Source organism: Anomaloglossus baeobatrachus, chromosome 1 (genome assembly GCF_048569485.1).
Source record: "Anomaloglossus baeobatrachus isolate aAnoBae1 chromosome 1, aAnoBae1.hap1, whole genome shotgun sequence".
Classification (NCBI taxonomy): domain Eukaryota; kingdom Metazoa; phylum Chordata; class Amphibia; order Anura; family Aromobatidae; genus Anomaloglossus; species Anomaloglossus baeobatrachus.
The window spans coordinates 709,050,517-709,194,695 of NC_134353.1; the positions used below are offsets into that span (position 1 = coordinate 709,050,517).

The following is a 144,179-nucleotide window of genomic DNA, read 5'->3' on the forward strand; positions in this document are numbered from 1 at the left end:
ACTCACCTGGGAGTCGGGGCTCAGTGTCGGTTCGGGGAATGCGTGCGGGGGGCTGGGCCAGAGCGAGCGTGCAATGCGTGAGGAGGGCGGGGCGGGGCCGAATTGCCAATGCGTGCAGGTGGCCTGGGCGAGCGGCCAATCCGTGCGGGGGGCGGAGCCGAGGCGAGCGGCCAATGAGACGCTTGTCACGGTAACGACAGAATTTTGGAGCAAGACAGACAGACAGACAGAATAAGGCAATTATATATACTGTATAGATATTTAATATCTATTATCAATAAAAATAATTTTTGGTGTACTTGATTTTCAATTGTCTAATTGGGCTTTTTGATAGCTTTTTCCTCCTTCCCTTTTTCTAGGCAGGAAAGTGTTAATAGTTCCTCTTTTCTGCTCTGTACATGTGCCTATAGTAGTGGATGCATTATATCATAAGACTTGTGGGGAACTCCTTACCTAGTGTATAGTTACCTTGGTCTGCAGTTACACCATTAACTATTTGTAAACCATTTCTTTACAGTCATATTCACATTTTGGCAGCAAATGCCATTTTATGTCTGTCCTAGTAGAACAGATCCAATATTCTATTTAACCCAGGCAGTTTTAAAATATTGAGCTTATATATGCAATATATTTCTTTTCTAATGAGTATTTATTTTCTATTTCTATTCGTTACCATTAACCTAGCAGTATACCGGACAATCCTCTGCAGAGCAGAATTAACCACTATTCCTCCATCCATAGATTGCCCGACTCTTGAGCCTGTGTACCTGCAGAAGCTGAGATATACAGTATGCGCTATTCATCACACTGGAGGTGAGCATATATGGTCATATCTTTATCTTGTATCCTAGGTAAGACCCATTGTGTTGTAGCATTCTCACATTTGATAGACTATTTCCTTAGGGTGCTTCACACATAGCGAGATCGCTACCGAAATCGCTGCTACGGCACGGTTTTGGTGACGCAACAGTGACCTCATTAGCGATCTCGCTGTGTGTGACACTGAGCAGCGATCTGGCCCCTGCTGCGAGATCGCTGCTCGTTACACACAGCCCTGGTTCGTTTTCTTCAAAGGCGCTCTCCCGCTGTGACACACAGATCGCTGTGTGTGACAGCGAGAGAGCGACGAAATGAAGCGAGCAGGGAGCAGGAGCCGGCATCTGGCAGCTGTGGTAAGCTGTAACCAGGGTAAACATCGGGTAACCAAGGTGGTTACCCGATATTTACCTTAGTTACCAGCCTCCGCAGCTCTCACGCTGCCTGTGCTGCCGGCTCCGGCTCTCTGCACATGTAGCTGCTGTACACATCGGGTTAATTAACCCGATGTGTACTGTAGCTAGGAGAGCAAGGAGCCAGCGCTAAGCAGTGTGCGCGGCTCCCTGCTCTCTGCACATGTAGCGATGTTATGATCGCTGCTGCGTCGCTGTGTTTGACAGCTAAGCAGCGATCATAACAGCGACTTACCAGGTCGCTGTTACGTCACAGAAAATGGTGACGTAACAGCGACGTCGTTAATCCTGTCGCTATGTGTGAAGCACCCCTTACAGTCATATTTACATTTTTGGCAACAAATCTAAATTGCATTACAGCCATGAGTTAATGTGTATATGAGAGATCGTGTGCTGAAAGCTTTAGTATTGCCCAAGGGCTCTAATCTACTGACTTTAAGGAGAAATAGCTGACATATAATTTCCATTTGACTAATAGGGGTTAATGAGTCCTGTCGAAGAGCTTATGAATAGCCTTTTATTGTAAAGATGGAAAACATTGCACTGCACATTGTCCAGCGTTCCTCCTTTCTATGAATGTGCTTTCAAATAGTGTAGGCTATTCTATACAGACATTAGATGCCTAGAGTTATGTAATGTAACTCTAAGCAAATCCCACAAACATAGGCATCTACAGCACCATCTGCATTTCTAAAGTTTATTAATCCCTTTTCAAAGGATTGTCTGGGACTTACATAAAAATGAATGGTCCATATGAGATCCTTCAGGGTCCGACACTCCTCACAACTCACAAGTGAATGGGAGATAAACTTCAGTACTCATCAGTGGCCACAAAACAATGTAGGGAGCTTCAGAGCTCCACTCCGTACATTGTTTATATCCAGTCACTGCTGTTCGGAGTGCTGTATACTGCACCTTACAAATCTGTACTTGAAAGGTCATCAATATGTAAGTCAAGGTCAACCCTTTAAAGAGAACCAACCTGTCAGCAGGTTTTTGCTATGTAATCTGATCACAACATGAGGTAGGGGTTAAAACACAGATTTCTGTGTTGCGGCTCTTCTCAACCTGTGTGCTATTGTTTACTTGAAATGATTGTTTTAGCACCAGGACCTTATAATTGCTTAGACTACTTCAGTTACACTAACACATAAGACGTAGTCTGACCACGTCCGCCCTTAAAAGGAACCTCTCAGCAGAGTAATGTTATTGCAGTAAAGTATCTATAATGATGATTACTTCCATATCTTTATGTTATAAGACGGTTTAACTGTTTTCTTGTAATTTATCAGGAAATTCAAATGCAAAAGAGCCTGAAAGTGCAGGGGGCTTGTCCTCCACTTCCAACTCTCCGGCCTCTCTCATTCTTTCTCCTCCCAGCAATGGTCTCCCACTAGATATTGACAAATCACTCCTCTATGTGATCTGATTCCCCGACAACAATGTGCCATCATTCCTGGGAGCGGAGCATGCACAGATGGATAGTTCGGCACTCACAACGTCATCAGGACATTACTGCTCATGCTCCGCCCCAAGGAATTACAGCACGTGCATGAGCTGTTGACTGGGGAGTAGGTCACAAAGAAGAGGGACCAATAAATTATTTTCAGGAGGAACAGTAAGGGGGAGAGAGGCTGGAAAGCTGTAAGTTCAGGCCAAGCCCCCTGCACTTGCAAATTCATTTGCTGATAATTTGCTGATAGATTACAAGACAATGAAGACACATTTTTACAATATTAAGGTATAGAAGTTATCATCATTACAGGTACTTTCCTGTGATGATCTTAGTTTGTGGTCTAAAAACTTGCTGACAGTTTCCCTTTATTATTATTTCTTGAAAAATTAATCCAAGAGAGCATTTTATTTGTTTACTGCAATAATTTTATAAACAAAAATAAGTTTACTAAACCAACACATTTGTAGACTTGGTGACATCACATATATCCAAAAAGTTATTTATGAAAAATCTTTTGGTGCAAGGTCTGGGTCACAAAGAGAAAGCTTTGGGCCACAGTCCCCAAAGACCTGCCACATACAGTTAGGTCCAGAAATATTTGGACAGTGACACAATTTTCGCGAGTTGGGCTCTGCATGCCACCACATTGGATTTGAAATGAAATCTCTACAACAGAATTCAAGTGCAGATTGTAACGTTTAATTTGAAGGTTTGAACAAAAATATCTGATAGAAATTGTAGCAATTGTACACATTTCTTTACAAACACTCCACATTTTAGGAGGTCAAAAGTAATTGGACAAATAAACCAAACCCAAACAAAATATTTTTATTTTCAATATTTTGTTGCGAATCCTTTGGAGGCAATCACTGCCTTAAGTCTGGAACCCATGGACATCATCAAACGCTGGGTTTCCTCCTTCTTAATGCTTTGCCAGGCCTTTACAGCCGCAGCCTTCAGGTCTTGCTTGTTTGTGGGTCTTTCCGTCTTAAGTCTGGATTTGAGCAAGTGAAATGCATGCTCAATTGGGTTAAGATCTGGTGATTGACTTGGCCATTGCAGAATGTTCCACTTTTTTGCACTCATGAACTCCTGGGTAGCTTTGGCTGTATGCTTGGGGTCATTGTGCATCTGTACTATGAAGCGCCGTCCGATCAACTTTGCGGCATTTGGCTGAATCTGGGCTGAAAGTATATCCCGGTACACTTCAGAATTCATCCGGCTACTCTTGTCTGCTGTTATGTCATCAATAAACACAAGTGACCCAGTGCCATTGAAAGCCATGCATGCCCATGCCATCACGTTGCCTCCACCATGTTTTACAGAGGATGTGGTGTGCCTTGGATCATGTGCCGTTCCCTTTCTTCTCCAAACTTTTTTCTTCCCATCATTCTGGTACAGGTTGATCTTTGTCTCATCTGTCCAAAGAATACTTTTCCAGAACTGAGCTGGCTTCATGAGGTGTTTTTCAGCAAATTTAACTCTGGCCTGTCTATTTTTGGAATTGATGAATGGTTTGCATCTAGATGTGAACCCTTTGTATTTACTTTCATGGAGTCTTCTCTTTACTGTTGACTTAGGGACAGATACACCTACTTCACTGAGAGTGTTCTGGACTTCAGTTGATGTTGTGAACGGGTTCTTCTTCACCAAAGAAAGTATGCGGCGATCATCCACCACTGTTTTCATCCGTGGACGCCCAGGCCTTTTTGAGTTCCCAAGCTCACCAGTCAATTCCTTTTTTCTCAGAATGTACCCAACTGTTGATTTTGCTACTCCAAGCATGTCTGCTATCTCTCTGATGGATTTTCTTTCTTTTTTTTCAGCCTCAGGATGTTCTGCTTCACCTCAATTGAGAGTTCCTTAGAACGCATGTTGTCTGGTCACAGCACCAGCTTCCAAATGCAAAACCACACACCTGTAATCAACCCCAGACCTTTTAACTACTTCATTGATTACAGGTTAACGAGGGAGACGCCTTCAGAGTTAATTGCAGCCATTAGAGTCCCTTGTCCAATTACTTTTGGTCCCTTTAAAAAGAGGAGGCTATGCATTACAGAGCTATGATTCCTAAACCCTTTCTCCGATTTGGATGTGAAAACTCTCATATTGCAGCTGGGAGTGTGCACTTTCAGCCCATATTATATATATAATTGTATTTCTGAACATGTTTTTGTAAACAGCTAAAATAACAAAACTTGTGTCACTGTCCAAATATTTCTGGACCTAACTGTAACTACTGAGCCTTCTTCCTCCATAACCATCTTCTCTACCATGACAGAAGATCAGTTTTCTTCTATCCAGATCACATATCACCATCAGCGCACTTGACCCGCTCCCGTCCCACCTCATCATCAACCTCACCACATTCTTCATCCCAACCCTAACCCATCTCTTCAACCTATCACTAACAACTGGTGTATTCTGCTCATGCTTGAAACATGCCTCGATCACACCCATCCTCTAAAAGCCCTCCCTTGCCCCATCCTCTGTGTCTAGCTATAACCCCATATCACTTTTTACCTATGTCTCAAAAGTACTGGAACAGCATGTCCATCTTGAACTGTCGTCCCACCTCTCCTCCTTCTCTCTCTTTCACCAGTAACACTCTGGCTTCCATTCGCATCATTTAACTGAAACTGCCCTAACTAAAGTCACCAATGACCTGTTTACCGCTAATGGCAATCGGCACTTCTCTGTCCTCCTCCTCCTGGACCTGTCCTCCGTGTTCAACATAGTGGACCATTCCCTCTTGCTACAGATCCGCTCATCTCTTGGTATCACAGACTTAGCACTATCTTAGATCACTTCATATCTAACGGACCAGATTTTCAGCGTCTCCCTCTCTCACACTTCCTCCTCATCTCACCCCCTATCTGTCGGTGTCCCCCTGGGTTCAGTTCTTGGACCCCTGCTGTTCTCCATCTACACTTTCAGCCTGGGACAGCTCATAGAGTCCCATGGCTTTCAGTACCATCTCTACACTAATGATATGCAGATCTACCTCTCTGGACCTGATATCACCTCCTTAGGCTGTTCTCACATCAGCTAGTTTCCTGCCAGCGTTGAGAAACATATGATGGTGTCTCTGCGGCATTCTTGTTTTGCATATTTTCCCAGGGGTCCTTGTTCTAGTGTCACTGTGAGAAACACGTGATGGTGTCTCTGCGGTATTGGATGTTGATCTCCCCGAGGTTAACCATCCTTACCTATGTAGTCTTCTACTAGGCATTGCTCCCACTAGCCAGTTTCCTACTCCACACTGATGAGGGGCAAATACCCCGAAACAGCTGTCTGTGGATGGATACAATGTTTGGCATAGGTGGTCTCCTTGACTGGAGACTGCCCTTCCCATGGTTGTTCCTTCCCGGTGAAAGACCTGGTTAGTTTCCTGCCAGCATTGAGAAACATGTGATGGTGTCTCCGCGGCATTCTTGTTTTACATGCTGTCATGGGACCGGAGCATGTGACCGAAGCTTGCCGCGATGCCATTGAACTGTATTGCACTGTACTGGAGTTGTGACAGATCCGGCAGTGCGGCAGAATACCACTGATGTGAAACCAGCCTTGCTGCCTAAAATCCCACAATGTCTGTTTGCTATTTTTTTCGCTGAATTCTAAAACTGAACATGGACAAAACACAATTCATCATCTTCCCCCATCTCACTCTACCAATCCACCAGACCTATCATCAAAGGCAGACCTGGGCAAGGGGCGGCCCGCGGGCCACATCCGGCCCGCCTACTCTCTGTGACCGGCCCGCCTGGCTCAGGGCGTCCTTGCTGGCTGGTCACTGATGAGGGGAATCTGACCTGTTGTCCGGAGCTCCAGGCTCCGGGAGGCGCGTGGTCAGATTGCCCTCATCAGTGCCCGGGCAAATGCCGGGGCCCTGGAGAGCCGGGGGGGCTCACTCGGCCTCATCAGTTCTGGTGCCCATTGGCCGGGGCCCACTCGCCTTAGTTCTGCTGTCCCCGGGCCGAGTTCCGGGGACCGCAGTCCTCGGCAGGAATCTGCGGCGCCGTCCCTTTAAGGAGCAAAGACTTTCTGGTTGAACTTCATCTGTGGGCGGAGCTACCGGCCGGCGTCCTGCTCATCCCACAGATGAGAGTTGCAGTGCCTGCCAGCGACCCCCAGCACAGTGCTTCTTTCCGGCTCTGTGTGGGCCCCCTCTCCACCGTGACCTGAGCGGTATGTGCCCTCCCCACCCCCCGATTTATGGGCCCTGGTGAGCTGTATGGGCTCTTCTCCCCCCCTAGGTGTATTCCCTGCAAACCCCCCCCCCTCCCCGGTGCCGTATGTGCTGGGCCCCAGAGCCGCGTGTGTGTCTGTCTGTATGTATATATGTAGCAGAGCTATGTGTGTATGTATGTAGCAGAGTTATGTGTGTATGTATCAGAGCAATGTGTATGTATGTATATATGTAACAGAGCTATGTGTGTCTGTATGTAGCAGAGCTATGTGTGTCTGTATGTAGCAGAGCTATGTGTATCTCTATGTAGCAGAGCTATGTGTATGTATGTAGCAGAGCTATGTATGTAGCAGAGCTATGTGTGTATGTATGTAGCAGAGCTATGTATGTAGCAGAGCTATGTGTGTATGTATGTAGCAGAGCTATGTGTGTATGTATATAGCAGAGCTGTGTGTATGTATGTAGCAGAGCTATGTATGTATGTATGTAGCAGAGCTATGTATGTATGTAGCAGAGCTATGTGTGTATGTATGTAGCAGAGCTATGTATGTAGCAGAGCTATGTGTGTATGTATGTAGCAGAGCTATGTGTGTATGTATGTAGCAGAGCTATGTATGTATGTATGTAGCAGAGCTATGTGTGTATGTATGTAGCAGAGCTATGTGTGTATGTAGCAGAGCTATGTGTCTGTATGTATATATGTAGCAGAGCTATGTGTGTATGTATGTAGCAGAGCTATGTATGTATGTAGCAGAGCTACGTATGTATGTAGCAGAGCTATGTGTGTCTGTATCACAGCTATGTGTGTCTGTAGCAGAGCTATGTGTGTCTGTATGTATGCAGCAGAGCTATGTGTGTCTGTAGCAGAGCTATGTGTGTCTGTATGTATGCAGCAGAGCTATGTGTGTCTGTAGCAGAGCTATGTGTGTCTGTAGCAGAGCTATGTGTGTCTGTAGTAGAGCTATGTGTGTCTGTATGTATGCAGCAGAGCTATGTGTGTCTGTAGCAGAGCTATGTGTGTCTGTATGTATGCAGCAGAGCTGTGTGTCTGTAGGCATGTATAATGTGTATCTATGTATGTCAGTGTATATGGCGGTATAGATGTGTCCGTTCTATATGTATTTTTGTGAGTTTGTCTTTAAATATGTATGTGTACGTATGTGTGTCTGCGTGTTGATGGGGCCCACTGGGACTCTTCCGCCCGGGGCCCACAAAAACCTGGAGCCGTCCCTGACCCTCATCACACGCTGCGTGTCGGGCAGGAAACAGAGGACAGATCCTGAAGCTCCGCACAGTGTAGGCAGCGGAACGCAGGAATCTCTCCTCTGTTCCTTGCCCGACACTTTTCTCTGTGACACACGCGCGCCCTGATATCGTCAGTACGGCGCGCGTGTGTCATTTGAAAAGTTCCCGCCCGGCAGGAGAAGCTGCAGAGGCGGGGTCGTATGGAGAGAGGCAGCGGCGGGGGCTCCTAGGAATACAGTGTCGGCGCAGCCTGGCCATGTGAAGGAGAAGCAGCTCAGCGGGGGGCTCGTACGGAGGTGTCTGAGGACGGGAACGATAAGAAGAGAGGTGAGTGGTTACTAGTAACCTGCGGGGACAATGGGGGCGGGCAGGCGGGGGCCTGGGGGAGAGGGGTAACTTTTGACAAATATTTGGGGTGTAGTGGTTTAGTATATGGGAATGTAGTTTTACAGGTGTGGTATATGGGGGGGTGTAGTGGTGTAGTTTTATAGGTGTGTAGTGGTGTAGTATAATACAGGTGTATATAGGAGTGTAGTATAATACTACACCCCTATATACACCTGTATTATACTACACCACTACACCCCTATATACACCTGTAATATACTACACCCCTATATACACCTGTATTATACTACACCCCTATATACACCTGTATTATACTACACCACTACACCCCTATATACACCTGTATTATACTACACCCCTATATACACCTGTATTATACTACACCACTACACCCCTATATACACCTGTATTATACTACACCCCTATATACACCTGTATTATACTACACCACTACACCCCTATATACACCTGTATTATACTACACCCATATATACACCTGTATTATACTACACCCCTATATACACCTGTATTATACTACACCACTACACCCCTATATACACCTGTATTATACTACACCCCTATATACACCTGTATTATACTACACCACTACACCCCTATATACACCTGTAATATACTACACCCCTATATACACCTGTATTATACCACACCCCTATATACACCTGTATTATACTACACCACTACACCCCTATATACACCTGTAATATACTACACCCCTATATACACCTGTATTATACTACACCCCTATATACACCTGTATTATACTACACCCCTATATACACCTGTATTATACTACACCACTACACCCCTATATACACCTGTATATAGGGGTGTAGTATAATACAGGTGTATATAGGGGTGTAGTATATTGCAGGTGTATATAGGGGTGTAGTATAATACAGGTGTATATAGGGGTGTAGTATATTGCAGGTGTATATAGGGATGTACTGGTGTAGTATATTACAGGTGTATATAAGGGTGTAGTGGTGTAGTATATTACAGGTGTATATGGGGTGTAGTGGTGTAGTACATTACAGGTGTAGTGGTGTAGTATAATACAGGTATTTATAGGGGTGTAGTGGTGTAGTATAATACAGGTGTAGTATATAGGAGTGTAGTATAATACAAGTGTAGTATATAGGGGTGTAGTGATGTAGTATAATACAAGTGTAGTATATAGGGGTGTAGTGATGTAGTATAATACAAGTGTAGTATATATAGGGGTGTAGTGATGTAGTATAATACAAGTGTAGTATATAGGGGTGTAGCGATGTAGTTTAATACAAGTGTAGTATATAGGGGTGTAGTGATGTAGGTTATCACAGGTGTAGTATATAGTGATGTGCTGCAGTTTATTACAGGTGTAATATATAGTGATGTAGCATATTACAGTTGTATATAGGGGTGTAGTGATGTAATATATAGTGGTATAGTATATAGAGGTGTAGTTTATTACAGGTGTAGTGTATACTGATGTATATTACAGGTGTAATATGTGGCGGGTGTAGTGATGTAGTATATGGGGATTGTGTGTGTATGTATACATTGTATGTGTATATATATTATACACGCACAGTATATATGCGTGTTTGTGTGTGTGTATATATATATATATATATATATATATATATATATGTAGAACCGAGTTAATTATATTAGTCCGGCCCTCTAAAACCATCCCAATTTCTCATGCGGCCCCATGGGAAAATTAATTGCCCACCCCTGATCAAAGGCAATGGTTGCTCACTCTCCCGAGTCCTGCATGCTCGCTGCCTGGGGGTTACCCTGAATTTCTAAAACATTGAATGGTTTTATAATAGTTACTAATGATGGTACAGACCAATGTCTACAGACAGCTCACTGGAGCTGGTCAGACTGGAACAAGCAGCCTTTCAATCATTGTTTAACAATGGACAGTCCCAGGTAGAGTTACCTCAGCATCCCAGGAGGAGCCAGGATTAATGTTCTGGAAAGAGTTAATTTAAAACTCAGCCCTATTCTTTACAGATATATATATATTGATGTCGGAGCTGTTTGGGACTGGCCAGTCTACCTGGTAGTGGGATTAGTTCTTGCTCAGACCTACTGCTCTGCGGTGTAACTTTCCAGAATTCGGATTCAGCATGGACGTCTTTCAGCTCTGCGTGACCTTAATAAGTTTTCCCTTCATTAGACAGGTATCTGGAGGAGGTGAGAATAAATTAATATAAAAATTCTCCTTTTATATGACTAAATCTATACATGGGCACTGCCACTCTTTCTATACTAGGTTATTTACCAGTATACGAAATGGATTGCTTTACTCTTTAGTTTAGCTAGATGTGAATAAAGTACTTCTATTATTACTTATGGATCTAAGAGGAATGTAGCACCAAATGCCCTGTAAACAGCTTCATGTGAAATTTTACCTTATTCTGTTTGGAATCAAATTCCTAATTATATAATTTACTAGCTGTACTACCCGGCTTCGCCCGAGTTACTAACTGTTGTTATCAAAATAGAATGTATTAACAAAAATTTATTCTGCACACAAAAACCACAAAACAAATAGAAATGTAATTATTAAAAGGCAAAAACTAAGCTAATAGAAGCATTTCACAACATACCCTGTCTGCCTGTCTCTGTCTGTCTCTTTCCTTGTCTGTCTCTATTTCCCTGTCTCTTTCCCCGTCTGTCTCTATCAAGGTCTGTATCTTTCCCCATCTATCTTTGTCTATCTCTCTGGCTGTCTCCTCCTTCCCTGTCTGCCTGTCTCTGTCTGCATGTCTGTCTGTCTGTCTCTTTCCCCATCTGTCTCTTTCCCCATCTGTCTCTTTCCCCATCTGTCTCTTTCCCCATCTGTCTCTTTCCCCATCTGTCTCTTTCCAGGTCTGTCTCTTTCCAGGTCTGTCTCTTTCCAGGTCTGTCTCTTTCCAGGTCAGTCTCTTTCCAGGCAGGCTCTTTCCAGGTCTGTCTCTGCCTATCTCTTTCACCGTCTGTCTCTGTCTGTCTCTTTCACCGTTTGTCTCTGTCTGTCTCTTTCCCTGTCTGTCACTATCTCTCTGTCTCTTTCCCTGTCTCTTTGTCTGTCTGTCTTTCTGTCTGTCTCTCTCTATCCGTCTCCCCACTGACATCTTATTACCTCACATATAAGCTTCTTATACTAACAATGTCTTTTGTTCCTATAGCAACCAATCACAGCTCCTACTAATAACCTGTAGTTCCAGGCTCCATTTACTTTAATGGAGCCATGTTTTTTGTAGAGTAACTGTAAAGTGCGGGGTTACATTTTTCTGTCTAAACATAGTCTGCGATGTTCCCTGGGTCACATGAGGTGTCTGTGCAAAATTTTCGTGATTGTAAATGCGACGGTGCGGATACACTTTTCGTTTCACTTTTTCCCCATTATGTAGATAGGGGCAAAATTGATGAACGCGCGGGGTTAAAATTTCACCTCACAACATAGCCTATGACGCTCTCGGGGTCCAGACGTGTGAGTGTGCAAAATTTTGTGGCTGTAGCTGCGATGGTGCAGATGCCAATCCCGGACACACACACCCACGCACGCACGCACGCACTCATACATACACACATTCAGCTTTATATATTAGTTAGGGAAATCATTTCTCAATAAACAATTTTTTTCTAGAATACCAAAGAAAAAGTTATTAAAATTTACTGAAAATAATATCACAACCCCTATACAAAGAGGCAGGTGGCCAACAATATATAAAAGTATAATTGCATGTTTTGATGTATTCTTGGCTTCTTGGTATTATTTACACACACTCACACACACACACACACACACACACACACACACACACACACACACACACACTATATATACGAGGGGCGATCCAAAAGTAATGATAATCAATAATAAACACAATGAATATATTAAAAACATTTTTTTATTTTTCTACATAGTCTCCATAGTCAAAGTGGTGGATCCAGGTCTCGTCCATGGTCAGAAAACGTGACAAAAAATTCTCCTTGTCTGCTTGGAACTTTTCGAGATTTGCTACTGAAATGTCAACTCGTTTCTTCTTTTGCTCGTCGGTTAACATTTTTGGCACCCAATGCGCGGAGACCTTTCTCATATGCAATTCTTTTGCAAGAATTCTTTGAATACTGCCTTATGAGATCCCTGTGACCTCAGCTACATGCCTGATAGTCACTCTTCGATCTGCCAATACAATTTCTTCAACTTTTTTCACGTTTTCTTCATTGAGGGACGTGGATGGGCGTCCTTCACGATGTTCATCTTCCGTCAATGTTCTTCCCAGCTTAAATTCATTGGCCCAGCGTGAAACTGTGAAATATGGAGGAGAAGAGTCCCCCAATGTTTCCACCAAGTCGCTGTGTATGTCTTTGGTAGTCATTTTTTTCAAGCAGAGGTATTTGATGACAGCTCTGGACTCGTTTTTTTCCATTTTGATGTTCACTCCTCGGCAGTTCATATTCAAATGAATGTAGCTCCCGGGAATCGTGGCCTATTTAAGTGATTTTTTTTTCCTGGACTAGTGGGTACCTAAGAGAGAAGAAAACATTTTATTTTAATTTCGGTGTGCAATAGAAATAACCGATTATCATTACTTTTGGATCGCCCCTCGTATACTGTATATTTATGATTTATATTATATTTATAATATATATATATATATGTATGTATATTATATAGATATATTATATTTATAATATGTAATTTTTTTCTGTATGTACAAATTTGAAAACATATTTCCAATAGTAAATTCTTAATTCATGGCTAAGTTTAAGCAGAAGTTTAGGAGCAGGACAATAAAATTATTAGGTGTGTCACATCATGGACACCACTGGTGCCCGATGGATCCTGGGACTAAGGCTTATATAATTCCTTTACCGCAGGTGTGTATGAAACCTTAAACTCTAAAATACTCATCTTCTTTAGAACCTTTAATTATCATATGTAGTCTTGTATACTTCACCAATGTAAATTAGTTGTATAGATTTTTCATACTTCACAGTTTTCAATGTGTCTGCTACTTTTAGTGGATACAATTTGTCCTGGTCATGTGAGAATACCAGAAGCACTGCTTGCTTTGCTTAGAATACAGATATCACAACTGTGTCTTATAAGGAGGTGTACAGTATGTGTGTGTTTATCACAAGCCTCTGAAAAAATAAGGAAGGTTCAGGCTGGAGTCACACTTACAAGTGACTCGCGCGAGTCTCACATCGGCATCACCCAGCACAGCCATACACTTCTCCGGACACGAGCGTCTCAGCTGCATAGAAATACATGCAGCCGACCCCCTGTCAGGAGAGTGTGCGGCTGTGCTGGGTATTGCAAAGAGAGACTTGCGTGAATTACTGGCAAATGTGACTGCGACCTGAAGAATTGATTCAAATTGACTATTTAAAGCGGAACTTTACTTTCATCAAAATTTACATAAATCTGTAGTACAGGCTAATATCAAAAACTTTGTGAGGCTCTGTTCACATTCATGCTCTCTTGGCGGTAAAAACACTGCATTTCAAGCTCTTATTTTTATAGGCTTTTTCGCTGCGTTTTTTTATGGTTTTTCTGCAGCATTTATTTTGGCTACATATTATATGTGTGCTTTGTCTACCATACAGGTTTAATAAAGCTACCATAATTTTATTCACCAAAAATGCTTCAAAATGTTAGCATTTTTTGCAATGTTTTCTCTTTTTCGTTGCTTTCTCTGTGTGGAAAAAAACACTATAAATTTTGAAAGAATGGACATGCTGCAAATTTAAAAAACTGCAGTTTTTTTTAATTCAATCAAAGCAAAAAAAATAAGCATGTGCATGAGAATTTTGAAATCTCATAGCATTTGCTGGTACTGTAATTTGCATTAAAATATTGTTAAAAAATGTTGCAAAAATGCAACATGTGAACGTAATCTAATTTGCCTTATCAGATAAATCATCTTCATTCTTTACTTATCAGACTCTTTTCCTGATCTCACCATCCACTAGGGCGAAGCAGCTCAAATCTGTCTTGCTCAGAGGACTGTCTTGCCAAGTGTTTCACCTCACAGAAGAGCTAAATTCAGATAAAGACACTTTGCCTCTGTGAGCTAAAAAGTAACTGAAGAGCAGACATTCCCCTGTGTGCTAAGGAGGGAAATTGATGTAGCTTGGGTCCTTCCTCAGCTACCAGTGGACTGCAATTACAGAAATAGCATGCAGAGGGGAAAACTGGTGAGAATGTAGGATACAAGTCACATCGTGTCCAGAAATGGTGTAATTCCTTATGTACACACAGGACAGGACAGCTTCTTCCCTAAAAAGTTACGTGAAAGCACAATTATCCTTTAACCAATAGGTTTTATTTGCTAAAACCAGAATACACCTTTAAAGCCTGATCTATCACCAAATTTCACAATAAAAATGGCATATGTTACTAAATTGGTGTCTTTGACCTCATAAAGATGCTGTACTTACATTGAATAACCATGTTAGAAATTATGTATATTCCTTTATGAAAGTAAAACTCATTTTTTGTCTACCTGGCCAGATTGACAGCTTCTCAGGCCGGCGTCACATGGTACGATCATGGTACTATCGTGCGATCGCACGAGCGATCGTACCCGCCCACGTCATTTGTGCATCACGGGCAATTAGTTGCCCGTGGCGCACAAAGTCGTTAACCCCCTGTCACACGCACTTACCTCATGGAGGACGTCGCTGTGGGCGGCGAACATCCTCTTCCTGAAGGGGGAGGGACGTTCAGCGTCACAGCGACGTCACACAGTGGCCGGCCAATAGAAGCAGAGGGGCGGAGATGAGCGGGACGTAACATCCCGCCCACCTCCTTCCTTCCGCATTGCCGGCAGGACGCAGGTAAGCTGTGTTCGTTGTTCCCGGGGTGTCACACGGAGCGATGTGTGCTGCCTCGGGAACGATGAACAACCGGAGCACAGAAGGAGGACCGACATTTTGAAAATGAACGACATGTCAACGAGCAACGATAAGGTGAGTATTTTTGCTCGTTCACAGTCGTTCGTAGCTGTCACACGCTAAGATATGTCTAACGATACCGGATGTGCGTCACAGAATCCGTGACCCAGACGACATATCGCCCGTTATATCATAGCGTGTGACGCCGCCCTTAGTGTCCCTCATCTCTGCTGCAAGGAACTCACAAGACTATAGGCCCCGTTACACGCAGCGACGTATCTAACGATATATCGCCGGGGTCACGGATTCCGTGACGCACATCCGACATCGTTAGCGTCGTCGTTGCGTGTGACACCAATGAGCGACCGTTAACGATGGAAAATACTCACCATATCGTTCATCGTTGAAACGTCGTTCATTTTCAAAAAATTGTTGATTGTTGAGGATGCAGGGTGTTCGTCGGTCCCAAGGCAGCACACATCAGTATCTGTGACACCTCGGGAACGACGAACTACAGCTTACCTGCGGCCGCTGGCAATGAGGAAGGAAGGAGGTGGGCGGGATGTTACGGCCGCTCATCTCCGCCCCTCCGCTTCTATTTGGCGGCCGCTTAGTGACGCCGCACGAACCGCCCCCTTAGAAAGGAGGCGGTTCGCTGGCTACAGCGACTTCGCAAGGCAGGTAAGTCCGTGTGATGGCTCCTAACGATATTGTGCTCCACGGGCAGCGATTTGCCCATGACGCACAACCGACAGGGGCGGGTGCTTTCACCAGCGACATCGCTAGCGATGTCGCTGCGTGTAAAGCCCCCTTTACTCAATCACTCTTTTTCAAAGATGTCTAAGTCTGCTCATTATACATTTATTGCAATGTTAGCAAGCGAATGAGGGGAAAATGTGTTCAGATGGGGAGTAAGAGCTGGACAACCTTTCTAGAACAATACATTGAGTAGTAAAGAAATGTCAATAGCAATGTGATTATATATGATCTTTTTTAATAGATAATATTTATACAGATTGAAATATGCCAAGGCGCACTATCTTACCAATCACATAACTCGATAACTTGAGCAGCACCTTAAGAAATTAGGGTGCAAAGCCTCCCTGGCACAAACCAGACCATTGAGACAAATAAAGAGAAACTGGATGCAGTCCAGTGTGCAAAAAATGACTTTATTTATAAGCCCATTGTGGCAATGTTTTGGTACCAAAATGGGAACCTTTTGGAACTGCAACGTCTCCACAAGGGCTTATAACTAAACAATAATTTTTTTCTATACTCTTTTGATGGGCTTTCTCCAGTGTCTCTTCTTTTATATATAAGATTAGATATGACAGATTATTGCAGACTACAGACCCATCCTATATGTGGTGGGTCCTGACCAGCGGGACGGCGAGAACGCAGGAGACCGCAGTTGCTCATGCCCATGATCCGGTTTTGGACAGTTGCGGACTCTCTTTTCTGTTATCCCTATGAAGGACACTTGCGACTCTGCAGAAAACAATTGACATGCTGCGGCTCTGAAAGTCACACCACTGGTCAGTGTTTGCTGCGGAAAAAACTAGCACAGTGTGCACGGGATTTCCATAAATCCCATCCACTATGCTTGTACTGTAAATCTTAGCGCTTTGGACGCAGCTGAAGCATGCTGCGTCCAAAACGCTGTGAACATTTATCGTGGGCACATGCCCTAGCACATCTCTATATGTAAATAGCTCAAACTCTCAGTAGACTGCCTACTTCACCTACATAGGCTGGTGGTTAGAACCCCTTGACATGGTACTGGTTTACTCTTTCCATTTCTGAGTGGAAAAAATATCACTCATTGCTCAGACAATTGCAAGATGTAATGAATCTTTTTTGATCTTTAAAGCTAAATATTTTGGTACGTTTTAGCAAAGAATATGTTTTTCATATATTTTTTTTTATTATACAGGCCAATGGTGTTACACCTCTCAAAAACCTGTGTGTGGTAAGTACAATGAAAAACTATTATTTGGGCAAAAAGATGATGGTATTTTTAACCCGATTATTGAACAGATGACTATATACTCAAGGGAGAGCTTTACAAGGTGTGTCAGGAACACATTGGAAGTGGTGCCTGATGGGGGCAAAATGACCACTCTGTCACATCAGAGGACCTTGTTATACACCATTACAGATTTTGCATTTGCATTCAGGAGCCTCAAATTATGGCTGGGGCCTCATACATGGTTGTAACTATAGTAGGTGAAGGGGTTATAGTTGTACCCAGGTCCTCGAGTATAAGTGGCCCAAATGGTCTCTTTAGCCCATATGAAAAAAAAATACTAAAATACTATTACACACCCATAATAGTTGGGGGCCTTGTTGGAGATTTTGCATTGGGGCCCAGAGGTTTCAAGTTATGCCATTGGCTTCTTTGCAACTTTGGTCACAACATATGTCAGGGGCGGACAATAACAGCTTGGGGCCTCTGTGCAAGAAATTTTGCCTGGGCTCCCCTTTCTTTTATGGCAACAAAGCTGCAGATATAAATGTATATACATATATATTACATAGTGTCCTCTTTTGTTATGTACAGAACCATCCCTTACATATTATTTTTGTTACTTAGTACTCTATTTATTTCATAGCGTTTTCTCTTGAAAAAAGAGAGAGAGGGCGCTCCTGTGTGGGATCTTAATGTACCGAGGTATGTACAATGTGAGGTGCACACTCACCTGATAGTGTTGTACGTCAGGTACAACACTGATAGTGGTATTGAAGGGGGTTCGCAAGTTCACCGCTCCTTGTCAGCAGGGATCCAGTCCTCCTGACTCCGCAGGACTCTGCTCACACGATCGGGGTTTCCACGTGCAGTGTGCAGCCGCCGGACCGGCGTCTGATAGCAGCTCCTCCTCCGGGTCGGATGGTCCCGTGATCACAGATGCGGTGATTCCCCAGCCCCTGGTGTTAGATTCAAACGGATAGTACGATCCTGGTTCTGGCTGCAGCAGCCCCGTGAGCTCCCATAGGGAGATAAAGATGCAAGGAAAAAAAAAAATGCACGGTTTCGCTGCGCTGCTCAGAAAGGTAGTGATAAGGTTATTTGGGATGTAGATTTATTAATTATTTACATGCCACTACGCGTTTCGGGGGTACAACCTCCCCCTTCCTCAGGTAGCAGTAAAATGCAGGAAAATCAAATCTTAAATACACAAACTGGATGAAGAGAAAAAAAGAAGAAAAAAAAAAAAATCCTTATTCCCTTAATCAGATTGAATCCCCATCGGGGTGGGATCATTCAGACAATTGGAGCTGACATACAAATATACGTTAAAATATACGTTAAACGTTTTAACGTATATTTGTATGTCAGCTCCAGTCAAATAATTTAATTTAGTCTCCGATGGGGAACAACATTTTTATCAAAAGTTCCTTTCCAATTTATTTTTACATATATAGCTTTTTAATCTTTCCGAAAGAATTTTATATCCAAAACAGTCTTTTTTATGAAAATTCACATGGAAAATCAGTTGGGTCTCTATATTGATTTTATATCATCGCTTTTTTAACTAACAGTAACCTTCCTGTTTTTTAGTCACTCCCCATATTGCCAATATGGCATCACACATGCATTGCACCAAATGGAGGCAAAATGCACATTTATTGTCTTTTATCAATGTTTTTAATGCACATTGTATTTCATTATGTATTGGTGTTTTTTGTAAACCCGTATATACCATTGTTTTTTTATGAATGCAAAAGATCGGTATCTTCTAGGGGAGAGCCTTCCCAATCAACTAATTGTCTGAATGATCCCACCCCGATGGGGATTCAATCTGATTAAGGGAATAAGGATTCTCTTTTTTTTTTCTCTTCATCCAGTTTGTGTATTTAAGATTTGATTTTCCTGCATTTTACTGCTACCTGAGGAAGGGGGAGGTTGTACCCCCGAAACGCGTAGTGGCATGTAAATAATTAATAAATCTACATCCCAAATAACCTTATCACTACCTTTCTGAGCAGCGCAGCGAAACCGTGCATTTTTTTTTTTTTTTTTTTTTCCTTGCATAGCGTTTTCTCTTGTTAGATATAAAATGACCTGACTGCTGATGGAACATGGTAAGGCTTATTTTCTAACGGAGAAGCTGATGAACTGGTCTTCTGGTCAGATGTTGCTTCATCAGCAATCATTTTATATTTAACAAGAAAGGATTAAGTAACAGAGAGGGCACTGTGAATAACAAAAATAATGCGAATACGCTATATAAGAGATGGTGCTATACATAACAAGAGAGGACAATATATAGTAAGGGACAGAGCCATACATAACTAGCAAGGATGCTAATAAGGGATAGTGTTATACATAAAAAAAGAGGAAACTATATAATTAAGTACAGCGCTTTACATAGCGGGTACACTGAACACTACTGGACGGTGTTATACGTAATAAGGCTACATTCCTGCATCGGTGTGCAGTGTCAGTGTGCTGCCTGACTGTTTTTCTCGGACAGCGCGCAGAACCATGGAGTATGTCCCGTTCCTCACAATCGGATCAGAACAGCACATGCTTCGAATCTTGCAGAGCTCATTCTCAGATCTATGATTTTCACAGATATGTGAATGTATCTATGAAACTCTAGGAGTCCGTGTGCCGTCTGATAAAAAAGTCTGGCAACACACAGACATATCACATGAATGTGAGTATGTGTCCTAATGGATTTAACAAATAACAGCATTACTTCAAGTCATACCGTACAGAATAAAGATTTACAGAAAGTTACTTACTGCTGATGTCTCATCTGCTTAGTTATTTTCGATTGTTTCTTCTCTGTCTGGTCAGACCTTCTTGTCGCCATCTTCCAAGCATGACTCGTCTTGTCACACTGATCACCGTAGCCCTGAAAATAGCAAGGTCACATATATTGTATACATACATTTGCCTCCTGAATAAAAAATCCCCCAGACTGCACCCCGAATATAAATACGTACCAGACTATATATTATACAATTAGCCACCATTCACAATATAAAGTGATAAATAAGCTGCCACTGTGCCCCCATTAACTATAATCTTTGCTGCCTAATAAATATAAACTAATCAGTCACTGTAACTTTCCCTCCCAACTAATTGTAAGTCTATGTGCAAACATTGCAATTTTGTAGTTAAAAATATGCAGCGTTTTACAGTTACAAGCAAAACGCGTATGTTACGCAGTGATCTTCCTGCCAACACATCAGGATTTGCAGAAAATTTATGCTGCAAATCCTGAACAGGTGTACATAGCCTTAGTCCCTGTGAATCTCCCCAAAATTGATCATAAGTCACTGATAGCTTCATAATGAATTGTGGGGTGGGGGGGATAAGACCAACCAGGGCCATATAATGAATTGTGGGGTGGGGAAGATGCAATGAGGGCCATATAATAAATTGTGGGGATGCTATGAGGTCCACATAATGAATTGTTGGGTTAGGAGGATGCTATGAGGGTTATATAATGAATTTTAGTGTGGATAGGAGGTTATCAAGGCCATATCATGAATTGTGGGGTGGGGGGATTGCTATGAGGGCCATATAATGAATTGTGGGGTGTGGGGATTGCTATGAGGGCCATATAATCAATTGTGGCATGGGGGAATGCTTTGTGGGACATATAATGAATTTGAGGGAGGGAAGGAAGTTATCAGGGCCATATCATGAATTTTGAGGTGGGGAGGACTATATGAGGGCCATGTAATGAATTGTAGGGTTCTGGAGGATGCTATCAGCGCCACGTAATGAATTGTGGGGTGCTGAGATGGCTATGAGGCCATATAACAAATTCTGGAGAGGAAGCTATGAGGAACTTAGCATCCTCCCCCACCATCCAATTCATTTTAAAGGGAACTTGTCAGGTTGTCTATGCCCTCCAGCAGTATTCAAATCTGTATGTCAAAAGGCCCTGCCTAATTAGTTCTGTGTAATGTTATTCACTAAAATCAATGTTTTAAAAAAAGGATTTATAAAGTGTGCTGTTTCTATGCTAAGTAGGGCCTTGACTAGTCGATACAGCATTGTTTCCCTAAACTAGTCGGTCCTCTTTCCATGTGATCACACCCCTCTGGGCATAATAACGATTTCCACAAGCCGACGTCACCGCCATCCCTTGAAATTTTGCATATGCGTGCGGCTGTGTTCATTCATGTTGAATCTCATCTGAAGTCGAGCGTACACGTCTCGGTTTCAGAGAAGCGCCAGTGCACATGATCGGAAGAACACCTTATGCATTTCCAATCATGTGCTGTGCGCATCTCTGAAGCCAGGACGTGTACACTCTGCTTCAGAAGAGGCTCAATGTGAGTGAACAAGTGTTAGGGCCAGGTGGACGGGCAGACCCAGGAGGTGGATCCACTGGGCCGAACACTTTACTGCAGGCAAGGGGTCCGGTAGCCGGGGCACTACAGGTAGCAGGACAGTCTGTTCAAAAGAGTGGAATGTAGAAGTCCCTGGGACCATGGAGTCACTGATGGTAGTCCGGGTGACGGAGCTCAGGTTCGGAGGCCGAGATGTTGTCAGGCAGAGTCCGGAACTGATGGAGCGAGAGGACGGATCACCACAGGGATCAGAGATGGTACGGACTGACGGGATGGCAGATAGTCAGCGTACGGGGTTCGGGAATCGGCAGGACCGGATGGCGAGGCAGGAGCGGCTCTAGAAGAGAGATAGGTAAGTATACCACAGACACAAGGAGACCTGACTCCTAGCTTAGGAAACACGAAGAACAGGCCCCGCCCACTTGGACATTAAACCCCTTTATACCCTGTACCTGTGTGTTCAATATCCTGTCAGTGGACGCTGGCCCTTTAAGAGAGGGTCAATGACTGCGCGCGCGCCCTAATGCGCATGCGCGAGGCCCGGGTGCCAGAAGCCAGGGCAGGGAGCGGTGAATAGGAAGCAGGGGAGCCGGCCTGGAGCAGAGCTGCCGACGGGCGCCGGGAGCGGGGACCGGGCCGCCTGGGGACCGCAGGTGATGGGGGCTGGAGACTGTGGAGCGGGGGACGCCTAACAGAGGAGCCAGGGAGCGAAGCAGGGAAGCCGGGGAGCGTGGCAGGTGAGCCGGGGAGCAGGGCAGAGGACCCGGGGAGCGTGACAGTAAGCCGCGCGCATGTGCAAGATATCCAGAAGCTGCAGTGACGCTGGCTTCTGGAAATCATGTTATTATGCCCACAGAGGTGTGATCACATGGAGAGAGGGCTGACTAGTCTGGGGAAACAACGCCGTATTGACTAGTCAAGGCCCTAATTAGCATAGAAACAGTGAGATTGTTTTAAACATTCCTTTTATTAAAAAACATTACACAAGCCTGGTGGGACAGGGCATTTTTAGATACAAATATCTCTTTATTTCTAATTGTGAAAATGGAGTAATTTGAATTGTTATAATTTTTATTTTTTTAATATTTTTAACCCCCCTTTTTTCATAGTTTACATTGTTTTTTAGTCTCTTTAGGGATTTTCACCTGCAATTGTTTACCTTGTATGTAGTGAAAATCTCTGTCTCTTATGTAGCCCAGCCTATGGCCAGTCGACGACAAAGACAAAGACGAGTCTTTGTCTTTGGGAACTCCTCAAATCGCAGACATGATCGGCTCCAAAGCAGATCCGTTTGCTCTTTTTGATAATGGTGAATGCAGGAGCTGACAACCATTAAGATGCACTATTCTGGTCCATAAATTGGTCCAAAGTAATGCATGCAGTAATGTGAACTTAGAAGATTGTTTAGTCCAAGAATTAGATCATATTGATAAATATGTCCCAATGTGTCTGGGTACTTTACTGGTTTTTCTTTCTTGTGCTGCCAACATATTCCATAGACAGTACCCAGACACATTGGGACATATTTATCAATATGGTCTAATTCTCAGACTAAACAACCTTCTAAGTTCACATTTAGTATAGCAGTTAATGCTGTTTCATAAATATGGTATATTTCAAGACTGTAGAATAAGTTTACATAATAAATTCATTATAAATTGGCTTACTTTGTGTTCAAAATTTGTGCAAAAATATTGACGTATTGTGTCACGTTAGGCTGCATCCCTACAGATGAAAGGGACAATGAAAGACTTTTTTTGGCACAAATTATCGCAAATACTGGCCCATTTGGCTTGATTAATATGCCCCATTATTATGTATTCATGTGGGAGCTTTTATTAGCAGAAAGAATGGTCAAAATTAAACAGATGAGCGACATGGTTTGATTTCTAGTCAAAAATCACCCATTCAAAAAAAATGGGTGAACAAAGAAAAAGAAAATGGAAAGCACATGCATGCTGGTTGCCAATAGATGCTTTTAAAAGATAGAATAGATCGCATGCGGTGCTTCCGATATATCCAGCCTTGATAAGGTCGGTCTTGGTAGGTTATTTTAATAAAAAAATACATATGTGTGTATATAATAAAACAATACATTTCGGCTCTCTTCATAGAGCCTTCTTCAGGTTGAAACCTTGTAAGGCCTGCAACACACATCCGTGCCTCCGGTACGTGTTTGGTACATATTTGCACGTACCGGAGACATGGAGACAGACACGTTGACCAATGTTACCCTATGGGTGATGGCACACACGCGTAAAATCTCACGGAAAGTGTATCCGTGTGGTAAGTACGTGTGTGCGTTTTCCCGCACGGATGACATGTCCGTTTTTGGCCTTCAACACGCAGGCACGGACCCGCTAAAGTCAATGGGTCCGTGCCTGCACGGACGTCACATGTAGCATGTCCGTGTGCAGCTCATACCGTCCATGTGCGTTTTTAATCAAAACATCAGCAACACTCGTTTCCAATCTATCAGATCAATTGTCAAATTGTCAAAAGTCCTGATGTTTCAATTGGTGATGCACAAGGCCAAGGATGTTGTCACAGGATGTTATGGGTATATGGCAGTATGCGTGAAATTTTGGCAGAAATTTGCGCATTTCACCATAAAGAATGTTAAAATGTCCATGTGTTTTCCTTAGCTTGACAAGGGGGTGGATCCACATCCTTTTTTCAACAGGTGGTTCATATTCAAGCATATGTCTCCTAACCCCAAATCTCCTAGATATCAACCATAGCAAATACATGGTTGCTTCATTGGAGAGAGACATTTTGGAGTCAGTCTAATGAGTGGAAGAGCCTAAAAACAATGATTTGTAATGTTTTTAAACCTTATCCACCGATGAGGGACGGAAATTGACCAATTAACAACACCAGGATCTCATGATGAAGGATTAACAACGTTATTTGGGTAAGAATGCGGACCTCTAAAAACGGACGGCACACGGATTGCAAACGTATGTATTTTATGCCAATACGGACATTCCACACGTACACACGGAGAGCATACGCCATCACACGGATGTCATACGTACGGGAGAAACGCCCCTAAAAAACGGACATGGACCCAAAAAACGGAACGTGAGACACATATGTTTTTTATGCAGAAGTGTGTTTTTGGCCTAAAACAGTGAAAAATGTGCACCTCAGTGCTATACCAAAGTCTTTGGTAAAGCGCCACACTGTGTCTTTTCCTTCTTCCCTACAGAGGGATATATGGAATCAATAATAGATGCTTTTAGGATGTCTTCCTTTTTTTAAGCATAAGTGAAAACAGATACCACACAGTCACAAGTAAACACACAGTCACAAGTATGAAAAAATGGCCCAATTTTTTCAGAAACAAACCTAAAATGCTCATGTGAAATCCTGCAGCGCTACATGTCATTATTTTTTTGTATTTCTGGCCAGGTCCTGATCATTGGAAGGATATCAGTCATAATTGTGGAGGTGACCATCAATCGCCAATCAACATCGAAAAGACAAAAGTAAAGAAAGACGACCACCTAGATGGCATCAATTTCCAAGGATTTAATCATGCTCCGCCTGGCCAGTGGAAACTTATGAATGATGGACATTCAGGTTGGACGATTTCTTTATAACATTTTTTTCACTTTTTCGCAGCCTTGTTTTAATCCTTATTTGTTATTACAGTAGATGTAAATGTAGCTCTTCCTCATTCTTCTATTCAGTTGTACTTTCCATTGTTGTAATAACTCTACATTATTTATTTCTCTTTTTAGTCTTGCTGAGTCTTTCCGGAGATATTTCTATCAGTGGAGCAGGACTACCAAATACTTACAAAGCATTACAGTTCCACTTCCACTGGGGAAGTCCCAACAAGGATGGATCAGAGCATACAGTGGATGGGAAGCAGTTTCCTATTGAGGTATGTTTCTTCTTGCTGCAAGTTGTGAAATAGTTGGAAGATGTTGATCATTTATTTCAGATTTGTTTACTGCATTGCACTTGTTCGATTTAAACGCTAATGTGATCAAAAAACAAACTAAAAACTCAAAACATTTGGCTTTTTCCCCGCATGAAAAATATAGATGCTTCAAAAAGATTACACAGGTTTACAAAAAAATACATTTTTTGCAATCATCTGGACTTTTCTGAATTATCTTTTTGTCCTGATTTAAAAAAATGTATATAGTTTTTTTGCAGCTTGTATAGTTTCCATGAAGCAGCATCATTATTATAAGGTATGGGAAATATACTGGCGACATTAAGAAAACAGTAATCTACATATCAGAAAAAATGCTTCACCTTACAAAACAGTTTTTATTGAACCAAAATAATTTCACATGCAAAATAGAAACCAAAATATAAAGTGCTTGACATTAGACTGTGGATGATACGATTTTTCAGGGTTGTTCCTATGTAACATCTAATAGTAATCTGCCATCATTGAGTCATTCCAAAAACCCTGGTTGAGGTGTTCCTTTACTTTAATTTAATGGTGAAACTGCTCGCCTTATTACCGTACATCCCCACAATTTTGAGGGAAGAAATCTAAATGTGAATGCAAACAGTGCATTTTCACAGACGTGACATCCAAGACACTGGTATGCATTTAGCAGTTCCTCAACACCTTCAACATATTCTGGAGATTTACTTTTTTCCTAAGAAGTTTTCACAGATCCACTTGAAGCTTTACAAGATCTCAATTCCTTATCTTTTAACATCTTTTTAATATCACGAGTGATTGAATATACTTGACCTCTTGGTGTAAAAGAAGTACACACATAGCAGAATCTGTCCGGATGATTGATACACTGTCGGGGCATTTTTCTACTTTAAATCAGATCAAACAGTAGAGTAAGTTCAGTTCAATGGTGGTGACAAACTAAAAAAAAATGTGATGAGCCGACCGACTATATGTAGATATTTCCCCAGAGATGACAGAGGCAGCTTGTATTTAGAACTTATTTTACTGGAGATAATCTGGTAGATATAGGTGTGAGGTAAAGGTTCAACCTATTCCTTAGGGTCCCGTTACACATAGCAACGTACTAGCCATCCCACCAGTGATGCGACCTGGCAGGGACCGCTGGAATGTCACTACATGGTCGCTGTTGAGCTGTCAATCAGGCATATCTCCACAGTGACCAGCGACCAGCCCCCAGCCAGCAGCGGCCTGTGTAACGATGGCTCCCTGCACACTCAGAACTGGCGCTTGTTGGTGCTGTGCAGCACACATCAGCGTGTTTGACAGCAAGAGACCAACGAGCAAAAAATGGTCCTGATCGTTTTGTCATGATCAGTGACCTCGCAGCAGGGGCCTGCTCACTGCTGCTTGTCACACACAGCGATATTGCTGGGGAGGTCGCTGATACGTCCCAAAACCTGAGACGTTTCAGCGATCTCGCTAGCGATCTTGCTATGTGTGACAGGGGCTTTACAGATGAACATTTGCAGACAAGTTGTTTTTCAGTGTGATAATGGCTGTTTTCAGGTTCTCTCTCTGTGGAGATAGATCCTCACTTAGTTAAACCTCAGTGGCAGAGCTGTTTTCTTCTTTCTGAGGTGACTTGCCCTCCCAGAAATGCAGTGAAAATCCTCTCACATTGGCGGCTGTCCGCTTCCTTCCCTTCCATCTCCCTGTGGCAGGGCTCAGATCTCTGTAATGGCCTGTCTCCTGTCAGAGTCTCACATACCAGTCCTTGCTGCCATCACCATCCTTTTCTGACTCAAATCTTATTGCCTCGTAACAGTTAGCTCCTCCCCATAACATGTGACTTTCTGAGAAGCAGTCATTGGTTGACTGCACTGTCAATACTGTTTCCCATAAAACTCACTAAGGCGCTGCTCACATCAGCGGTATTTTGCAGCAGGGCCGGGGTCCATTGCAGATGCGTTTTGGTTCAGTTCATTTCCAATTGAGTTGCGGCGGAATGTGGTCACATGCGGTTGCGTGCATTACACTTGGCCGCATCTTGCTGCGATACTATTGGAGTACCATTCACAATTAAGTAAGACAAGCTAAGAAATGGGAAAAACATAGGAAAAAACACATACATTTAAAATGCAGAAATAACGTAATAATAAAAATACTTCTATCTCAGAAACTTTATGTGATAGAGCAAAAGTAAGCATATTTTTGGAATCAGCACATCAAACTCCATAAAACAAACATATTACCTATGCTGATGATTTTTTTGTGTTGACCGGTGTTATTTAACCCTGGATTGGGTAGTATGGGACCTGTGAGTTCTTGGTGGGATCATCCTTCCTCTATCAATGTGGCCTCCAATTGAGCTTTCAGTGATTTGTATTTGTCTCGACGAGAAACATTTTTATGTTATGCTTACCTCTGTATACCTGAGATATGTTATTTGTTATGTCATTGTTTTAACGTTTATAAAAAAAACCTCCCCAAAATAAAAAGTTGATATAAAAAGATTATCTAATCCATATAGTAAATGCCATAAAGCCATAAAAAATAAATAAATACAAATCTAAACTGCAGAATTTATTTTTTTTCCGGATGTAGTACCTTTGTAAGCAACCTATGTACCTCTGTGATGAAAATGATCAAAACATTTTATATACCACAAAATTTTATCAATTTGCTCAGCAAAAAAAAAAGGTTCTCACACAGAACAACAGACCTTAAAAAAAAAAAAAGTTATGGATCCCAAAAAATGACAACACAAACCAAATCCTCTGTACTCAAGAACAGAGGGGTTTTTCAAATCCATGGTATACTAGCCGTTGCCTAGGTTACCGACCACTTGGATTGGTTGCCTAAGCAAGGACCAAAAAACCGAATATAGATACCAAGGTAAAGTATAATCATCAAAAACCGAAAATTCCTATTTCCTTAAAAACATAGTCTTTATTTTTTATTGGACATATATGCCACAAACAGAGTACATACATACATAAAGTGATAAAAATGTATTAAACTGATTTTTGAAAAGAAAGGTGAGAAAAATAATTAATATTTCTCTCACCCTTCCTTACATACAGGGGTCGGCGTCCTAATTGACCATGACGCCCCCATTCCTCGTCGACTGTCGTCCTAAACTGACCCTCCACTCACTCTGAAGAAGATATCCAGTGTGTCTAAATAACAGTGGGTAAGGTGCAACACCAAAGATAAAGCCCACAAGATTATATGCACACATAGATTGTGCAAAGGAGGAAGTTAAGTCCGTCACTAATCATCAGTCGCAGACTAGTAGGGATAGGCCAGACTACGTCCTCAAGTCGACACACAATGATTATCAAATATTGACTTAAGCTGTTTTACGTCCAGGATTCACCCTACGCGTTTCGCCCCATTAGTTAGCAAATAGGGGCTCATCAGGGGTATAACAGCATGGATCCTTGAAACGAAACACACAGCTTCAAACCATAATAGAGTCGCACCAGGACCAATAGATAATATGGTACATCCTCCAAAAACACTAATACTATAACACCACTTGATGCACCTGATAGCTTGTTGCTGAACGTACAGTCTAAATCAGGTTCAGGCTAACTTGCCGCAATAGACAAATTCATGCATCCAGAAGATAAGTCATATGGAGTATGCAACCCAGGCTTTCAAAGCATAATACAAGCAGAGTCCTTAGATACCGTTCAAGCCCTCTTAATAGCATCAAGGAGAAAATCCCCAGGTAACGGTATGTACTCCATCTGGGCGTTCATGGACGTTCAAGGACTCTGCTTTCAAGGATCCATGCTGTTATACCCCTGATGAGGCCCTATTTGCTAACTAATGGGGCGAAACGCGTAGGGTGAATCCTGGACGTAAAACAGCTTAAGTCAATATTTGATAATCATTGTGTGTCGACTTGAGGACGTAGTCTGGCCTATCCCTACTAGTCTGCGACTGATGATTAGTGACGGACTTAACTCCCTCCTTTGCACAATCTATGTGTGCATATAATCTTGTGGGCTTTATCTTTGGTGTTGCACCTTACCCACTGTTATTTAGACACACTGGATATCTTCTTCAGAGTGAGTGGAGGGTCAGTTTAGGACGACAGTCGACGAGGAACGGGGGCGTCAGGGTCAATTAGGACGCCGACCCCTGTATGTAAGGAAGGGTGAGAGAAGGATTAATTATTTTTCTCACCTTTTTTTTCAAAAATCAGTTTAATACATTTTTATCACTTTATGTATGTATGTACACTGTTTGTGGCATATATGTCCAATAAAAAATAAAGACTATGTTTTTAAGGTAATAGGAATTTTCGTTTTTTGTTGCCTAAGCAAGGAGCATGCTTACAAGCTGTTTTCTATACAGATTGCTGTGACGTGGTAATGTTGCTGCTCTATATTGTCAATATTTAGGAGGACATCATCCATAGCAAGCAGGAAGGCTGGAGGCAGGGAAGCGGTGCGCTCCTGAAGAAAAAAATTGAGCACATCTCTTTAAGTGATAAATTTGTGATTCTTTGTTTCTCTCCTTAGTTACATATTGTTCACATGAATACTAAATTCAGCAGCATCACAGAGGCCAAGAAGGATCCTCAGGGCCTGGCAGTATTAGGCATTTTAATCACGGTAAGGGCTACACAAGATGCTGATAAATGTTTTTTGTTCCTTGGATGATTTTAATATAGTTTTGGTGTCTAGGTCGGAGAAACTGAGAACCCCAATTATAGTCCATTGGTGGCGGCTATGAAGAATGTGTCACTGGAAGGTCAGTATAGAGAGAAAATCTATAAATAATAGTTGTTTCTTATCCTTGTATATCAATTATATAGCTGAAATGAAGAAATTTGTGTAAGTGGAAATGTTATTAATATGTAATTGCTTTTAAATGATCTATTGTGTGCACTATTTTTAGTAACACATCATCCATATATCCTAACTTTTACAGGAAAGAGGGATTATGCTGTGTAGCGCAGTGCAAATTTTTACTACACTCCTTAGCCATATCCATTTGCCTTTTCTGTATACTATGACAGGAGGAGATGTCAGAGGTGCATTGTGGCACCAGCAGACCGCCCGGGACAGTGGGGCATAGGGCTAAATTTGGGACTGTCCTGCTGCATCCAGAATGGTTTCGACCTTTGCATTTATTTTTTGGTCGTTCATTCATTCATTCATTCATTCATAGTTGTAGAAGCCAGAACTTTTTCATTTTTACAAAAGCTTTACTATAGGAAGTCTTTTCTGCACCAAACCATGCAATTTCAGTCTGCTGATTATTGCATTTTTTGCTGCATTTTTTAATGTCTTTTCTCATGTTTTGGCGCAAATTTGAAGTTGTCTTCTTATAGTGTTTTTCAGAGTACAAAAAAGCTTTGATTCTGGTCTTAAAAAGCAAATGTGTTTTTTAACATGTGAAGGCTATAGAGAAACAAAATGCACCAAAATCGCACAGCTCAACAGCATCTTTGCGTCGAGGTAGTTGCAGTTCAAAAAGCATCCTCTAGCAGAAAGGACAATGCTTTTGGCTTTAAAAATGCATGTAAAATGCAAAGAAAGTAGCCTCTCTTGTAGCACACCTTGCGGTTTTCATGAGTTTTTAGTGATTTTCCGGTGCTTGTAGAAACGCTGCAGTTTTGTATTAAATTGAATGGATGGGAAACGCAGCCAAAATGACAAAAACAATTGACATGTTGCTTCTTTAAACGCTGAGTTTTTGCCCAAATTTATGCAAATTAAACGCAGCGTTTTGAACAGTAAAGTGCGCACAAGAAAGCTCAATGTCTTATTGACTTTGCTTGAAAAGCAGAAATCAAGCATTTTGGCATGAAAACGCTGCAGTTGAAAAAGCAGTGGAAAAGCAGGTAAAAACACAAAGTGACACAGCCTTAAACACACAGTGGGCAAACTTAGCATGAAATCATATAAGCTTTGCTTGGATCATTAACAGCGTATTATCTGTGCAATAAACATAGCAGAAACAAATGCAGCATTTATGCTACATGTGAACATGGCCTACATGTCCAAACATAAGCCTGCTTTAAACGCTGCAAATAATCGTGCGATCGCATTTGCGATCGCACCCGCCCCCATTGTTTGTGCGGCCTGGGCAATTTGTTGCCCGTGTCGCACAATGTTGTAACCCCCCCCCCCGTCACACGTACTTACCTTCCAAATGACCTCGCTGTGGGAGGCGAACATCCACTTCCTGAAGGGGGAGGGACGTTCGGCATCACAGCGACATCACACAACGGCCGGCCTATAGAACCGGAGGGGCGGAGGTGAGCTGGACGTAAACATCCCGCCCACCTCCTTCCTTCCGCAATGCCGGCGGCCACAGGTAAGCTGCAGTTCATTGTTCCCGGGGTGTCACACGGAGCGATGTGTGCTGCCTTGGGAACGATGCCGGCGCGCAGAAGGACGTTCGATATTTTGAAAATGAGCGACGTGTCAGCGAGCAACGATAACGTGAGTATTTTTGCTCGTTCACACTCGCTCGTAGCTGTCACACGCTACGATATGTCATACGATGCCGGATGTGCGTCACTAACGACGTGACCCCGACGACATATCGTATGATATATTGTAGCGTTTAAAGCCCTTTAAATTGAATGTGATTTCATGAAAATTCCTACCCACTGTGTGTCTAAAGACACTGCTGAACTATGCAGTTTGGGTTTATTTTTTGTTTCTAAACTTCTATAGAGAGCATGTAAAAAAAACCCGCATATTAAAAAAAAAAAACAACTGCATTTTAAAGTGCAAGATCAAAGCTTTTTTGTAAAAAATAAAATAATTTATTACATATACCTGCTTTAGATCTGAACCAAAAATGCATACAGGGCAGGCATAAAAAAATACAGCAGAAGTAAGGAGATATTGTTATTGCGTAGTTTGGTGCAGAAGACCAGCAGAAAATTTGGAGAGAAAAAGCAGCACAAAAATGCAGCATTTGCGAACATTACATGAGACCATAGCCTGTGGAGAATATTTTTCTTATTTTTTTATGGCTTTAATGAAGAAAAAATCAAGCATGCCATTCTTTTCCACCATTAACCAATCACCATAATTAATTTGTTCATTGTAGACCCCATTTCAAAAAATACGGTGCAGACATTTCAGCACCAAATTTGCATCTCCTGGCAGAAAACCGCACCGAAACAGTTTGTGTGTGGTTTTTTTGGTAAGAGATGCAGTTTTGGTGCTGAAATTTATACACCAAATTCCTGCATCAAATATTCATCTTCTGGCAAAACATTGCATCAATAACACATCAAAACCGAATTGCATTTAGATGCGTTTTTTTTTTGCCAGAAAATGCAGATTTGGTGCAGGAATTTGATGTATAAATTTCGGCACCGAATCTGCATCTCTTGGCAAACAAAGTGCGGTTTTCTGCCAGGAGATGCAGGTCTCTTTGAACTAAATGAGTTCACTTAAGGTGAGGTCAATGAGTTCAATTAGGTCAGTTTACCTGCAGTCATAGATGGGGTACCGTGGGATCCCCCAACTGTGACCGCAAATCCACTGAGTGACGTCACTACTCACAGCTATGGTGATGTTTTATAATGCACTCGCGAGCTGCGGCTTCATTATGTAGCAAAGCCGGGATTGTTGCGGGACCTCGTGTGGATTCGGCAGAATTGGGTGTTTGGGAGTTAAACAATTAGAGAAAGGTGTTTTTTTTTTGTATTTTATTTCAAAATAAAGGATTTTTTTGGTGTTTGTGTTTATTTATTTTCACTTACAGTATTAGTAATGGCGGAGTGTGAGCTGTCATTAACCCTTTATATTATCCTGATTGTCACCGCAAAAGGGCAAATAGGATGAGCTGGGTAAAGTGCTGTAATTGTCACATCAAAGGGATGCAACAATAATCATAGGCCTGAGAATACCAGCCCCCAGCTGTTGACTTTATCATGGTTGAGTATGCAAATTAGGGGGCATGAAATTTTTTTAAATTATTTATTTAAAAAAAAGCATCATGCGGCCCATCTAATTTTGATATACAGGCAAGATAAGCACATGGCTTGGGGCTGCAGCCTGTAGCTGTATGATTTATCTGCTCTGGGTATCACAATATGGGGGACCCTACACCAAATTATTAATTTATTTTTACACTATAGGGACACACACAGTATGTGTGAGTCCAACCAATCATAGACGCTGTCACACAGGGTGGTGGTGTTGAAGTGACCAGACAGGGAGGCCTCTGGCTGTGTAGTCGTGGCAGCACTGCATGCAAGGCACATCCCTGGCTTCATCACTTCCTTAATGTTGAGAGAGTGTGTGTCGGTATCTTCATCGGCCGATGCACAAAGAGTCGGCAGGCAAAAGTCCAGATGCAATAAAAACGACATTTATTCACAAAAGTAAAACACTCCAGTCAGCAGATTCCGGCGGTATTAGTGGAGCTGGGGACAACCTGCCCAAACGCACCCTCTGGTGGGGATATGCCCTAGATACTCCACTTCTCCGGGCTCCCACTCTCCGGCCAAGCACACACTGGACCCACAACAGCGGAATAGGCCCTGAGGTTGCGTCCACCTCCTGTTCTCCGGTGTCCCTTGATGGTACGCTCACACACACACTTGCCGCCGCAGATGCTCACTGTCTGCTGTCCCGGATCCTCTCTCTCCCACACCAAACAGACTTAGCCTAGATATCCGGCCGACTCCTCCTCCCCGGTGGCAACAGCCGTCCCACCCGGCCACTAGGGGGTGCCCTAACACATCACATAATAATATAAAAAATTCAACACTTTTAATAATCACAATGCCGGGTAACTATGCTAAACTAGTAGGGGGTAGGCCCACCCACTACATGCCTCCCCTCTTAAAATCCGAGCCTCCCGGCAAGGCTCTAAAACTTTAAACATATTAGCACATAAAAACCTTTTGGGTCAGTCCTCAACAGCGGCACCAGTTCAGCGGCGCTCCTGATCTTTAGGGGCGCTAAATGGCGCAGCAGCGCTCCCGGTCTCTGGATAGCGCCCGGAGGCTCAACAGCGCTCCCGGTCTTAGATGGGCGCCCGGAGGCTTCAATAGCGCTCCCGGTCTTTGCTGAAGGTGCCCGGAGGCTTCAAGAGCGCTCCCGGTCTTTGCTGGAGGGCAACAGGCCCGTAAAACTTTTCAACAACAAGGGAACTTTCTGCCGGTCTGGAACAACACCGGTCTTTGAAGGTGTTGAAGTCAACAACTTACTCCGGGGGCCAGGCTTTCTTCCATTCCTCCGCTTGAGCCTGGATATAGGCCCCCAGAGTTTGTCCCGGCTGGCGGCGGATTCGCCTAAAAGACACAGGGGCGAAAGGCGGCTCCGCCGGTGCAGCTGCTGCAGCTCCTCTTGGGGGTGATGGTGTCTCTGCCCGAGATGGTGGTGGTGCGTCCAGCATGATGACCGGCTTGTTTGTAACATTTTGCGTTACCGCTACCACGGTTGGAACCTTCTCCGGGTCAGGGGCCGATGCAGTCGCTGTTTCCGGGACAGCAGTCACGACACGCCGGGGTTGAGAGGGCGCGGGCGGGAGCGGTCTGGCATGGCTCCGGCGCCGCTCTTGCTGCTCCTCCCACTCAATCTCCTCCTGCCACTGCTCCGCTTCCCGGGTGGTGGGCATGCGGGAGACACAAACCGCAAACAGGCCACGGCTACCTGCGTCCGGCAGGAACTGGACTTTCTCGCCCAGCCACAAAGTATGGAGTCGCTTGGGCAGTCCTTCCACGTCGAGATGAACCCTGTTATAAAAGTAATCATCCCCGGTCTCGACTTCTCGGATGAATCCATATCCGTCCTGCTGGTTGAACTTAACAACCACCCCGGTCACAAACTGCTGTGCCAGCTCCTCGCCACCAGAACCGGACAGCATTTCCCGGACGATGGTCTCGGCCAGGAGACGTTCCTGGACAGGGTCAGGCTTCGGGGTCGGGACACTGGGGCGCGACTCCGCAGGCGGGGCGATGACTGGATCCCAGAAGAAGCCCAGGTGATCTTTCTCCAAGTGCTCAGCGAACTCCTCAGCCGGCTCCGGCACAAATGGGGAAGCGGCGGCGTTAAGCTGCGGGGTCTCCCATGGGAAGACGGCAACCCCCGGACGGTTTGGCATGGGTGGGGTGGCATAGGTCGCCTTCACCTCTGTGATGGTGCTCCCGGTTTGAGCATCCCATGAGGTCTTCCAGGAAACTTTGTCTGGCCTGGTGGAACCTCCCGGTCCAATGGGAAGGTCCGCCAACGCGGCCTCACTAGCAGGGGCGAACCGGGGTCGACCTCGACCGAGGCTGATTAGGGCCATGGTCGTTGCCAACTCCGCGGGTTGCCCAAAGGTCTCCATCTCGGTCTCCGACAGTATTGCTGGTAATGGCGGTGATGTCGACGCTGAGACTGGGAAGAGTGGAGGCGGGTCTTCGTTTCCCGCTCTTAAACGGACTCCACCCCCAGCCTCACGCATCATCTTGACTCCTCCGCTGAGGTACTTCTTTTTCTTCTTCTTCCATGCCCTGGAGCTGGCGCCTCCCCTCTTTGGGCGGAGTACTCCGTACTTTCTCTTCGGCGCCGGCCAGCCCCAGGCTCTTCTTTTGGCGCCAATTCTTCGCGCCTTTTCTTCCTTACAGATAACGGCCTCCTTGCCGCCATCTTGTACCCGGTCCGACGCTACGGGTACTGTGTTTTCTTCCCACCATGGGACTGGAAACCTTGCATCATGGTCCGGGTCCTGTGTTCCAGGCACGACCTGATCTCCAGCTTTTTGGGTTCCTGGCAGGGGAATCGAATCCTGCAGACTACGCCACATGAAGTGACCAGACAGGGAGGCCTCTGGCTGTGTAGTCGTGGCAGCACTGCATGCAAGGCACATCCCTGGCTTCATCACTTCCTTAATGTTGAGAGAGTGTGTGTCGGTATCTTCATCGGCCGATGCACAAAGAGTCGGCAGGCAAAAGTCCAGATGCAATAAAAACGACATTTATTCACAAAAGTAAAACACTCCGGTCAGCAGATTCCGGCGGTATTAGTGGAGCTGGAGACAACCTGCCCAAACGCACCCTCTGGTGGGGATATGCCCTAGATACTCCACTTCTCCGGGCTCCCACTCTCCGGCCAAGCACACACTGGACCCACACCAGCGGAATAGGCCCTGAGGTTGCGTCCACCTCCTGTTCTCCGGTGTCCCTTGATGGTACGCTCACACACACACTTGCCGCCGCAGATGCTCACTGTCTGCTGTCCCGGATCCTCTCTCTCCCACACCAAACAGACTTAGCCTAGATATCCGGCCGACTCCTCCTCCCCGGTGGCAACAGCCGTCCCACCCGGCCACTAGGGGGTGCCCTAACACATCACATAATAATATAAAAAATTCAACACTTTTAATAATCACAATGCCGGGTAACTATGCTAAACTAGTAGGGGGTAGGCCCACCCACTACAGTGTCGTCTGACTGCAACCAATCATACGTTGGGACTGACGCTGGGTGTGGGAAACAGTAAATGAGTGGATCCGGAAATAGTGTTACGGCCGTGTGAAGACTAGGTAAGTATAACTCTCTTGCTCTAATCCCCCTAGCCCTTTCTACCACGATTTTACAGCACAATGTTCAGGTACCCATAGATCAACGTGCACATGCGCAGGAGTGCAATGGAAGCCTCTCTGTGAATGACGCAGACGCATCATGTACACGGGGCTGGCCAGGAGAACTGTGATCGCACAAGATGGAGGTGCCACCGGACCGAGACCAGCGACATCCATTGTACTGGACCACCCCTAGAGGACCTAATAAAGGTGTTTTTTTATGTTATGCAGAGCGGCCTGGGCTCTTATATACAGCATTCTAGAGGTACCAGATTGTCGCATCTATTGGCTGCAGTTCTAGGTGGCTGCTGGCTGATATTTTTAAACTGGGTGGCGCTCAAAAATCATGAGTATCCCCAACCTGAGAATACCAGCCCCCAACTGTCGGGCTTTATCTGTGCTGGTATCAAAATATGGGGGGATCCTACACCAATTTTTTTTAATTCATTTATTTTACTATACAATATAGACCCCCTCACTGATATCTGTGATTGGAAGCCTCAGATAAGTTGTTACTTGGCATGGGGGCTTGTCTGACTGCAACCAATCACAGACACCGGTGGGCAGGGGAAGCAGTGAATATGTATAAGCCTAATGAGCAGCCCAGGAAGAAGAATGAGAGGCCACGGGAGCAGTGTGACAGCAATCCCGGTAAGTATGAAGTGCCTGCTCCTACCACTTTGTGCCGGATTCTGGTCCCCAGGACTTTATATGGGGACCGGCATCTGGCCAGATACTAGGGATCAATCCTCCGCTGACCCTGAGTCAGCGGGGGATTGATTTGCCAGTCCCCTGAAACGCATGGACAAAATGCAAAAAGAATTGACATGCTGCATCTTTGTAGTCACCACAAAGACATAGCCAAAAAAACCTGCAACGTACGCACAGCAAAATAAAATCTCATACATTGGGCTGGGGAAGGAAATGCATGCAGTTTTGGGACCAAAACTGCACCCGAAAAATGCGGAGAAACGTGGAAAAAAAGCAGTGTGCGCATAAAGCCTTAAATGACTTTATTTTTACCTTTCACCTCTTGCGTTACCCCTATTTCCTTATAGCTTGTTACAATGTGTTACTCTGTAAAGTCTGTTTGTACAAGTACCCTCTGAATTGTAAAGTGCTGCGGAATATGTTGCCGCTATATAAATAAATGTTGTAATTACTATTATAGTGCATAAATTAATTATTTTAAAATAGAAGTGAAAAACTTTGTTCTTTTTATTTTTGGTTTTGTAATGTGATGTCAATTTCATCAGATTGTCCATGTATTTCCAGGAGACTTTACTGAGATGCCAACGTTTGCACTGGAAAACCTCCTCCCCCCCAAGAATACGTTGTCCCAGTATTATCGATATCAAGGCTCTCTCACGACTCCTGACTGCTCCGAGGCCGTGATTTGGACAGTTTTTGAGCTTCCCGTTTCTATAAGTCACACACAGGTAAAAGGAAAGAGAAAGTTCTACAGCATCGTATAAATAGGAAAAATGAATTAGCTGCTAATATCATCATGATCAGTATGCATTAGATCATTTAGCCCAATTCATCAAAACGTTTACTACAGAATTCTTACTACAGAATTTTGAAAGACTCCATTTACCATGTCAACCTGGCAGCATGATTTGTCAGATCATCATGAGTATAGCAATTCCAGACTTTAGTTGTCAAAAAAACTCAGAAATTTATAAACAAGAAAATATATACTGTAGTTTTGGGTCACTACTTCCTGAGACCCATAATTATTTTTTTGACAGTGGAGAGCTTGTTTTTTGTATTGTGAGGTTACATTTCTATTGATACAATTTTGATGTGTGTATGAGATTTTATTGCTTTTTAATACAATTTTTTTGTGGGAAATGCAGTGAACCCCCCCAAAAAAGCCATTCTTAGTTCCATAATTCGTTTTCTTTTTGGCATTAAACGTATACTTAAAATTGATAGATTGGACTTTTACAGCTACAGCAATACCTAATTGTTTATTTTTTAATTTGATATTTCCTTATTTGTTAAATGGAAGAATAGGTGTTATTTAAAAAAAATATAAAAGTTTATATTTTTTATATTTTTAAATGACAGTGACATGCAAATGGTCAAACAGCTGCGGTCAGAGCTAGCTTCAGCTCGTGCTGCTTTATGCAGATGCTGGCCATGTAATACAGCCAGCATTTTCCAGGTATAGTGCGGGCTCAATTGCTGAGCCTGCTCCATACACTCGCCGCAACCTGATTATGTAATGTTATGTGATCTGGCTGTTAAGCGGTTAATTTGTAAATCGCATGAATTTTGTCTAGGGAGGAAAGGATTGTAGTACGTCAAAATAGCCGCTATTTTTTTACAGAATTATCCCAGAATGTTAATAGGACAGGTGCCTGTGAGCATGTGCAGTAAGAAGCACCTCCCCCTTCTTTCGTGTAGAAAATAATCCTTTAGATACCAGGGGTGCTGAGGTAAGAAGAGGCTGCTCACATTACTGTCCACCATCTTCTTGATCTAATACTGAGTATATCAGGGATATTGAGGTAGAAGAGACTGTTCACACTGCTGTTCACTCTGTCTATCTGATCTAATACTGGAGATACCTTGAATACTGAGGTAAGAAGAGGCTGCTCACACTGCTTTCTACCACGTCTATCTAATCCAATACTGGAGATACTGTGGAGCCCCGCATTACCTTCAGGTTGTCTCAGGGTCTCCACGTGTTGGGAATTTTCTGGCCACAGGTAGGTCCGGTTGACTTCAATGGGAATCGTGACGCCACTCTCGGTAATTGCGGTCAGGGGGTAACCGCCACTACAGTTTAGGGAGTGCCTGGGGCTGATGGTAAATGCAGTCAGTTGTTGTGGCCTCCCAAGAGTGAGGCTGGCCCCAGTGTAAGTGTGTAGTACCACAGGTCGCAGAAGAACTCACACATAAGCAGCAATGTCTTTCAGGGTTTTAACTCAATTTCAGGTGGCAGGGGTGAGTTAACCCGGGCGATGCTATGATGAACCAGGTATCCCTTCGGCTGATGTAGGGGTGACTGCTGACTCGCCTTTCTAGCCCTACTTGTTTTGAGGTGACCCCAACTTGGAGTACTGCAGGGATCACCCAGGGAAGTCGCAACTGCCGTTCTTCCCTTTCTGCCCCGTTTGCTGTCAGCGTGGACCAAGGTAAAGATGGCTCCAAGCTCAATCCTCCTTATAGGCCCCCTCGTTGCTGCTGATACTGCGGACTCTGTGTAGGTTGGTGAGGCGCATAAAGTGCCCTCACCAGCAGGTTTGGCAGGCCAAGTAGATGGGTTCCTTCTCTGGGGATCTGTTTCCCCATGCGGGCTTGGACTACCGGTAGTCCCCTTAGTCAGCCACCTCTTGCTACTGCCCTAGGTGGATTTCAGGTGGCACCACTGGGAAGCCTCTCTCCCCCGCCAGCAGCCACTAACTGGTGCAGTGTCTGAGCGTGTCCTGAGCTTCTCCACACCTCAGACGCGGCTCCTCCACTCCTACTTCTCTGGCTGCCTCTGCACAACTCCTCCTCTCCAGTCCCACACCCACCACTAGCTGGGATGCGAGGGCTATGCCCCCTCCCTGGGTCTGCCCAGGGGTCCCCTCTAAGCTGTGTGTGTGTTTCCTGGTTACCAGTGTCTGTGTGTCCACACCCTAGTCAGCCTCTGGGATTACCTGTGTTGTACTGACCCAGACGTGGGTGCAATACTCAGTGGCGCCTGACCAGGTCAGGGGTGCCACATTCCCCCTTAGTTACTAACAGCACGTCCTCGGGCTGTAAAGACAAAACATTTAAAGTGCAAACATGCAAAACATTTAAAACAGTATAAAACATCATAAAAACACACCAGGTACCATTTTCACCACCCTCCACCCACAAGTCCTTAACCCACCCAAAACAATCTGATCTTCTTCTCCTGGGGTTGGTGGTTAGGGGTAAGCCTCCCTTGTCGAGCCGCGTCTTCTGCCACTTCTGGCAGGATGTAGAGGTGGCGTTCACGGTCAGGGTCACTTCTTTGTGGTGGAGAGCCAGGCCCCATAAACGGGCATGCTCCCTGGTCACAGGCGAGCCAGGCACTATAAACAGGCGTGCTCTGGTGGTGGTACCTCTTGAGGTAACTATCATACACTGCGAGAGTTTGTGGCTATAGCCAGTTCATAGCCTATGGTCCTTTAGAAGTACACAAACCAGGTGCTTTGCTGAATTCACAAGATAGCGAATAAAAAAAAAAATAAATCCACATTTTGGCAAATATGGATTTTTGTAAAATTCAAGTAGAATTCAACTCCACTATAATTTATTTGCGCATCTCTAGTACTGAAGTAAAAAGAAGCTACTCACACTATTGTCCACCCCATGCTTATGATGTAAAACTGCAGATACCAGAGAAACTAAGGTAAGAAAGGTTGCTCACACTGCTGTCTACACTCTTGATGAATACTAAGTGGCCACTTTGACCTTGAGATAATTTGACGGTATATGATATAGTTTTTTCCAGGTCACAGCATTGGATCTTCCACCTGCTCACAAGCCCATGTCATTTTTATATTCTAGGACAAGCCTTTTGTTAGTATAACTTTATGGTGGCCATTTTCCTTTTTTATATTGTACTAGCTATAGTACCCGGCGTTGCCCTGGATAGTAACTCTTTCTGTTTCTCTTCCAGTCTCTATCTGTCTCCCTCCTTGTCTATCTCTCTCTATATTTCTTTGCCTGTCTCTTTCCCACTCTCTCTATCTCTTTGTCTGTCTGTCTGTCTCTTTCCCTGTCTGTCTCAATCTCTTTCCCTGTATGTTTATCTCTTTCCCTATCTGTCTCTCTCTTTTTCCCTGTCTGTCTGTCTCCTTTCCTGTCTGTCTCTGTCTGTCTCTTTTCCTGTCTGTCTCTTTATCTGTGTTTGTCTCTTTGTCTGTGTCTATCTGTATCTGTCTGTTTTTTTGTCTGTCTCTTTGTCTGTCTGTCTCTTTCCCTGTCTGTCTTTTTTCCTGTCTGTCTGTCTCTTTCCCTGTCTCTTTGTCTGTGTCTATCTGTGTCTGTCTGTCTCTGTCTGTCTCTGTCTCTTTTCCTTGCTGCTTTATGACATGCCAAGATTCCATTCAAGGGCGTAGCTACGCATTCTTCGGAAGTTTTGGCTGCACTGTGGCTCCCAGCTCCATTGATTTTAATGGAAACAGGTTTTTTGGCAAATAACTGTAAAGCGCGGGGTTAAAATTTCCCCTCAAAACTAAATTAAAAAAAATCATTTTCTGCTTATTAGCGATGTTGTTCGTCATTCCTGCGGCACCACACATCACTGTGTGTGACACCGCAGGAGCGACGAACATCTCCTTACCTGCCTCCACCGGCAATGCGGAAGGAAGGACGTGGGCGGGATGTTACGTCCCGCTCATCTCCGCCCCTATTGGACGCCTGACATGTGAAGTCGCTGTGACGCCGCACGAAACCCCCCCTTAGAAAGGAGGCGGTTCGCCGGCCAGAGCGACGTCACTAGGCAGGTAAGTGCGTGTGACGGGGTTAAGCGAAGTTGTGCGGCACGGGCAGCGATTTGCCCATGTCGCACAACCGACGATGGCGGGTACGATCGCTTGCGATCTCGCTAGCGAGATCGCAGTGTGTAAAGCCCGCTTAAGTCTATGACGTTCCTTGAATCAAATGGAGTGTCTGTGCAAAATTTTGTGATTGTACATGTGACAGTGCGAACTCCTTTAGCGGACATACACACACACACACACACACACACAAACACTTAGCTTTATGTATTAGATTGATTTTCTCTCTAGTCAAACTGAGTGTAATTTGTAAACTAAAGATCTTCCTGTCTTCCCTTCCCTGTCCCAGGGTTGTTATTTGGTTTCCATATTACCCTACTGCTCTGTTTCCAAACCAGTGGCTCAGAGTCTCTTTGACCACAAATTGTTTACAATACTTCCACTGGAGATCAAAATTAGGGAACAATGTATGATCACTTGATTTTTTCAGAAATAATGTAATGTAATCTACATTGATCAATATTTGAAGATTATTTTGTAAGGGGTACACCATGCCACTAGAACAGTGTTTTACAAAAGATCCAAAATTTATCAATATTAAACCTTCATTTTGCCCAAAATGTTTTCTAACAGTAAGGGGTACTTTGCATGCTGCGACATCACTACTGCGATCTCGTCGGGGTCAAATCGAAAGTGACGCACATCCGGCGCCGGTAATGACGTTGCAACGTGTAAAGCCTAGATGCGCCGATAAACGATCGCAAAAGCGTCATAAATCGGTGATCTGTGTAGTGTCGGTCATTTTCATAATGTCGCACCAATAGGAGATACGATGTTGTTCCTTGTTCCTGCGGCAGCACACATCGCTGTGTGTGAAGCCGCAGGAGCGAGGAACATCTCCTTACCTGCCTCCACCAGCTATGCGGAAGGGAGAAGGTGGGCGGGATGTTTACGTCCCGCTCATCTCCACCCCTCCACTTCTATTGACCGCCTGCTGTGTGATGTCGCTGTGACGCCGCACGACCCGCCCCCGTAGGAAGGAGGCGGGTCGCCGGCCAGAGCGACGTCGCAGGGCAGGTAAGTGCGTGTGAAGCTGCTGTAGCGATAATGTTCGCTACGGCAGCTATCAGAAGATATCGCATGTGCGACGGGGACGGGTACTATCGCGCTCGGCATCGCAAGCATCGGCTAGCGATGTCGCAGCGTGCAAAGTACCCCTAACAATAGTCATCAATCAGTAGGAAGTGTACAGGCCTTTGCTTTGAATGACTTCAGCACATCTGCGGTCACAGGACATCAATATTCAATAGTCTTTCACACTGCTGTGGTGTGATTTTGATCCACTCTTCTTCCAGTCTCTTCCACAGTTCTTTGACTGTTGTTGGTTTCTTGGCCATAACTTTGTCACCAAGGATTTTCCAGATGCTTTCGATTCGGTTTAGATCAGGACTCTGGGCTGGCCATTTTTTTGTTTCAATGTTTTCTGTTTCAAGGAACTGCTTTACCCACTTTGCTGTGTGACAGGGGGTCCTGCATCAAAATTACTGGCTGATTGAGTGATGAACAGAAGTAAGGAACCCCGTGTTGTTGAAGAAGGTTCTGATACACACTTGCATTCACTCTGCCATGTAGCTGTATGAGAGGTCCAACTCCTGCTGCAGAAAACATTCCCCAAACCACGACACTTCCTCCACCACATTGAACTAACTTCTTAACAGACTTTGGGTTCAGTCTTTCCCCAGTTTGTTGACGAACATAATGTTTCCCATCAGCCCCAAATAAATTAAACATGCTTTTATCACTAAAATGAATTGTGGACCACTTCTTTGTCCACAAAACATGCTCCTCACCAATGGTTAGTCTAGCCTTTTGATTCTTTCTACTAATGAGAAGTTTGGTTACTGCAGAGTGGGCTTTCAGTCCAAATGCTTTTAAACATTGTGACACTGTATGACAAGACAGATCCTTACCCTGTTCCGTGCTCAACTGGCGAGTAACTGCAGCTGCAATGTTGAAATAATTAACCATGGAGATTCTCTATATTATCCTGTCCTCTCATGCATTTGTCTTTTGAGGGCGACCAGCCTACTTGGGGGACTTGAAAGAGTTTGTGATGTTGTAAAGATGCAATATTCTTGAAATCACAGACTTGGAATGACCAACTTCTCTTGCTATGGCTGATAGGGTCACCCCTTTGGCCTTCATCTGGAGAACCTGCTGCCGGAAGGTCTCAGTCACTTTGGAATGGCACACCATTTTTGCAAAGTCAGTGCAAACTGGAAAGTTAGGCTGCCACTTAAAGAGGGTTTGTCAGATAATTAAGAAAATTAGTACCAGTTGCCAGATTAACACCAATAACTTGCAGGTATCTGAAAGCGTTCTCTAATTTTGATCAGTGTTCTTTTTCATTCATCTCATTTAAATGTTTATTATGTGCTTTTGAATAAATTCAATTTATGAAATAAGCTTAAAATACTGCTAGTTTACTCATGTTAGGATATAATCACATAGGACTACACAATGACCTTAACATTTAGGAAATTGTGTGTTGTTCTCTATTTTTAACTGTACTTTTGAGTCAGAATTAGGAAGTGGGAAATCATAATTACAGTCTGTGACATTCAAGTGTGCCTCTCTGGCTTAATGAAGGACTGTATATCTGGATTCCATGCCACATAATTAGTGATGTGCAGTCTGGCTCTTTTTGGCCATTTGGATCACTTGGCTCCGCTCACCCAAAAGAGCCAACTCTTTTAAATCCTAAATGTATCCCTATTAAATGTGTTCACACCAGGTAAACACATTTAAGATCAAATTAATGCAGTTGAAAAACTGCTCATCCACTGAGTACAAGTGCATTTCAATAAATTAGAATATCATCACAAAGTTAATTTATTTTATTAATTCAATACAAAAAGGGAAACACATATATTATATAGAGTCATTACAAAGAGAGTGATGTATTTCAAGTGTTTTTTCTTTTAATGTTGATGATTACAGCCAATGAAAACCCAAGTCATTATCTCAGAAAATTTAAATATTATATAAGACCAATTGAAAAAATATTTTAAACTCAGAAATGTTGGCCTACTGAAAAGTCTGTACAGTAAATGCACTCAATACTTGGTCGGGGCTCCATTTGCATGAGTTACTGCATCAATATGGCGTGGCATGGAGGCGATCAGCCTGTGGCACTACTGAGGTGTTATGGAAGCCCAGGTTGCTTTGATATTATGTATTGTTGGGTGTAGTGTCTCTCATTTTCCTTTTGACAATACCACATAGATTCTCCCTGGGGTTTAGGTCAGGCGAGTTTGCTGGCCTATCAAGCACAGTGATATTGTGGTTATTAAACCAGGTATTGGTATTTTTTCCAGTGTGGACAGGTGCCAAGCCTTGCTGGAAAATGACATTTCTAGCTCCAAAAAGTGTGTCAGCAGGGGGAAGCATGAAATGCTCTAAAATTTCCTGGTAAACGGCTACGTTGACTTTGGTCTTGATGAAACACATAGGACCTCCAACTACAGATGATATGGCTCCCCAAACCATCATTATTTGTGGAAACTTCATACTAGACCTCAAGCAGCTTGGATTGTGTCTTCTCCACTCTTCCTCCAGACTCTGGAATCTGGATTTCCAAATTAAAGCAGAATTTACTTTAATCTGAAAACAACACTTTGGACCACTGAGCAATAGTCCAGTTATTTTTCTCCTTGGCCCAGGTAAGACGCTTCTGGCGTTGTCTATTGGTCATAAGTGGCTTGACACAAGGAATGTGACAGTTGTAGTCCATGTCCTGGATGCATCTGTGTGTGGTGGCTCTTGAAGCCCTGACTCCAGCAGCAGTCCACTCCTTTTGAATCTCCACCAAAGTTTTGAATGGCTTTTTCTTAACAATCCTTTTGAGAGTGCGGTGATCCAAGTTGCTTGTGCAGCTTTTTCTACCACACTTTTTCCTTCCACTCAATTTTCCATTAATATGCTTGGATACAGCACTCTGTGATTAGGCAGCTTCTTTAGCAATGACCTATTGTGGCTTACCCTCCTTGTGGAGTGTGTCAATGGCTGCCTTGTGAACGTCTGTAAAGTCAGCAGTCTTCCCCATGATTGTGTAGCCTACTGAACCAGACTAAGGGACTATTTTAAATGCTTAGGAAGCCTTTGCAGGTGTTTTGTGGTAATTATTCTAATTTTCTGAGATAATGACTTTTGGGTTTTTATTGGCTGTAAGCCATAATCAACAACATGTGATTTCGGCAACCAAATATGGTTATTTTAACCCCAGTGAGAGCTATTCAGAGAATTCTAGTGGCTCTCACTGATGTGCTGCTTCCCAGCAGGGAGCCGTCTCATTGTCTCAGATTGGTTGTGAGCGGCCCATCACTACACATAATGATTCTTCTTTATTGTGTTTACAGCATCGATTCCTGACAGACACAGCCTATTTCTCTGCCCTTGGAGAAGCACGTCAAAAAATTACAGAAAATTTCCGACCACCTCAGCCACTTAAGGGTCGCAAAGTATTTGCTTCTAAAGATGCCATTGTCAGTTCTTCAGCTGCACTCCAGGTCTCAGTATTAACCCTGACTCTGTGTTGCACAACTTCCAAGATATTTCACGACTAGGATTTGCTATCTTAACAGCTATTATTTGCTGAAATTTAACAATTTGACTGAATGTATTGAAAAATGAAGGGAGGGTAGAATCCATGACATATAAATAAAGGGTCTACATGGAAGTGCTCACATATTGCTGAATAAATTGAATAAACTATGGAACTGTTAGGCCACGTGCACATGTTGAGTATTTGGGGAGTTTTTTACCTCAGTATTTGTAGCCAAAACAGGAGTGAAACAATCAGAGGGAAAATATAATAGAAACACTGCACCACTTCTGTATTATTTACGCACTCCTGGTTTAGGCTTCCATATACTAAAGTAAAAAAAAACCAGCAAATATTCAAATTGTGCACGTGGCCTTATACCACCAAGTGAACCAGCTACCAATTGTCATCAGAATTAAGAAATAAATGTCTGCATTTATAAAGTGCTAATGTGGCGCCCCTGAGGCTTCAGTCGCCACAGGATACTGCACCTTTCTTAAGGTGCAGTATTCATCTCGGGTTATGAGGGGGTTAATCACCGGTGTTTCCACATTTCACCTCACACACAGCTTAGGTACCTTCTCACTGGGGACTGGACTAGGGTAGGCTGGGGGGTGGCTATCATGAGGCATGGGACTTTCTTGGTCACTAGGAAAACCACCTGGGGGGCGGTCACCACTTGGGGTAGAAGTAGGAGCAACCCTTACACAAACTGCAGTCAAGTCGGGACTTCAGTTCTGGCAGCACGACACCACTTTCTTCCTTCTTTTTCTTCACAAAGCCTGAGGCTTGGAGCTGGAAGCTTGGCCCGGGTTCCTCACTTTTGGAGTGGCATCCCTTGGGAAAGGACACTTTCAAATACTGGTGACTACCTCTAACTTATCCAGGATCGGCTGGAGCCCATCATGGCAGAGACCATACCCCCGGGCAACCAAAGGACAGCGAGTAAAGACCTGGAACCACAACTGCCGTGTCCGTCCTTCATTGCCGTCGCCATCACCCTGCGCTTTGGTGCCAACGGCAACTATTACAACCATCTGCCTCCCTGGAGTCTAGCTTCACCTGCGTGAAGTTGAACTACCCTAGCTGCGACACCATCCACCCCAGAAGACTGCGACCGCAGCGGCGGCTAATCCCTGGCCGCATACCGCAGGTGGCGTCACAAGACAACTACAACTACCAACCTCCTTAACCTCCATCATCCCATCATCATCATCTCTATCTCCCCTTTTTGTGTACACCTCGGGGCCACGAAACCGGGCAAGGGCCACCCATGACATCCCAGACCCGACATCACCAGCCCGGTGATGAGTATTCAACCCCCTGCCCCGTGAGTGCTACACTAGCTATCAAAGATAACTCATGTGCTTATTCCTTTCATAATCTAAATCAGTGTTTCTCTAATAGCGGCACACAATTGTTATTACTAAGGTTCAGCTCAAGAGTGAAAGTTTTTCCAGAAATGAACATATGCTGCACAAAAACAAATCAAAGGATTTTTTACATGCGATTTTTTTGGGTTTGATTTTTTACTTACATGTGTTTTATAATGGTTTTGATGCTACGGTTTTTAAACAAAAACTGTGTCAAAAGCACAATAAAAATGCATGAAAACAAACACTAAAATACATGTAAAAAAATGCCACAAGTAATCTAATTTACATACTACCGTAAGGGCAGAAATGGTGCAGAAATTCTGAAACATCAAAAACTCACCAAAAGCTCATCATGGGAACGTACTAGGGTCCATAGTCTGTTCAAATAAAAATCAGATAATACACTAACATTTCACATTGAAGTGTGAATGTAGACTTGATCCCACTAATTAGGAAAAAAGGAAGATTCATGATTCCATCATATATATATATATATATATATATATATATATATATATATATATGTGTGTGTGTACGGTGTATATATATATATATATATATATATATATATATATATATATAAAAATACATACACACACAGGGCCTTGAAAAAGTATTCATTTCCCGTGAACTATTCCACACTAAAGTGTCGAGTATTTGTGAAGTGTAAAGGAAATTACAAATGTTTTTTTTTTAAATATTTGAATAAAAATGTACATTACAATTTATAGATTAATATTTTTAAAATATTTAAAAAAAAATAGAAATCTGTAAATTGTACTATTCAGACCTTCCCTCCTCTATGCTTTGTCGGACCACCTTTGTTGCAAGTACTGCAACAAGTCTTTTGGGGTATGTCTCTACCAGCTCTGCACATCTAGAGGGTTACATGAATCCCAAAGACACATTTAAGTTTGTGAAATTACTTTTTTTTTTCAAATCATCGCTATGTGCGCACTAGAAAATGACTTTTTCTTAAGGAAAAAACGGACCCTGTGAAAGAATCCCGCACCTGCGGTAAAAAACTGCACCAAAACCGCAACGAAATCCGCATGTGGTTTTGCCGTGTTTTGTTGCAATTTTGGGGCGGAATTTCTGTGGTTTTGCTGCAGGTTGGTCCCTGCGTTTTTTTTACCAGTTAATAATGACAAAACCGCAGGGACCTGCAGAAAAGAAGTGACATGCACATTAATTCCACAGCGGAAGTTCCGCGGGTAAATCCGCAGGGACAAAAAAAACGCAGTGTGCGCACAGCTTTTTTTAATCCCCATAGATTTTGCTGGCGAAGGACTGCAGAAATGTTATAAACATTTTCTGCAGCATTTCTGCAGCAAAATCCGCAGCAATTCCGCGGTAAATCCACAAAGTGTGCACATGGCCTAAAGGTTCATGGGATAAGAATATTTTTTAAAGGCATTGTATATATTTATTTACTTTTTTCTTTTTATATATCCATCCAAGCATTCAAACAGATGCCAATTGCTTCAGGAACAGCCTGATTACAGGGCCATTTTTTATACATATTTATTCGAGTTGAGCGAATTCCTAACTATTCGTACTCTCTATACTCATAACGAGTACTGTCTAATACTCGTGTATTCATTCCTAATAGCGTGTGCAATGCAAGTCAATGGTGAAAAAGTCGCAATGTAACGAGTAACCTGAAGTGAGTATTATAAAAGTGTTTTTTGTGTTCTACACAGCGGCCTGGGCTATTACGGTATACACAGTAGGCTGGGGCCACACGGGGACTACTGCGATCCCCTTGCATGACACTCGGCTCACACTGGCAGTACAGCAGAGCCGAGTGTCATGCGTGTGTCCTTGCAACTGAGGTCCGTTAGTGCGAGCAGACCTCATCTGCGGGGGACGGGCCGACACTCAGGAGGGGAGGGAGGGATTTCTCTCCCTCTCTCCTGAGTAGCCGGCTATTGCCATTCTCGCACTGCACTGGCAGTATACCGGTGTACCGCGAGTGCAGTGTGATTTTTCTCTCGCCCCATTCACTTGAATGGGTGCGAGAGAAAGAGTCTTGCATTACAATCGCAGCATGCTGCGATTGTTTTCTCAGTCCGATTAGGGCTGAGAAAATAATCGCTCATGTGCGCTGACACACAGGCTAGAATTGGTCCGAGGGGAATGCGATGTTTTATCGCACTCCACTCGCACTGTTTTTCTCGCCGTGTGGCTTAGGCCGTATTCTGGAATACTGTATATAAGAGCTCGCTGGTGGTGGCCGCAGCTTATAGTCAAATCTGATGACAGGTTCCCTTTAAGGCCAGAATCAAACTTGCTAGTGCCTTGCGTGTAACTCGCGCGAGTCTCTCATGGTAGAACCCGGCATGGCCGCACACTATGCATACAGGAGCGTCTGAGCTGCATAGAGATACATGCAACCGACCCACTCCTGTCAGGGGAGTGTTTGGCCAAGCTGGGTTTTACCATGAGAGACTTACACGCTAGGCACTTGCAAGTGTGATTCTGGCCTAATATGTGCTCTGTGGATAATGCTACATAGTGTGTATGTTGTGATGAGATGTATTCATGACAACAACTGCCCTTTGGTGGTGAATTCATCTGTGGTAAATGTCAGTGTGTTGTATATTTGGAAGCCCTCAAAATAGACTGAGCACAATTTTTATGCAATTTGTATTTTTGATTTTTCATTTTATTATTGAACAACTACAGTTCTGTCAATCAATGCAACAAAATAAACCTGCAAGCTAAATATTTAAGAAGGTAAAGTGTGGTTTTGTCTTTCTTAGGAGAATATCTATGTGTGCATAATTATTTGGCAACTATTAGGTTCAGAATTATTACACAACTAATAAATGAAAAACAAATTTTCCTACCTCAATTGTTTATTTTCATTTTCTAGAGTCAGAGTAATAATCAAACAAATTAAAATGTACACCAAGTCAGAGCGTTAGTTCAAACAACATGGAAAATTTCCTGCAAACTAGAACTAATGGTGTGAATCTTCCACTTTTTTGAGGGTGGAGTTAGAGGGGGATTGAACGCTCAGGACAAAAAGGCATTTGTAATCATACATGACATAGCCATGATAGCTAAAAGATGCATCCTAAGGCACTGGATGCAGGAGGAGGCCCCAGCCACAGGGGAAGTCATCAGTGAACTGCACAACCTTTTGAGGCTGGAGAAATTAGAAGCAGAAAGGGACAAGGATAATTTGACAACCAAGTATTTTAGGAGGTGGAAAGCTTTTATAGAAGTTCATTACAAACAGGTGGACATAAACCATTTAGTGGCACCCTTCAGACATACGGAGTGGTACCTCCTAAATGAAATCCAGGATAGTCTGGGAAAGTTGAGGACTAACTAGCAGGGACCCAGGTGAGGGACAAAGGCGAGACAACATGACGTCATCAAGACATGACATTGGCACTAGAACTATTAGAGAATGGCACAGGGGTTCAGGGGTTTGTTTCATTTATGTTATGTTTGGATTTTCTAACTCTGATTCATTATTTGTCAATGCAATCTGAAGCGAGATTGGAGATAGAGAGGGGATTCTACTACCCCTTCCAATGATACTTATCGACAGCTGAAATCTTGTCTTTTGTAAATCATACTACTTTTGATACGATATTGAAATAAGTTTGTAAAATCAATAAAAATTGTTTTGGAAAAAAAAATGTACAAAATATATTTCTGACATTTAAAAAAATTATAAAAACTTATAATTAATCAGTGAGCAATATAGCTACCTTGATTGAAGGAGCCAAGAAAAGGAACACCGGGCACTAACCAGTTCACTGACCGATTTCCGAGCAATTTCACTTTTCCGCTCAAAATCCGGTGCAGCTCACTCCGGCATAGTTACAGCTCTTCTCCGGACACTGGTGCTCCTTCCAAGCAAAAGTCCCATTCAAGAGGCAAAAGAAGAGGAGGGCACTTACCGGGCTGCCGTATACAAAAGTCCATTTATTTCAGCATCAGGTCTCCCAATTGTCTTGGGAGTCGGCTCCTTGATGGAGCCCCTCTTGAAATACTTGGATTGGTTATTGCACCGATATTCCATCTTTTGTACAGGATACGGGTGACTTTATTAAATTCAAAAAGGAGCCAGCACGATTTCTATAGTGTATTTGTTGATAAATTAGAGATTTTTGGCAAAACATTGCAATATTTTGAGCCACCCCGCCAACGTCACGGCAAATCCCATGGGGCAGTCCTACACTAAATATTATATTTTGTTTGGGGTGCCTATGGCCTCACACATCAAATGCAGAACTGCTTGAGGCAGCACTTACCTGGTGCTTTTCATTCCCGTACCTGTGACTGAGTCACAGCTGTGGGCGGGAAAGGCCCAGGCAAGTGCTGGTAAGATTAAAAAGCCTGTGGACAGGGCCGGTGGCTGTGTGTGAACAGTCACCAATAGCTAATAGCTTTTGCCGTGACATTGGCGGGGTGGCTCAAAATATTGCAATTTTTGCCAAAAATCTCTAATTTATCAACAAATACAGTATAGAAATCGTGCTGGCTCCTTCTTTTTGACTTTATTAAATACTTGGAGAATTTTCAAAGGAAACCTGGTTGTCACTGGGCATCGCTCGATATAGAGAGCCTATACACCAGGATACCGCAAGATCTGGGAGTAGAGATGGTAGTAGATATGATGAACAAATTGGGGGAAACAAAAATGATCATCGATTTTGTACAAAATGCCCTGACTTTCATTTTAACGCATAACGCGTTTAAATTTGGAAATACATGGTATAGGCAACGAAGTGGAGTGGCCATGGGTACTGCGGTTGCTTGTACCTTGGCAGGTGTAGAAAATGAGCTAGTGTACAGTATCGACAACCCATTTATCAAACATATCACATTGTTTCTGCTTTATGTGGACGATGTCCTGCTTATTTGGGATGGGTCAAAAAATGATTTTGAGGCGTTTGTCAACTATCTGAACACAACCAACCGGTTCAATATGTATTTTACTTCTGAATTCAATGCAGAAGCCATAGAGTTTCTAGATGTCAAATTATCAGTAAAAGATAACGTAATTATGTGGGAGTTACATAGAAAATCTACGGCAGTCAATAAGTTGCTCTATTTTGAGAGCACACACCCCTGGCATATAAAAAAACTCTATCCTTTATAGTCAATTCACACGGCTATATAGAACCACCAATGACCCAAATAGGTTACAAGATTAGTAGTGGATTTAAAACATCGGTTTAAAGAACGGGGGGTATCCTGAAAAAAATATAGAGCAGGCACATGAAAAAGCTCTAATGAATTTTTCCAAAAGAAATTTGCATAGGAAAAATAATCATAAAATGGGGAGTTTTAATAAATTTGTGTTGTGTTTTAAATATGGTCCACTGGAAAACACTATTTGGTCAATTATTAATAGAAATTGGCATCTAATAGAGAAAGATGGAGATCTAACTGAATTGGCAAAACATAGACCAATAGTGGCCTTTGAAAGGTTCAAAAATTTGAGTGATGTTCTGGTTAAAAAAAGATATGTGCCACCTACTACCTGGCTGCATAATTATAGCCCAAAAGTGAATTACAAGTGTGGCAGCTGTTCATTTTGCAGGTTTCACTTCACAGGTATATCTTTGAAAATAGGAAACAACTGATCACTTGTAAAACCAAAATGGTGGTATATGTCATTTTTTGCCCGTGTGGGCCGCTCTTTGTCAGATTCAGCCGCTCTTTGTCAGATTTAAAGAGCACCACAAATCTATAGAGACAGGTATTGGAGCAACTAAAATGATTTCACATTTTAGAGACAAACATGGAGCCAACAAAGATATATTAAAATTTGCTGGTTTAGAGCAGGTGGAGCCCAGAGCAGAAGGAGGAGATCTCCATAAAATATTGCTACAAAAAGAAACTCAATATATAATAAAGTATAATGCACTGGGCCCCCTAGGGTTAAATGAAAAAAAAATGATCTTACAGTGTTGTAAGATTAAAAAAGCCGGAGATTTCTTGCTTTTGTTATATGTCTTTCTTATAATCGTTACAGTCTGATGTTGTTTCTTGATGTTTTTAATGTTTTTACACGTTTCTGATACTTCCTCTTTTGTGTTGCCCTATAAGAAAGGGGATCTGACGTTATGTGTTTGTAGACCTGTTGAAGTGCTTGTTAAGCTCGAAACGGCCGTCGTCTGCTGTGCCGTGCATTACCCCCCCCACCACACTGTTTTTACCTTTTACCTGATGCTGAAATAAACAGACTTTTGTATACGGCAGCCCGGTGAGTGCTCTCCTCTGCTTTTGCCTCTTTTTAATATAGCCACCTCTCTTTTCAATAACAGAAATAATACTTCACTCATGGAGTTTGTCAGTTTCTTTATCTGTTGACGATAAACTTTTAGGCAGCACCAACCACAGACACAGTTCAGAGAGATATGTAAAAACAAAGGAAAAGAAAATTCGCACTCAGAGAATTGTGAGTTATTCGTTCACAAAGGAAATAGTAGAATCCAATAAGAATATCATTCTTGACAAGATTAGAGAGGAGTAGGATTTATTGAGTCACTGACATGTATCAACAGATATATTCCAACGTTTCGGCTTGCACCTTTTTCAAGGATATCTGCATAAACAAAACATAATTGTACATAACTAAAATTTAGGAATATTCTTCATAAACATAAAATCATAACATCATTAACAAGATCATACATGCCTAGTCCAAGTGTATAAATTACATACAATGAATGGTGAATATCAACAAACCACAGTAAAATTAGCAAGAATTAATGAGAAAATTATAGTGGGACAAATGCGGTATAATACATCAAGGAAATTCGCCATGAATCTGGGAGAAAGACACATATAGGCATTTTAGATGTTTTTTCTTTTTTCAGTATACACTGGGTGCAGATTTATTAGGCAGGTTGTATTTTAGCGGATTTTTTTATTATTGATCAACAACTATGTTCTCAATCAACCCAAAGACTCATAAATATCAAAGCTTAATATTTTTGGAAGTTGGGGTTGTTTTTTTTTTAGATTTGGCTATCTTAGGAGGATATCTGTTTGCGGAGGTAACTATTACTGTGCAGACTTATTAGGCAACTTAATAAAAACCAAATATATTCCCATCTCATTTGTTTATTTTCACCAGGTAAACCAAAATAACTGCACAAAATTTAGAAATAAACATTTCTGACATGCAAAAACAAAACCCCCAAAAATTAGTGACCAATATAGCCTCCTTTCTTTATGATGACACTCAACAGCCTACCATCCATAGATTCTGGTAGTTGCTTGATCTGTTTACGATCAACATTGCATGCAGGAGCCACCACAGCCTCCCAGACACTGTTCCGAGAGGTGTACTGTTTTCCTTCCCTGTAGATCTTACTTTTTTTGAGGGACCACAGGTTTTCTATGGGGGTTCAGATCAGGTGTACAAGGGGGCCATGTCATTATTTTGTCATCATTTATACCTTTCCTGGCCAGCCACGCTGTGGAGTAGTTGGATGCATATGATGGAACATTGTCCTGCATGAAAATCATGTTTTTTTTGAACGATACACACTTCTTCCTGTACCACTGCTTGAAGAAGTTGTCTTCAAGAAACTGGCAGTAGGTCTGGGAGTTGAGCTTCACTCCATCCTCAACCTGAAAAGGTCCCACAAGTTCATCTTTGATGATACCAGCCCATACTAGTACTCCACCTCGACCTTGCAGGCGTCTGAGTCGAAGTGGAGCTCTCTGCCCTTTACTGATCAGCCTCTGGCCCATCCATCTGGCCCATCAAAAGTCACTCTCATTTCATCAGTCCATAAAACCTTTGAAAAATCATTCTTAAGATATTTCTTGGCCCAGTCTTGACGTTTTATCTTATGTTTCTTGTTCAAAGGTGATCGTTTTTCAGCCTTCCTTACCTTGGCCATGTCCCTCAGTATGGCAAACTTTGTGCTTTTTGATACTCCAGTAATGTTGCAGCTCTGAAATATGGCCAAACTGGTGGCAAATGGCAACTTGGTAGCTTCACGCTTGATTTTCCTCAATTCATGGTCAGTTATTTTGCGCCTTTTTTGCCTAACATGCTTCTTGCAACCCTGTTCACTATTTGCCATGAAACGCTTGATTGTTCGGTGATCACGCTTCAAACGTTTGGCAATTTCAAGACTGCTGCATCCCTCTGCAAGACATCTCATAATTTTGGACATTTCAGAGCCCGTCAAATCTCTCTTCTCACCCATTTTACCAAAGGAAAGGAAGTTGCCTAATAAGTATGCACCCCTCATATAGGGTGTTGATATCATTACACCACATGTGTGGCTGCTAGTTACGAGTTAAATCGCTTCCACCCGTGACTATTAACATCTTGCATCTCGATGCCAAAATCTGGCAGCGAGAGATATATGTGCGCCGCCATTATGCTGACTTACCCTGCCCCCATCGGAAGTCACATGACGTGATCACATGACTTCCGGTGGTTGCCATGGTAGCACAGGGTCATGTGATGACGTCTGTAGCTAACATGAGTCACTTGCTCTCAATGCCGGATTACTGCCGGCATTGAAAGTAAAGCAGCATATCTGCAGATCTCAGCTCTGTAGCTGTGATCTGGAGATATGGCAGAGCGATCAGATTGCTGATCCATATAGTCCCCTAGGGGAGCCAGTAAAATAAAAAAAGTTAAAAAATAGTTTTAAAAAATTTAAAAAGTAAAAAAACCTTAAAGCTCAAATCACCCCCCTTTCACACCATTGAAAATTAAAGGATAAAAAAAATATACACATATTTGGTATAGCTGCGTTCAGAAATGCCCGATCTATCAAAATATAAAATCAATTAGTCTGATCAGTAAATGGCATAGCAGCAAAAAATTTCCAAACGACAAAATTACGTTTTTTGGTCGCTGCAAATTTTGCGCAAAATGCAATAATAGGCGATCAAAACATCACCTCACGTCAGCTCGAGACGCAAAAAATAAGCCATCACTGACCCATAGATCGAGAAAAATGAGAACGCTACGGGTTTCGGAAAATGGCGCAAAACGTGCGCCACATTTTTTGGACAAGCTTGTGAATTTTTTTAACCTCTTAGATACAAGTAAACCTATTCATGTTTGGTGTCTACAAACTCGCACCGACCTCAGGCATCACACCCATACATTAGTTTTACCATATAGTGAACATGGTGAATAAAATATTCCAAAAACTATTGTGCGATCACACTTTTTTTGCAGATTTTCCACACTTGAAATTTGTTTGCTGTTTTCCAGTACACTATTTAAATCTACAACTTGTCCTGCAAAAACAAGCCTTCATATGGTAACATTGATAAGATTGATGGAAAAATAAAAAAGTTACGGCTTTCGGAAGAAAGAGGGGAAAAAACAAAAACGGAAAAACGCAAAATGCCCGGGGACTGAAGGGGTTAACTATATCTGCCCAGGCTGGGGGTTCATATATAATAGCATGGGGTCCAGGCTGGGGGTTCATATATACTAGCATAGGGCCCAGGCTGGGGGTTCTTATATGCTAGCATAGTGCACAGGCTGGAGGTTCATATATACTAGCATAGGGCCCAGGCTGGGGGTTCTTATATATTAGCATAAGGCCCAGGCTGGTGTTTCATATATACTAGCATAGGGCCTAGGCTGTTGGTTCATATATACTAGTGTGGTGCCCCTGAGGGTCCAGTCGCCACAGAGGTACTGCACCTCAGCCAGAGATGTGGTATCCCATTTCTGGTTAAGGAGGAGGCCACAACTCGTTGCACACTCACACAGACACACACTCTTAATTTAGCGACACTCCATTAGGCCGTGGTTAGGGCAAGTTGCACCTTAGGGAAAGCACAGTCCCGAAGCCAGTCTGGAGGTGGGGTTTAGTTAGTGGGAGCAGACTGTAGAACGTTAGTCAGTCAGGAAGTGGACGCGGAGGAGAAAGGTCCTGGGGTCTGGAGCTGGAGCAGCTCAGCCCAGGATCAGGAAAGAAGGAGTCTTAGAGCCACAGGAAGTGAGCCATTCATCTGTGGGTTCGCATCCACAGCCGGTATACCGGTGTGGAAGGATTAGTCGTGACGGGTAAATGGTCCCTAGACTAGTGGAGAATATCCAGGCTCAGCTAGTAAACCGGAGGCTGAGGTTACTTCAAGTACCGAAGCTACCATTACACATAACCCGCTGAAAAGGTGACCACATAGGACCAAGGGACACGGCAGGAAAGCTACCCATAAAAAGGGATCCGCGGACACCGGCTCAGGGCACTGTGTGTAAGGTGTGGGGCAGGCGGAAGAGGGCAGGACGACCAGGGAAGGAATGTAGGGTCTACCGGAGTGTACCTCCGAACTATCCGAGGATTGGCTGGGGCCCATCACAACTGGACCGGGCACTCCGAAGGCAGCCTCTGACTAGTTGTGGTAACCTGGAACTATCAACAGTGAGTAAAGAACTTGTGACTGCATTCCTGTTTTGCCCAGTTGTTGTCTGCGTCTCCGGCCCTGCACCCCGCCATTACATCTCAACACCAAAGACTCTATCACCCATCGACAGCCCTGGGGCCCAGCTCTACCTGTGGAGAGCTATACCAACATAGCTGCATCACCACCGAACCCAAGGGAACTGAATAGTAGCAGCGGCACTTATCGTGCCACATACCACGGGGGGCGTCACAAATTAATCTCCCCTTGTAAATAACTTTTCCTGATCTTAAAACAACAACGCCAGGGTCATGGTGCCGGGCCTTGTCACCATGGCATCCACCCAGGACAGAACCGGCCCAGTAACGAGTGCCCCATGGGCCTGTGGGGCATGGGCGTGTGACTAGCATGGGGTCCAGGCTGGGGGTCCATATATACTAGCAGAGGGCCCTGGCTGGGGGCCCATATAAACCAGGATGGAGCCCAGGCTGGGGGCCCATATACACCAGGCTGGGGGACATATACATCAGGCTGGTGTCATATATACCAGGATGGGGGTCATTACTACATAATGAAGGGGGAAAACACATCTTTATAGGATTTAGAAAGCTACAAGGGCCGGGAAATCTGACATAAACATGCCGGGGAGTGGGAATGGGGGGGCAGATCCAAATCTTGCATCGGGGGCCATCGGACTCTAGTTATGCCACTGGTGTGGGAAGCACTTATATAGTGTGAGGAGCCCTTATACAATGTAGCAGCTAATGTAGGGGGTCATTATACAGGGCAGGAACCAATGGGGGGCCTTTATACAGTGTGGAAACTATTTTGGGAGGCCCTTAAACGGTGTGAGGAGCTACTATTGAGGCCATTAAACAATGTGGGAGCTATTGTGGAGGCAATTAATCAGTGTGTTGGCTACTGTGGTGGCCATTATACAGGGCCAGATTAAGGTTGGTGGGGGCCCCTGGGCAGAAAATCTGGTGGGGGCCCCATAACGTTGACATTTTTAGCCATAACAGTAGAGCGAACTGTAGCATTTAGATATAAATCCAATGAACATCTTATCCTGTTCTGCCACATTCAGATTTACATTACTACAATACAGACACAGTCCAGGATAACTCACAGCAGTCACATATACACAGAAAGAGTTACTCACATACTTTTTTATTGATCCCAATGTTAAGGCAGCCAGGGCCAGCTCCAGGTTTTTGTGGCCTCCGGGTGAAAGTCTCAGTGGACCCCATTTACACACAGACACGCACATACACATACAGTACATATACATATTTGAAGACAAATTCAGAAAAATACATATAAACAGACAAATATATGCACAGTCATATACACTGACATACATGCAGACACAGACGCATTAGGGTTCGTGCGCACGTTGCGTAATTCCATGCATTTATGCTGCGTATAGCACTGCAGTGTAAATGCATGCATCCTGCGTCCCCTGCACAATCTATGAAGATTGGGCATGATACGTGTGCACGTTGCTTTTATGAACGCAGTGATTTGGGTGCTAAAATGTTGACCCAAATCTGTGCGTTCATAAAATGAGCATGTCAATTATTCCGTGCACTATGGATGCAGCTCCCGCTCTGTCTATGGTGGGGGCAGCAGCCACAGCATGAAATCGGCTTTTTTTGTACAGAAAAACTGCATCCATTATGCAGTGTTTCAGCAGCGATTTGACGCGCACATGTGCTGTCAAATCGCTGCAGAATATTCAGCAGTTACGTGCGCATGAGCCCTTACAGGTATTAATATGGGGAAGTCGCCAGCAGCCTCACTCACCTCTCCCGCTTGTTTCTGTCCAGCTCCTTCAGGACATGTGGCTGTGTTTCACGATGGCTGTCACTAACAGACATGACTGCACACTGACAGCACTGCTGTATATACATCACAGGAGGGGCTGGGGGCTACAATATATACATTACAGGAGGGGCAGAGGGCATAGACGTTACTGGAGTGGCAAACAGCTCTGGTGGTGTACTCAATACTGGGATAAGTGACATAGCCCTCTGGGGGACCCATATAAATCTGGGGGGGCCGCACAGACTGCTCTAATTCATATATACACAGTGTACACACACAGTACTGCTTCTTACACACACAGCTCTGACACACACACACACACACACACACACAAATACAATGCACCCCCATTACTCCATATACAAACACACAATACAATGCACCCCCATCACCCCCTACACACACACACACACACACACACACATACACACATACAATGCACCCCCCATTACTCCACACACACACACACACACAATGCACCCCCATCACCCCCTACACAAACACACACAAAATGCACCCCCCAATCACCCCCTACACACACACACACAAATACAATGCACCCCCCATTACTCCCTACACACACACAATGCACCCACCCATCACCCACACACACACACACACTGCACCCCCCATCACCTCCTACGCACACACACACACACACACACAAATACAATGCACCCCCCATTACTCCGCCCCACACACACACAAACACAATGCATCCCCCATCACCCCCTACACACACACACACACACACACAATGCACCCCCCATCACCCCCTACACGCACACACACATACACATACATACACACAATGCACTCCCCATAATTCCCTACACACACAATACAATGCACCCCCCATCACCCCCTACACACACAATGCACCCTCCATCACCCCCTACACACACACACACACACACACAATGCACCCCCATCACCCCCTACACACACACAATGCACCCACCCATTACCCCCTACACACACACACACACACACACACACAATGCACCCCACATCACCCCCTACACACACACACACACACACACACACACTGCACCCCCATCACCCCCCCACACACACAATGCACCCCCCATCATCCCCTACCTACACACACACACACACACACACACACTGCACCCCATCACCCCCCCACACACATAATGCACCCCCATCACCCCCTCCCCACACTCAATACAATGCACCCTCCATTACCCCTCCCCCACACGCAATACAATGCACCCCCATTACCCCTCCCCCCCACAAACAATACAATGCAACCCTCATCACCCCCTACACACACAAATTACACTGCCCCATCACTACACACTCCTGCTTCCCCCCCCTCCCTCAGAATACAGTACTCCCCCTCTGCCTATCACAAAGCTGTGTTCCTTCACAAATGTTCCCCGTTATGTGTCCTCAGCCCTCCCCACTCATCCCCATTCATTGCACCTGTCTCTTCGGCTTCTCCATGGAGCACTTACCGCTGCCTGATGTCCCCTGTGTGGCGCCCGCAGCACTGTGATGACATCAACAATGTGCTGATCTCATCACGTTGCTGCACGTCGGGGGCGGGGCCCAGTTCCGGCGCACTGTTCAAATGTATTTACGTCTGAAAGACGCAAATACATTTGAATTGAAAGGAGGAAGCTGTGGTCACCGGCACCGGCTCTGCTGTGGTCCTCTGCAGTGTGTACATGCCGGGCACACAGCAGCACACAGCAGAGCCGGCATAGCATAGCGCGCTGCCTCCTGTTGCAGCTAGTGTGTCGGGCATGTATGCACACCCTGTGGAGAAGTGCGGTGGTGACAGCAGATACAGCGGCCCACTACACTGTGCCCCTGCTTCTAGGGTGGGAGGGCAGCCCCCTGAAAACACAACTGATTTATTAGACTGTCTTTACGGAGGGGAAGAGGGTGTGAAGAAAAAAAAATGCTGACAGGTGCCTAGTGGCAAGTATGGCCCTGGTGGTGGGGGCCACCTTAGAAGCTCTTTTGGTGGGGGCCCCTGCCCCGCCTATAATCCGGCACTGCCATTATACAGTGTGTGGACCATTGTATCATACTGTAATATCATACTATGTATAGGGGAGGTGTAGGAGCATCATACTGTCTATAGAGGAGCAGTACATGGGGGGACTCAGGGAATATTGTTAAATGTTAAGCGGACACTTAAAGGGAACCTGTCAGCAGAAGTTTCGCAATAAACCTAAAAGATTCTCCTTCTGCAACTCCTGGGCTGCATTCTAGAAAGGTTCCTGTTGCTATTGTGCCCCCTTTGAGACCTAAATAAATACTTTATAAAGTCTTACCTTTTTGTATGCAAATTTTTTTTATGGTCACGGGGGCAGGCTGTCTTGCATCCGTTATTCGCCTCCTGCCGCTTTACGCCGTCCCCCATTGCTCATTTCCATACATGAGGACGCCGCCCAGTACTCCCGAGGTCTCGTGCATGCCCAGTGGCACTATCGCGGGACAGCACTGTGTAAAGCGTGACCGCTGGTGAGGTGATTGCGCAGGCGCGAGATTATGGGCGGTGCTGTGACTGTTATCAGCAGCGTCATCCAAGTACCCGCCCATAATCTCGCGCCTGCGGTAATAGGTAACGTGGGTTCATATGGCCAGCGCTTGCGCATAACGGTGGAGGCAGAGGGAAAAGCGCGGGCACGAGATTAATTTTACTATCTAGAGGGCACAAAGGAGGCATTTTACCATGTAAGGGGCACAGTGGTGGCATTACTACGTGGGGCAGTAGGAGGAGTTGGTTTTTGTGCCACACAGCAGGTGCAGTAATTGGGGCTTAATATTGGGGTGTCAGCAGGATGGGGAGGTTGTGCCCCACGGCTCTGGTGGGCGTGTCAACTTGGCGTCAGGAACAGGATTCTCGTGCCCGCTACAAAACGGGTACTGTGCGCTTAAAGACTGTGCAAGTGGCGTCCATCAAAAAAGACAGCCGCCATGTGCAATCAAAAGAGTAGGGTGCATCTGCCCTTCGTGGGTTGGATTGCAGACTGGCGCGAAAAGCCGTGCCCGCCCCCTACAGCAAGAGCAGAGAAGTAAAACCTACCTAATGCCCCAGGAGTCCCGCCTCCCCAGGAAGTGGAAAAGAGAGCAAGGGTGAGGCATGGGGTACCTGTGCAGCAGAAGGACCCAGTGCGAGCCATAACAAGCGGTGACTGGAGCAACATGGAGCGTGGAGTAGAAGTGATGGACTCCCCTGGCTGTCCCGAGGATTGAGGTGCTGCTGCCTGAACTCGACCCGGATGTTCTAGAGGAGGAGCTCAGCCACTGGTTGCTGGAGGTCCAGGTGGAGGCCGTGAAGAGATGGCGAGAGTCCCTGTTGGAGAAGGTGTCTGAGGGATGCGCAACCTCGGAACCAGCGATGCCGACCCCACCGAAAGAAGAGACCGGCACCGGAGAGGTAACGGTTGTGGAACCAACGGTTGCCCCAGTAGTCGAGGACACTTTGGTGGGATTTCTTGCAACTTCACAGGTCTCCCGTTACTTGGCCTGGGACCAAATGTCCGTCAGCGAGGAAGGGCTGATGGCCCCTCTGGAACCAGCAACCGTACCCTGGTGTGTGGAAGGCACGATACACTATAATGCTGATGAGGTGTACTGTAATCAACAGGTTACCAAGCTGGAGGCGGAGGAGAAAGCACCGGTCTCAGTGGGAAGCCATAGAGGCCTGGAACATGAGGGCCAAAGAGGGGCTCCGAAGGGCCAGACCAGCAGAGTGGGGACCACTTAGACACAGCAAAGTGGTGAGCTTTGACCTAGGAAAAGGCTGGGGATTTATTAAAGAACCCAGGTTGGCTTCTGATATCTTTGCCACCCATCGTGATGTTGAGTCGCACCTACAAAAAGGACACCCGAATAGGGACTTATACCTAGGTGACTCGGTAACTTATACTAGTCACAAGGGAGAAAGGAGCTGGTATGCCCTCGACATAATAATCGATCGCTTGAGGAGGGAAGGAGCAACAGTGGAGCACCGGTCGACAGTGCCAGACCCTGTACCAGCTACAGCCATTACTCCCAGCACTGCGTCCTGAGATAAGGAGACACAGACCCTGGTTATCACCCATTGAATGCTTGACTATGCGGAGTTTCCCCGACCCGGCATTTGCGGACCTGGTGAGCAGGCGTGGAAGAATAAGTAAAACCAGTAGAATGTATAATTGTGGTTGAAATATGTAAGTAGTTATGTAGTTAAGTAGTATGTTTAGGAACAAAATTAGTTTTTTCTCTTTCTTGGACAAGCTCAGTATAATAGTAAGATAAGGAATGGTTGCCCCATTAATTTTCAAAGACTGTTGGGTTTGTGAACAGTGAACAACCTGAACTGATTGTACATAGTTGGCATTGGTTACAGTGGCCCCTAGTAGAATTCACTGACACAGGAGTGAAAACTTGTCGTGGCCGAAGAAAAGAAGCGTGGTCAGGAACACTCTGTCGCCACACCCAGAGCCTACGTTGGGGTTTTTTGGTGGTGGGTCCCCCATATTACTACTTTTACTGCTTATACCTGGAGCAGGTGACAAAGGACACTTGGAAAGTGAATCATCATGGACTCCTGAAAAAGGCTAATAAGGTTGAAGGGATATTTTATTACAGAGTTTTATACTGTATTGTGAAGATTTATCATGTTTGAAACGTTAAAGAAATGGTGCCTCCCATAAAGGGATGAAATGTTTTAATTTTACCTGTTAAACTGCATTTCAAAATTTTGTAAGTCCTAACACCACTTGTATTTCTTTTCTGATCAAGCCTGAGGACGTGCTGGGATTTGCTGTGGGGGAGCGTGGCGCCCCTGAGGGTCCAGTCTCCACATAGGTACTGCACCTCAGCCAGAGGTGTGGTATCCCATTCCCGGGTAAGGAGGAGGCCACAACTCGTTGCACACTCACACAGACACTCACTCTTAATTTAGAGACACTCCATTAAGCCGTGGTTAGGGTGAGTTGCACCTTAGGGAAAACACAGTCCCAAAGCCAGTCTGGAGGAGGGGTTTAGTTAGTGGGAGCAGACTGTAGAACGTTAGTCGGTCAGGAAGTGGAAGACGTTTCATGTTAGTCTGGCCAGGTGGAAAAGATGGGAAAAGTGACCAACTCCATCCGAAAGAACGTCAGCTGTAAGTCACTATCTGTAACTGTACTATAACCTCTTCTATGTGCTGCAGGACTGATATCTACCACTATATTGTCTCCATATAGCTGTGTCATCTGTTGAGGTTCCCCTATACCCACGATTAGTGTGCGCCAGCATAGTTATCATGGTTACCTAGTTAAGGGCCCACGCAGATGTTTTGTCCCCCTGAACTGAACCCCTAGCTACGCTTTTGTGTTGAAAGTAATGATGAGACGGAGCGCAGAGATCCCTCTCATCATTGTCCCGTTGTGTCAGTACACAGGGACGTACTAACATGCTAATGGAGCAGCCTAGCCAGGGGAACTAACGCCCAGGGGACTAGTCCCCTCGCTCAATAGCATATGATAAAAGATCTTTAGAAATACGTTTTCTAAAGATACCTTTATATATACTAGTGTATACAGGGACGGTTAGGCAGGGATTAGCAATATGCACCCAGAACTGCTCGTGGTTCTGGGTGTATATTGGACCTGACAGGTTCCCTTTAAATTGTTCGCTCTTTAATTGCAGATGAGAGGGGGATTTGAAAATTCCTGAATATCAGGATAAGCTTGGTAGAGTAATCCCCCAATGTTTCTTAATGCTAGTTTATATGATCGGCATGAATGGGTGAAAGGTAATAACAAAGGGGATTCTAGGAGATTTTTTATTGATGCCTGCATCCATATCATCAATCTCCATGTATTTCAGAATGGACTCCGGATATCCCCATTGGGAAAATTTAGTGGCCATTTCTTTCATTCTTGTTGAGTGTATTATGAGAAACAATCAGAAACAATCTTATTAATGCCACAAAATTGGGATTTAGGTAAGGTATTTTTAATATACCTAGGGTGACAGCTTGTATAGTTTAAAAGACTGTTCCGATCTGTTGGTTTTACATATAAATCAGTTCCTAGTTTGCTCTCGGGTTTCAATGTAACAAATGTATCCAAAAAGTTAATGGAATGTTTATCGTCATGTAATGACGCCCCTGACTATCAGGGTGTCACAGGGAACTGCACCCCTGTCTCTCATGGTGCAGAACCCACCCTCCATGGTTCTGGGTTCCTACACACTGGTATTGCTTCCATCAGCACTCAAATCCTAACCACACCTCTCACCACACCCTGTCAGGCACACTAGTGGGTGGTCTAGCTGGAACAGGGCCAACCGCCTAGGTGTCAGGCAGACTGGTGGAAGGGAGGAGGTCAGTTCAGTAGTAGCCCTCAGAGAGTGAGCAGCTGAGTGAGTTGTAGCTCCCTGTGTGACCTTGGTTGGATCACAGAGGAGTCGGAGACCCAGTCGCAGGGTATTGGAAAAGGGTGTACTGACTTAGTTTTGGAGAAGGGTTGGCACCAGAAAGTCCAGTAACTGGACCGATACTGAGCACGGTGGGGTACAGGACCCTAAATTGGGGAGTAGCTTCACGCAACCTCATAATTCACCTGTGGAGGATAGTCTCTTTATGAACTTTCCCCAAAAGCTGAGAGATCGAAGGCATCAACACAATGATGGGGATAGGGCTTTCCAGCTTATGCAGCCAACTGAAATCCCAAGTGTCAGCCATCGAGAGCACAGCTCCACTATTTCAAGATAGGGAGCGGGACCCTGACAGCTTCAGGCCGAAGGGTCAATCAGGAACATCTACACAACTGTGCATGGAGGCAGGCTCCGGACCACTAAGCAATACCAGTGGGGACGGACACCTGGATGAGCTCCCCAGAGTGGCAGCGGCACCCAGAGACTTGGTTTACTCCTGTGTCGGAGTCTGCTTAATGGTTGCACAAACATCTTCACAGCCTGAGTGAGTACACTGCCCTCCCTGCATCCTGCCTGCCCGCATAGCCTGCACAACACTATCCGCCACTTATATCCAGAGTCCCAGGGCCTCCCCTACCCATAGAGGCATCTTCATTTGGCTGCCCCACTCCATCTCTCCCGGGTACTCCCATCGGCAGCAGCGGTACTCCTCTTACCACGAACCAAGGGTGGCGTCACGAACTCTCCCCTGTAAATATCTCCCTTTTAATTGAGCGACAGCAAACCCTGGATCTGAGCAGTTCGCCTGCTCCAGGGGGCGGCACACCCTATGTAAGTATTAATCTCAAAAAACTGTAAGACAGTATTGTTAAAGAGAAATTCCATAGTTTTCGGGAAATCTCCTTCTTAACAGTAAATGTCTGCTGTTATCTCAGATTGAAGGGTGCTGAGAGCCGGCGGAGAAATTCAGACCACACAATATATCTGGTATGAATTTCTTCTCAGTGAAGGTGCACATGAGTGACGTGCTTTATTTTTACAAGCCTGTTATAGAGCTATAGTGGATTAATCTTTAGTAAAATACCTAAGTATGCCATTGGCTATATTAAAAGCGTATGCAGAAAGCCTGTGACATTTATCCATTTTTTGGAATTTGATTTCCTTTTCAGCCATAGCTCGCCAATTCCTTATCACGTAGCACACTAGGAAGTTGGAACAGATCCAAACAGTCATCAATATCAACATTTTCATTCTGTTACCTTGTTTCAACTGCTGACCTTGGTGTAGACATGTTTACAGGCTCTTGTTACTTATATAGAAAAAAACTTAGTGATAGAAAAGGCATATAGAAATATGTATTGTATTCTCACAGTAGAAAAGCACATAAAAAATGTATTTTATTCTCACAGTATTAGTGTCTCCTTTCCATAAGATGAAAATATTGTCAATGTAATGATTCCATAGGATACTATGCCTCAAATATAGTGACTGATTGTAAATGTAAGAGTCCTCAAACTCCGCCATAAAGATGTTTGTGTATGGCGGAGCAACATTTGAACCCATTGTGGTCCCAGTGTTTTCCATATAGAATTGATCCTCGAAGAGGAAGTAGTTACTTGTGAGAATCAAGTTTAATAGACTCATGCAAAAGTCTTTTTGTAGTGTAGGCAGAGAGGTGTTAATAATTAGGAATTTATTGGCCACTTGCATACCTTTCTGGTGATCAATACATGTATACAAACTGTTAACGTCCATTGTTACTTGGATGCATTCAGAGGGTATATTATTAACCATATTAAGATTTGCCAAAAGATCAGAGGTATCTCTTAAAGGGGGTATCAGATGTAATAAATGTGTTAGCATCTTTTCTAAAACCATTGCCAAAGAGGACAGTGCGGAGTCAGTCAATGCGACAATTGGTCATCCTGGTGGTTGTGTCAGATTCCTATGAATGTTTGGGAGTGTATAAAAAACGTGGGTAACCGAATGAGGATTTATCAGGATCTCACTTAACTTATTGTTAATAACCTCCTTGGTTTTATATTGGTCAAGAATCTGGCGTATCTCAGGGATGTACAGTTTTAAATCACGTTAAACTCCCATTTAAGATGGGCCCACAAGTAGTGATGGGCAAATCTGAACTGTAAAGTTTGGGGTCAGTAATGGACACCTAGTGTCTCAGGGAAGTCCGTGTTACTCTTCGGGTTCGGCACCCAGGATAAAAATTAAAAAAATAATAAAAAAGGTTAAAAGGAAGCAAAATGGGGATTAGAGCAGTACAGTTATACTTACCAAACCTCCATGCGACTGTCACACTGCAGGTCCGACAATTACCTCTCATGCATATTTCCTGCTTCCACAGCCCACCCTCTGTGACAGTGTCTGTGATTGGTTGCAGCCAGACTGCCGATGTAAGTGATTGATTGTGGAGTGTAAAAATAAATAAATAATTGGAAAACATGATGTGTAGTCTCCCATATTTTGATACCCAGTGCAGATGAAGCAGACAGCTACAGGCTGCAGCCCCCAGCTGGGTGCCTTATGTTGGCTGAATATAAAAATAAAAGGGACCCCATGTGTTTTTAAAAAAATTATTTAAATAAATAATTAAAAAAACGGCGTGTGACCCCCCCCAATTTTGATACCCAGCCATGATAACGTGGATTAGGCAATGAGTATTTGGTTGCAGACATTTCTACACCAAATCTGCATCTCCTGGCAGAAAAATGCACCAGAAATGTGTCAAAACTGCATTGTGTTTTTGGTGCATTTTTTTGTCATGACCACCTCGCCTAATCTGGTAATCCAGCATTGACTTCAATGACTTCACCTGAGGGGAGGTCACTGAGTTCAATAAGTTCACGACAGGTTAGTTCACCTGAGGTCACAGCTGAGGTACCGTGGGGACCCCAGATGTAAAGTGAGATGAACTCACTGATGTCACCGCTCACAGATGTGGCTCTGTCAGTGTGTCCCTGATGCCGTAGTAAGCAGTCAGATTTTCTAATGTGACCTGCAAGAGTCTTTTGGGGGTTAATAAATTGGAAAAAGAGGGCATATGGGTTTTCTCTTTTTAAAAATAAAGGATTTTTCTCTGTGTTTTTGTTTATTTAATTGGACTTACAGGATTAGTAATAGGGGGGTTTCATACACATCCAAGATAACGTGCACAGCTGGGGGCTGCAGCCTATAGCTGTCTGCTTTATCTGCACTGGGTATCAATATATGAAGGACCCTATACCACTTTTTCCAATTTATTTTTACACTCAACAATCAATCACTGATATATTCAGTCTGACTGCAACTAATCACAGAAGCTGTCACAGAGGGTGCATGGTGGAAACAGAGAATATACATGAGAGTTAATTATTGGACCTGGAAGCAGTGTGACAGCTAGACGGGAGACTCGGTAATTATAACTGTCCTGCTCTGATCCTGAAACTGACTTTTTTTTTTTAAGTCCAGCTGGAACCACCAAACCTTAGATTTGTGGGTTTAACCATCTCTACCTAAAAGTTGTCAATAGAATTTAGGTCAGGTGACAAGAGCCATGACATTGTTCTTTCATCTTCAAGGCTTTTACTAGCAGCCAAGCAGTGGAGTATTGTCCTGTATAAAGATCATCATTTTCTTGAAAGATGCTGATTTTCTTTCTGTCCCAATGCTTAAAAAAAGTGTCTTAAAAGCAAACAAAGCTGCACTAGGTTTGAGTGCTGATGTTTAGTCTATCTTCAAACTGAAAAGGTCCAACTAACGCATTTTTAACAATACCAGCCCATTACCGCCACTATGCCGCCATCTGAGCCCAAGTGGGGGTCTGTCGCCAACACTGATCAGCTACAGACCCATCCATCTGGTCAGAAAGAGTCCCTCTCAGAATATCAGTCAATAAAACCTTTGAAAAATCTGTCTTCAGATATGTCTTGGCCCAGTCTTGCAGTTTTAACTTGTGTCTTTGTGGCGCCCCTGACCTGGTCAGGCACCACTGAGTACTGCACCCATGCTGGGACAGTACTTCCAGGTGATTCTAAAGGCTGAAATAGGGTGTGTACGCACAGACACATAGCAACCAGGTCTCCCACACCTTAGAGGGGACCCTTGGGCAGACCGAAGAGGGGGCGTTCCTCCACATCTCAGCTAGGGGTGTAGGGGAGGGGCTGGAAGCTAAGGTGGCAGCGGCTGTCAGGAAAGTAGGAGAAGAGCCAGTCTGGTAGCGGAGAGTGCAAGGAGTTGCTTAGTGGCGAGCAGGCGTGCGGACACGCTAGTCAGACCCTGCACGTGTAGTAGCCGTTAGCGGGGGAGAACGGTTACCAGAAAGTCAGTCAGAAAGACGCTGAGAAAGACAGCTGGTCGAGTACGGGGACTCCTGGTGGCTAGGCACGCACGGGGAACAGGTCCCTAGAGTAGACGTCCATTTAATGATCTGCTAAACCTGCCGGTGAGGGGAACCACAAGTCCCTCACCAACCAACTAGAGTCCGAGCCTCAGCAGCAACGAGGGGGCCCATAAGGAGGATCGAGCCTGGAGCCATGTACCTTGGTCCATGCTGCCGGCAAACGGGCCAAAAAGGGGATAAAAGGCAGTAGCGACTTCCCTGGATGAATCCCACGGTACTTCAAGTCAGGGGTTATCCGAAACAAGAAGTGCTAGGAAGGTGAGTTAACAGTTACCCTTAGACCAGCCTAAAGGATACCTGGTTCTACCTGGTTTATCTCAGCATCGCCCGGGTTACCTCACAAAAAACACCTGAAAGTGAGTAAACAAGTTGAAAGACATCTTGGACTGTGCCTGAGTTATTCTGGGACCTGTGGTTCCACACACACCCGAGCCTCTGGGGCCAGCCTCACTCATGGGAGGCCACACCAACAGACTGCAGACTCCACCAGCCCCAGACGATTGTTAAATCTGCAGTGACGGTCACCGCTATCCCTGACCGCAAACCGTGAGTGGCGTCACGACTCCTACATACATAAACTGACATACCTGTCGCCAGAGTTACAGAAGTGGAGACCCTGAGGCGTCCCTGAAGGTGGAGTGAAGTCCCTGGGGTGACCGCTACAGGTGGGTGACACAACTTGTTCAGTGGTGTTCTGATTTCAGCCTCCCTTACCTTGGCCATGTCACTGAGCATTGTACACTTTGTACTTCTGGGCATTCCAGGGAGGTTGTACTTCTAAAATATGACAGCATTGGAGGATAATGGGTTCCTGGTCGATCATGTTTCATTCTTCTTAAATCTTTGACAGTTAAAGGGAATCTGTCACCAGGTTTTTACCACCTAATCTGTGAGCAACATAGTGTAGGGGGCAGAGATCCTGATTCCAGTCGTGTTTCACTTACTGGGCTGCTTAGTGTAGTTTTGATAAAATCACTACATAATCAGTAGTAGATTATCATTAGAGGACTACTTGGCCGGCTGCCAGGCAGTCCAGCATATTCATGAGCTCTGTATAACTGTTAAATCTGCAGCAAACAATGATTTTATCAAAATGACAGCAAACAGCTCAGTAAGTGACACATCACTGGAATCAGAGTCGCTGACCCTACATTATGCTGCTCCCAGATGAAGTAGCAAAAACCTGGTGACAGATTCCCTTTAAGAAGGGAAAGGATTTAGGATACACACATGCTGAAATTAAAGGGAAGGTGTCACGTTTTTTATTTTTGCATTAATAATAGTGATTATGAAATCAAGTATTTTTAATACAAAATTAAAGTCACTGTTTATTTAGTTTTTATTTATTTCTAGTTTTAGTGCAGCACTGGGGGCTGCTATCTTGGATTTGCTGTGTGTAACGACAGTTACGCACCTCCTTTATGTCAGCCCTCTGTGCATTCACTCTGATAGTCGCGCTGCGACCCTGGACGCACCCCTGCCACTGCTGACACCCCCCGATCTCCCCCCGAGCTACCGCTGCTACTGTCTCTAATGACACCCCCTTGCTTTCTCCCCCGCACTGCCACTGCTACCGTCTCCAATGACACCCCCCGCTCTCCCACCTGCGCCGCTGCTGCGACCATCTCCAATGACACCACCCCACTCTCCCCCCGCACTGCTGCCGCTACCCTCTTTCCCGCTCTTCTTGCTGCAGCTGTTGCGGTCGTGCTTGAAGAGCATTGTGTGCGGGCGTGCGTGCATGCATGCAGAGCATTGCATGCGGGCGTGCATGCAGACCATTGCATGCTTGTTTGCAGAACATTGCATGCGTGCATGCAGAGTATTGCATGCGTGCATGCATGCGTGCAGAGCATTGCATGTGTACGTGTATGCAGAACATTGTGTACGTGCATGTACAGCATTGCATGCGGGCATGCATGCACACAGAGCCTTGTGTGCGGGCGTGCGTGCATTCAGAGCATTTCATGCATGCGTATGTGCATGCAGAGCATTATGTGCATGCATGCAGAGCATTGCATGTGGGCATGCATACATGTAGAGAATTGCAGGCGGGCGTGCGTGTTGCAGAGCATTACGGGTGTGCGTGTGGCAGAGCATTGTGTGCGTGCGTGGAGAAGAGCATTGCGGGCATGCATGTGACAGAGCATTGTGTGCATGTTTGTGGCAGAGCATTGTGTGTGGGCATGCATGCAGAGCATTGCGTGCATGCATGCAGAGCATTGTGGGCGTGAGTGCGTGTGACAGAGCATTGTGGCCGTGCGTGTATGTGGCAGAGCATTGCGGGCCTGTGTGTGGCAGAACATTATGTGTGTGCGTGCGTGTGGCAGAACATTGCAGGTGGGCGTGCATGCGGCAGAGCATTGCTGGACTCGGGCGTGCAGAGCGCTATGTGGGGAGCACTATGCAACTGTCCTTGGTAACACTTTAGACATTTGTGGTCACCAACAAAATAGCTCCGTACTGTGATCCTAAACTTCATCTTCCCTTATCCTTTTGGAAACACCCAGATTGGGAGGAGGAGCTGTGATATCACACACAGATGTGCAGATTCTTCCCACTTTTACTGCAGCTGTAGTGTGAGCTAGTTCTACAGCAGGATTTCAGCAACTGCTCCCCCTAGTGATTAAGAGTGGAAAATATCAAACTTTTTAATTTTTTTTTTATATTTTTCTCAATTAAAAACAAATAATAATATCTAAACAAAACATTAAAACATTAATACTTTACATTTTTTCAGTTATTGAATTTATTTATTTTTTTTTACGACACCTTCCCTTTAAGGGAACTGTGAAACATTTTTTCTGATACTTTGTGATATTCAGAGTACATCATTTGTATCTATTGCAAATTGTTATCAGTTCATCTGTTCTTTTGCTCACTCTTTGGTCTGATATTCCATACTGTAACAAACAATAAATACAGGAATTAGAAAGGTTGTGTGCAGTAATACAACTAAAGTTACGCAAATAATAGAAATGTATATTCTCCTGGAAAAAAAAAAATTATGCTTTATGTTTTATTGTTTTTCTGGCTAATCCAGTTCTATATAATTCGTAAGGCCTATCTACTAGATGAATTAATAGGTGCAGACAGGAAAAAAATGCTTATCTTCCTTTAACCCCTTCACCCCCGAGCCCGTTTACGCCTTAATGACCAGGCTATTTTTTGCAATGGTTATAACTCTTGAACGCTTCAACAGATCCTGGTGAATTTGAGACTTTTTTTGTGACATATTGTACTTCATGATCAGTGTTGGACTGGGGTGTCTGAGACCCACAGGAGGAATTGACTCTAGGGGCCCACCCTACATGAAAAAACCTGTAGCCGTTATCCCTGTTATAGTTAAGTGTCAATCATAAAACACAGGTGGCTCCTGCACATCTCCTGTGCACACACCATAAGGCCTAAGACACACGGCGAGAAAAACGGTGCGAGTGGAGTGCGATAAAAAATCGCATTCCACTCAGACCAATATTAGCCTATGTTATGTGTCAGTGCACATGAGCGATTATTTTCTCAGCTCAAATCGGACCGAGAAAACAATCGCATGCTGCGATTGTAATGCGATCATTGTTTCTCTCGCACCCATTCAAGTCAATGGGGCGAGACAAAAATCGCACTGCACTTCCGGTACACCAGTGTACCGCGAGTGCAGTGTGAGAATGGCAATAGCCGGCTACGGAGGAGAGAGGTAGATAAATCCCTCCCTCCCCTCCTCCGTGCAAGCTCCGCAGCGCCGGTCCACTGCTCCGCAACGCTGGCCTTTCTGTCCTCAGTGACGGCCCGCCCCCCTGCAGCTGAGGTCCGCTTGCACGATCGGACCTCAATCGCAGGCACACTCGCATGACCCTCGGCTCTGCTGTGCTGCAGCGTGAGGCGAGTGTCATGCGAGGGGATAAATAAAATAAATTTCATCCTATGAATAAGGACATATTTTTAACCTCCTGTCAGAAACGCGTAAGGTTGCCATGATACCTTCCCCCCTCCTTTGCAGTTTTCATATTTTTATGCCTCAATAAATTTTTTATTTTTATATAAAACAATTTTTGGTGCTGGATTCCATTTTCCCCTGCCCCCTTCCTCCTTTATTGATTTACCTGTGACAAGAGAGGGGCTGAGTGTGACAAGAGAGGGGCAGAGTGTGACAAAAGAGGGGCAGAGTGTGACCAGAGAAGGGCAGAGTGTGACAAGAGAGGGGCAGAGTGTGACCAGAGAGGGGCAGAGTGTGACAAGAGAGGGGCAGAGTGTGATAAGAGAGGGGCAGAGTGTGACAAGAGAGGGGCAGAGTGTGACCAGAGAGGGGCAGAGTGTGATAAGAGAGGGGCAGAGTGTGATAAGAGAGGGGCAGAGTGTGATAAGAGAGGGGCAGAGTGTGACAAGAGAGGGGCAGAGTGTGAGGGGCAGAGTGTGATAAGAGAGGGACAGAGTGTGAGGGGCAGAGTGTTACAAGAGAGGGGCAGAGTGTGACAAGAGAGGGGCAGAGTGTGAGGGGCAGAGTGTGGCAAGGGAGGGACATAGTGTGAGGGGTAGAGTGTGACAGAGAGGGGCAAAGTGTGAGGGGCAGACTGTAACAGAGAGGCAGAGTGTGAGGGGCAGACTGTGACAGAGAGAGGCAGACTGTGACAGAGAGGGGCAGACTGTGACAGAGAGGGGCAGACTGTGACAGAGAGGGGCAGACTCTGACAGAGAGGGGCAGAGTGTGATGACAGGCTGTAAAAGAGGGGCAGAGTGTGAGGGACAGACTGACGGAGACGGGCAGAGAGAGGCAGAGTGTGACAGAGGGTGAAAACAGTGACAGAGCAGGGCAGAGTGTAACAGAGGGGTGCAAACTGTGACAGGGGTGCAGGGTGTGACAGAGGAGAGCAGGCTGTGACAGAGGAGTGCATTGTGTGACAGAGGGGTGCATTGTGTGACAGATGGGTGCATTGTGTAACAGAGGGGAGGCAGAGAGTGGCAGAGGGAAGGCAGAGTGTGATAGAGGGGGGCAGGCTGTGAAAGAGTGGTGCAGGGTGTGACAGAGGGGTGCAGGCTGTGACAAAGGGGGGAGCGCAGACGGTAACAGTGGGGTAAACATGGTTATCTGGTTAGGGGCCCATTCAGAAGGTTCGCCCCCCCCGAGACGAAAACCTAGCTACACCTGTGATATGTATACAGTATATGTATTTTTTTTTATTTCAGAAGCATGAGGTATATCTGCAAAACATTATAGGCAAATATCAAACAGTATATTTGATCTACTGTTATACAAGTTAATGTCTATGATAATGTAGGCTTAGTTAGCTGATACGGCCACCTTACTGTAAGCTTATCCCTGTCTTTAATAGAGTGAGGCACAATGCCAGGCTTCTTATTCTTTGGTTTCTTAACAGCCTGTCAACTCTTTCATGACCTCATGCTTTCCTATGTCGAGGAAAGTCCTGCAGAGAGTTAAAATACCAAGACAAAAGCCCCCGATTAATCCAGCCTATTAATCTGTTCTATGGAGGTGTTATGCAACTACTGAACCCCTCAAAGTTTGCCTTCAGTTATTAGTGATATTGGATTATCCTGTAAACTTCTGTGCCCTATTTTTATTGATTATGCTTGTTTGTTTTTTGTTTTTTTCATTTTCGCAAAATGTTTCGGTTTTGTATTGCTAACAAAGCGATTATGTATTAGATGACAATGTGAAATTTGGATTATAGACACATTTGATGTTGAAAACAGTTACTTAAAAAGGAGTGCATAAAACTTGTCATATACCAGCAAATGCTTTCATTGCATTGCCAAAGATGTATACTTCTGCCTAACTTACATTAAGGGAACCTGTCACGTGAAAAACACTATTAACTTGCAGATATGGGGTTAATCTGCAGGTTAATAGCGTTTCAAACCTGCACATTGAACCTCCCAGCATTGTTAGGGTTTCATTCACGAGGAAGGTACCGGTAGTCACAGCTCTCTGTATGGACAGCGTCGGCTGTAACCGCAACTCCCACCCTGACTGACAGCCTCTCATCATTACAACTTGCTGTCAGTCAGTGTGGGGAGTGCGTTTACAGCTGCCGCTCTCTATACACAGAGCGCTGACTAAACCCAAAATGCTTCTCCCCTGTAACTAAAACCCGATTGCTGCTGGGAGGATTAAAATTCTTTTCCTCCCAGCAGCGAGATTCAATTTGCAGGCACCAGGCAGGTTTCAAATGCTATTAAGCTGCAGATCAACTCCATGTCTGCAAGTAAGTTAAGCTTACTCATCAATAAATCTTATTGACAAATACAGAAGAAAATAATTGTTATTTTTTTTAATCTAACATATTGCAAAATACATTAGAAATCTTAGATATCTTGTATGAAAATAATTACATTTCTAATCCTCTATTTGACTTTTATATTGCTGAATAAAACTGCAATTAGGTTGTATAACCAGCATTTGTGTATTGCAACTAAAGCATTAGCACCCATATTTCTCTTTCACAGATTGCTTTGTTAGTTAACCATTTACATTATGGCTAAAGAAGGTTAGGCTACATTAATAAAGTTGCTTTTTTAAACCAAAGCAAAACAGTCACTCTAAGGGGCAGATGCAGACAATCGACGCTGCCCTATTCAAGAAGAGTGCATAAGCCCATTGCTTTCCAATGGCCGATCATAGATCATTGCCTTTATGTCTTTCCAACAATCCATCAAATCATTAGCTCAGTCTTTTACATACACTATAATATATAGTTAGAAGAAGTTAGGTGCTTTTAAGATGGCACGAAGCCCCTCACCCTCCACTAGGCCCATGTGTGCTGTTGCGCAGATTGCCGTACAATAAGTCCACCAATCGACCAACTAGACACTTGCTAGAAACACTCCCTCTAAGCAAGTGAAAATATTGTTTCTGTATATAGTTGTAGTCCCGTCTGATACCCAAGACAGTCTTGTCTGTTTTCACATATTGCATTATCAAGGCATTTGTATTACAGCCTTTAGGGAGCTTTACCAGTTGAAATCCCATTTTGTTGGAGAGGGGCCACAGTTCGGTTTATCCTTTTACCCCAATTTCCATTACATTGTAAATGGGTAGGTAATTCTTCTATCTTCTCAACAGGTTTGTGGATCTGTTTTCCAGTAGGGTGTGGGATAGGGTCAGATTCTGATCTTGTTCCAAGTCTAGACACAAGTGCATTTTTAGCAGCAATAGTGGTCATTGCCTTCAAGAGTACCTGGTTCCTGCTGGGACCTGATTGATGTACAAGTGATGGCACAGATCTTGCTTTAATTTGTCCATCCAGTTTAACAGTTGTCTTTGTGTCTTCTGTTTCTTTGCGATTGACCTTTTTGAAGACACTTTTCCATTCAGGCCGTTTCTCTGGTTCTTTTGGCCCTTCGGTTTCCTTTGGAGGGCAGTGGTGACAACAGCCTGCGACCTCTTTATGTTGGGCTTGAAGTTCTTGCCCTAATTCTGTTCTCATAGCTTCAAGAGAATTTCTCATCTCCAGTCGGAGTGCAGTTATCTCATTGTGTAGCTTTCCTTCAAGCTCTGAAACAAAGTAACAAGGGCTGGAGCATTGGCAACATTTGGTATTTTCCAGAGGCCCATTGCGCTTGCTTCTCTCTATATGGTTTTTGTTATTTAGATGTCCATTGGCTACTTTATCTACAAGCTCTATCATTTGGTTCCTAGGGCTGTGCTCCCTGATTTGTGCCCGGATTTGTCCCCTTAGTTGAGCCAGCCTTGGGTGGCTTTTCTTTTGGTTCAAATGTCCATTTTTCCCGGTTTTGCTGCAATCATCCTGCTTCACAGATCGTTGTGTCTTTAGCTCTTGCTCCATGTCATTAAGGGTTGTATTACTGCCTACACTCTGAGGGGAGATGGATGGACTCTCACTCTGCGAGCCTTCTGAGATGGTGTAAAGGAAACCAATGGTGCTGCTGTTTGTCATCTTGGTTGAGAAGCAGGGCTGAGTGTGTGAACATAAGAGTTTCACATACAAAGTATTGCAACTCCTTGGAGAATTTATGTCACAGCTACTGTGGCAACCAAAAAGCACACCACATAATACAAGGAGAAGAGGATCTCTAGGGAACATGGGATTACTTGTTGTGCTCTATACACCTTAAAGGATGGAGTCTATTAGGCTGACAAGCTGATAATGTCTTTGTTTCTGCACAATATACAGTATATTACAGTATATATAAAGCAGCAATAGCTAACATATTTATTGAGTGATTATATAACACAACAATTAGAATAAAATATAGTATCTAAGGTTTTTAAAATACATGTCTCACTATAAAACGATGATGAAATTCTGAATTGCTAACAGCTACAATTACAACAATCCCTTCTAGCCTCAAAAAAAGTCACAGATGCATCTATTTATTTCCACAGACATTCGAAAAAAGGTTTCCCATTTTTTTTCCAACTCTCTCTGAATTTATTGACTATTGGCAACCCTGGTGTGCATATAATGCAGCATACAGTAAGGGCCTGTGCACATGTCGCAGATTTGTCACATTTGTTTTCTGCGCAGATTTGTCACAATTTCCTAATACAGCAAAGTGAATGAGAATCCTGAAGTCTCATGTATACGTTGTTTATTTTTTCCTTGCAAAGTTGGAACAGATTTAATTCTGCAGCATGTCAATTCTTCCAGCATTTTTACTGCAGATTTCACTCCTACTCATACATACCGTATTAGTTAAATTATTATTACCAACATTATTTATATTTGTGAAATGCCAGAATAATGAGAGAGAATGTTTAAGGCATTTTTTATTACTTTCTGCAAAGTTAAAAGTTTACAAACATTTCATTACTATTTAGTACCATTGCCCTTAAACTGTATGACTTGGGTGAACCATTTTAGATATCCTTCTACAATCTTCTCACAATAGTTGGTAGGAATTTGGGCCCATTTCTCCTGACAGAACTGGTGTAACTGAGCCATGTTTGTAGGTCGCCTTGATCACCCGTGCTTTTTCAGCTTTGCCCATAAATTTTCAATAGAATTGAGAGCAGAGTTTTGTGACGGCTGCTCCAAAACATTAACTTTGTTATCCTTAAGCCACTTCGTAACTAGTTTGGCATTATGCTGAAGCGACCGGTGGTAGGGCCGCGGGTGTGTGTGTATGCTCTATTCCAACAAAATCCCCATACTCAGATTTTACCGGTAGTAACATTTCTTTACTAGGAAACATATTTATAATACAATCAACCGAACTATCTGCGCACATGAGTATAGTGGAGTCCCCGGATCTTCACTCCTTCCGGGTACGCAGCAAGAAGAAAGGAAAAACAACAACAAAGAAATGGCGGCAACTTTCCCTAACTTTCCCTACAATCACGTACCAGTCTATCCCGGAAGAAGATGCCGCTCCCACGTCGCAGGCCTGGAGTCTCACGATGATGGGTCCTGGTGCAGCGCTGAAGGGATGCAGCTCCTCGGTCTTTTCCTTTGATCTTCCCCCGCTGGTAACGGATTCTAATCAGTCTTTTAGTCCCGGGGCACGCCGAGCAGAAGAAGGGAGGTCACAGCCCCTGCACTTACACTCTGGTTGCGATGCTCTGCAGTCCGGTTAGATCCTTGGTGAAAACAAAGTCCTGCAGACCGGGAATGGCAGAAACCACTTCCACAGGGTGATTTGTCCAAGACTCCGGTGGCAAAAGAGCCCTCTGTTCAGGGAGACCACACGCAGCTCTCCTCTGGCTGAGCTCTGGAGCTGAACAACCTTCCCGCACTTTTTTTTCTTCCTGGTTTTCACACACAAGCTGCAGTAGGGGATTTCCCAGCTCTGTGTTTGTGATTGCACAGTCTGACACTGCCCCCTTGTGGGCAATTGCGGAAACAGTATTCAAATCCATTTCTACATTAATGATGCAGTCTGAATTGTTGATCCCATTACATACCCCCCCACTTAAAGGTTGGCAGTCCCTGTCAACTACCGTCGGTTCCCAGGCAGCGATGACTGCAGATGTCACAGGGGTTGGTTGAGAAGTGGGCCATACATACTGGTCCCTGTAAGACCGCCCGGGCGGGATCCCAGCAGTGGTGCGGTCAGTGCGTCTCAAGGGTCGGTTGTTCCCCTCCCTGTCACTGTCTTTACGCCCCACTTCAGTCAGCACTCCGGGGGAAGAACTGGGTTGTGTAGGTGGGTCACCGATCTCAGAGTCAATGTGATCACTATGCTGGGAAACGTCCGTGACGTCAGTTGTGTTGGTAGCGTCACCCCCTCCGGGTACTGTGGTAGGGGAGTCAGGCTGGGATCGGCAGGGACGCAACATATTTCGGTGCACAGTGCGGATGCTGCGACTGTCTTCACCCCGCACTCGGTATACATGCCCGTTGGGATAGGGGCGTTCGATTACCCGGTAGACCTCAGTCTCCCACTTGGCTCGAAGTTTCCCTTGGGGCTTCTTGATACGGAGCAGGACTAGCTGTCCCAACTTCAAGGGGTGCTCTTGCACGGGGAGTGGGTCAGCATGTATCTGGCCCCGGATTTGTTGGCTCACCAGCCGGTGTACAGTCTCCATCTTCTGTCGGTGAGCATTTAGCCAGGAGGGGTAGTTATGGCAGACATCATCTCCAGGGCGGAATAGGTTCAGGTCATGGACCCCTTTTCCAGGGCGGCCAAAGAGAAGGGTGTGTGGGGTGTAGCCAGTCACAGAGTGGACCTGGTTGTTGTAGGCCCATACTAGATCAGGAAGGAATTGGGGCCATTGGTCTTTCTTATCATCGGCCAAGGTGCGGATCAGCTGGAGTAGGGTCCGGTTGAAGCGTTCACATGCACCGTTCCCTTGTGGGTGGTAAGGAGTGGTCCTCGACTTCTGGATCCCATACATCCGATGCAGCTCTTCGATGACTCGGCCTTCGAAACAAGCCCCCTGGTCGGAGTGCAACCTCTCCGGGCACCCGTAGACGTGGATGAACTGTCGACAGATGGCCCGAGCAGCCGATTCAGCCGTCTGGTCTTTGGTAGCGACAGCGACAGCGAATTTTGTGAAGTGATCCACCATGACTAGACAGTACTGATAGCCACTGCTCGCTGTCCCAATCAGCAGATAGTCCACCATCAACAGCTCAAGGGGCCTGGATGTTTTAATTGTCTGAACAGGTGCACGCTGCTCAGGGGACTTGTGTAGTTCGCAGGTGCGACAGGTCTGGCAGACGTCTTCAACCAGCTTGCGGAGCCCCGGACAATAGATGGACTGTTGAATCCACCGAAAGGTCTTGTCTATTCCGAAGTGTCCATTCCTTTTGTGGGCTTGGGCCACCATCTCACGGGCCAATTGATCAGGCACCACAACTTGTGTGCATTCCTCCAGCATGTGCGACAAGAGAACCTTCCGGTATAGCACTCCTTCTCTCAGAATCAGCCGGTCCCACTGACTGAGCAGGGTCAAGGTCCCGGTAGACAGTCGTGCCCGTATATCGGCGGGAGGCTTCTGCTGCCGCTTCATGCATTGTTTGAGTAGAGCCCATTCAGGGTTCTGGTCCTGGATCCTGCACCACTCCTGGGGTGGCAAGGCGACTCCCACTGGAGTTCCAGCTTCGCCCACAACGAACTGGCGGTAATCCACCATCTGTTGGGCGAGCTTTGCAAAGTCAGGCGTCTCGTCCCCTTCTAATTCTTCATCCCGGTCTCGGTTGAGTAAGGGGTATGACACTCTAGACAGGCTGTCCGCATTTTGATTCTCAGCTCCAGCCCTATATTTGATCTTGTAATTGAACTTGGAGAGCCGAGCCATCCAACGCTGCTCCATGACTCCGAGCTTCGCATTTTCTAAGTGGGCCAACGGGTTGTTATCGGTCAGGACTAGTACTTCGGTCCCCGTGAGGTACCCTGCAAATTTCTCCGCCATAGCCCACGTTAGGGCCAACAGCTCCAGCCGGAACGAGCTATAATTGGTGGGGTTCTTCTCGCCCTCATGTAGGGACCAACTGGCATAGGCTATGACCCGTTCCTTGCCTTCTTGTACCTGTGAGAGTACTGCCCCTAGACCCTGTAGACTGGCATCGGTGTGTAGTTGAAAGGGCAGGTTGTAGTCCGCATATGCCAGGATGGGGGGAGACGTTAAGACACCCTTTAGGGCTTGGAAGGACTCTTCCTGGCTGGGCCCCCAGCTGATGGGTCGTCCTCTGGGGCTGTTGGTGGTCCCTCGAAGCAGGTCATGCAAGGGTGCAGCAAGTCGGGCGAAGTTTTTGACGAACCGGCGGTAGTAGCCGGCCAACCCCAGGAAAGCCCTGACCTCCTTGACATTTGTGGGCTGCGGCCAATCCCGTACGGCGGCTATCTTCTCTGAAGATGGCTGGACACCTTCGGCTGAGATCCGGTGGCCCAGGTAATTGATCTCGGGCTGCAGAAGACGACACTTGCTGGGTTTCAACTTCAGGCCATGTTCTCTCAACCTACTGAACACACGGCCCAGCTGCTGCAGGTGTTCTTCAAATGTGGCCGAATAGACTACAATGTCGTCCAGGTAGATGAGGGTGAAGTCGAAGTTGAAGTCTCCCAAGCAGCGCTCCATCAGCCGCTGGAAAGTCCCCGGCGCGTTGTTCAGACCAAAGGGCATCCGGTCGAACTCGTACAGGCCCATGGGTAAGATGAAAGCAGTCTTCTCTCTATCTTTCTCATGCATAGGTACCTGCCAATATCCGCTGGCCAGATCCAACGAAGAGAAGTATTTGGCTTTCTTCAGGGCTGTCAGGGATTCTTCGATCCTTGGCAAAGGGTACGAGTCCCGGATGGTGCAAGCATTCAAACGGCGGTAGTCCACACAGAATCTCAGGGATCCGTCCTTCTTCTTGACTAACACTACCGGTGCCGCCCAGGGGCTCTGGCTTTCTCGTACCACTCCCGCGTGTAACATGGAATTCAGGAGATTTTTCACTTCTTGGTATTGCTGGGGAGGAATTTGGCGGTACCTTTCACGGATAGGGGCAGTGTCACCGGTGGGGATTTCGTGTTTGATACTGGTGGTGCACCCAAAGTCGGTGTCATGCCGGGCAAAGGACGCCTGATGCTCTTGAAGTAGCTCTTCCGCCTGGGACACCTCCCGTTTGGAGTATTGGGATACATCCAACTGACACTTCTCTCGTAGTTCTCGCCCCGCGTTGGTGTCACCCGCGACAGCGGCCATGGCAGAGACCGTCACTGTCCAATCTCCCTCTGTAGACGGTACAAACTGGAGGGGGCTCATAGGGTTCACCTCTTCGGTTAGAGCGTAGACTCGGGCAAGCTGTGTCCCGGCTTCTAGGTCAACGCTCACGTTAGCCGTGTTGCCCAGCCTGACAGGAATTCTTCCCTTTCTCACTACTGCTAGAGTTCGAGCGACTAGTGGATTCAGCTTCCCTTCCTTCGGGGAGCGCGGCTCAATCAGCACCTCCACGCCTTCAAGCTGTCTCATGGTGCTAAGGGGTAGTGAGATAACTGTCTCTTTCCCAGCTGGTAAGGTGATCCTAGTATGGCGGGGTACGGTGACCGTGGCCAGCGGCAGTTGTTCTTCTGTCATTCGCTGGAGGTTGCAGGTCCGGACCACTTGCTGAAAGGCACGGCGGGTGGCCCTATGTGCGGTCACTTCTTGCCAGTACTTGGGCCCCTTCTTGGTAAACAACACCAGATTCAGGTCTTTCAAGATGTTCATCCCAATAATCATGGGCGTTTCTGATCCAAAGCCTTCCCTGACCACGATTATCCCTCTCTTCCCGAGATTTTGGCCACAGATTTCGGTGTTCATCCAGGCAACTCCCGTCACCGGAATGGGTAGATTATTGGCTGCTTTGATCTTGATGGCGGTATCAGGGTCATAGGCAACCCGCGGCTTTAGACATTCTTCGTAGAACTGCTCGGAGATGGTGGATACCTGAGACCCAGTATCCATTAACCCTTGTACGGCGATCCCTTCCAGTAATACTTCCAGGGTGGGGCTATTTGATGCAAGTTTGTTCCGTGGCTGGCTCTGTTTTCCTACACCCCTCTCTTTGGCATCCCCTGCCGAGTGAGCCTCTTTGGCAGGGGCGTCTAGTTTAAAGGCGGCCACTGTTGTGGGACATGACTTGCTGGTTCTGGTAGATCGGACTGTGGAGGAGCTTGAAAGTTCTGGGGGCAACGGTTGGCTCTATGGCGGGGATCGCCGCATGTCCAGCATCTTCCCATCGGCCGGCTGGGTTGTTGTCTCGCTTGCCGGCCCGCCTGTTGGTCTAAGGTGAGCTGTAACACCTGTTTCTGCAACTCTGCCACCATCTGTTTCAGTTCTTCCGTGTTGCTGTTCGGAGTCCCGATACCAGATATGGACCTGCAAGCCGCGGTATATGTCTGTGTCTCCACGACAGGTCCCCTTGAACGTTCTATAGCTTCTTGTTTGGCCTCAGCGAACGTAAAGGCCGGATTTATCCGGAGTAGATCTTGCAATGAGCGGTTAAGGTACGGGTCTCTCAATCCGGTCACGAACTGATCTCTCAACACCAGGTCACGGGTACCCGTACTAGCTATCTGTTCTTCGTTTCTACCGACTTGTTCTAGTAGCACTTGAAGGGCATTGGCATATTGAGGAATGTCCTCCGACTCGAGTTGAGTACGCCGGAAGAACATATAGCGCAATGTTCCCGCATATGTGGTCGGCCCATAGGTGTTCTCCAGCACCCGCACCAAGTCATCCAACGTACGCTGGCCCCTAACCGTCTCCAGCCTGACTGTCGTCCACGCTTCCCCTTCCAATGTTAGCATGGCCATTTCTGCTAAGGTCTTAGGATCAGTGTTATTTCCCCCACTATCTTAAGTTGTTCAGTCCATTCAGTTACAGGATAGTTCCGTCCGTCAAACTTCCTCACCTGATTGACAATAGACGGCGGGGGAGCCGTCCGGTTATAAGTTACTACCGGGGGATGATTTTGTTGGTCACACATCCTGCCGACTACGCCACATGAAGCGACCGGTGGTAGGGCCGCGGGTGTGTGTGTATGCTCTATTCCAACAAAATCCCCATACTCAGATTTTACCGGTAGTAACATTTCTTTACTAGGAAACATATTTATAATACAATCAACCGAACTATCTGCGCACATGAGTATAGTGGAGTCCCCGGATCTTCACTCCTTCCGGGTACGCAGCAAGAAGAAAGGAAAAACAACAACAAAGAAATGGCGGCAACTTTCCCTAACTTTCCCTACAATCACGTACCAGTCTATCCCGGAAGAAGATGCCGCTCCCACGTCGCAGGCCTGGAGTCTCACGATGATGGGTGCCGGTGCAGCGCTGAAGGGATGCAGCTCCTCGGTCTTTTCCTTTGATCTTCCCCCGCTGGTAACGGATTCTAATCAGTCTTTTAGTCTCGGGGCACGCCGAGCAGAAGAAGGGAGGTCACAGCCCCTGCACTTACACTCTGGTTGCGATGCTCTGCAGTCCGGTTAGATCCTTGGTGAAAACAAAGTCCTGCAGACCGGGAATGGCAGAAACCACTTCCACAGGGTGATTTGTCCAAGACTCCGGTGGCAAAAGAGCCCTCTGTTCAGGGAGACCACACGCAGCTCTCCTCTGGCTGAGCTCTGGAGCTGAACAACCTTCCTGCACTTTTTTTTCTTCCTGGTTTTCACACACAAGCTGCAGTAGGGGATTTCCCAGCTCTGTGTTTGTGATTGCACAGTCTGACACTGCCCCCTTGTGGGCAATTGCTGAAACAGTATTCAAATCCATTTCTACATTAATGATGCAGTCTGAATTGTTGATCCCATTACAATGCTTTGGGTCGTTGTTCATTTGGAAGACCCATTTAAACCCAAGCTTTAAGTTCCTGCCTTTTGTCTTGAGATGTTGCTTCAGTATTGCCACATAGTCGTCTTTCCTCATGATGCCATCTATCTTGTGAAGTGCACCAGTCCCTACTGTATCAAAACAACCTCACCAAATTATGCTGCCACCCCTGTGTTTTACAGTTGGGATAGTGTTCTTAGGCTTCAAAGCTTCTCAATTTTTCCCCCAAAACGTAATGATGGTAATTATGGCCAAACAGTTACATTTTTGTTTTGTCAGACCACAGGACATGTCTTCAAAAATTAAGATCTTTGTTCCTGTGTGCATTTGCAAACATTAATCTGGCTTTTTTATGTTTCTTTTGGAGTAATGGCTTCTTCCTGGCAGAGTGGCCTTTCATCCCATGTTGATACAGTAGTCGTTTCTCTGTGGATAATGACACAATCTTACCATCTTCCGCCCTCAACTCCACAAAGTCTTTTGCTTTTGTTCTTGGGTTAATATGCACATGTCTGACCAAAGCACGTTTATCTCTGGTACACAGAATCTGTCTCCTTCATGAGCGGAATGATGGGTGGACATTCCCATCTTGTTTGTACTTGTGTATAATTGTTTGTACAGATGAACATGGCACCTTCAGGTATCTTGATATTGCACCCAAGGATGAACCAGACTTCTACAAGACCACAATTCTCTTCCTGAGATCTTGGCTGATTTCTTTTCCATGATGCTACACAAAGAAGAAGTGTGTTTCAGGTGTGCATTAAAATACATCCATAGTTGTGTCTTTAATTAACTCAGATGTTGACAATAAACCTATCAGAAGCTCCCAAAGACATGACATCATCATATAGGCTGTCCCATATTGTTTAAAGGCATAGTAATCTTAGTGTATGTAAACTTTTGATTTTACAGAAAGTAATAAAAATGCTTTAAAACATTCTCTCTCTCATTATTCTGGCATTTTGCAAATGTAAATAATTTTGGTTCCTAATCGACCCAAAACGGGAGAGGTTTATTCTGATTTCATGTCAGGTAGTGAGAAAAACATGCATATGTGTCTTTTAAGATAGTGTATGTAAACTTCTGGTTTCAACTGTATATATATATATATATATATATATATATATATATATATATATATTATTTTTTTCCATCAAAATTTATAGCTCATACGATTGTTGCTTGCATTATTTAATATTGCTTCATGGCTGTATTCATCATAGTTCATGTTTCTATATAATGAAAAAAATCATATTTTTTCTATGTTGAGCTTTCTGCATTTACATAGTAGGACTACAATGTGAGTTTTACCTCCACTTCCCTCATGGCTGTGCACCTGGCTGAAGTATTTCACAATAATTTCATATATGTATATATACAGGGCTGTCACTAGGAATTTCATACCCCATACTGGCAACATTTTTGGGCCCTCTTAAGACTCCTCACAGGCTGCACCCTAGCTTCACCTCCATCCTTCAAACGTTCCTCAGTTCCACTGCCCACTCTCAGAAAAACTCCTACATTTCTGAGTACACATGCTGTTATATATATATATATATATATATACACACACCCACACACACACATAGGGCTGTATAAAGTATAGAAGCAGCTGCTGGCTGTATATAGGATAGAGGCTGCGGACTGTTTACAAAATAGAGTCTGCGAGTTGTATACAAAATGGAGGCTTTGGGCTGCTTGCAAAATGGAGGCTTCGTGCTGCTTGCAAAATGGAGGCTTTGGGCTGAATACAAAATGGAGGCTGTGGGCTGCATACAGAGAATGTGGGCTGTATATATGTGTGTATTCACAGTACTATACTTTATACACATCCACACTATATACATACAGTATATATACAGTGCCTACAAGTAGTATTCAACCCCCTGCAGATTTAGCAGGTTTACACATTCGGAATTAACTTGGCATTGTGACATTTGGACTGTAGATCAGCCTGGAAGTGTAAATGCACTGCAGCAAAAAAGAATGTTATTTCTTTTTTTTAAATTGTGAAAAGTTTATTCAGAGGGTCATTTATTATTCAACCCCTCAAACCACCAGAATTCTGTTTGGTTCCCCTAAAGTATTAAGAAGTATTTCAGGCACAAAGAACAATGAGCTTCACATGTTTGGATTAATTATCTCTTTTTCCAGCCTTTTCTGACTAATTACGACCCTCCCCAAACTTGTGAACAGCACTCATACTTGGTCAACATGGGAAAGAAAAAGGAGCATTCCAAGGCCATCAGAGACAAGATCGTGGAGGGTCACAAGGCTGGCAAGGGGTACAAAACCCTTTCCAAGGAGTTGGGCCTACCTGTCTCCACTGTTGGGACCATCATCCGGAAGTGGAAGGCTTATGGAACTACTGTTAGCCTTCCACGGCCTGGACAGCCTTTGAAGGTTTCCACCCGTGCCGAGGCCAGGCTTGTCCGAAGAGTCAAGGCTAACCCAAGGACAACAAGGAAGGAGCTCCGGGAAGATCTCATGGCAGTGGGGACATTGGTTTCAGTCAATACCATAAGTAACGTACTCCACCGCAATGGTCTCCGTTCCAGACGAGCCCATAAGGTACCTTTACTTTCAAAGCGTCATGTCAAGGCTCGTCTACAGTTTGCTCATGATCACATGGAGGACTCTGAGACAGACTGGTTCAAGGTTCTCTGGTCTGATGAGGCCAAGATCGAGATCTTTGGTGCCAACCACACACGTGACGTTTGGAGACTGGATGGCACTGCATACGACCCCAAGAATACCATCCCTACAGTCAAGCATGGTGGTGGCAGCATCATGCTGTGGGGTGTTTCTCAGCCAAGGGGCCTGGCCATCTGGTCCGCATCCATGGGAAAATGGATAGCACGGCCTACCAGGAGATTTTGGCCGAGAACCTCCGCTCCTCCATCAAGGATCTTAAGATGGGTTGTCATTTCATCTTCCAACAAGACAACGACCCAAAGCACACAGCCAAGAAAACCAAGGCCTGGTTCAAGAGGGAAAAAATCAAGGTGTTGCAGTGGCCTAGTCAGTCTCCTGACCTTAACCCAATTGAAAACTTGTGGAAGGAGCTCAAGATTAAAGTCCACATGAGACACCCAAATAACCTAGATAACTTGGAGAAGATCTGCATGGTGTAGTGGGCCAAGATAACTCCAGAGACCTGTGCCGGCCTGATCAGGTCTTATAAAAGATGATTATTCGCTGTAATTGCAAACAAGGGTTATTCCACAAAATATTTGTCAGGACCGGGAGGACTGGTAGACCCAGGAGGTGGATCCGCTGGACCGAGCACCCCACCGAGGGGCAGGGTACACGGCAGCCGGAGCACTGGCGTGGCCGGGACGGGAGCCGCGTCCCACAGGGGACGGGAAGAACAAAGTCACTGGGGTCACGGAGTTCCTAAGACTGTACGGTATACTGGTACAGGTGCCGGGTAGTAAAGACAGGCAGTAGTACAGGACACGGCACAAGGGGACCTGAGCACCTAGCTCACAAGACAAAGCTTCAAGACACGTTGATCAGGCGCCGCCCACATGGAAAAGCCAGTCTTATATACCCAGCACAGCCTCATGTCATTTCCTGCTGCAGGTGTGCTGGGCCTATAAGACCAGGAGAGTGGGCGCGGCCTGGTCCTATACAGAACCATGTGGCTAAGACTCAGAGTCAGACTCATAAGACCAGGAGCAGGACACAGGAGAGCACGAGCGGGAGCGGCAGCCATGACCGGTGGACACGTGGACTGGATCAGTGGTTAAGGAGCAGTTCAATGACGGTGAGGCCGGATCAGTGGGTACGGAGCGGTGCCGGGATGGTGCGACCGGATCAGCGGGTAAGGAGCCGTGGTGCGATGCAGGTACGACTGGATCAGTGGGTATGGAGCGGTGATGCGATGCAGGAACCGGCTCAGTGGGTAAGGAGGGCTGCCGGGACACCGGGAGCATGACCCCCCCCTCGAAGCCCCCCTCCCCGCGGCCGGGACATGTAGGCGCGCCGAAGAGGGGCAGCAATGTACTTCCGGGACAACCAGGACCGGGCCTCAGGACCGCAATCCACCCAATCGACCAGGAAGGACTGCTTACCCCGGACCGTTTTCATGGCCACTATGTCCCGTATCGGAGAACCCAAGTCAGCTGCAACGGAGGCAACGGAAAGGGGAAGACAGTCAGAAGCAGGACTGGAGTCTTGGACGACCAGATCGGGCGTCTCGGACCGGGTACAGGACAGTGTCTCATCCTCAGTAGCCGGTGGCATCAAAGTCTCAATTGTCAGGGACGGTGGAACGACGCTGGAGTGCGTCGTCTCTTTTGGTTCCGGTGGCACCACAGGCACAAGTGACAGGAGTTGTGGTACGGCACTGGACTGCGTTGTCACCTCTTCCTCTCCCTGCGGCATAACAGGTTCAGGTGACAGGGGCCGAGGAACGGGCTGTAGGCAGTGGTCATGACACAAGGGCCCCCAGCGAGTAATAGCGCCAGAGCGCCAACTAATGGCAGGGTCATGGAGTTGAAGCCAGGGCAGACCCAGCAGGAGCTCAGGAGCCATTCTTGGGATGACATAGAAGGCAATGGTCTCAGTATGCAAAGTGCCAACCTGAAATCTCACGGGTTCAGTGGTATACCGGACAGGTTCGTATAGTGGTTCACCATCCACGGAGGCGAACCAGAGGGGCTTGGCAAGCGGGATCACCGGTACCTGGTATCGGTTCACTGCAGACTGGTGTATGAAATTACCCGCTGCCGCAGAATCAATGTGGGCCTCTGCTGTGAACCTGATCTTCTCCGTCGTCACCTGGACAGTCTGCGTAACTGGAACGGAGGAGATTCCGGTGCTAAGGGTGGCGGTTCCCACCATCCCTTGGACCCGGGGTCTACCTGGTTTCTCCGGGCAAGAACGGAGCATATGTGAACCATCTCCGCAATAGAAACACAGGCCCCGAGCGAGTCGTTCTGCACGGCGTTGCTTGGCTTGGTTCAGTTGGTCAACTTGCATGGGTTCTGGAAACACATCACAGGAAGGCAAGGGCGAGGGAGCGGTAGGCCTCTGCGGGGACAAGGTGTGACGGGGTGTTCGCTTCTCCCGGAATACCTCTTTGGTTCGCTCCTGGAAACGGAGGTCAATCCGGGTGGCTAAGGATATCAGAGCGTCCAAAGTACGGGGAACGTCACGACCGGCTAATTCGTCCTTAATGCGGCCCGACAGGCCCTCCCAAAAGGCTGCCGTCAATGCCTCGTTGTTCCAGCCTAGCTCGGAGGCAAGCGTGCGGAACTGGATGGCGTACTGGCCCACCGTCAGGGTTCCTTGGCGTAGCCGGAGGAGCGAGGAGGTAACCACGGTGGTGCGTCCTGGTTCATCAAAGGTATCACGGAAGGCCTGCAGGAATTCCAGGAGGTCGGTGGTCACTGGGTCCTCATTCTCCCACAAAGGATTCATCCAGGCCAATGCTTCGCCTTCCAGATGGGACATTAGAAAGGCCACCTTAGCTTGGTCTGAAACAAACAAATGAGGAAGCAACTTGAAATGCAGGGAGCACTGGTTCAAGAAGCCTCTGCAGGTCTTGGGATCCCCCGCATAGCGAGGCGGAGCAGCGAGGCGGAGTTGCGAAGTGGAGGGGACAACAGGTTCGGACTTAGACGCTGTCTGCTGCGTCGACGGAGGCGAGGCGGCGGTCTGTAACGTGTACAACCGGTGGTCCACAGACGTCAGGAACTTCAGTATGCGTGTAAGGTGTCACGCTGTTGCACCAGTTCCTGGCGTAGTTCAGCCAGCTCAGACGTTTGTGCTCCAGCGGGATCCATGGCCTGATCAATCTGTCAGGACCGGGAGGACTGGTAGACCCAGGAGGTGGATCCGCTGGACCGAGCACCCCACCGAGGGGCAGGGTACACAGCAGCCGGAGCACTGGCGTGGCCAGGACGGGAGCCGCGTCCCCCAGGGGATGGGAAGAACAAAGTCACTGGGGTCACGGAGTTCATAAGACTGTACGGTATACTGGTACAGGTGCCGGGTAGTAAAGACAGGCATTAGTACAGGACACGGCATAAGGGGACCTGAGCACCTAGCTCACAAGACAAAGCTTCAAGACACGTTGATCAGGCACCGCCCACATGGAAAAGCCAGTCTTATATACCCAGCACAGCCTCATGTCATTTCCTACTGCAGGTGTGCTGGGCCTATAAGACCAGGAGAGTGGGCGCGGCCCGGTCCTATACAGAACCATGTGGCTAAGACTCAGAGTCAGACTCATAAGACCAGGAGCAGGACACAGGAGAGCACGAGCGGGAGCGGCAGCCATGACCGGTGGACACGTGGACTGGATCAGTGGTTAAGGAGCAGTTCAATGACGGTGAGGCCGGATCAGTGGGTACGGAGCGGTGCCGGGATGGTGCGACCGGATCAGCGGGTAAGGAGCGGTGGTGTGATGCAGGTACGACTGGATCAGTGGGTACGGAGCGGTGATGCGATGCAGGAACCGGATCAGTGGGTAAGGAGGGCTGCCGGGACACCGGGAGCGTGACAATATTAAACCTAGGGGTTGAATAATAATTGACCCACACTTTTATGTAGAAAATGTATTAAAATTTAACTGAGCAACATAACTTGTTGGTTTGTAAGATTTATGCATCTGTTAATAAATCCTGCTCTTGTTTGAAGTTTGCAGGCTCTAACTTATTTGCATCTTATCAAATCTGCTAAATCTGCAGGGGGTTGAATACTACTTGTAGGCACTGTATATATATATATATATATATATATATATATATATATATACATAGACACACTGTAATAAAGGATATAGTGTGGACCTATCTATACAGAGATGGGGCCCTGGTGAAGAGGTGGGGGGCAAGCCCCGGGGTGGAGTGGGGCAGTGGTGCCCGGTGAAGAGATGTTAAGGCAGGGTCCGAGGGCTAAATAAATAAAGCATAAAATACTTACCCCATGGCCCTTGCCCCCCTCTTCCCTGGACCCCATATAACAGTAAGGGTTGTAATGCCCTCATGGTGGCCCTGTGTATATATATATATATATATATATATATATATATCTATATATATATATATATATATATATATATATATATATATAAAAAAATATATATACTGTATATATAAATTGGGATCTTGTTTCTGACTTGCTAGCTCTTACTATTATAGTTGCATGCAGACACAATTTGACAGACAGAAGTGAAGACACTTTTGTACCTGTACACTGTATCTGTTTGCAATTAGCTCCCCCTTCTGGCAGCTACAAATAGCTGTTATTACTAAGGAGACTTCCACTTTTTCCTTCATAATCCATGAAGGGTGTTTTATTTATTTACAGTGGAACCTTAGTTTACGAGAACAATCCGTTCTGGGAGTGTGCTTCTAAACCAAGTTACTCGTCTAGCAAAGCAAGATTTCCCATAGGAAATCATTGCAATGCAGACAATTCGTTCCACAACTTGTTCAATGTCCAGTCCTGGTCCTCAATTGTGCCATTCCAAAGACACACAAACACACACACACAAAACACACAAACACACACACAAACACACACAAACACACACACACACACACACACACATATTATGCTCACCTTACCTTCCGTTCTATCGCTGGCCTCCTGGTTCTTGCAGTTCGCCGGTACAGGATGTGTATCGGTTAACCGTCGCGACCGATGCCGGAACTTCCACTGCCTTTGAGTAGCGTCTGACAGCGGAAGTGCCTCCATCGTCACGATGGTTACCCGATATACATCCTGTAGCGGCGAACTACAAGAACTGGGAAGCCGGTGATGGATGTAAGGTAAGCATAATATGTGTGTGTGCGTGCATGTTTGTGTGTGTTTGTGTGTGTTTGTGTGGACTGCAAAAGCAGGTTAGAGCGTGGTGGAAGTACGGAAGCGTAAGTGTGTGCGGTGAGTATTTGCTTATACGGCAAAGCTTGCTCGTAAACCGAGTTAGAAATTTACAGCAAGCTTTGCTCGTTAGGCAAAATACTCGCAAACTGGGTTACTCGTTAACCAAGGTTCCACTGTATTTTGTTTATCAAATTAAAAAAAAGATTCCTTTATATTCCCATGGAATATGTTCTGTCAAAAATCTATATCATGACGCGCCCACTTATTAGCTCTGTAAGACGATGTTAGATTCATAGTGACTACTGTACATAGTCATGTTGTTTACAGCTGCTGGGATATTCCCTATAATGTGTCTGGATTGGGCCTGTTTGTTCTGTTGGTTAAGGACAAACTGTTACAAGGCATTAATGATCTCTAAGGTCTAATTAAACATGCCGCTGCTCATCTATGACCCATTCCCTAAAGATACAACACATGCATAGAGGTATTACATATCTAATCCTAAGAACAAAAAATTACACAACAGTAAAATACAGCATTTAAAAATCCATGTACTTAGAGAACTTAAGGTGGAACTTTTGGAATATATAACACATAAATACAGAATTATACCAATAAATCATTTATACTATATGGGATTTGTAACACCAGATTTACAACTAAATTCCTGGAAAACTTTTCATCTCGATGGTATCTGGAATAAAGTATAATCTTACACTTTCCCCCACAAGTCATAATATTACGAGTTTAGTTTTATGTTTTTGGACTAACCTGTCTGACAATTACAATATTAAAATCAGAGATATAGGGGTTCTATGAGATACCTATAAATTGCCAGATTCATTGCCTCCACTAGAATACAATGAATGTAAACACTGCTCCATGTCATTTAAGGTTGTAGGGCAGTAAAGTAAATAGCTGGTAGTAATACATGTAAAAAACATTGGGTACTTAATTGACATTTTTATCATGCAAAAAGTGTCAAAGCCATCCCACCGCGAAAAGGTGTCCCCAATCAGGATGGTCTCCAACTCTAGTAATTCACCTCGCTGTGTGCCTGTGTCAAAATACACGGGGCTCGAGAAGGACCTCGGTCTGACAGTGTTTCATACCTGCCTGTGAAAAGCTAAATAGACAAGGTGCACAGCCCAAAGATGAATTACTTGAGTTAGGGACCATCCTGATTGGGTACACCTTGTTGTGGTGGAAGAGTTTTCAAATCTTATAATAAAAAAAGTACCCTATGTTTTATTAAGTGTATTGCTATTATTTATTTATTAACTGCAGGGTATACATTCATTGTTTTTATTTTACGTCATAATTGTCTTTTAATGACCACAGTGTGAATGTGCACATACACATTACACTTACACCAACAGCAGCACTGGCCCATGTAGTCAGTTTTGATTGCCTCCACTATTCTGTTTGCAGAACCTACATGGAATTAAAAAAGTAAAAACAAAACAAACAAACTTCTGATTACGATGTTCATTCCTTGTCAATTCTGGCATACATCATATTTAAAGGGAACCAATTATATCTGATAACGCTATTTACCTGCAGGAATGGGGTTAGTCTGCAGGTTAATAGCAAGTGTGTTTAAGCACGTCCCGACACATTGTCTGACAGCTCCCTCAGCAGTGCATCAGTGCAGAGATCCCGCTGTCAGTCAAAGATCTGAGGCGTGGTTACAGTCAGCATTCACGCCATAGTGAGTAGTGACTGAAGTAGTGTAGGTACACCTGTATACTAGGGTTTCCATCCAAAGACAACAGATTATTGACATGGCGACTGGAAAAGTATCCTGTGAATCGATTTGAGTCACCTCTAGTAGTTACCATTATATTGTTTAAAGGGAACCAGATTTGTCCCTTATAACTAGAGATGAGCCACCCCCCTTGCGTTCGAGTTCAGTTCGGTTCGTCGAACGGAGGCTCCGTTTGACGAAAGTTCGACGAACCGTTCGACGAACCACTCGAACCCCATTGAAAACAATGGGAGGCAAACACAAACACATAAAAACACATTATACATGTACACATAGAAGTTAATAAACATTGCCATAACACTTACAGGTCCTCGCGACGTGTCCTGCACTCTGTCTCCCACCGCTTTTCCTTCCGATAATCGCTGCGTCCTCCCGGTAACCGGCACTGATGATAGGACCTATCGTGACGTCAAAATAGCATGTGACCAGTCACGTGTCTATTATCTCATTGGCTACAGATTGGTCACATGGCTAGACATCATTGCTAGGTCCTGTCAGTGCATCTCTCCGGTACGCGGTGATCATTCAAGCATCTCCATGTACCGGCGAAATGCTCTGGCACTGGTCGACTCCCCGTTCCTGCATGTGCGCACTCTTTACAGAGTCAGTCCACATGCAGGGACTATCTGTCACAGCCGGTAAATCACGTGATCGGAGCACCGTTGCTATGGTAACCCGCCTGTCAGCGGTGATGTCACCGCTTACAGCCCGCAGCCTCTTCTCACTCACTGAGTGATTAGACTGCACAGGGAGCAGCAGCGTCTTCCACCCATGCTGTGCTGTCTGATGTAGCAGAGCTGCATGGGTTGAAGGAGAAAGAAGACAGAAGACCATGGATCGTGGAGGGACGACAGGGAGTAATAAGCATGGAGTCTCTAAGTGTGTCTGTGTATTTATTTCTATTAAAGTATTTTTTCTCTGTGTGGTGTCTTTTTTTTAACCCTTTATTGGAGATTCTTAATGGCCGGGTCAAACTTGCCTGACATTAAGAATCTCTGGCTTAATACTAGCTAGTAAAACAAAGCTAGTATTAACTCATTATTACCCAGCAAGCCACCCGGCTTCAGGGCTGCTGGAAGAGTTGGATACAGCCCCAGATGATGGCGCTTCTATGAAAGCGCCATTTTCTGGGGCGGCTGCGGACTCCAATTCGCAGCAGAGGGGCCCAGAAAGCTCAGGCTAACCTGTGCTGCGGATTCCAATCCCCAGCTGCCTAGTTGTACCTGGCTGGACACAAAAATGGGGCGAAGCCCATGTTGTTTTTTTTTAAATTATTTCATGAAATTCATGAAATAATTATATAAAGGGCTTCCCTATATTTTTAGTTCCCAGCCAGGTACAAATAGGCAGCTGGGGGTTGGGGGCAGTTGTACCTGCCTGCTGTACCTGGCTAGCATACAAAAATATGGCGAAGTTCATGTAATTTTTTTTTGTTTTTTTGGCAAAAAAAATAAATAAAAAATTCTTTTCTGGATTTTCCATTGCCTGTGAAGGTAACACCAAGCAGTGGGGGTTAGCAGCCAGTAGCTGCTTGGATTACCCTTAGCTAGCAATACAAAAAATGCAGCCCATATATTTTTTTTAATTATTTATTTAAATAACTAAAAAAAAAAATGGGCTTCCCTGTATTTTGATTGCCTGACATCACAGTACTGTAAAAATAAATCATCAAAAAAAAAAAAGTAGGGTCCCCCCCAAATTGGATCACCAGCCAAGGTAAAGCGGACAGCTGTGATCTGGTATTCTCAGGGGGGGGAAGGTCCATAGTTATTGGCCCTTCACTGCCTAAAAATAGCAGGCCGCAGGCGTCCCAGAAGTGGTGCATCCACTATATGCGCCAATCCTGGCGTTTCACCCCAGCTCATCCCGTGCCCTGGTGCAGTGGCAAACGGGGTAATAAATGGGGTTGATACTAGCTGTAAGGTCACCTGATATCAAGCCCATCAGTTTGTGATGTCATGGTGTCTATCAGATACCCGACATCACAAACTGTCAGTACTAACAAAAAAAATAGACAAAAAAAATGTATTTGAAAAAACACTCCCCAAAACATTCCCTCTTTCACCAATTTATTGTAAGGAAAAAAAAATAAGGGGTCCCACGACGACTCTGGACCGTCTAGAATATGGGGGGACACGCTCAGGGAACGTATCCCCCATTTTCTAGGAGTGCAGAGCCTCCATGTGAGGAGTGTGGGTGCAATGAATCTGCACCCACTCTCCCCGGGTCCACAGCAGCAGAGTCCATGTCGTAACTGTTGCTACCAAAGCTGCAATGCCCTGCTCATGAGGTAAGGGCATGCCTAATCAGGAGAACTAGTCTACATTTCCAAATATTGGTATTTGCTGATATTATTGCTATTCCACGTACTATATATTGGGGATAGGATCTTGGAGATGGAATACCCCTTTAAGTCCAGTTATCCAGCTGAATGAATACTAAACAACAGAGCTCGCTATTTAGACATGTTTTCTTGTGGCGTATAATGGACTGTCATGTTTGGTAGTCGTTCAGCAGGGCAACTATAAAATCAAATACCTCCATTTGGAAATGTAGTATAGCTCTCCTGATCAACTATGTTCCTTACTCCATGAGCAGGGCATTGCAGTAGCTTACAGATGCATGGTTACCGCCACTCACTGTGTCTGTACACAGGAATCTGAGCTGCACAGGTACCGTGGGACACCGGGGAACACTAGTGGAGTTGTAGGGCGTGACCTGGCAGGGCCTGGGGAGGAGTTTTCTATCTCATGTGCCATGGCACATGCAACAGAAATCAGAGGAGTAGGGTGAATGCGGCCGTCGCACTGCTGTGCGCGTGGCCATCGTGGATTTCCGGGAGGGGGTCAGGGGGGGCACTTTGGTGACACCGGGGGACCGGAGGGGACCGGGGAGGAGATTTTTCTCCCATCTGACATGTTTGTTCATGCCAGATGGGAGATAAATAATTTTTTACCGGCGCTGTCATTTACTGTAACGCGATCATCGGTATACGGTGTATACCGGTGATCACGTGAGCGGGGACCAGAAAAGCCGGCCTGAATCATGATCTCCAGGGTTTCAGCTACCCCCTGAAACCCCGGAGATTTTCTGACGCTGGGGTGCGCTATTCACTTATTTCTGCCTGCTGTTTATAAACGGCAGATCAGAATAAGGCTACATTCACACGACCGATCCGTTTTTGCGGCCGCAAAAAAACGGTCCATTTTTTTCACGGATGCATCCGTGTGGCATCCGTTTCCATTCCGTATACGGTCCGTATGTCATCCGTTTGTCATCCGTGTGCCTTACATTTTTTTGCGTACTGCAAAAAAACTGAAGGAGGGAAAATATATAAATTTACCCAGGATCCATAGCTTCAACCTACATGAGGCGGTCACATGCTCACTCCAGTGCCATTTTCTACTGCGTTTCACAGCGTAGAGCGCTCTGGTGATTTTCTTGTGCTTGTACACTTTATATCAGTCTTTTCTGTCATTATAATGGCAGAAAGACACACTGTCCCACTCTCCTGCATTTTGGAATTTTGCTTCCTTTGGTGCCTTTCATGTGGCACTAAGGGGTGCTTAGCCTTGTATTTAGTAAAAAAAAAAAAATAAATAAAAAAAAACAAAACACGTGGGGGTCCCCCCAAAATTGGATCACCAGCCAAGGTAAAGCGGACAGCTGGGTCTAATATTCTCAGGCTAGGGAGGTCCATGGTTATTGGACTCTCCCCAGCCTAAAAATAGCAGGCTGCAGCCGCCCCATAAGTGGCACGTCCATTAGATGCGCCAATCCTGGTGCCCTGGTGCAGTGGCAAATGGGGTAATATATGGGGTTAATACCAGATGTGTAATGTCACCTGGCATCAAGCCCTGGGGTTCGTGATGTCAGGCGTCTATCAGATACCCGACATCACCAACCCAGTCAGTAATAAAAAAATAGATGAAAAACACATTTTTATTTTAAAAAACACTCCCCAAAACATTCCCTTTTTCACCAATTTATTAGAAAGAAAAACAAATCCAGGTCTGGTGTAATCCAAGGGGGTCCCATGACGATCCATACCATAGTCAATGTCCCAGTCAAGGAAGAACAGAATGTTCCATATTGGCTGGGAGAGCAATGCAGTGACCTGAGCTAACATCAATAGGTCAGCTCAAGTCACTGCAGGGTATGACAAGTGCTGCTGTCAGGAGGATAGCGAGGTACATTACCTGTGGTGATCGCTGCACTCCTGATAGCAGAGCTGTCACTTAGTTCAATGACCGCCACCTTCACAACCAAGTATCGCGGGTGCCTGTGACGTCACCGCTAGTGACAGTCTCGGGTCAGCAGCAAGAGGAGATGTGACAAGCGGCGGCCATGGAGGACAGTGACAGCACTGACGTCGGGAGGGCAGGACTTCATCACCGCAGGTAAGGATTTTCACTAACCTCCTGACAGCAGCGCTTGTCATCCCCGCAGCTGCTGTCACTGCAGTTGGGCAGCTGCGGACAACGTACAGTGCGGGCAGCTGCTGAGCGGGCAGCCGCAGGGCTGGCGCTGGGGCTAAAGCGGGACACAGACTGCAGCGGCATCCGACGGAAGTCACACGGAAGTGCTTCTGTGTGGCTTTCGGGAATTTTTGCACACGTAGCCAGGGAAAACATCGGGTTACTAAGCAAAGCGCTTTGCTTGGATACCCGATATTTACCCTGGTTACCAGCCTACCGCAGGCTGCCAGAGATGGCTCCCTGCACACCTAGCTGTAAAAAGCCACGCTTTTGGTGCTCAAACCGTTCTCGAACGTAACTCGAACTGCTGAACTTTTAGCAAATCGTTCGAGTTTGTCAAACGACTCGAACACCCCCCAAAATCACTCGAACATGAAATTGGCGAACCTCGCTCATCTCTACTTATAACCTACGGCCTCCACCAGTAATATCTTATATACATCATTACAATTCTGTATATAAGAGCCCAGGCCACTCTGTACACCAAAAAAAACCCCATCTTTTATTATACACCTATGGGGCCGTCCAATGAGCATCACTAGTCTTGGTCTGGCGCCTCCTCTCTTCCTTCTATCGCCATCCTCCTTTCTTGCTCCATGTGAATTGATGCGTTTTACGTCATCCATACAGAGTTCTCCATCGTGCTCCTGTGCACGGGCACCTGTTCATGGTCTGTTGGTCTGTTGAGGGCAGATCAAAATATTGTAGTGTGCATGCGAGTGTGGTCTTTGACCATTCTCCACACCTGCATATTATAGTACTTTGCACTGCCCTCAGCAGAGCGGAGAAAAGTTTGAGTGCGCAGGAGCGCAATGGAGGCCACTGTGTGAATGATATAGGACGCATCATCCACATGGACCTGGGAAGGACGACGGTGATGGAAAGAAGAGAGGAGGCGCCAGACTGAGACCACCGACACCCATCGGACCAGACTGCCCAGAACGGTGTTTTTTTACGTGATACATATCGGGCCTGGGTACTTATAAACAGTATTCTAGAATGCAGTATTTAAGAGCTAACTGACAGTGGCCACAGCTTAGAAGGGACAAATCTGGTGACCGGTCCCCTTTAAATGGTGGCTACAGATTCTCTGTAGTGATTAGTGATATTCTACACGAGCACAAGCAACAATTTGAAATATGATTCTGAATGCAATTTATAAAATAAATGGGTTTTGTAGTATCTAGATACTGATGGTTTATCCTTAAGATAAATCATCAATATTACATTATGGGAAGTTGGGGCCCAAGTTTCAATACTTGTGCCATTCACTTGTTTTCAATGCTAACATTTTTTCATGCACTTACTTGTATTGGTGCATTGTAAAGGCCCCGTTACACGCTACGATATATGTAACGATATGTCGTCGGGGTCACGTCGTTAGTGACGCACATACGGCATCGTTTGACATATCGCAGCATTTGACAGCTACGAGCGACTGTAAACGAGCAAAAATACTCACCTTATCGTTGCTTATTGACATGTCGCTCATTTTCAAAAAAATCGATCGTCCTTCTGCGCGCCGGTTGTTCATCATTCCCAAGGCAGCACACATCGCTCCGTGTAACACCCCGGGAACGATGAACTGCAGCTTACCTGCGGCTGCCGGCAATGCGGAAGGAAGGAGGTGGGCGGGATGTTACGTCCCGCTCATCTCCGCTCCTCCGCTTCTATTGGGCGGCTGCTGTGTAACGTCGCTGTGACGCCGAACGTCCCTCCTCCTTCAGGAAGAGGTTGTTCGCCACCCACAGCGAGGTCGTTCGGGAGGTAAGTACATGTGACTGGGGTTACCAACTTTGTGCGACACGGGCAACAAATTGACCGTAACTCACAAACGATGGGGGCGGGTGCGATCACACATGCGAACGCACGATAAATTTACGCGTGTAAAGCGGCCTTTACATTGTTATATTGTTCAATTCACTGCAATAGCCAATGATAGTCTATGCATGCAGCTCCATCAACTCCAACTTTTAAGTGCCCAATTAAAATATACTAGAAATGTGTCAGAATTGAACAGAAGCTAAGAGCTACAACAGATTACTAACTACTCCTTCCTTTGTACTTTCTCACAATGCTGCCATATCCTCTTGTAGTCTTGGCTACACTAATCCTTGCTCTCTTTCGCTATCCTTAATCCCTATCACCCACAAAATATATATTTATCTCTCCTCCTCCTTACCCCTTCACCTGACCTCATCTGCTGCCCTGTTCCTTCCTTTTAAAACACAAAATAAACCATGCACTCTCCTTCCCCACCTGCTCTCCTTCTCTCTGCATTTTCTCACTGCTGGAGATATATCTTCCAATTCAGGAACTCCACAGCTAACATACTCTATTTTTTCTATTTCCTATCACTCCCAGCTACTAGAAGCTACCACAACCTATCCAACTTAAAAAACATCCATTTGACCCCTGCTCCACTGTTCCTTCTCTCTGGAGCAGTATGGAATGCCTGTTCTATCTCCTATAAGCTCCAAGTCATTAATAACTTCTACTGGGCCTCACAGACACATCCTCTTTCACAGCCTCTTCTGCTGTGCTGTCTTCACTTCACCCACACTCCTCGCCTTGGCAATAAACATGGTGGAGGAGTTGGCTTTCTCCTCCTTAACAACTACTGTATACCTTCAACCCAATCCCATGACCACCCTTCCTTAACCTTTCTTCTTTTGAAGTGTACTCTGACCCCTTGGCTCGGTTGTGTTGGTCACCACATATACCAACCAATTCTCCACCTGGCTTCTTCACTTTCTTTCTGCCGACATTCCCATCAACATCATGGGTGACTTCAACATCTCCACTGACGCTCACCAATTGACAGCTTCCAAATTCCTGTCACTTGCTTCATCATTTGTTCTCACAGAATTGTCCTCCACATCCACCCATAGAGATGGACAAACACAAGACGTCATCTTCTCTTGTCTCTGTTTCCTTTACGATAAAAAACGTTTTTGCATTAATAAAGAGAACAGGGAGGAAAATAATTCAAAATAGAAGCTTAAATGCAGTTCAAGTGACTATTAGGATGACAATTATGATTCAACTGACCATGAAATTACTATAGGCAAGGTCTTGTTCTGTTTGACTTTTAAGGTAATAAGGTAATCACTACAAGCAATAAACCTGGGGCAAGCCTTGAACAGCTAGCTAAATATTAGTTAAAATAATGAAGAATTCTCCTAAACAGGAATGTGGATAAGGCAAGAAAGTAAACTGAGGTACCACACCTCCTGAAAGGTCATACAGTCATGGCCGAAAGTGTTGGCACTTTTGATATTGTTCTAGAAAATTAAGTGTTTTGTTATACACGTTTATTTCCTTTGTGTTTATTGGAACAACACAAAAAACACACAGGAAAAAAGGCAAATTGGACATAATTTTACACAAAAATCCAAAAGTAGGCCAAACAAAATTGTTGGTACCCTCTACTTAATATTTGGTTGCACACCCTTTGGAATAAATAACTGCAATTAATCGCTTCCTATAACCATTAACAAACTTCTTAAACCTCTCAACTAGAATTTTGGACCACTCTTCTTTTGCAAATTGCTCCAGGCTGCTCATACAGTGTCATGGGTTATAAATTTCTTGATTATGTTGTGCTCCTTGTGAAACGCCCACGCCGGGGCTTGCAAGGCTCGCACGGTCACCGGGCCGGTGGTATTTGGGGTCAGGCTGTGAGTGGCCCGACCCAGCTTCCGTGACCCCCGGCGGGTTTCAATAAAAGGAAAGTCCGACCGTCAGTCCGGTGTTACAAGGGTGATGGAAGGAGGGTAACGGGGTTCCTGGAGAGCTTTCCATCACTCTCCCCCCCAAGGAAACGGTACGGGACGGGGACGGGGGATGCTTGCTGTGCCACCCGTGGTTTGCGGCCAGGTGTTCAGCCGCCGCTGCGCAGTCTCTCTCCGGGGCAGGTGTTACGGGCAGACGGATGGAATCGCTCCCCACGGGTGGAGCAGGGTGGCCCCGGGAGGTTTATGAGACCCAGGGCAACAGTCCTCAGGGACACCGGGGGCACAGGGCGGCGGCATTACTCACAGCAGTCACGGAGTGCGGTTCCAGTTGTTTTTTATTTAAAGTCCGTTCCACATCGCACCCGGGTGCTGGTCCTCGCCGCCTGTAGCCTTTGGTCGGTCCCGGGAAGATAGGAGGAAGGGGCCGGTGGAGTGATCTGGGGATCCCTCTCTCTTTCGGTGCGATAATGCTATCCCCGTGGCATAGAGCATCTTGGCGACCCACCGCCATTCTGTCTGTCTCTCTTCCACTAGCGGACACACACGAACCACCACCGGGTACAACTTTCTCCAGGGATCCCCAGTCCTCAGCTCCATTCCCTTCCTCTAGGTGTTATCAGCCCTGGTCTCGTGGCATCTCCTCAGCAGGGTGCTGTCCTGTGTAGGTCTGCACTCTGCTGCAGCCTCTGACGTTCTGCCTAAACTTTTTGTGTGTTCTGCACTAAACTCACTCCTATTCTGGCCCCCCTCCCCTTGGTTGTCATGGGGACCTGCCTGTGTCCAGCCACCTGCTCATTAAGGAGACATGATGAGTCATGGACTCAAAACTTCATGCTGCAAAAGCTATTAACTCCTTCCTGCCAGTGATGTGAGTGTGTGTTGTGGGGACTCTTCTTCCTTCTGCCCGGGAAAAATGGGGTAACATTTAATACCCTGTAACGACCCGTTTACAGGGGCGTTACACATGGACAAAGGAACATCAAGATTTCTGGAGATGGACTTGTAACGTTGAGATTGTTGCTATTTTTCAAGAAATTTGGTTCTTAAGTCCTCAGACAGTTCTCTTCTCTTTCTGGTCTCCATGCCTAGCATGTCACACACTGACACAAAATGCAAAGATTGAGCCAACATCTCCCCTTTTTATCTGGTTTTAGCAATATGAAAATCACACCTAAAACCAGATAAAAAGGGGAGATGTTGGCTCAATCTTTGCATTTTGTGTCAGTGTGTGACACGCTAGGCATGGAGACCAGAAAGAGAAGAGAACTGTCTGAGGACTTAAGAACCAAATTTCTTGAAAAATAGCAACAATCTCAACGTTACAAGTCCATTTTTATAACATTTTTCTCTTCCCTGTACAATTCCTAATTTTCTATAGTAAACAACTCTTTACTTTAAGCATGTGATGCTCGTTCAAACTCACCTTTGTCAATTGACAAAGGTGAGTTTGAACGAGCATCACATGCTTAAAGCAAAGAGTTGTTTACTATAGAAAATTAGGAATTGTACAGGGAAGAGAAAATCAAAGTGTGCAACGTACAATTCCCTTAAAAGATACTATTTTTTATGAGTACATATTAAAAACACACCACAAAAAAACTCCCCGTGATAAAGTACATTTAGTTTTATATTACAAAAAAAGGTGGATGTAAGCATGAATATCCACCCAATGGGCAGTCAATAAGATCCTGTTATTGTTACTACCTGGCGATGGAGGATAGCAGTGGCACCCTAAAAATGAACAATATGTGGCGTTACCACTCAACGTCGGCTTACCCTCACTGTCGCTCCAATACCCTGTTCTTCTATAAAAAATAAAGAGAGAAAAAGGGTAAAGGGGTATAGAAAATCATACAAAGAATATCATACAAAGCATTATGTGCAGATAGTGATAATAAACATCCTCAGTGTCCTGCAGTTGGTTGGGATGATGTTCAGCTAAATGTCTGAGACCCCCCAAACAGTAAATACCTATAATTTCTGTTTACATGTTATACAGATTATAACTTGCAATTGATAGCAATATCATGCACAGTGCAAATCAAATAGTAACTGGAATATTATTTAATGCCCCAAGTTAATTGAGCACTTATTTGCGCAAAGTATAAAATACAAAAAATTGTATTAGGCCTTTCTGATATTCTATATGGGGTCAAGTAAGGTTAGGTACTACTTAGATTATTGCCTCAGGTCCTCAGATAATTGGATACTTATATATTCTGTCTCGATGCGTTTCCACGATACAGACGCAGACTGTAGTGTTATTTGGACAGTGCACTTTATGTTCATGAACCTATTTTCTCTGTGCTGCTCAGTTGTATGATCTATTGTATACTACCTGGGGTATGGTATGTATAGTATGCGCCGATTGCATTAAGCATCATTATATGCTATGGGTCCAATTCATCAAAGCTTTTACACTAGAATTCATGTGTAGAAAGCTTTGAAAAGTTGCAAAGTTTTGGCATAAAATGAGACTGTGCAAAAATTTTGCAACTTATGGCATTTTTATGCCATTTTTGCCCTGAATGTTCTGACAAAGGGTCTCACCTTTGCTGGCTGCTGGCCCTTTAACTCTACACTTGCATGCAGCATTCATCTGTTGACAGAGCTTGCTTGCCATGCGCTCTCATCCCACAGATGAACAGAGACATGAGCTGCAGTGGCAACCTACGTCCCGTCGAGATGTATGCCGCACCACACCAGTGGGTAATATACCCTCTAGAGCTGGGTATATTAGCCCTCCACTCCAGTGCTATGTATCTCCCAGAGCTGTATGTCCCCCACCCCAGTGCTGTATACCCCCCAGAGCTGTATGTCCCCCAACTCTAGTGCTGTATGCCCCCCAGAGATGTATGTCTCCCCACCCCAGTGCTTTAACCCCCTAAAGCTGTATGTCCCCCTAGAACTGTATGTATGCCTCCCCAGGGCTGTATCTTCTCTCCAAAGCTATATCTTCCTCCACTCCAGAGCTAATTGCCCTCCTCTAGATCTGTATGCCCCCCTCCACAGTAATGAGTATGTCCCAAGCCTCCCCTGTGATGTAGTGTATATACAGCAGTGTCAGTTTGCACTGTGTGCGGCCATGTCTATTAGTGACGGCACTCCCTGCACAGCCACATGCCCGGGAGCTGGAGCTGGACGGTCAACATGTGGGGGAGGTGGGCGAGGCTGCTGCAAGCTTCCCCTTATTAACTGTATCTCTAATGTGTCTATGGGTACATGTATGATGTGTATATCTATGTAAGTCAGTGTATATATTTATGTCTTTTTATATGTATTTTTCTGAATTTGTCAGTAAATATGTACATGTATCTGAATGGCTTTGTGTCCATGGGACCCACTGAGACTCTTTAGCCCAGGGCCCACAAAAACCTGGAGCTGGCCCCGTCAGAGGCTTTCCAAATTTGTCATGGCTATCGATTCCAGCCAATATTGCGTTCAATAAGTGAAGTGGTGCTCCTTCCCTTCCGAACCTTGCCGTGTGCCCAAACAGTAGTTTTCCACCACACATGGAGTACTGGCATACTCAGCAGAAATTGGACAACAAATTATATGGTTCAATTACTCTTGTTTACCCTTGAGAAATGCAAAATTTGGCGATAAAGTAAAATTTTCATTTTTTCCTTCCACTTTGCTTTAGTTTCCATGAAGTACTTAAAGGGTAAATAAACTTCTTGGATGTGGTTTTGAGCAGTGTGAGGGGTGCAGTTTTTAGAATGGTGTCACTTTTGGGTATTTTCTGTCACCCAAAGTCACTTCATATGTGATGTGGTCCCTAAAAAAATGGTGGTGTAAATTTTGTTGGAAAAATTAGAAATTACTGATTAACATTGAACCCTTCTAACTTTGTAAAAAAATAAAAGTTTTTTTTTTCAAAAATTGCGCTGATGTAAAGTAGAGATGTGGGAAATGTTACTTATTAACTATTTTGTGTGACATAACTCTCTGGTTTAAAGACATAAAAATTAAAAGGTTGATATTGCAAAATTTTTTAAATTTTCACCAAATTTTTGATATTTTTAGAAATAAAACACAAAAAATATCATCCTAAATTTACCACTATCATGAAGTACAATATGTCACGAAAAAACAATCTCAGAATCACTGAGATATGTTAAAGTGTCCCTGGTAAGAATTGATAAAATTGACCTGGTCAGGAAGGTGAAAAAGGCTCGACAAGGGGTTAAAATTATTATTATTTATTATTATAGCGCCATTTATTCCATGGCGCTATACATGTGAAAAGGGGTATACATAGCATGGACAAGTACAATAATCATAAAACAAGGCAGAGACAAGTACAGGAGGAGAGAGGACCCTGCCCGCGAGGACTTCAAGTCTACAGGGTATGGGTGAGGATATAGTAGGTGAGGGTAGAGATGGTCATGCGGAGCTATAGTGGACTCAGGGTTGCAGCAGGTTGTAGACTTGTCGGAAAATAAATAATTCTTCTTATCTGTACACACTTCCATGGTTTAGTGTCCTTTTCCTTGTCCATAGCTATCGTAGGAGGGTGGGCTGGCCCACATTCAACTGAAAATGGCCATGGTTCTGAGTTCCCAACCTACAGTACTGCTTCCATCAGCATCCAAATCCCAACCACACCTCACACCACACCCTGTCAGACACACCAGTGGGTTGCTGAGCTGGAATAGGGCCACCCACCTAGGGGTCAGACAGACTGGTGGGAGCAAAGTAGGTCAGAACAGAGTTAGCCCTCGAGTAGTGAGGAGCTGGGGAGTATGTGGCTCGCGGGGAGTTAGAGGTTGGGCCGCAGACGGTGTTCTGGGCCGGAGGAGTTGGAGACCCAGTCGCAGGATATTGAGGCTGGGTGCCTGGACCCAGTCTTGGAGGACAGGAGGCATCTGAGTCTACTAACCGGTCCGGGACCGAAAACACAGCGGGGTCCTGGACTCTAGGTCGGGGAGTAGCTTCAGGCAACCCGGCAATTAACCTGCAGAGGATATTGACTTTATGGACTGTCTCCAAGAAGCTCTGAGATCAGGGGCACTAGCCCAATGAGGGGGATAGGGCTTTCCAACCCAAGCAGCCCACAGAAATCCCAAGCATGAGCCCTTGAGAGTACAGCTCCACTACCAACAAGGAGGGAGCGGGGCCCAGATATCATCATCAACACTGCCTGAGTGAGTACATGGTCCTCCCCTGCTTCCAATCCGCACCACGCTCCCCAACACCACCATTCAGAGGCCTCCCCTACCCGTGGAGGGAAACGTCATCTGGCTGCCCCCACTTCATCTCCCCCGGGTACTCCCAACGGCAGCGGCTGCACTCCTCTTACCGCGAACCACGGGTGGTGTCATGAACTCTTATCCCCTGTAAATACCCCCGCTTTACATTCGTGTGGCCGTGAGCCCCGGGTCCTGAGACCCTTGAGCCACAACAAACCCCGGATCCGAGCTGTTCGACCGCTGCAGGGGCGGCACATATGCACCCAGAACCACGAGCATTTCTGGGTGCATATTGCTAATCCCTGCCTAAGGCTATGTGCCCACGCTGCGGATTTTGCGCGGATTTTGCCGCGGATTTGCCGCGGATTTACCGCGGATTTTCCGAAAATCTGCAGCAGCGGCACTTCCCAGCCATTTCTATGGCATTTTGGAAATGCTGTGTCCATGCTGCGGATTTTTCCGCGGCGGATTTGCCGCGGATTTTGATCCGTAAAAATCTGCAGCATGTCAATTATTGTTGCGGATTTTGGCTTTAGAATTGTGAAAAAAAAATAAATCCGCGGCAAATCCGCGGCAAAAAAAAGGTGCGGATTTGCCGCGAAAGTCGCGGATTTTCATGCAGAAAAATCCGCAGGTACATTCTACCGTGGACACATAGCCTAACTATCCCTGTATCTAGTAGCATACATAAAGAGATTTTTAGAAAAAGTATTTCTAAAGATCCTTTCTGATATGCTAATGAGCGCAGGGAACTAGTCCCAAGGGTGTTAGTTCCTGCGCTCATTCCGCCCTCTTAGCATGTTAGTATGCCCACAAGGGTGTGCTAACATGCTACTCAATGCAGCATCTCCAGTGGTGATGCACATACATATGTCCGCTGTCACCGCTGATCAGAATGCCGACACTTCCAGTCATGCACACTATGAAGCCGGGTGTACGCGTCCCAGCTTCAGAGAGGTCTAATGCTAATGACCGGAAGTGCTGGGACTTCTGATCAGTGGACACAAGTACACGTGTCAGTGTAAGGGGTAGTCGGACCCCTGGTAGTGAAGGAGCGTTTTTCCCCCCCCTGAAGATGCCACAAAGTATGGTGGTAAATGTTGATGGTAAAATGTTACCTGTCATAAACTGTTTTCCCACTAGGTGCCAGTGTAGAGCAGTGGTTCCCCTGGTAACAGTGGCAGGGAAGGAAGGGGCAGGGCAGTCTAGGTGGGGAAGGAAGGGTTCTGAATGCAGGGCAGTGTGCTGTGAGATGTAACATGGGAGAGAGCTGAGGAGAAGTGCCGGGGCAGAGTGCAGGAGTGGGTGCTGTGGCAGTGGAGCAGAGAAGTTGGAGCTAATCCGGAGCCGGTAGTGAGTACTGGAGCCGTCCCCTAGTTCAATACGAATCCCTGGGAAAGGGCTGGACTAAAATCGGGATAGGAGTACCACTGCTAGGGGGATAACAATTGGCCCCTGCAGGCAAAGGAAAGTGCCCGTAGAGAAAAGGAAACCGTTTTTGTAGAAAAGGACCTGTAACTTGTAACGTACTAAAGTAAACCTGCTGCAAACAAAAAGATGGAAGCTTTGTTTAATAAATCGGTGTTTGGTTTATCTGCTGCCTGCAATTGTCTCTTTCCTGAAAGGGAAGAAGGAGCTGGAGAGCACAGAAAGAACGCTGTCATGAATGGGCCCCATGCATCCACACTCTGCCCCAACAAGACACCTGTTTTGTAAGTGACGGCCGGGCCGGGGTTCAGCCTGCGGCCCACAAGGCGAGGGGACTCGACTACACCCCCTGAGGCGCCCCCTGCCCCCGTTACATTTTGGCGTAGTCGGCAGGATCAAGCCCGCAGAAGAGAAACCCCGAGCAGAGACCAAGTGGTGCCTGATGTACTGAACAGGCCACAAGATGGCGGCAAGATGGCGGCCGTCCTCATGGATTTAGTGAAGGCGCGAAAAGTGGGTGCCAAACGAAAAGCGCTGGGCTGGCCTGTAAGGAAGAAGCCCGGAGTGCACCGCCCAAAGAGAGGAGGTGCTTGCCCCGAGATACTGCAGAGGTCTAGAGACGTGGGCGGCGCCGCAAGAAACAAGAGGCGTCGCAAACGCTGTGCCGACCTGGTGGGTGAGGCCGGGGGCGGAGTATGGGCAGAAGCGGGAAAAGAAGAACCGCCTCCACCTTCCCCGGCGCGATTGCAAACCCGGCAGTGGAAGAAGAAGCAAACTCCAATACCTGGACCAAGCAGAATGGAGAACAGAGCGTGGTGCGCTCAGCATAAGCAAGCGCTCGCTGAAGCCTGTGGGCTGAAGAGTACCCCGACGGTTGCGCCAAAAGCGGCCGCCGAACCTACGGCTGGAGACAAGCCAAGAGAAGCATCGGCATTACTGGTGATACATCAGAGTATGGTGTCGCACCCGGTAGTTGTTGTCGGCAGCCCACTGCGGTCCCGTCTAGCTACCCCCTCACCCCCGCAGGAGGCTGAAGGGCCTGAACCGGAGAAGGAAGTACCAGAGCCACCGGGTTATGAGCCGTTTCGTAGGCTACCCCGCTTACCTGGACAGTCCCTCTCCGACCATGTGAGGGCCCAGCGGGCCGAATGGCTGCGTGCATACCACCCAGCGTGAAGAGGTGGTCATCCAGAAGAGACGTCTGTTTGCTGTTAGGAGCCAGCGAATGTTACAGCTCAAGCAACGTTAAAAGTACTGAACCCGGGAGGAGCTTAATGCAGAACTGTGCGTGGACTCCTTCCGTGACTGTTAAGAAGGAATCTTGTTGTCCTGTTGTTTTCTGCCCACCCAAAGACCGGGAGTGCTTGGAAATAGCCTCCGGGCAGAAGGTCAGCTAAGACCAGGAGCGCCTGAGGAGGGCCTCCGGGCAGATGTGCGACTAAGACCGGGAGCTTCCCTGGAGGGACTCCGGGCACCAAACTTGTGTGCCAGTCTGTGTGTTTTAAGTATTGTGTTTTCCTACATGTGTTGTTTTGCAGGTACGAACCTCGCCAGGAGGCTGAGGTTAAAGAGGGGAGGAATGTAAGGGGTAGTCGGACCCCTGGTAGTGAAGGAGCGTTTTTTCCCCCCCTGAAGTCGCCACAAAGTATGGTGGTAAATGTTGATGGTAAAATGTTACCTGTCATAAACTGTTTCCCCACTAGGTGCCAGTGTAGAGCAGTGGTTCCCCTGGTAACAGTGGCAGGGAAGGAAGGGGCAGGGCAGTCTAGGTGGGGAAGGAAGGGTTCTGAATGCAGGGCAGTGTGCTGTGAGATGTAACATGGGAGAGAGCTGAGGAGAAGTGCCGGGGCAGAGTGCAGGAGTGGGTGCTGTGGCAGTGGAGCAGAGAAGTTGGAGCTAATCTGGAGCCGGTAGTGAGTACTGGAGCTGTCCCCTAGTTCAATACAAATCCCTGGGAAAGGGCTGGACTAAAATCGGGATAGGAGTACCACTGCTAGGGGGATAACAATTGGCCCCTGCAGGCAAAGGAAAGTGCCCGTAGAGAAAAGGAAACCGTTTTTGTAGAAAAGGACCTGTAACTTGTAACGTACTAAAGTAAACCTGCTGCAAACAAAAAGATGGAAGCTTTGTTTAATAAATCGGTGTTTGGTTTATCTGCTGCCTGCAATTGTCTCTTTCCTGAAAGTGAAGAAGGAGCTGGAGAGCACAGAAAGAACGCTGTCATGAATGGGCCCCATGCATCCACACTCTGCCCCAACAAGACACCTGTTTTGCAAGTGACGGCCGGGCCGGGGTTCAGCCTGCGGCCCACAAGGCGAGGGGACTCGACTACACCCCCTGAGGCGCCCCCTGCCCCCGTTACATCAGCGCTGATAATGCTGCATTGAGTAGCATGTTAGTATGCCCCTGTGGGCGTGCTACCATGCTAAGAGGGGGAATGAGCGCAGGAACTAACACCCTTGCGACTAGTCCCTAGCCTCATTAGCATATCATAAAAGATCTTTAGAAATACTTTTTCTAAAGATCTCTTTATCTATGCTAGTATATACAGGGACTGCTAGGCAGGGATTAGAAATATGCACCCAGAACTGCTCGTGGTTCTGGGTGCATTCTGCACCTGACAGGTTCCCTTTAAAAAGTTGTAAATAATGAATTAGCAATAAAATGCTGGGTTACACAAAAGCCAAGTGCACAAAGAGACAAAAAACAATAAAAGAGAAGAGCAAGTAGAAAATAAACCTTATAATAGGTGCAACCTCAAAGAAGAGTTTGGTGCAAAAAAATAAATAAATTCTTAAAACACGAAAAGCTGGACAGAAATAGGCACGAATAGAGTAGAGAATTGGGCCCTATATTCAACTGTATAGCCTCCAAAAAGTGGCTCACAGACTGAATCACAATTCAGGTATACAGAGATATTCTCTAAAAACAATACTGATAAAATACAGTCAAAAACTACTAAAAATGAAATTTTAAGGTTTCACTCATATGTTCATTTTTCACATATTGTCACACGGTGTTTGGCTCTAAACCTGCCAAGTGTCATGGCGGCATCTGACGTTCACAATGCAGTCTTACACTCCTCACTATGCCTCCTTTGGTGTTTTAGAGTTACACAGAAAGGCGTCGACCAGCTGTGTTCTCATTAGTGATCGGGCTTGCAGAAGTTCATTTCTGCTAACCTGCTAGTTACCTATTGGATCACATGTTGTGGGATACCTATCACAATCACTTCCCGCCTTTTTAAGATGGAGGAGCCAAGTATATAGCTTTAGCTACACTGGTTCGTGTGCTGTTGTATCCCAGTTCTGCTGGGGATTGTATTAATTTGTGTTTGGAGTTGTTGTTGAGTTCTCTCATTGTCTTGTTGTTTCCTTTCTGCTCTTATTTTCCTACTTATCACTTGTTGTCAAATACCACTGTGTGAGCATGCTGTGTGATTGAGTTTTGAGTTCCCCTGTTTGTTCTTATATGTGGGTTCTACCACTCCTGTCCTGGCCCGCTCCTGGGGTGAGGGAGAGATTTTTTTTTTAGATCAAGTCTGTAGAGCAGCAGAGTAAGGAAGGTGGCCCAGACATCATCACCATCAGACATATTTCTGGGATGAGGGACAGTCCCAGTCGCCGGTTATCCCATGACAGACCGTGATATGTATGAGTCCTATCCAGCCATGTTGTCTACAGATAGAACATGTACCAGTAAAAGTGTATATTGCTGGTTACATGTTTAAAGAAAAAATTTTTATGCCATGTTCATCAGTCATGTGAGTCAATTAATTTGATGTGGCTCAAATAGGATAATTTCATTACAGAACATAACTAAGAAGGAAAAAGCTTCAGTATTCATCCATATTTGAAAACCAATAAAATAGAGAAAAGTTTTTTAAAAACTATTGATGAATATATAGATACCATTCAGATACAATATGGATATCAATGTTTTATGCACTTTGTTATATCAGTAAACTTTGCATTTTTAACAAGAAACCCACTCTATACTCATGTTTGTGTCGCGGGCGGAGGAGGGGACGCTGCGCTCACCCACTGCTCGGGTCCGGCTGCTGCTGCTGCTCGGTGGTGGCTCGAGCGGTGGGCCGGATCCCGGGGACTCGAGCGGCGTTCCTCGCCCGTGAGTGAAAGGGGTGGTTTGGGTTTAGGGATATTGTCCGTGACGCCACCCACGGTTGTGGTGAGATTGGTGACACCACCGCTGCTCTGGACGGGGATCCCGGGACCGATGACAGGGAGCAGCTTGGATGTTGGTTCTTCCCTCGATGGGTAGGGGGGTTGGTTCTCCCGGAGCCCGGTGAGGGAGGTAGGGCTGGATGGCAGGCGGGTTACGGGGCCTGGTGAGGTGCAGGGTCACGGGGGCAGCACTGTGCCGCACGGCACGGTGGTACTCACTCAGCCAATGACGAATGCAAACTCTCCGGTGAAACAAACGGCTGGATGGACGGGTCCCACAGACGGCTGCGGTGTTTCTCCTCCCGGCAGGTTGATGGTGACTGCCTTTCCCTGCACCTGTGTTGTGCTACGGTTCCAATGGCTTCCCACCGGTAACCCGCTCCCCAGCTTGGATGGAGGCTGAGGGAGCCCCTTTTGCCCGCAGGCTCTGTCCCTGGGAACTGTAGCCTTGGCGGTGACTGTGTTTCCCTCTACGGTTTGAGCGGTTGCCTTCAATCGGGTCTTGACTGCTGGGAAACCCCGGAGGTTCCCTTCGCTAACGGATTTGACAAATTTAACGGCGACTCCTAGCCTGGTCGGGGTCCGTAAGCCCTGCCGGATGGTGCTGGCTTCTCTTTACTCTCTGATCCGGTACCGCCAGGCCACCGCCCATCCACGGTCCATAGCGTTTGCTCCAATTAGCCTCTCCTGCAGATGGTCACCACTGTCTGCCAACCTTGCTGTTCCGTCCAGGCCACACACCCGGACCGCCTTCAGACTGCTCCTCTACCACTTTACTTCCTCTCACTTCCACTTCAAACTCTATCTGCTCTGCTTCCTTTTCCCGCCTCCAGGACTGTGAACTCCTCGGTGGGTGGGACCAACCGCCTGGCCCACTCCCTGGTGTGGACATCAGCCCCTGGAGGAAGGCAACAAGGATTTTGTGTTTGGCTTCGGTGTGCCTAACCGGGGTGTGGGGTGTGTTGGTGTAGTTCTGTGACGACCTGGCTTGCCCAGGGCGCCACATTCCCCCTTAGTAAAATGCAGACCGTCCGCGGGCGGCCCGTCCATCACCGGTTTTATTTTTAACTGTAAAAGATATAAACCGGTAAACATGTAAACAAGCATTTTTCAATCTTCCCACATCGGGAGGCACATTTCTTAAACGTTACCAACATTTTTAATAAATACGGTTACGGCTTCCACTCTTCTCCCACCCAAGCAACCTGGCCCTGATGCTGCCCCTAAGCAAATGGGCAGCACCTCTTGACCCCAGTCCAGCACCAAGTTGCCCGAGCGGGTTCTGTCTCTTTCAGGGGACCCGCGTCCACGGGGACCCCTGAACCCCCTGGAGAATCGCCACTGGTTACGGTAGTGGCGGGCCTGGGCCATCCCTTTCCTCCAGGCCCATCCTCCAAATCAGCCTCTCCGGAGGCGGTCACGGTTTCAAGCCAACAACACATTTTTATTTACATTCCACAAGTTCGTGGTTGCCCTGCAAGTTCTCGGGCTTGTCCGTAGCAGTTTCTATGCATGGTTAAAGACAGTCCCCACGGGGACAACAGTTGCCGGCAATGACCGATTCAATCAAAATTGCAAATCAGGTAAACTTTCCTTCGGTTGATCATTTTCACTTATCATACTCAAACTTCTAAACGGTACTGTTGGTCCCAACGGGGACAACTTGCAGTGGAGGACCGCTGACTTCACTGCTCGCTTTCATCATCCTCAGCCGGCCCCGGGTGGAGGAACACGGGAATCAGCCCCTCCAGCGCATAGCAGGCGCGACGGGGAAGGGCCGCACGGTACCCGTTATTTCCGCTCCGGGGGATGCAAGTGACCTCCATGTCACACAGGGCAACGACCCCTTCGTCTTCCTCCGAAACAGGCTCGGTCCGGAGTCGCTATCATCCGTCCCTGTGCCAGGCGGGTCGCCGCCAGCTGCCGCAGCCTCCGGGCTCGCCACTCTCTCAGTCACTGCTACAAAGGGGCGTACGCCAGACGGACCAGACGCAGCGCGGTGCACGGGCAAGGAAGACGGAGGCGGCATGGGGGCCAGGGGTAGACCGGGTCCCTCAGCCGCAACGGCCGGTCCCTCAGGGACACAGGGGCGTGGGTCACTCACCAGCTCCTCCATCATGGCCTCCATTCCATACACCCGGGCGACCGCAGCTACCTCCTCCACCTCCGCGGTCCACTGCTCCATCAGCATACATATCTGACTCCGGTAGCGTCGGCAGATCCCTGCCGTTCGGGCCCTGAGCCACGCCGCCGTCCCGGGCACCGGCTCTGTAGCCTCGGCGTAGCTGGGTGGAGCAGACATACTTTCCAGGAATTAGCAGATTGCAGAGCCCCGGCGTCCCTGCTTCTATAACCGCGGACTACATTCGGCCAGACGCCATCCGTCCCCCTTAGTCTTTTTCCGGCTCCTCCCCTACAGGGGCGGGGTTTTGATTTTCGCGCCTCCACTGCTCGAGGGGACGCTTGAGCTGGGACTTTTCGCGCCCAAAATGGCGGCCGGATCCCGGGGACTCGAGCGGCGTTCCTCGCCCGTGAGTGAAAGGGGTGATTTGGGTTTAGGGATATTGTCCGTGACGCCACCCATGGTTGTGGTGAGATTGGTGATGCCACCGCTGCTCTGGACGAGGATCCCGGGAGCGATGACAGGGAGCAGCTTGGATGTTGGTTCTTCCCTCCGTGGGTAGGGGGGTTGGTTGTCCCGGGGCCCGGTGAGGGAGGTAGGGATGGATGGCAGGCGGGTATGGGGCCTGGTGAGGTGCAGGGTCGCGGGGGCAGCGCTGTGCCGCACGGCACGGTGGTACTCACTCAGCCAATGACGAATGCAAAGTCTCCGGTGAAACTAACGGCTGGATGGACGGGTCCCACAGACGGCTGCGGTGTTTCTCCTCCTGGCAGGTTGATGGTGACTGCCTTTCCCTGCACCTGTGTTGTGTTACGGTTCCAATGGCTTCCCACTGGTAACCCTCTCCCCAGCTTGGATGGAGGCTGAGGGAGCCCCTTTTGCCCGCAGGCTCTGGCCCTGGGAACTGTAACCTTGGCGGTGACTGTGTTTCCCTCTACAGTTTGAGCGGTTGCCTTCAATCGGGTCTTAACTGCTGGGAAACCCCGGAGGTTCCCTTCGCTAACGGATTTGACAAATTTAACGGCGACTCCTAGCCTGGTCGGGGTCCGTAAGCCCTGCCGGATGGTGCTGGCTTCTCTTTACTCTCCGATCCTGTACCGCTGGGCCACCGCCCATCCACGGTCCGTACGGTTTGCTCCAATTAGCCTCTCCTGCAGATGGTCACCACCGTCTGCCAACCTTGCTGTTCCGTCCGGGCCACACACTCGGACCGCCTTCAGACTGCTCCTTTACCACTTTACTGCCTCTCACTTCCACTTCAAACTCTATCTGCTCTGCTTCCTTTTCCCGCCTCCAGGACTGTGAACTCCTCGGTGGGCGGGACCAACCGCCTGGCCACCCCCTGGTGTGGACATCAGCCCCTGGAGGAAGGCAACAAGGATTTTGTGTTTGGCTTCGGTGTGCCTAATCGGGGTGTGGGGTGTGTTGGTGTAGTTCTGTGACAACCTGGCTTGCCCAGGGCGCGTTACATTTGATTGTCTAACATCGTACAATTTTGTTCAGTGTTATGGATTAGTATTTCTAAGCCAAAAGCAAGGATTGAAGAAAACAGTCAAAAAGTGTTATGAAAAAATTGTACTTTTATACTTGGACCTGCTCTTGGTTTTAGTTAATAATTCTGGCGCAAAAGTGTGAAAGTGATCTAAAACACAATGTATAAGCATGTCATATATAGTTTTACAGTTGTCCTGCGCTAATAAAGAGAACAGTCATTAGGAGTAAATAAGCTTCAGGTAATAACATGTGAGTAACAAACAAATAAAACCAACAGCCGTGACACAAGGGCTAATTAGTTTTTACTGAGGCTGATGAGAGGCTAATGGTGATTACTGCCCAGCACCTGACTCACAGGAGGCTCACTACCAGCACTGAAGCACATATGAATGCCAGCTGCTGTAACCCCTGCACTGCCAATTCTTCACATCATCTCTCAAAGACATGGAATAGAGCTGAACAGTTCAAGTCTATTCAGTCTGTGCAGTAGTGTCTGCCGTGTACTGAGATCAGCCCCTAGTCTGTGGAATAAGAGCTGATCAGCAGGATGAAGGATGCTGCAGATGCCTGTCCAGGCTATGCTATGTTAAAAGGACTCTATCAGCCTAGGATGACTGTTTACACCTGCAGCACCCACGGGGCAAGGGGTTAAGTTACTCGTCACCAGGCCGGTGATGTCGGGTCAGGGGGATGTCACGGGTGGCCCTTGTTGCCCTGTTTCGTGGCCCCGAGGTGTACAATAAAGAAGGTGGGGGGGAGATGATAGTGGAGGTTGATTTCGTCATGCCACCTGCGGTATGCGGCCAGGGAATTAGCCGCCGCTGCTGTCGCTGTCTTCTGGGGTGGATGGATAAAGCAGCTAAGATGTTTCTGCTCTCCACAGGTGGAGCGGGCCCCGAAGAGGATGATGAGGGGAGTAGTAATGTCGGGCGCCGAAGCTCGGGGCGCCGGCGCCGGCAAAGACAGGTGGACACAGTCTCTGCGGGTTCAAGATTTCTTTGCTCACAGCCCTGGTTTACCCAGGAGATACCAGTCACCGTCGTGATGGGCCCCAGCTGATCCTGAGCAATTTGAGGTTACCGCCGATGTTACCACTGTGAATCCTTTCTGGTCGGGGTTCCTCCAATCCCGGTGTAGGTGGAATAAGGAATGGGCTGCAGGTGTTTCCTGCACTCTCCGCAGACCCTGGAATGCCGTGTATCTGTGAGAACCCGGGCCGAGCAACCTGCTCCAAGCCATAGGTCTTGCAGTGGTCCTAGAAGTGAGAAGGTAGAAAAAATGTGCCTGGACCGAAGTCTCGACTGGGCTCTTCACCCCAAGCTGTGCCCGGGGCTAACTGACTATGTGTGAAAATGCTCCTTCCCTTTTCCCCAAGTGGTGCCCGCCCACCAGGTGGTTGTCCTAGTGACCGGGAAAGTCCCATGTCTCGTGATGGCCACCCCCCCTGTCTACCTCATGCAATCCCCCCAGTGGGAGAGCACCTAGCTGTGTTTGTTGTGTGAATGTGAGAAACACCAGCGATTAACCTCTCCTTACCCGGGATGAGTACTACATCTGAAGAGAGATCTATACCCTGTGGCGACTGAAGCCTCAGGGGCGCCACACACCAAATACAGGCACTTGTGCATCATGGCGAAGCCAATCATTTAGACACACCGTCCCAACTGCTTGTTTTCCCTCAATCTCCACCCTCCCATCTTCTGTGATTGACAGCTCTGGCTTCATAGAGCAAGAGAAGAGAGGAGATATAACCCAGCAGGGGGAAAGTGTATCTAAATGTTTAGCCCCACATGATACACCGTGCGCATGTACTTGGTGTTCGTAGTAGGGATCGGTGGACCCGGATCCAGCAACTTGGGTAATAAAAAACAAAGAAAAGAAAGAAAAAAAGGCAAAAGCAGGAGCTTTATATGTGCCGCCCCCGTGCCGGCAGCCTGCTGCCGTTCGGGTCCGGGCCTTCCGGTGGGTGGCTCGAGGGTCTCCGGACCCGGGGAATCCCGCAGACACTCCGAATGAAAAGGGTTTGGGGGGAGGTAGGACATATATGTACGGGCTGGGCTGTACTAGGTTTGTGACGCCACCCACGGGATGTGGTGAGTTTGGACACCTCCGGTGCAGTTACGGGGCACCCGGGGGAGATGTTGTGCAGCAAGTTGTTAACCCCTCCATGGGCAGGGATGGTAGCCCCGGGACCCGTTGGGTGCTTTGTTGGTGCAGGGAGATGGGCGACCGCAGGGTGCTGGTGTACTCACTATTGAAGGAAACACACAAGTCTCTGGTAAACCAAGGTGATGGTGGTCGGTGCCCGCAGCCAGCTGCGTTCTGTTTCCTTCACCCGGCTGGTGGTCTCTGTCTTTCTACTCCACCTTTGTGTAATGGTGGACTGCCTGTGCTTGCAACTTCAGGAGTCCGCTCCCGGCTGGATTTGGCCTAAGGAGCCCTTGTCCGCAGACGCTGGCTCGTGGGATCTCTGAGCCCTGGCGGTGGCCTTTTATCCCCCTTGGTGGGCTGTTGCCTTCTATCGGGACTTTGGGTGGGACAGGACCTCTAGTACTGGCCTCAATCAGTTAATTAGCTGGTTCCAGTCGCTTCTGGTCCCGGCTTCAGGGTCCGAGTACCACCCTGTGTGCTCCGGTTTCCGAGTCGGTTCCCCGGGTCAGTACCGGTGGGCCACTACCCTGTCCCGGTCCACCTCGGTTCCACCGAGCCGTCTTCCCGGCTCCTGCAGACGGAGACCGCCATCTGCCTCCTAGCCAAAAGTACCAGGGCTCCTACCCTGATACTTGTCAGTTTACTTCAGACCTGACACACAGGCCTGACCTCCACTTCCACTGTCTGAACTCAACTCCACTGAACTGAACTGAACTATTGTGAGATCACATACTTGCATATTTTGGCAGAAACTGCAGTTTTTTGACAAAACATGTAGATTTGCTGCTATACCTTATAGACCATATCCCTGCACCAAATCTGCATCCTCTGGCAAAAAAACCCCGCATTAAAACCCTATGCGATTTTGATGTGATAGTGATGCGATTTTTTGCCAGGACCAAATCTTTTGCACCAAATCTGCAGCTCTTGACAAAAGAAAAATGCACAAAAAACACATATCCAATTAAATATGGTCATCCCCGACCATAACTTCAATAATAACTTCTACACAAACACTGTACTATTTTACACCCCTTAGGAAAAACTCCATTTCCAAACTATACCCAGGTTCCACGTTAAATGGGTATATTCTTTCCAGGAGGAGTATAGTTTGGCCAAGGCTATTTTATACCCTGGAAGTGAATGGGAGTATAGTTTGCCATAGCACAGTTAATTCCAGAAGTGTCCTTCCATCAGAGATAGGCACATTCCCCTGTAACTGTAAAAAAGGCAGGACCTATACCCACATCTTACCAATAAATACACTGTGTGCAGAATTATTAGGCAAGTTGTATTTTAGAGGAATTTTTTATTATTGATCAACAACTATGTTCTCAATCAACCCAAAAGACTAATAAATATCAAAGCTTAATATTTTTGGAAGTTGGAGTGGAGGTTTTTTAGATTTGGCTATGTTAGGAGGATATCTGTTTGTGCAGGTAACTATTACTGTGCAGAATTATTAGGCAACTTAATAAAAACCAAATATATTCCCATCTCACTTGTTTATTTTCACCAGGTAAACCAATATAACTGTACAAAATTTAGAAATAAACATTTCTGACATGCAAAAACCAAACCCCAAAAAATTACTGACCAATATAGCCACCTTTCTTTATGATGACACTCAACAGCCTACCATCCATAGATTCTGTCAGTTGCTTGATCTGTTTACGATCAACATTGCGTGCATGAGCCACCACAGCCTCCCAAACACTGTCCCGAGAAGTGTACTGTTTTCCCTCCCTTTAGATCTTACATTTTATGAGGGACTACAGGTTCTCTAAGGGGTTCAGATCAGGTGAACAAGGGGGCCATGTCATTAATTTTTCATCTTTTAGACCTTTACTGGCCAGCCATGCTGTGGAGTAGTTGGATGCGTGTGTGTGGAGCATTGTCCTGCATGAAAATCATGTTTTTCTTGAACGATACCGACTTCTTCCTGTACCACTGCTTGAAGAAGTTGTCTTCCAGAAACTGGCAGTAGGTCTGGGAGTTGAGCTTCACTCCATCCTCAACCCGAAAAGGTCCCACAAGTTCATCTTTGATGATACCAGCCCATACCAGTACCCCACCTCCACCTTGCTCGTGTCTGAGTCGGAGTGGAGTTCTCTGCCCTTTACTAATCCAGCCTCTGGCCCATCAAGAGTCACTCTCATTTCATCAATCCATAAAACCTTTGAAAAATGAGTCCTAATCATTTCTTGGCCCAGTCTTGACGTTTTATCTTATGTTTCTTGTTCAAAGGTGGTTGTTTTTCAGCCTTCCTTACCTTGGCCGTTTCCCGGAGTATGGCACACCTTGTGCTTTTTGATACTCCAGTAACGTTGCAGATCTGAAATATGGCCAAACTGGTGGCAAATGGCATCTTGGCAGCTTCACGCTTGATTTTCCTCAATTCATGGGCAGTTATTTTGCACCTCTTTTTCCCAACACGCTTCTTGTGACCATGTTGGTTATTTGCCATGGAACGCTTGATTGTTTGGTGATCACGCTTCAAACGTTTGGCAATTTCAAGACTGCTGGATCCCTCTGCAAGACATCTCACAGTTTTGGACTTTTCAGAACCCGTCAAATCTTTCTTCTCACCCATTTTGCCAAAGGAAAGGAAGTTGCCTAATAATTAAGCACAACTTATAAAGGGTGTTGTTGATGTCATTACACCACACCCCTCATCATTACAGAGATACACATAATTTGATTTACTTAATTGGTAGTTGGCTCTCAAGCCTATTCAGCTTGGAGTAGGACAATATGTATAAAAAGTATCATGTGAACAAAATTCTCAATTGCCTAATACCGTATTTTTCGGACCATAAGACGCACTTTTTTTCCCCCAAATGTTGGGGGAAAGTTGGGGGTGCGTCTTATGGTCTGACTGTAGGGCTGCGGCCGGGAACGAGGGTGCTGCGGTGGAGCGGGTCATCGGGGGCACGAGCAGGCAGCAGCAGCGCCTGCCGTGACCACGTGGGCCAGCTCATTACATATGCATGCCCATCCTCCCGCCCATCTCTCAGCGCTGAAGCCGGCACTGACAGGTGGGCGGGAGGATGAGCGGGGACGCGCGCATGGTAAAGAGCTGGTCCGCATGATCACCCCTGGCAATTACAGCCTGGAGTGATCATGTGCGGCTGTATTCACTACTCCCCAGGCGTCATCATCAGCGCGGGGTGCAGTGAATCAGTACACTCACCCGTCCCCGTGTGTGGAGCCGTCCCCCTGCTGCACGCGATGTCTTCCTGTCTGTGCCGGTCAGCTGATCTGTGTTGATCAGCTGATCGGCACAGACAGGAAGACATTGCAATGCTGCAGGGGAACGGCTCCACACACACAGGTCATTGCCGCTGAGAGGAAGATGATCGGTGCTGGAGGGAGTGAGGAAAAGGTGAGTATAAACGTTTATTTTTTTTCTCTGTGCTATAGGATACAGGCCATATACCAGGATGATATATGAGCACGATGGGGGCATATAGCAGGATGGGAGTATATGAGCAGGATGGATGGGGGGTATATGAACAGGATGGGGGTATATGAACAGGATGGGGGTATATGAACAGGATGGGAGTATATGAGCAGGATGGGGGTATATGAACAGGATGGGGTATATGAACAGGATGGGGGTATATGAACAGGATGGGGGTATATGAACAGGATGGGGGTATATGAACAGGATGGGAGTATATGAGCAGGATGGATGGGGGAAATATCAATAGGATGGATGGGGGGTATATCAATAGGATGGGGGTATATGAACAGGATGAGGGAATATGAGCAGGATGCTGGTATATGAGCAGGATGGGGGTTTATAGTGTGGCGCCCCTGACCTGGTCAGGCACCACTGAGTACTGCACCCATGCTGGGGACAGTACAATACAGGTAATCCAGAAGGCTGACCGAGGTGTGACTACACAGGCGCATAGTGATCAGGTCTCACACATGTACCTATGAGAGGACCCCTGGGGATCCCAGGAGGGGGAAAAGCCTTCGCCTCCACTGGAATAGTGGAGGGGGCCAAAAGCCTCCATCTCCTCTCAAGGGGTGTGGTAAGAGAATCTGGTTGCTAGGTGGCGTAGGCAGGCACAAAATGGAAAAGAGAAGGAGGAGTAAACAGTCTGCAGCAGAGTGTGGAGGAGTGAGGAGCAGGAAAGTGAAGCTCTGACAGGAGCAGCAGTGAAGGTCCCAGATGTGAGCCGGTTCAGAGCAGAGTCCAGGGAGCTCCGAGGAGAGCTGACCCCTTCCCCTGGGCTGCTGTAGTCTGACAGCGTCCGCGCAGTGGCTACCGACGGGGGAGAACGGTCACCTAGGAGGGCTACCCGAAACCCATCTCCAGCTAGAGAGAGAGCACAGAGTGGGAAGTAAGGAGACTGCTAGGGAGAACCAGGCCCAAACGGGCGGCAGATCCCGGAGTGGGGATAGATCCACCTTTCCCTGCTAAACCTGCCGGTGTGGGGCCCTCAAAGCCCACACCACAACACCACAAAAGCCGCAGCCACGTAGCCACAGTTAGGGCCCATAGCTCACAGGAGGCAAGCAGCTGGAGTGAGCTGGTCCAGGCCACAAGCAAACGGCAAACGAAGGGGAGTGAGGCTTCAGCAACTTCCCTGGGTGACCCCCATAGGGACTAAAAGTCGGGGTCACCCCAAACCACCAAGGGCTAAGGAAGGCGAGTTGGTAGTCACCATCAGAAGTCAGCCTGAAGGATACCTGGTTCCCGCCTGGTTCATCCCAGCTACGCCCGGGTTACTCACCCTGCCACCTGAAGTGAGTAAAAACCCCGAAAGACATTCTGCCTGTGTGGAGTTATTCTGCGCCTTGTGGTTCTACACATCTACACAGGGCCCTGGGGCTTGCCTCACTCTCAGGAGGCTACTACATCCCACTGCACCCACCATCAGCCCCAGGCATCCCTTAATCTGCAGTGGCGGTCCCCACTGACCGCAATTCTGAGAGTGGCGTCACGACAAATAGAAGATTTCCTACCAGTGACAGGATCCAGCAGAGTGGAGTCCCTGAAGGTAATGCACCGATACAACACCTGTGGGGCTTCACAATAGCAGGATCATATACAAGGCAGGAGGATCATTACCAGGATGGGGTACCTTAGTAGAGAATTTGGGGACCTTACCCCCATAACAGTGTCAGCAGCAGATCCTCGCCCCATAACAGTGTGTCATGACCACATTTTTTTGCTTAAAGTTTTATTTTCCTATTTTCCTCCTCTAAAACCAGGGTGCGTCTTATAGTCCGAAAAATACGGTAATTCTGCACACAGTGTACAGTCTGCATAGTCAACACAAATCAGGACGATAAAATTGTTGATTTCTTTCTATATATATTGTCTAATGTGGTACACATGACATACTGCATCAGTTGCGCTGGAGGAAACTATGTTCGGGAAACAGCAAGAACTACAAATGAGGATGAATCTACACAGGCACCCTATAAGGCAGGGGTGGGGAACCTCCGGCCCGCGGGCCGCATGCGGCCCGCCATGACCTTTTATGTGGCCCCCGGGCACATTCCCGGGGGAGGCAGTGCTCGTGCTGTCACCGCGGTTTGCTGCCGCCGGCCCTTTAAATCCACACATTGCTGTTTGTGCTGCAATGTGTTCTCCCGTCGGCCAGTGCCATTGTGGGCGGGTCCACAGCAGCCTCACAACTTCTAGCCTTGTGTGTCCGCCCCCTGCCCTCCGGAGATCAGTGCCTGCCTTCTCCTTCTGATGCAGTGTGTCCGGCTCCTGCACTCCGGTGATGTGAGTGCAATGCTGCTGTGAGTCCAGCGCCGACCCTCTGCTGCTATGTGCCCTGCCCAATGCTTTGTGCCTCCCCACACCAGTTCTGTAAACCCTCTCCCCCAGAGTTGCATGAAACTCTCAGCGCAGTGTGGCCCCCAATGTCCTGTGTGCACCCCCCCAGTCCTGTGTGCACCCCCCAGTCCTGTGTGCACCCCCCCAGTCCTGTGTGCACCCCCCCCCCAGTCCTGTGTGCACCCCTCCAGTCCTGTGTGCACCCCCCCAGTCCTGTGTGCACCCCCCCAGTCGTGTGTGCACCCCCCCAGTCGTGTGTGCACCCCCCCAGTCGTGTGTGCACCCCCCCAGTCGTGTGTGCACCCCCCCCAGTCGTGTGTGCACCCCCCTGTCTGTGCCTCCCCCACAGTGATGTCTGTGCCTCCCCCACAGTGATGTCTGTGCCTCCCCCACAGTGATGTCTGTGCCTTCCCCACAGTGATGTCTGTGCCTTCCCCACAGTGATGTCTGTGCCTTCCCCACAGTGATGTCTGTGCCTTCCCCACAGTGATGTCTGTGCCTTCCCCACAGTGATGTCTGTGCCTTCCCCACAGTGATGTCTGTGCCTTCTGTGAAGCCCCACAGGTGGTGTGTCGGTGTCGGTGCGTTACCTTCAGGGACTCCACGTTGCTGGATCTCCGTCACTGGTAGGGAATCTTCTGTTTTGATCGTGACGCCACTCTCAGTATTGCGGTCAGTGGGGACCGCCACTGCAGGTTGAGGGTCGCCTGGGGCTGATGGTGTGTGCAGTTAGATGTAGTAGCCTCCTGAGAGTGAGGCAAGCCCCAGGGCCCTGTGTAGGTTTGTAGTACCACAAGTCGCAGAATAACCACACAGGCAGGAATGTCTTTCAAGGGCTTTACTCACATTTGATGGCAGGGTGAGTAGCCCGGGCGTAGCTGGGATGAACCAGATGGGAACCAGGTATCCTTCAGGCTGACTTTATGAGGGTGACTACTGACTCGCCTTCCTTAGCCCTTGGTGGTTTGGGGTGACCCCGACTTTGAGTCCCTATGGGGGTCACCCAGGGAAGATGCTGCAGCCTCTCTCCCCTTGTTGTTTGCCGTGTGCTTGTTCCCCGGACCAGGCCACTCCAGCCTCTTGCCTCCTATGACCTATGGGCCCTAACTGCGGTTACGTGGCTGCGGCTTTTGTGGTGATGTGGTGTGGGCTTTGAGAGCCCCACACCGGCAGGTTTAGCAGAAGAAAGCTGGATCTATCTTCGCTTCGGGATCTGCCGCCCGGTTGGGCCTGGTGCTCTCTAGCAGTCTCCTTACTTCCCACTCCGTGCACTCTCTAGCTGAAGCTGGCTTTCAGGCAGCACTCCTAGTTGACCGTTCTCCCCCGTCTGTAGCCACTGCGCGGACGCTGTCAGATTGCACAGCTCCAGGGATCTGCTCCTCACTTGAGCTCCCTGGACTCTACACTGAACTGGCTCACTGCTCCTCCTCTCCTGTTCTTGCCTACGCCACCTAGCAACCAGATTCTCTTACCACACCCCTTGAGAGGAGATGGAGGCTCTACCCCCTCCACTATTCCAGTGAAGGTGAAGGCTTGCCCCCTCCTGGGATCCCCAGGGGTCCTCTCATGGGTACATGTGTGAGACCTGATCACTATGCGCCTGTATTCCACACCCCAGTCAGCCTTCTGGATTACCTGTATTGTACTGTCCCCAGCATGGGTGCAGTACTCAGTGGTGCCTGACCAGGTCAGGGGCGCCACATTCCCCCTTAGTTATCACCAGCACGTCCTCGGGCTGCAAGACAACATTTTAAAATGCATAAAAACATTAAAACATGTAAAACATTTTTAAAACCACCAGGTATCAGACATCACCACCCTCCACCCACAAGTCCGTTAACCCACCCAAAACCCTCTCAGGAGGCAGGTCACCGGTCCTGTTGGTAACCAGATCTGGGCCATCTACTTCCCCAGACCTTTCCTCCAATCTTCCTCTCCCGTTGGCCGCGACTTCAGCCACTTCTGGCAGGATGTAGAGGCGGCTTTCATGGGCTGGTGGTTTCAGGGTATACCTGGCCTGGTGGATCCGCGCCGTCAGCCTCTTCTGGCAGGATGCAGAGGCGGCCTCCACAGTTGGTGCTGACCAGGTACCCTCTTTGTGGTGGTGAGCCAAGGCCCCATAAACAGGCGTGCTCTCTGGTCGCAGGTGAGCCAAGGCCCTTTTCTACGGACGGGCCCCCCTGGTTGCAGACGAGCCAAGCCCCTAAACAGGCTGGCCCTGGTGGTGGTGCCACTGGTGTAACTATTTACACTGCGAGAGTTTGTGGCTATAGCAAGTTCATAGCCTTAAAGTTTATGGTTTTCTCACAATAGTTTTTGTGGGCGCATTTCTTAAACGTTGCAAACAAAACTTGTCAAAACTTCAACTGGTAACTTGCTGTATTTCTTTACTTCTCTCTACTCTACTCCTCCGTTTCACCAGGGCGTGGGCATGTAGGGCACCGGCACCTGTGACTTTCTGGCTCTCCGTCGTCGTCCGTGGTTGTTTCATCTGTAGGATCTTTGTCTGTGGTTGTTTCATCTGTAGGTTCTTTATCTTTCCTTTCTTGGTCTTCGTCTGTTTCTACATCTGGTTCTTTATCTCTGTCTTTTCTTTCTTGTCTGGGACATGGTGCTACGTCTAAGGCATAGTAGCCCCTTTCTCCTTGATGCAAGGTGAACTGTACTAAGTCCCCAATTTTCAAATTTCTGCCTGAATGTCCTCTGGGCAGGTGGGCTTGAACATCTCTCCGATTTACAAATATGCCCTCTTTTATTCCTTTTACTACAATAAAGCCGTATCCGCTTTTCAAGTTGAAGTCCTCTACTATTCCTCTGTAAAGGGGTCCTCTAGCCTGGGCTTGGGACCTTCTTAGGCACCTTTTCTCCTGCAGGTCTCTGGCTGTGACCTCTCTCTGCTCTGGAGACTGTGGTGTTGGAGGATACTTTGCTCTGCTGCGCCGTGTCTTGCGGGCTGGGTTCATGCCTGCGGGCTGATCTTCGTCTGCAGACGGTGTCAAATCCTCTTCATCCCAGCGGGAATAGGGCAACATCTCCGGTTCTGAGTATAGATCCACTGCTGGTGGCTCCGGAGTCAGCTCCTCAGCTTCCTGGCCTCCTCTCCCCCTTAGTTCTTCGCTGCACTCTGGTTGTGGCAGTGCTGGGGATGGGCTTTCTTCAGCTGGTCTGGGCGGTGGACTCTCTGGCGCGGCTGCAGGGGTTGCCTGAATCTCCTTGGGGGTATGCGGAGGGAGCAGATACCGATCCACCATCTCTTGTGGGAACTGGGCCTCTAGGTCAGCCTTCAGCTTCCAGTATTCGGGGTCCTCTCCTATCAGGGTCTTCCTAGCAGGGACCTCTCTGGACTGGGGAGCGGTGTCTGCTCTGGCCTTGCAGGCCGGGGAAAATAGTGATGCAATCTCTTGGCGGGCCGCGCCCTGTATGGCGGCGGCCTGGTCTTGGCGGGCCGCGCCTGGCATGGCGACGGCCTGGTCTTGGCGGGCCGCGCCTGGCATGGCGGCGGCCTGGTCTTGGCGGGCCGCGCCTGGCATGGCGGCGGCCTGGTCTTGGCGGGCCGCGCCTGGCATGGCGGCGGCCTGGATCAGTGTCGCTGTTGCAGGGGGCTCTGTGCAGGCTGGGCTGGACGTCGCTGCAGCGATCGGAGCTTGGCGGGCCGCACCCGGCGGGGCTGCGGCCTGGTTCAGCATCTCACTTGCGGCGCGGACGAGCGTCGCTGCTGCGGTGGGGTCTTGGCGGACTGGGCTCAGCAGGGTGGCAGCCTGGGTCAGTGTCACACCTGCGGCACGGATCAGTATCGCAGTGGTAGTCGGACCTTTGCGGGCCAGGCAGGGCATGGCTGCGGCGGCCTGGATTTGGCGGGCCGCATCTAGCGTGGCTGCGGCCTGGTTCGGTGGCGCCGCGCCGGGCGCCTCTTCCGGGACCGCGGGCGTGGCAGCAGGGGTCAGGGCACTTGTGCTGGCCGGGGCATCACTCGACTCACCCATCTGTGGCAGCATCGGGGTCTGCGTCGTCGCCGCTCGGTCTGACATGCGTCGCGCGGCTCCCTCCTCGTAGGTCCGCACCGCCGCAGCCATCTCCAGGAGCTCCGTGCGTTCTTCCCTAAGCTGTCGCACAATCCCGGCCTCCAGCCGGTCGCAGAAGATGGCAAGCTCCCGGCACCACCAGGCAGCAGTGCCTGGTTCTGGGTATCCGCGTCTGGACTCCATTTCTGCTCTCCGCAGCAGCAGGTTTGTGGCTTCCCTTCTCTCTCGCCGTTTCTGGACGCTTCCGCTTTCTTCATCAGCGAGTTCAGGACCCTGCAGAGGATCTCTGGGTAGCCACACCTCTTCGTGGGCGGTAACTTCTCCCAGCGCGGGCTGCTGTTGTTTTTCAGCGCGCTTTTCATGGTGGCAATATGGCGGCGCTTCCAATTTTTCAAGCGGACCGCCCAGGCACATGGTCACCTGTCTGAACAGGTCTAGTCCTTATCCTGTTCGTGACGCCAGATGTGAAGCCCCACAGGTGGTGTGTCGGTGCGTTACCTTCAGGGACTCCACGTTGCTGGATCTCCGTCACTGGTAGGGAATCTTCTGTTTTGATCGTGACGCCACTCTCAGTATTGCGGTCAGTGGGGACCGCCACTGCAGGTTGAGGGTCGCCTGGGGCTGATGGTGTGTGCAGTTAGATGTAGTAGCCTCCTGAGAGTGAGGCAAGCCCCAGGGCCCTGTGTAGGTTTGTAGTACCACAAGTCGCAGAATAACCACACAGGCAGGAATGTCTTTCAAGGGCTTTACTCACATTTGATGGCAGGGTGAGTAGCCCGGGCGTAGCTGGGATGAACCAGATGGGAACCAGGTATCCTTCAGGCTGACTTTATGAGGGTGACTACTGACTCGCCTTCCTTAGCCCTTGGTGGTTTGGGGTGACCCCGACTTTGAGTCCCTATGGGGGTCACCCAGGGAAGATGCTGCAGCCTCTCTCCCCTTGTTGTTTGCCGTGTGCTTGTTCCCCGGACCAGGCCACTCCAGCCTCTTGCCTCCTATGACCTATGGGCCCTCACTGCGGTTACGTGGCTGCGGCTTTTGTGGTGATGTGGTGTGGGCTTTGAGAGCCCCACACCGGCAGGTTTAGCAGAAGAAAGCTGGATCTATCTTCGCTTCGGGATCTGCCGCCCGGTTGGGCCTGGTGCTCTCTAGCAGTCTCCTTACTTCCCACTCCGTGCACTCTCTAGCTGAAGCTGGCTTTCAGGCAGCACTCCTAGTTGACCGTTCTCCCCCGTCTGTAGCCACTGCGCGGACGCTGTCAGATTGCACAGCTCCAGGGATCTGCTCCTCACTTGAGCTCCCTGGACTCTACACTGAACTGGCTCACTGCTCCTCCTCTCCTGTTCTTGCCTACGCCACCTAGCAACCAGATTCTCTTACCACACCCCTTGAGAGGAGATGGAGGCTCTACCCCCTCCACTATTCCAGTGAAGGTGAAGGCTTGCCCCCTCCTGGGATCCCCAGGGGTCCTCTCATGGGTACATGTGTGAGACCTGATCACTATGCGCCTGTATTCCACACCCCAGTCAGCCTTCTGGATTACCTGTATTGTACTGTCCCCAGCATGGGTGCAGTACTCAGTGGTGCCTGACCAGGTCAGGGGCGCCACACTTCCCCACAGTGATGTCTGTGCCTTCCCCACAGTGATGTCTGTGCCTCCCCACAGTGATGTCTGTGCCTTCCCCACAGTGATGTCTGTGCCTTCCCCACAGTGATGTCTGTGCCTCCCCACAGTGATGTCTGTGCCTCCCCACAGTGATGTCTGTGCCTCCCCGCGTGTGGTGTCTGTGCCCCCAGCCCCGCGTGTGGTGTCTGTGCCCCCAGCCCCGCGTGTGGTGTCTGTGCCCCCAGCCCCGCGTGTGGTGTCTGTGCCCCCAGCCCCGCGTGTGGTGTCTGTGCCCCCAGCCCCGCGTGTGGTGTCTGTGCCCCCAGCCCCGCGTGTGGTGTCTGTGCCCCCAGCCCCGCGTGTGGTGTCTGTGCCCCCAGCCCCGCGTGTGGTGTCTGTGCCCCCAGCCCCGCGTGTGGTGTCTGTGCCCCCAGCCCCGCGTGTGGTGTCTGTGCCCCCAGCCCCGCGTGTGGTGTCTGTGCCCCCAGCCCCGCGTGTGGTGTCTGTGCCCCCAGCCCCGCGTGTGGTGTCTGTGCCCTCAGCCCCGCGTGTGGTGTCTGTGCCCCCAGCCCCGCGTGTGGTGTCTGTGCCCCCAGCCCCGCGTGTGGTGTCTGTGCCCCCAGCCCCGCGTGTGGTGTCTGTGCCCTCAGCCCCGCGTGTGGTGTCTGTGCCCTCAGCCCCGCGTGTGGTGTCTGTGCCCTCAGCCCCGCGTGTGGTGTCTGTGCCCTCAGCCCCGCGTGTGGTGTCTGTGCCCCCAGCCCCATGCCCCCAGTTAATTAATTGCTTCACCCAATATAGCAGGGTCATTTAAACATTGATAATTTTGTGCGGCCCCCGAAGGTTGGTAGAAATTTCCAAATGGCCCCCGACAGAAAAAAGGTTCCCCACCCCTGCTATAAGGAATAAAGTTGATACACCTCCTGGAAAACATTTCTCTGGAACTGGACACAGTTTGGCAGATTTAAACTTCTTAATAATAAAAAGTAATTTTAAGGACAACAGAAATAGAAAAATCTGGGAATTCAAGCTGGTAAAGACATTCAAGTCTTTGATAATAGGATAATAGACTTAATTTAACAACCTGGATTTATGATTCACTATATGGACACTTCATGCCTCCACCAGACTGACCACTAAGCTATCACTTCCACCGCCTCTCCATGTGTAACAAAAACCTTAATTTAATGTTCTTGGCTTTGCTTTAGAAGGCTTAACCCTATCTATCTTTGCAACATCTCTTAAATGTTGTGCTTTAAGGCCCCATCACACTAAGCAACATCGCTAGCAACATCGCTGCTAACGAACAACTTTTGTGACGTTGCTAGCGATGTTGCTGTGTGTGACATCCAGCAACAACCTGGCCCCTGCTGTGAGGTCGTTGGTTGTTGCTGAATGTCCTGGGCCATTTTTTAGTTGTTGCTGTCCCGCTGTGAAGCACAGATCGCTGTGTGTGACAGCAACAACTAAATGTGCAGGCAGCAGGAGCCGGCTTCTGCGGAGGCTGGTAACCACAGTAAACATCGGGTAACCAAGAAGCCCTGTCCTTGGTTACCCGATATTTACCTTTGTTACCAGCCTCCGCCGCTCTCACTGTCAGTGCCGGCTCCTGCTCTGTGCACATGTAGCTGCAGGACACATCGGGTTAATTAACCCAATGTGTGCTGTAGCTAGGAGAGCAGGGAGCCAGCGCTAAGCATTGTGCGCTGCTCCCTGCTCTGTGCACATGTAGCTGCAGTACACATCGGATAATTAACCCGATGTGTGCTGTAACTAGGAGAGCAGGGAGCCAGCGCTCAGTGTGCGCTGCTCCCTGTTCTCTGCACGTGTAGCTCCGTGCGCTGGTAACCAAGGTAAATATCGGGTTGGTTACCTGATATTTACCTTAGTTACCAAGCGCAGCATCTTTCACGCGGCGCTGCTGGCTGGGGGCTGGGACACTGGTTGCTGGTGAGCTCACCAGCAACTCGTGTAGCGACGCTCCAGCGATCCCTGCCAGGTCAGGTTGCTGGTGGGATCGCTGGAGCGTCGCAGTGTGACATCTCACCAGCAACCTCCTAGCAACTTACCAGCGATCCCTATCGTTGTTGGGATCGCTGGTAAGTTGCTTAGTGTGACTGGACCTTTAGTCTCAATAATTGTCATGCTAGGTACGGGGAAGCATCAAGCAAACAATGAAAGGGAAGGGAAGGGGGATATGCCTTACATAGGTTGCACACTTATGCGCCGAGCTGGATACCTGACCCTAGGCTGACCCTGATCTTGGCCCTAGGTAGGGAGCGAATGGGTTGAGCTCTTTGTCAACCCAACTAGGCACTAAAGGTCACACAGGGATAACAAACAAGGGAAAACAACAAACAATTTATCTCTAGACGACTCAGTAAGAAGTACAGTAAAGAGCAGCAACGATCCCACTAATGAGTGCAAACCGCTTGCTTGCATCCAGAGCTTTTGAAGGAACTGAATAGCATGAGCACAAGTCTAAGGAAAATGAAAGTATTTAAACCCAAGGGGAAATACAGATGATTAGCAGCTCAAGGGAAGAGGGACTCTACTGGGTCCTAAAGAGAAAAGGATGAAAATCCAGCAGAGGAGATAGCTAGTACACGGAATACTAACAACAGGAATAATAGAAAGTCAGGGAGCATATTGTTCAGCCGAACACTGTGCCGGACACCATGCGCTGTGTAAAATACTTCTATTGCTGGACACCATAGGACTGTCTGTCACCCCTGACAGTAATTCAATTGTAAACCTGTTGGAGCCAGGTTGGCAGGCAGTAGTGGCCATACGCTCTGGGGTTACCAGGCCGCAGCACGTGCCTTCCAGTCTCTGCTCCAAACGAAGGGGAATTTCTGTGTCTTCCATACTGTATCACATTGTGCTTTGGAGTCAGGAAACGACACTCACAAGGGTTTTTCTTAACAGAACATTCTTTACTCTCAGTAGGTTCAGGAGTCAGGGCACCAGGGTTGGTCCCACCGGGGTTCCTTAGACTCCATTACTTCTTATAACATGATATAATTTGGTGGCCGGCCGCTTCCCTGGCACTCAGGTACCTTCGGGCTCTCCGAGGTCTCTCATCCCCCTGGCTAGTGTTACGCTTGCAGAGTCCAGATCATTCAAGCTACTGAACCCTCTCATCCCACCCACAGGGACTAGCATACTGCCTGAGAGGATCCACAGCGTTACTTCTCGTTGGGCTGTGCTTCTGGCCAGGACCAGACATACCCTTCTCCAGAGAGTGCAACTGTTCTTCAGTTGAACGGGGGGGTTATTTGGGTAACAGCTGCAGGGGAACGGTCGCCTTTCCAACCGGCTGGACTCTACCCCACTCCTGGGGACACAGTTAACGACATTCCTCAGGTTCCAGGATCCCACGTGTCACCAGTCTAGGATTGAGCCTTAGGGTCCAGTAATTCACTCAACTTGGGCTTCACCTCACACCTCCCATAGGTGTGCTATCTCTCGCTCACTCTCTGGGACTCTCCTGCCTTAGCTTTCTGGTAATTCCTTGTTGTTCCCCCAGTGCTCCTTCCCACTAATCCCCTACTGCCCAACAGCCCCAGGGAAGTGGCCGAGCACCCTGTGACCATCTTGTGGCCACTTTACAAAGTACAGTACAATTACACAGGATAAATACGTTACAGCCAGTCTGCAGGTCTGGGGTGGGCCGAGCTTAACACCCCCCTTAAGGCCCCGTCACACTAAGCAACATCGCTAGCAACATCGCTGCTAACAAACAACTTTTGTGATGTTGCTAGTGATGTTGCTGTGTGTGACATCCAGCAACAACCTGGCCCCTGCTGTGAGGTCGTTGGTTGTTGCTGAATGTCCTGGGCCATTTTTTAGTTGTTGCTGTCCCGCTGTGAAGCACAGATCGCTGTGTGTGACAGCGAGACAGCAACAACTACATGTGCAGGCAGCAGGAGCCGGCTTCTGCGGAGCCTGGTAACCAATGTAAACATCGGGTAACCAAGAAGCCCTGTCCTTGGTTACCCGATATTTACCTTTGTTACCAGCCTCCGCCGCTCTCACTGTCAGTGCCGGCTCCTGCTCTGTGTACATGTAGCTGCAGGACACATCGGGTTAATTAACCCCATGTGTACTGTAGCCAGGAGAGCAGGGAGCAAGCGCTAAGCATTGTGCGCTGCTCCCTGCTCTGTGCACATGTAGCTGCAGCACACATCGGGTAATTAACCCGATGTGTGCTGTAACTAGGAGAGCAGGGAGCCATCGCTGAGTGTGCGCTGCTCCCTGCTCTCTGCACGTGTAGCTGCGTGCACTGGTAACCAAGGTAAATATCGGGTTGGTTACCCAATATTTACCTTAGTTACCAAGCGCAGCATCTTCCACGCAGCGCTGAGGGCTGGTCACTGGTTGCTGGTGAGCTCACCAGCAACTCGTGTAGCCACGCTCCAGCGATCCCTGCCAGGTCAGGTTGCTGGTGGGATCGCTGGAGCGTCGCAGTGTGACATCTCACCAGCAACCTCCTAGCAACTTACCAGCGATCCCTATCGTTGTTGGGATCGCTGGTAAGTTGCTTAGTGTGACTGGACCCTTACAAACCTGCCTGACAAAGGAGCCTCTGCACTCTGAAAGCTTGTAAATATACATTTTCTGGTTAGCCAATAAAGGTATTACTAGTAGAGTACTTTTGTAATTTATGTGCAGAAAAGTATTTACATCAAACATGCTTACTGAAATGTATTTATATACTTTTTACACAAGCCTTTGTTGGTGATGACAGGTTCAAGACACTTCCTGTATGGAGAAACTAGTGGCATGTGTGATTTTAGTCCATTCTTCCACACCAACACTTCTTAAATTCTAAAGGTCCATGAGCGTCTTCTATGAACTCTGAGCTTTAGTTTCTTCCATAAATTTTCCATTGAATTCCGGTCATGCGATTGGCTGCACCACTCTAGCAGCTATTCTTTCTGTGAAACCAATTGAGAGTTTCCTCGGCTGTGTGTTTGGGATCATTGTCTTGCTGAAGTGTACACCCTCATTTTATTTTAATGATCCTGGTAAACGGCGGCAGATTTTTATTAAGCATATCTTGGTACATTTGTCCATTCATCGTTCCTAGGTCTTTGAAGTTTGCCTGTGCCGTATGCTGAAAAACCGCCCCACACCATGATATTCCCACCACCAAAATTCACTGTTGGTATGATGTTTTTAGGGTGATGTGCAATGCCTTTTGGCCTCCAAACATGGTGTGACTTATGGCATCCAAAGAGTTCAATTTTGGTCTCATCTGACCAGAATATATTCTCCCAGTATTTCACAGGCTTGTCTAAATGTTGCTGAGCAAACGTTAAATGCACTTGAACATGCTTTTATTGGAGCAATGAAGTCTTGCATGGTGAGCGTGCATACAGACCATGGAGGTTGAGTTCATTACTTATTCTTTTCTTTGCAACAATTATACTTTTTTATTCTAAAAAGCAATTACCAGCCTTGCGGCGCTCCTGCTATCAATATTGCATGATTTTCGGTTATATGACTAGACCAAATATTTTATTTGTACATTAAAATATGGTTAATTATACAATGCGTCTCGGCTCGGATGTTTTATCCTTCAGCCTTCTTCAGGTATAATTGAGAGAAAAAAAGATGTTTACCTCTTTTTCTCTCAATTATACCTGAAGAAGGCTGAAGGATAAAACATCCGAGCCGAAACGTGTTGTATAATTAACCATATTTTAATGTACAAATAAAATATTTTTTCACTTATTTGTATATTGGTCTAGTCATATGACCGAAAATCATCCAATATGTTCCACCATTGGTAGCAGGAGCGCCACAAGACTGGTAATTGCTTTTTGGAACTTTTTCAGTAAAGTGGACCTGCTGGAGGACTCCTCTATAGTATCCAGTGCGATTGCTGCATACTGCATCATAACCCTATTGGAAAGTGGATCAACTCCTCTTGGATTGTTCCAGGCTTTCTAACCTCTGAAACAGGTGAGAGTTCCAACTATTTCAACACCTTTATATAAAAAAACTCACTACACTCAGATTGTGGCCGCATTTGTCTCATTCTATCTTTCCCTGTCCCCAGGGTATTTTTTTTATTAACCTTCTGTTTCTAGGTCTACTCTAGCTTTCAGGTGGTTCTTGCCTTTTGGATAACTCTTCTGATAATTATATTCACTCCTCTGTATGAAATCTTGAGGGGAGCACCTGGTTGTGGCCAGTTTATGGTTAAATTATGGTCTTTCCATTTCCAGATTACAGTATAGCCCCAACAGTGGTTACTGAAACCTTCAGTAGTTTAGAAATTCTTCTGTAGCCATTGCCAGTTGTATGCCTTGCAACAATAATGTTGCAAAGGTCTTGAGATAGCTCCCTGGTTTTACCCATCAAGAGATGCTCCTTATGTGGCACCTTGGTAATGAAACACCTTTTTAAAGTCCATCAGTTGAACCATCTGATATTATGTTTCACTAAGTGACAAGATTACTTTCTAATTTCTGATAGATTAAAATTGGTGTTTTGACTTTCCATGGCTTTTTCCAGCTGTCTTTCTTCATGTGTTCAATACATTTAATCCTGTGTCATTTCTCATTATTTCACATAACTCATTATTACACATGATTTATGGATATCTATGGTTTGATTTCTTAGTATCTGTGGATGGATGGGTTGTTACCAACATCTGGTGAGAAATAAATGTCAATAGCACCTTTAGAAATATATTTCTGGGGGGCGTGGCCTAGCTCAGTATGTGAGTGGAAGCAGATCCTGTAGCTCCTGCCAAGCATCTAGAAAATCCCTAGGGAAGAAACCCAAAAAACACTCTCAGAAGTCACAGGCTGCAGCTGGACGACCCTCTGACCCCCCCTGACCTGATTGCATTGCTTACTGGCACAGATATGACAAGGAGGGGGCTGAAAAAGCAGGTGGGAGAAGTGGAGGAGCAGAATCAAGATGGTGCCGTGGGCAGCATGGAGCAGAGAAAAGATAATGGTGCAGACGCTGAGGAGACCAGAAGACAGGCTGCAACACGGCTGGAGCGTTTTGCCAGGCAGGAGAGCGGTGCCCATCACAGAGAGACAGTGAGAGGTGAGCTGCAGATGAATATGGGACTTGCATCCAGCATGGTGCTGAGTGCAGGAGGAGGGAGGGGTGAGAGCAACGAGGGAGCTCAGGCCTGCAAGGCAGAGACAAATCCCAGATGTCAGGCAGCACAGCTAGGAGAGCTGGCAGGCACACAGAATATCCCTGAAGACATACCTCCCAACTTTTCAAGAAAGGAAAGAGGGACAAAGTATGCGGTGCGCGGAGCGCGCCGTGGCAAATTTTGACCACGCCCCTAGCCACACCCCTAGCCACACCCATTTGGCAGTAATGGTCATTCAGCAGATGCCCCGGACTGTTCATTCATATTTATAGCAGTCAGAATTTTTTTATATTTCTGTGTCACTATATGACATGTTGCTTATTTGTGCCTATCAATCCGTGTTCACACGTTGCATAAATTCTGTTTCTTTTTGTTTCTGTCTGCACCAAACTACACAATAACAATCTTCTCTGTTTTTTCCATTTTTGCTACATTTTTTCTGCCTTTTCGCCATTATTTAATGCGTTTTTGGTTCAGATGTGAATCTGCGTTTTTAAGTGTTTTTATTGTACAGAGAAGCTTTTTCCTGCATTTTTTTAAGCTTCACATAGAAACCTCCAGAGAAACCCCCAGAATTCAGTGGCGTCTTTTCATGGAATCACATCCACTTTACTTGGACAATTAAACACAGCAGAATAAATGTGCAAAGAAACAGCAGAAAAAAATGCAGCATTTACACTACATGTGAATATGGACTACTTGTCCAAGCAAAGTGGATGAGACGTCCTGAAATCTCCGCTCCTGGTGCGTGTAAAGACGCCGCTGAACTGTGCGGATTTGGTGTTTCTTTCTTTATAAGCTTCAGGATTCACATCAGCAACAAACATGTATCAAATAAGGGGGACAATGTATAAAAAATACCGCAAACACGCAATATTCAGAGAACATTGTTATTGCACTCGTGGCGCGGACACCTGCAGAAAAAATGCAGCATTTACGCTATGTGTGAACACGGCCTCAGTGATCCATTTTTATTACATTTTTTATGGGTTTTAATAAAGAAAAATAATAAATTGCGCCTTTTTTTCCCGCCATTTACCGATCCCCATAATAAATCTGATCGCTGTGTTGTTCAGGTCATTACGATTACAGGGACACCAAATATGTCCATGTTATTTGCTGATTTGTGATGTTTATTATTTTATAAAAAAGTGTAATAAAATTACATTATTCTATTTTTTTATTAATTTTAGTAACTTTATTAGAAGAAAAAAAAAATCCTCTTTTCCTCTCCCTCTAGAATACAGGACATAGAGATGCTGCTCTGTACAATGCAGCTGTGTCCTGTGTAATCTGCTGTGTAAGAGGCTGCATTGTAGGTTCATTTAGGTGAAATCCTCCCTCTGACATCATCAATCCTAGTGGCTCAACAGCTTGAGCAGCTAGGAAAGCTAGGAGGCTGCTGGACACAAGTTTTGAACGTTTCTGGTTTGAATCCAAGGTGGTGAAGATAAAAAAAAAAAAATTGTATTTGTATTTTTTTCCTCATTTCTTTATAGTAATTTTATGGGAACAAATGAATCTGACTCTTTCACCTACATTGAGATACAGTATTTATCTATCTATCTATCCATCTATCTATCTATCTATCTCTATCCCTCTATCTATGATTCTATCTCTCTATCTATCTATCTATCTATGATTCTATCTATCTATGATTCTATCTATCTATGATTCTATCTAACTATGATTCTATCTCTCTATCTATGATTCTATCTATCCATCTATCCATCTATGATTCTATCTATCCATCTATCTATCTATGATTCTATCTATGATTCTATCTATCTATGATTCTATCTATCTATGATTCTATCTCTCTATCTATCTATGATTCTATCTATGATTCTATCTCTATCTATCTATTATCTGTCGTGTATCTATATATCCCTCTATCATCCATCCCTCTATCATCCATCCATCCCACTATCATCCATCCATCCCTCCCTCTATCCCTCCCTCTATCTCTCCATTCATCCCTCCATTCATCCCTCTATCCCTCCCTCTATCCCTCCATTCATCCCTCCATTCATCCATCCATCCCTCCATTCATACCTCCATTCATCCCTCTATCATCCATCCATCCCTCCCTCTATCCCTCCATTCATCCCTCCATTCATCCCTCTATCATCCATCCATCCCTCCCTCTATCCCTCCTTTCATCCCTCTATCCCTCCATTCATCCCTCCTTCTATCCCTCCATTCATCCCTCCATTCATCCCTCTATCATCCATCCATCCCTCCCTCTATCCCTCCATTCATCCCTCCATTCATCCCTCTATCATCCATCCATCCCTGCCTCTATCCCTCCATTCATCCCTCCCTCTATCCCTCCATTCATCCCTCTATCATCCATCCATCCCTCCCTCTATCCCTCCATTCATCCCTCCATTCATCCCTCTATCATCCATCCATCCCTGCCTCTATCCCTCCATTCATCCCTCCCTCTATCCCTCCATTCATCCCTCTATCATCCATCCATCCTTCCCTCTATCCCTCCATTCATCCCTCCATTCATTCATCCCTCCATCCATCTTTGCAGCTGAATAATCTGCTTCTGGTGTCTCACCTGCAGTATAGAGGTCAAGATAACAAAATCTTCCTATTGCTTTCAATAGAGGCAGTAGCTCAGTGGTAAAGCTGCTGCCTTTGAAACAATGTACTCACAGTTCCACGAGTTCGAGTCCCGGCCGCCCTGAAAATCCAGAGCCAATGATAATTTAATTTATTCACCCCACTGAGGGGAGGAGCCGGGACATCAGCTGTGAGCCGCGGGAGTGCGGGACAGCCCTCTAAAGTCGTGGCAGTCCCGCAGAATCCGGGACGGTTGGGAGGTATGCTGAAGAGCCCACACAGAGACATCCTCACAGCAGTAATGCTATGCAGAGCATCTATTACTGAGGTGACCCTGCAGCTGGGGAGCCTGAGAGAAGACATGGCATCCATGTCACAAGCTTCATGAAGTGAAAGAGAGAACAGGAGAAGTTGAGCAGAGAGTCAGTATCATGGAGGACTGCATGGCAGGATCTGGCAGAGACGGGCAGCGTGCAGCACAGCAAATAGCAGCACTCCTAGCAAAAACGGATGACCTTGAAAATAGATCAAGGCGTAACTACCTGAGAATAATTGGCGTTCCAGAGAAAGTGGAAGGTACATCCCCAACTGAATTTTTTGAGGAATGGCTGAAAAGTAAAATTGGATCTGAGCATCTCACCCCTCTATATGCGGTGGAAAGAGCCCATAGGGTTCCCACCCACCCACCCCCTGCCTCCTGGACACCCACCGCGACCTGTCCTGGCCAAAACACTGCACTACAGAGACAGGGATAATATCCTGAAGTATGCCAGAGGACACCCGGACCTGATCATCAATGGCTCCAAGATATCAATTTTTCCAGATTACTCCATAGAAGTGCAAAAGCAAAGAGCCAAGTTCATTGACATCAAGAGAAGGCTGAGACAACTGAACCTGGTATACTCCATGATGTACCCGGTGAAACTCAGAGTGGTAGCTGGAGGAATAGTGCACTTTTTCCTCGATACTAAGGAAGCGCTAAGATGGCCGGATAGCAATGAACAACGCATGCGGTGGGAGGGTCGTGAAGGGGAAGCTGGAGACTGACTTTTGGGGACACCCTACCTATCATCGCATGCAGTGGTGTAGAGGAAAAATACTATGCTATGGTTGCCGGGGAGGAGTTCCTGTTTGAAAATTTTAAAAAACATTTTTTTTTCTTGTTTACCTCGGCAATCTAAATTTAAATCTACATTTAATGGACTCTAGAGGAAAGGGGTCTGCAAACACCACTGAGGATGGGAGGAAATGGAATCCTGGCTATGGAAAGGGACTTTCCAACTCATACTGGACTCGCAATGCATAAATACTGAATTAATTTTTATTCTCCCCCCTCTTTTTTTTGTTTTTCTTTTT

General features: G+C 46.5%; 1 protein-coding gene across 1 annotated transcript; it reads left to right on the top strand.

The window, feature by feature from the left end:
- The first annotated feature begins 10,543 nt into the window (after positions 1–10,543).
- Positions 10,544–52,195, top strand: LOC142249616 (carbonic anhydrase 15-like). Its single transcript, XM_075321350.1, has 8 exons — positions 10,544–10,675; positions 17,310–17,345; positions 25,106–25,276; positions 25,438–25,583; positions 30,122–30,214; positions 30,287–30,353; positions 38,421–38,584; positions 47,032–52,195. The coding sequence occupies exons 1-8, from the start codon at positions 10,609–10,611 to the stop codon at positions 47,236–47,238; spliced, it is 951 nt and encodes a 316-aa protein (XP_075177465.1). The 5' UTR covers positions 10,544–10,608; the 3' UTR covers positions 47,239–52,195.
- Positions 52,196–144,179: the final 91,984 nt, after the last annotated feature.

Excerpts from the sequence above, each read along its gene's own strand:
- LOC142249616 (XM_075321350.1), top strand. The coding sequence starts at position 10,609 with ATGGACGTCTTTCAGCTCTGCGTGACCTTAATAAGTTTTCCCTTCATT. Across the intron at positions 25,277-25,437 it reads TATGAATGATGGACATTCAG|TCTTGCTGAGTCTTTCCGGA; the intron begins GTTGGACGATTT and ends TTCTCTTTTTAG. Across the intron at positions 25,584-30,121 it reads GGAAGCAGTTTCCTATTGAG|TTACATATTGTTCACATGAA; the intron begins GTATGTTTCTTC and ends TTCTCTCCTTAG.